The 144,179-nt window shown below is 35.6% G+C and overlaps 7 protein-coding genes and 2 long non-coding RNA genes across 10 annotated transcripts; 4 read left to right on the forward strand and 5 right to left on the reverse strand.

Annotated features, from left to right (window-relative positions):
* Positions 1-2,492: 2,492 nt before the first annotated feature.
* On the forward strand, positions 2,493-4,135 carry LOC116176040. The gene is made up of 2 exons (XM_031494519.1): positions 2,493-3,788; positions 4,058-4,135. Exons 1-2 carry the CDS (start codon positions 2,493-2,495, stop codon positions 4,133-4,135), a joined length of 1,374 nt encoding a protein of 457 aa, XP_031350379.1.
* A 44-nt stretch (positions 4,136-4,179) lies between these two features.
* LOC116176115 lies at positions 4,180-4,870 on the reverse strand. Its single transcript, XM_031494614.1, has 2 exons — positions 4,546-4,870; positions 4,180-4,490 (listed from the first exon to the last, which is right to left on the reverse strand). The coding sequence occupies exons 1-2, from the start codon at positions 4,772-4,774 to the stop codon at positions 4,180-4,182; spliced, it is 540 nt and encodes a 179-aa protein (XP_031350474.1). The 5' UTR covers positions 4,775-4,870.
* Positions 4,871-7,628: 2,758 nt separating this feature from the next.
* Positions 7,629-9,460, reverse strand: LOC116159793 (zinc metalloproteinase nas-15-like). Its single transcript, XM_031472874.1, has 6 exons — positions 9,329-9,460; positions 8,471-8,614; positions 8,311-8,423; positions 8,067-8,262; positions 7,874-8,010; positions 7,629-7,827 (listed from the first exon to the last, which is right to left on the reverse strand). The coding sequence occupies exons 1-6, from the start codon at positions 9,384-9,386 to the stop codon at positions 7,741-7,743; spliced, it is 735 nt and encodes a 244-aa protein (XP_031328734.1). The 5' UTR covers positions 9,387-9,460; the 3' UTR covers positions 7,629-7,740.
* A 3,342-nt stretch (positions 9,461-12,802) lies between these two features.
* Positions 12,803-14,241, reverse strand: LOC116176200 (zinc metalloproteinase nas-8-like). Its single transcript, XM_031494713.1, has 6 exons — positions 14,142-14,241; positions 13,567-13,704; positions 13,407-13,519; positions 13,170-13,362; positions 12,979-13,115; positions 12,803-12,933 (listed from the first exon to the last, which is right to left on the reverse strand). Exons 1-6 carry the CDS (start codon positions 14,239-14,241, stop codon positions 12,847-12,849), a joined length of 768 nt encoding a protein of 255 aa, XP_031350573.1. The 3' UTR covers positions 12,803-12,846.
* A 9,454-nt stretch (positions 14,242-23,695) lies between these two features.
* On the forward strand, positions 23,696-25,939 carry LOC116159792 (seipin). 2 transcript variants are annotated; one of them, XM_031472873.1, is made up of 6 exons: positions 23,696-23,713; positions 23,770-24,091; positions 24,136-24,484; positions 25,307-25,445; positions 25,496-25,639; positions 25,683-25,939. In XM_031472873.1, the coding sequence occupies exons 2-6, from the start codon at positions 23,799-23,801 to the stop codon at positions 25,799-25,801; spliced, it is 1,044 nt and encodes a 347-aa protein (XP_031328733.1). In that variant the 5' UTR covers positions 23,696-23,713; positions 23,770-23,798; the 3' UTR covers positions 25,802-25,939. The 2 variants fall into 2 exon arrangements, with proteins under 2 accessions (XP_031328733.1, XP_031328732.1); XM_031472872.1 differs by lacking the exon at positions 23,696-23,713 and having other exon boundaries at positions 23,722-24,091.
* An 829-nt stretch (positions 25,940-26,768) lies between these two features.
* On the forward strand, positions 26,769-27,474 carry LOC116158657 (regulator of chromosome condensation-like). Its single transcript, XM_031471479.1, has 2 exons — positions 26,769-27,016; positions 27,062-27,474. The coding sequence occupies exons 1-2, from the start codon at positions 26,938-26,940 to the stop codon at positions 27,457-27,459; spliced, it is 477 nt and encodes a 158-aa protein (XP_031327339.1). The 5' UTR covers positions 26,769-26,937; the 3' UTR covers positions 27,460-27,474.
* A 15,135-nt stretch (positions 27,475-42,609) lies between these two features.
* On the reverse strand, positions 42,610-71,555 carry LOC116160366. Its single transcript, XR_004143194.1, has 2 exons — positions 71,330-71,555; positions 42,610-42,839 (listed from the first exon to the last, which is right to left on the reverse strand). It is a non-coding gene; the product is annotated as an uncharacterized LOC116160366 (long non-coding RNA).
* A 160-nt stretch (positions 71,556-71,715) lies between these two features.
* LOC116160365 (protein fork head) lies at positions 71,716-73,613 on the forward strand. The gene has a single exon (XM_031473554.1). The coding sequence runs from the start codon at positions 72,051-72,053 to the stop codon at positions 73,338-73,340; it is 1,290 nt and encodes a 429-aa protein (XP_031329414.1). The 5' UTR covers positions 71,716-72,050; the 3' UTR covers positions 73,341-73,613.
* Positions 73,614-107,792: 34,179 nt separating this feature from the next.
* On the reverse strand, positions 107,793-108,437 carry LOC116160318. Its single transcript, XR_004143180.1, has 2 exons — positions 108,069-108,437; positions 107,793-108,013 (listed from the first exon to the last, which is right to left on the reverse strand). It is a non-coding gene; the product is annotated as an uncharacterized LOC116160318 (long non-coding RNA).
* Positions 108,438-144,179: the final 35,742 nt, after the last annotated feature.

Here is a 144,179-nt window from a genome sequence, read left to right on the forward strand (position 1 = left end):
TACCAATTTTGTTACAGAATACGCTTCTTGTTTTGCTTTGTTTTTGTTTTTTTTTTCTTTTTTTCTTCTTTCAATAGAAATTTCTTTATCATTTTATGATTTTATCTTTCAACAATGATTAATGTATGTATTCGATCCAAATACGATATTACGTTTATTTTTTGTTTTTTTTTTGCACTCGTACAAGATAAATGGTTTTAATTATAATTTTTCAGTCATTTCACGTTCATTTATAGTTATAAGATGTAAAATTATAGTAAGGGTTAAGTGGTAGAGCAGGGCTTGTGGGCGAATTTCGTCACTAGCATCTGAACTTCGCCCTTTTAGTTGCGTACACAGTATATGTATAGTAAACAATGTTTTATTGTAAAAATAACTGTACGTGATTAATAAATGGCATTATTATTATTATTATTATTATCTTCCGGTATCTTCCTTGATGGGTATTATTATTAGGAGTTATTCGCAGACTTTGTCAATTCGAATAATCTCCTTTATGAACAGATCATTCCAGCGTTTTCCTAAATAAGTAACAGATCGACAGTATGACTGTCTGTTGCATTTTACCTATGATTGATTTGTCGATGTTTAGTTCTTGTATGTGTTTAGACATGGATTTGGGTATGATTCCTGTGGTTGACATAATTATTGGGTGGATTTGTACTTTCTCTACTTTCCAGAGTTCTTTTATTTCTACCTTTAGATCTTGATATTTTCTTATTTTTTCATTGTATGTTTTTGTTATATTATTAGTGTTTACTACTGCGTAGTCTACAAGATGAACAGTTTTCGTCGTTTTATTCCATATTATTGTGTCGGGTCTGTTGTGGTGGACAGTTTGGTTGGTATATATAGTGCGATTCCAGTGTAGTGCGTCTTGGGTGTTTTATTATTATGGTCGGTGTTTCTTGTGAGAACTCAGGTATAGCCTGGTTAACTAATCGCACGGATTAAAATCAAGTAACGATTAGTGTCTGTGTCGTCTGTGTCTGGTGAAGTTATGTAGGGTTAAAAATTCACACACTCACATTGGAAAGCTAGAGATAGTATGTAATTCATACTTACCAACATAGCTATTGAGGAAAGAGGAAAACAAAACAAAACAAAAAAAAAACAAAAAAAACTCATTATAATAATTCCTGTAATTTTATTAAATGGAGTTTATTGTGTAAGTGTTTCTTTAGCTTTGCGTTTGGGTTGAATACGAGTGGGTTGTAATAACGTGGTGTGTTTCTGTGAAGAAGGAGTTTTGTGTTTTTTAATTGTATTTATGGTGTTTCTTTGTTCCTGAGGTCGTATTTGTGAGGTTGCTTGGGTTTTTGGTGGAGATATTCCAGTATGTTGTGAGCCTGTAGTGCTGTTAAGGTTTTTGCGTTTCGGTTGAATACGAGTGGGTTGTTTCTGAGAAGTAGAAGTATTGTGTTTTTTAACTGTGCTAGGGCGTGTAACTTTATTTGGTGGACCTGTCTTTGTAGTGCATGTTGCGTTACTTGTATTTATTGCGTTTGTTTGTTCAGGGAGTTGTGTTTGTGTGGTTGGTTGAGTTAAGGGTGGAGATATTACAGTATGTTGTGTGTCATGTTGTGAGTCTAAAGTGCTGTTTAGGTTTTTGCGTTTGGGTTGAATACTAATGGGTCGTGATAATGTGGTTTGCTTCAGAGGTGAATCTCTGATTGTAGTATATGTTGCATCATTTGTTGTACTTGTTTGTTCGGTAAGTTGTATCTGTGTGTTTGTTTGGGTTAGAGGTGGAGATATTACAGTATGTTGTGTACCGTGTGGTGAGCGAGCGGTGCCGACAAGTTCCTCGAATGCAATTGCTCGAAATCAATTGCTCGAAATCATTTGCTCGAAAATCAATTGCTCGAAAGTCAATTTTCTCGAATTACAAATTCCTCGAACGGCAATTGCTCGAAAACGGTTTGCTCGAATTAAGTTCGCAATTAACTTAAATTTATGCATGCGTGATCAAGTGAAAGGTCTTCCATACGTTTTGCCTATATTATGCTTATACCTAAAGAGATGTACTTCACATCCGTTCAGTAGTGTGGCCATGATAATGAAAATAACCTGAACATAAAAAGTGAGAACATATATTGTTGATTTGGGTTCTTGGGTTTTAAAAATTAAAAAAACAAGTGTCCATATTGGTGAAAGTCATTCAATATATGTAATATGAGGTATGCACCATAATAAGGTTTTCTTGGAGAAAGCAAGTCATGATCAGTTAAATGTAATTAATGATTATTCATCTTCTCACGAATGATTTCATTATGTTAATCTGCATTAGGGTTTTCATTAGAGTGTATAATAATTGCTCCGTAATTATCCTTAGGTTAATGAGATGGTTGTTATTAGAAATGATGGTTATTCCTAATAGGTGATTAACATCAGAATGCTTACAATGAAATTTGGAAGGAGAAATTCCCTATAAATAGCCTAGTAACCCAAAAACGTTTGTTAGTTCAAAATTTGAAAGCTCACAAGTGAACATGGCGTTAGAGTTCGTGTCCAGTGAGAAAGGGAAATCCAAGTTGTTTTTCGAAAGTTTTTTGTTTATCAAGGATAAACAAGTTGATACCAAAATTTATTGGAAGTGCGAGCACTCCAAGAAAATGAAGTGCAAAGCTCGTGTGATTACGGTGAATAACTTTGTGTCGTCAAGCAATAACGACCACAACCACAATGCCGACGCAGCGCAGCTGGAAGCCAATAAGGTCATGCAGAAAATAAAGGAAGACGCAGAAAACACAAGAGATACACCTCAGTTCATTGTGTCCCAAGCTTCTGCTGGTTTGGGAAATGCAGTTGCAGCTAAATTACCAACAGTCAACAATATTAAGCGGACCATTAGGAACGTCAGAGTGAGAGAAAACGTTGCACCGGCCATACCAAGACATCGGGAGGAGATCATTTTCCCAGAAGAGTTTACAATTACCACAAACGGCGAACTTTTTCTCCTGCACGATTCAGGGCCAGTAAATGACAGAATTCTGATTTTTTCAACCGCACGTAACATCAACCTTCTGGCGATGTCCCAGCATTGGTATGCCGACGGCACATTCAAAGTAGTTCCACCGCTTTTTCTACAGCTCTATACCATCCACGGGATAAAAGACCATGTAGCTATCCCTTTAATATATGCTCTTCTACCAAATAAGACAGAGCAAACCTACTTAAATCTTCTTCGAGAAATAAAAAACCTACTTCCAGCTGATGATGCACAACCACAGACCATCATGACAGATTTCGAAGTAGCAATGATAAATGCCATAAGAATTGAGTTCCCGCAAACCATACATCGTGGATGCTTCTTTCACCTCTGTCAAAGTATTTTCCGACACATTCAGGAAAATGGCTTAAAACGGGAGTACGAGAGAAATCCAGAAGTTGCGTTGACATTAAAACTGCTTCCAGCCTTGGCATTCGTTCCACCTCAAGATGTAATTCCTGCTTTTGAAGACATTTGCGAGCAAAACATTTTTTCTCCTGAACTGCAAGTTATTGTTGATTATTTCGAAGACACGTGGATCGGTCGCCCTCAACGACGTGGACGGCGCCCGCCCCATTTCGCGATCAACATGTGGAATTGTTTCGATGCCGTACAACATGGACTTCCAAAAACAAACAACGCAGTGGAGGGATGGCATCGAGCTTTCCAAATGCAACTGTGTGCAGACCATCCAAACATCTGGAAATTTATTTCGGCATTAAAGAGGGAGCAGAGTATAAACGAATTACGAATAGAGCAACATATCAGCGGGCAACCACCTACCATCAGTCGTAAGGTATACCGTGATTGTGCACAAAGACTTTTAACACTAGTAAATAGTTATGCACCTGACATAAATATATATGATTATGTTCGTGGAATAGCACATAATATATCATATTGACAACATGTAATTTTTGTTTTTCATAATATGTACCTTCCTAACTGTATCACATTCCTATATTTAGCAATATAAGCATTACTTGGTTGTTTGTGGTTTTCTTATATTTACAAATCAATGATTCGAGTTAAGGCTATCTCACAACTTTATCTTTCGAGTAAAAGATATTCGAGGAATTGCTGTTCGAGCAACTTACAATTCGAGCAAAATTTCATTCGAGCAACTTACTTTCGAGCAATTGATCTCGAGCAATTGGCTTTCGAGCAATTGCATTCGAGGAATTTACCTAGAACNCCTTCATTGCCTTTTCTGGATAGCCGATATTTTTTTCCCCTAACCATTCTATCATTCTTTGTTTTGTCCATGATTTGGTGGGAATTTTCTCTAAAAGGCCAGAATGGTAGCTTGCGTTGTCCATAATAATTAAAGATTTTTCAGGAAGATTTGGCACCAGTTGAGTCTTGAACCAATTTTCAAAATTACCCCTGTTCATATTATCATGATAGTCCCCTGTTTTTTTTCCACTTTTAAAAATCAAACTTGCCCCACCAATAAAGCCATCGTTCGTCCCAGCGTGGACAATAATGTATCGATGACCTAAAGAATATCTCTTTTAATAATATTGAAAAGGTATTATAATATCTTATTTTACCTTCATTGGGTTTAATTGATTCCGTGTGCTTAGTATCATCTTGCCAGCTGTTTCGAAATGATCCCTTACTAAATATCCAGGTTTCATCCATAAAAACCGGAGTATAACCCTCATGTCCCAAATTTTTGTTTTCAATGTACTCCCTTAAGAATTTTATTCGTTTGTGGACAATATCCGGTAAATCCATAAGATATTTTCTGTTATTGGACTTCTTCCATTTAAAACCCATACTTTTGATCCACTTTCTCAATGAATCAATGGAAAATTGAAAATATTCGTTTTGCTCCAGAAATTTTTGTCTAATAGTTGCCAGTGTAACATATTCCTTTTGGGAGTAGGTACATATAATAGATTGTATCCCGAATTTTATTCATAATTCTTACCTCTATGAAGTGTTGATACAATTTTTCCGTAGCTCCAGCAGACTGAACTCTCTTGGTATCACTTTTCGATCGCCTTTCGGAATGAGGACCAAGACGGCTTTCTTCATCTGGTCTCGTCTCACACCTATGGAAGAAGTCCCACCGAACACAATTTTAATTACTTTCAAGATAGCTAAGGCGAAGGCGCGTAGAATAGTTCTAGAACGCAAAAGAGACCCTAGTTAATCCCAGCACGTCTCCACCTGAGACGTGGAGAAGTATAAAGCTTTTAATGGCAGGAGAGTCGCGTCAATCACTCGGATTATAACTCAAGATGGTTCCAACACTGACTCTCCGCAGGAGTTTGCCGAAATTATTGCTGGCAGTATAACGGAACACTATGAATCGCCTTTCCGAAAGAGCAAATCTCATCTTTGATACTGTGGACAACCTCGAGTATAACACACCCTTTTCGATGGCCCAGTTGGATAAAGCTCTAAGATGCGCAGATTCAATGACACCACCCCGTACATATTCCTAAAACATCTTCCGTCAACTGCAAAGTTATCACTCTTAGACTTGTATATAAAATAATTACCCTCATGCATGGAAAACTGATACCTTCGAGTCTAAGTTTAAGTTGCGGTATGGGTAAGCTTCTGGAAAGGATGGTCAACAATAGACTCATGTGGTATTTAGAACAAAATGGTAATATTACAAATATGTAATATAAAGATCTGCTATGTCAATATTTGAATTTAAATTAATTTTAGAAGAAACAAGTTAAACAAGTTATAAATCAGCATATGCAGGATGAAAGCCCATTTTTGGTAATCCAGATAGCACAGATCAGTATTTTATTAGTAAAGTTTAAAATTATCGATCTCACGAGTAATCTAACTCAAAATAGACTAGAGCCTGCACATCTGCAATAGGTATAGCAGAAAGCTTTTAGTGGAAATTTGAAGTCTCTACTACTGTAATTGCCGAGATCTCAGCCGAACAACCAGCGCATTTCCACTTGCATTCATTTCCCATTTGTAAGATGCAACTTTTATTAAAATTTCGTAAAAATCTGACCACAAATAAATAATAAATAAATATGTGTAATTTCAGTTTATAAGAAGAATCCTACCCTAAAATTTTAGAAGAATTTTGGTTTACAAATAACGAATGTGGGCCGGGGCATGCGCAAAACAAATTTATTTAATTCGGCATTAGTTTTAGGTACCTTTTTCGAAATGCCGCCATACAAAATGTCATTTAAATATTTACACAAATAAAAAACCGGATTGCGCATGTGCAAAACAGATTTCTTGATTCGGCATTAGTTTTACTTTTACTCGTGGTGCCTATACATACAAAATTTCAGTAATTTATATATCTTACCTAAACTAAAAAGTGGGATTGCGTATGGGCAAGACAATTTTTTTGAATAGGTATTAACTTTACTTGACTCGAGGTGCCTACATATAAATTTCATTTAAACATCATGACAAATTAAAAAAATTAGATTCCGCATAACCAAACCCAATCTTTTATTGGGCATTAGTTTTATTTAGTTTATTCGAGGTGCTCACATACAAAATTGAAAAAATTGAATTGCGCATGCGCAAAACAATTTTTTAAATAAGCATCAATTTTACTTTTAACAAAGCACAATATGTGTACCAAATTTCAAAGCGATCGGACATTTCAAAACAAAGTTATCGTTCACACGGACAAGGACAGACAAAGAAACAGACGGACAGACCAACAGACAGACAACAGGCAGCAATACAAAATTATACACGATCCCTAGGGTCGTTAATAAATGGCAGAAGTGTAAAACTATAGAACATGTGAAAAATGGTTTTTTGGTTTTTTTACAATAACTTTTGTAGCAATAAAAGCAGAAAAAATTCCTTCCTTGGTGCAAGCCTGGACACCATAACGAACCAAACAGCAAAAAAAGTAGAACAATAGCTCTTAAGATAAAGAACTAGTAGCGTCCCAACGAACGAGCGGACGGACGGACGGACAAAGTGGCCACAATAGCGCATTTTTTTTTAATTTTTGTGGAAATGCTAAAAAGGGGTCAACCGGTAGTCGGAGAAAATATTTATCCGAACAGGCTTACGCAAAAACAACGGAACTACAGGTCGCAACGGTCTTTTTGAGCTCAAGAAAGGCGCGTATACTGGAAATCTGTAAACAAACAAAAACACAACAAGCAACAAGAGATTCAATATTTACAAAACTTATGACACCTAGTATGCCGTGTGCTGTCAGGATATGCGCTGTCTGTAGTGTTACATGAGGAGATCGTATCGCGCAAAAGTAAATCTACAAAACGGAACATCGAAAAAGCTGGTTTAGGTCTTTTCTGTGTATCACAACGGACACCACACATCCTAACAGCACACGGCATGCTAGATTTCATAAGTTTTCCAAATATTGAATCAGGAATCAGCGTATTTGATGGTGTTGTACTGCAGATTGATTGTTTCCGATCGTGTTTTTAGGTGGTTTACTTACTGAAGTTAGTTAATTACCTACGTGATTGTCATTTTTATCATATATCTTTAAGATCCCTTATTAGTATTTGTATATCTTGTAGCGAAGTCTTTAAAAGCCCTTAAGAGTAACACGAATCACTCTAAATCGACCTAAAAGGTAAGCTTCTATTGGAAAGATACGTTTACACAAGCACAAAGTATTTATTACTTCTCATAACAGGAGTAAGTTATGTATTAGCAGGTTACTTAGATCTAAGCCAGGTTACTCCATAAAAGTATATATTTGTCAATACAAGAGGACAAATATTTGATGCTGCACTTGATTATTGAATTTATTACAGTCCACACTTGTACATGGCATTAACTTTAAGTTTATCTATCGGGCTTAGTTCACTAGCAGCACCCAATTTGCACGTTGTTGGCTGAAAATCAAAATCAAATACAGGCGTATACTAACTGAATACTTACCAATTTTGGAACAATGGTCGGCTTGCCGTTTTTCGAAAACGCAGTCTCGTGGTAATGCATTATGCTACAATAATCGTAAGGTTGGCCAAAACTCGACAAATAGTCGGGAGTGTATTTACCAAATTGGATTTCGAAACCTGCAATTTACAATCAATTTTAAGCGCTTGGCTTCACGCAATTTCGACTTCTTTACCATCCATCACATTTTCGATTTTTATTGTGACGTAGTCGTCCCGTTCTGGACTGCTGTGTTGATGCTTAAAACCAACAACGTGAAGCATCTCATGCAACATGGTGCCCTTATAAAGGCATTCCTTAGCGAGATTTAAAAGTTGTCGGCCCACCCCAGCTCTCCCCGTACTCGAGGAGGAGCAGCCTTTATGATCATTCTATTTAGAACTGAAATTTAGCAATAGTCTTTAGAACGATATGCTTACTGTTATATAGACGTAGTCTCCATTGCAGCACGACTGGCACTCAACCCACTTAATACACGTACCAGTGAATCCAGTTGCGACTGTACTTTTGATCAGTTCAACTTGAGTTTGGTCTAAAATGATTTCTGTGAAACATCACGATAAAAATTATCCCACTCACTGAATGCTGGAGAAATGGTGTAGCAGATTTGGCCATTCCGCCATCGATATCTGGGGTTAATTACTCCATTCCTCTTTCTTAAAAAAAACATATCGTCTTCAGATTTCCCACTGTCCTCCTGAGGATCGCCTGCACATATTATACCTAAAAGTAGACGTGTTCGTACAGATAAATGGTCGATTTAGGGATGTCTCTCAATGCTGGGTTCGAGAGGAACTTTCGCCAGACATTTCAGTCCGGTGGCAAGCAACGAAAATTAGAGTTGGTAATTAAATTCATGTTCGAGGAACAGCATTCGGATATTATGATAAAACCCCCTTAAATCCCCTACAGGATATTTAAAAACCCCTAGAAGTCATTTAAAGATCACTAAAATGCTGCAGCGGTCACTGAAATTCTTGGAGAGAAGAAAATTTTATGATTCATGAAAGCTTGCAAATGATGCTTGGGTTCTTAGGATTCCTAGCATTTTTTAACCGCCCGCACGTTAGTAAGGGAGGTATTGCATTGGGGTAAAAAATGACCCTCCAATTTTTTTTACGGAAATTGGTATAGTGCCAGTAACAGGAGCGTATGAGATCTATTTTCTGTGAAGTCAAGGTAACAATATTCAAATTAATTAGTATGACAGTCAGATTATTATTAAGTTTTAAGAAGTTATTTTGGCTGCATAAAATCAGGCGCCCTTCTGAAGAGATTTGGTCTTTTAAAAGTAGACAATACAATATATGTCTACTTCTTATGCTTATACACTGACAGCGCTAAAGTGACCACATTTACGTTCGTAAATGAAGACATTACACCAATTTCGAGACCGCGTCCGTGCATACAACCATAAATAAATCAGTCGTTACATACCTGACGCAACACCTGCAAATAGGAGAACAGAAGAAACCAATACAGTTTTAAAATACATGTCTTCAAAACTATTACAACGGTTTATCGGTATGTGGCAGTGTACGCATTATTTATACCTACCTGTCAAGAGGTTCAAAAGATTAGGTATAGCTTTACGTAATTTCTTACTGATTAGGCACCTATCTACTGACGACTTGTTGCCCCATAACAAGTACTTTGTTTGGTCGATATATATAATATATATATATCAGGAAGAGCGAATACAATAGAGCCAAACAAGATAAAGACGCAAATCGCTCGCATCTTAAGATAAATAATTTGGTAAGTACAAATTTATTGATAGATGAGATTTGGAAAATAAAGCACTTAAAATTAGTGACGAAATCGGAGTTACGTATCTACTGTTAGTACTTAAGCTTCCTAATACCCGGTACTTTTTAAAACGTTACTACCAGGTGAGGTCAAGTCTGACCCCAGTGCGGTTCTATAGTTATACAAATGAAATGTGATTTTTGTAACACTAATACAAGTGTTAACTTTAAAAAATGTATAATTGTTTGTGTAAAAACGAAAAAATGTACATAAAATCATATATGTACAACTATAATATTTACTTTTTTGTTACAAACTATAATAGTTTTGCTGTGTGGACCTGTAACGAGGGGGTGTTTTTACGTTCCATTCCATTGAAATATGCGGAAGGATTCAAGTTTAAAGACGGTCAAGGTTTCAATCACAATCAAACAATATTTATTTACATAAAATCGGATTTATGGCTCAGTGGTAAAGCATTGGGTTATAAATCCGGAGGTCGGGTGTTCGAACCTGGGTTGAGGTGAATTTTTCATCTGTGGCGGAGATGGAAATTACCTTAGACCAGTTCCGAGCATTCTACCGGCTACTCCGAATTAGGTTTTCCTGCAGTTTTCCTAATTCGTAAGGTAAATACCGGAGTAGTATAGACCATCTTAAGACCTTCTGCAGAGGCACCTCTAAATAGCATTATGCGGGTCACTCTGTAATTGGGCGCATGCCTGTTGAGGGCCCAAAACAAGAGAGGGATAATAAAATAAAATTAAAATAAAACTCGGAAACTCGGAAAATAAAGTACTCGGCCTCAAAGAGGCCTCGCACTTCAATATTTCCTCGCCAGTAATGTATCATTTTCCTGACGAATTTTGTATTAAATTTTACCCGAAATCGTATTTTAATATAAAATTTCAATTTTTATATAGAACCGTTCCTTGTCAGTCTGTCAGCAATGATATGAGTCATTATAGACATTTGGAAATGTCACAAATGCGGCCAGTAAAGTGACAAGCGGCAGGAAACGTAGTCTGCTCTGCCTCTGTCCTGGAAATTTAAATTTACTGAAGGAAAGTAGGCATGAAAATGAAGGTTTCAGGACGTATTTTGGTACACATATATTCATTATGTCACATTTAAGTTTTTATTTTGTCGTTTGTATTCCGAAGAGCATTATGTCATCTCTGTCAGGTCTAGAAATAAGGCCTTTGTTGTCATGGCACCCCATTGATGAAATTCTGTATCGTTTTACTTGGTAAAAAGGGGTAATACAATGTTTCATTTCTGAAATTGCGATTTGCATCAGCTTCTATACGCAAATTTCTGTTACATCAGCGATTTTTGTAGACCACTTTAGAAATGAAAATTAACGAGAAATCGCCGCCATTACTTTCCACCATGAAATACGTGTTTTAAGTCAACTTAGTATGGAAAGAGGAGATGAGCTTTGCACGAAAGGAGAGATTCGCGTTTCATTCAGTTTTTGGAGTGACCAACCAGAGAGAGTCTCGTTTTGGCATCCCAAAAGTCAATACGAGAGCTTAGCGTTTCGTCAGTACGGCATTTTCTTAAGGCGGTCTTTAGAGCTTAAGTAATTTCCATTTGGCGTTCGGAAAAAACGAGCTTCAAAGAAAAATTTAATCCAAATCAAAGCGACAATTAGTGTCCGTTCTATCCAGTAATTTTCTGGAATTCCGCATTTTGCATCTGTGGAGAAATTGCCCGACAAATTTCAAGTTTCAATTTTGGATATTTGTGGAAGATTGCGGTTTACTTTTCGCCGCCCTTAGTAAAGGTTACACGCTTTTTTTGCGCCCTTTAGTTTGCAAGAAAAGCGCCATTTCATTAAAGTTTAACGTCATATAAAGCCACCTCAAGGAATATCTTCACATCACGCGTAGAAAATTAAAACTCAGAAAAAGAAACTGTCGGTATTTATCGCTCTGCGCAGTGCTACAAATTATAAAGAAAGCTACCTTAATATCCCGCGTAAAGTGAAACTGCGATAAAGAAAACTGTTAGCAAAATCATATAATAACTGTTTTCAATCTTGTGCTGCTAATTAATCAAGGTGAAAAGTTTGAGAAAAGGGGATTTCCCACACATTAAATCCAAATTTCGAAATCGAGTTTATTCTCGTTTCCTTACCAACATTTTTTACTGACCAGAAGGTTCAACAACCGAAATTTATGATCCAATTATCCAATATCAACGGCATCTCATTCCAGGATTTATCCGCAAATCATGGGACATTTTAACCCTGCTTATCTGCATCCGCAGGCGTTACCGCAATTGGTCTTGCACTTGCAGGATAAAAATGCAAGTAGTGCCTTGAGGGTAGGATTCTTCAAAGAGGTTACTGGGGCGGTGACAGTTTGCGTTTCCATTGTCCTCAATCTGATGGTTCCGTCAGGTTAGCAGAATATTGCCGGCACACATTACATAAACCACGTTTGTGCCGTAAAAGGCTTGCCGGCAAAATATACAGTTTGGTAGTTATTTCGATTAGTTTGCTATAACTTCGCACAATTTTGTCGGCACAAATTTACCGGTTTATGCAGTTAATACTTCGCCACACTAATAGCGTTTAGGGGAATCCAAAGGTCCTATATAGGACGCGTTTAAGGATTTTCTAAGAGCTGTCGTACACGTTTAACAGCATTTACGGACACGTAAGCGGGTGTGAGTTCCCAAGCAGCATTGATAATCTCAAAAACCGCGATTAGTGAGATGGTTACTTCTACCAAGTGGTTTTTACGTAGAACCGACCAAATTAACGACTTTATTGCATACATTACTTTAAATTAAATGTTTTTAGGTAGCAGGAACACAACGCTCACTGCAGGAATTTACATTCGAGTTTCTAGTAACATTGAAATAAGTTAGGAACTTAACAGTGGTACCGAGAAGTCGCAGTTACTCCTGCAAATTACCAAATATCCACTTGAAAGTAACTTTTACTGCAAACTCGCGGCTCTAGTTCCAATGATGCCCGTAGAACCTCACTTCCGGGTAACTAAAAAAAAACAAAGAAAAACATAGGTTCACTTAAAAATAGAGACCAAAGAAAAATCAAATAAAAATAGATAATATTTATTCCAAACTTTGCTTACAAAAAAAAGATTTACAAAGACAAGCCCTAATTAGTAAAGAAATAGTACTATCCTGGTTCGTTTGCTAATAGTGTTGCTACACTCGTTCTGATTATTCAATTATAATCCACAAGGGTACATTAGATTAATCTTTTTTTTGTCTATTGGGCTTAAATCTGTAGCAGTTCCCAATTCACACGTGGTTGGCTGAAAGTCAAAATCATTAAACGTCTATACTGACTGAATACCTACAAATTTTGGAACAATAGTCGGCTTGCCGTTTTTCGAGGAGGCAAACATACTGTAATGCGATACGCTACAATAATCGTAAGGTAGGCCAAAATTGGTCACTTCGCTTGAAGTGTATTTTTTGAGGACGGTTGTGGAACCTGCAATTTACGATCACTTTTAAACGCTTGGCTTCACGCATTTGACTCATTTACCATCTTTCAAATTCTCTCGGTTTATCGTGATGTAGTCGTCTCGATCTGGACTGTTATGTTGATGCCGAAAGCCGACAGCGTGTAGCATTTCGTGCAACATCGTGCCCCTATCAAAGCACGACGACTGAAAGTTTAAAATTTGTTGACCCCCCCATCTCCCAACGGCCGATTCGCAGCCATGATCGTTGCTGTACTGTAACTGAAATTTAGCATGAGCTTTTAGAACAATATGCTTACTGTTATATTGATGTAGTCTCCGTTGCAGCACGTGTGACACTCCTTCCACTGAGCACAGGTACCACTGAACCCACTTGCGATGGTACTTCTGATAATATCAGCTTGGGATTGATCTAAAACGATTTTTGTAAGGAATCATGATAAAAACTATCCCACTCACTGTATGATGGAGAAATGGTGTAACAGATTTGGCCATTCGGCCATCGGAAAACCTTGCGAACGACCCCATTTCTCTTTCTTAAAAAAACCATGTCGCCTTCCAATTTCTCACTGTTTTCCCTAAGATTGCTCCCTGTGCCTAAAAGTAGTAGACCTGTCAGTAACGCTAAGTGATCACTTTAGGCACTTCTCTCCATCCTTTGGGATTGAGAAGAACACTCGCCAGACACTTCACTACTGTGGCAAGCAACAAAGTTGGAAGTGTCTTCATTTTGTTGTGCCTCTTTACCTTTTCGGTAGCTTTTGATTGGTGAATATTAACCTTTGATTAACAGGATGTGGCCAAACAATAATTGAACCATGGTTTAGTCAGAATTACAAAAAATAATAATAAAAATAATGTTAATTGTTAAATCAATTTAGAGACTGCGTTCGTGGATACAATAATAAATAAACGTGTCGTAACATACCCGACGCAACAGCGGCAAACAGGAGGGCAATAGAAACCAATAAAATTTTAAAGTACATGATGACCATAATCGTTATGTGGCAGTGTACGCATACATTTATACCTACCTGCCAAGAGGTTCAATAGATTAGATACAGCTTTAGGCAATTTCTTGTACTGATTACTACTGATTAGGATTACCGTAATAGGGACGACTTTAGGCTCCATAACAAGTAGGTACTTTATTTTGTCGATATTTTTAGTTTCCTAATTTCTCCATATCTTGCTATATCACGATGTTATCAGGAGGTGCGCAATACCTATCATTGAAAAACGATTTTTCACTCAACGGTAATATACATACAGCCAAACCAGTAACAGGCAAAAGACGGAAGTGCTAAACCAATACAACGAAACATTGAAGGATCCTCAGTATATTACCGTCAGTTCTTTAACGCCCATTTATTTTACAATACGATGCATCAAATTCATGCCATGGGCATTGAGATAATGCTCTTTGTCTTTTCCCCAACGACTTCAGTGCAAGAATAACGATTTTGACTTGTTTTGATCAAAATCCATGTGGCCGCCAAAAATGCATCAAATTCATGTACTAGGCATTGAGATAATGGTCTTGGTCTTTTTCCCAACGACTTCGGTGCAAGAATAACGATTTTGACATGTTTTGACCAAAATCCATGTGGCCTCAGAAAAAAATTTCACATCTTTGAATGACACACACGCGGCTATCAAATGTGCATGTGATGTACCTACTTCTTTCCATCAAGATAATGCGTTTGAAAGCTTTCAGAACTCCAAATTTATGTGTACGGAAATATTTTTGGGTACATTTTGCTCTAAAACTTTTGGCCTAGACCACAGAGAAGAGCTATATTGAATTGTTACACTTCTAAGAGTCATAGGGAATAATCCAGCGAAAGTCCGAACTTGATACATGACCTAGGGAATGAAATATGTTGACCTCTATTATTTTGAGCCCGTTGTTTTCCCTGTTCCCGATTCAGTCGACGGCCTATAACTTTGGTTCCTGTTGAACCAGCTTCCTGAAAATCAATAGCGCCCGTCCTTAGTACCAGCAGACTAAATTTCAACACGATCGGCCACTTTTAAAAAGAGTTATAGCGCACACGGACGGCCGGGCGGACGGCAATACAAAACTATAAAGGATCTGAGGATTTTTAATAAATAATTTGGTAAATACGTGATAGATTTGGCAAGCGTTAATTGTCAGTGGGCTCCAAAATGGCGGACGAGCTTGCGGACGAGTCAGCTGTGGTAGCTATAGGTGTATTATGACGTCATCACTAAGTATTGTAACGGAAATGCTCCAGACATTACGTCGCCTTTGGCGCTCTGGAATTTTCTACGCGCGCGATTATTCGAGAATGTACTAGACTTACATTGCTTGCGTGTATAAATGGTTGCGGACCGAACATCGCGGCAGTCTACTACCGAACGAGTACGTAAACATCGAGTGCGAAAATCTGATATAAATTGCGAAGTGTGAGTGATATAAATAATCGATATAAATTGTACGGATTTTATAGTGTTTTAGTTCTGTTTAATAAATATTGACATAAATCGAACCTGAATTTATAAATCACGTTACATTGGTGACAGCGGTGGGATTAATTAAATTAATTAAAAGTAAGATTAAATTAAGTGCTTGTGCTTGTGTATGCCTGTAACAAGATCTGCTGCCGCTAAAATGGAAGAAACGATGCTCAATTTGCTCCAGCAAATCCAAAATGGCCAACAGGTGTTGCAACAAGAAATGAAAAAGCTAACCAAGAGAAGTTGGAAGAAAATTCTAGAAATTTTGAAGAGAAGTTCGAGAAAATGGAAGAAAATTCTAGAAAGATTAATGAAGAAAATTCTAGAAATATTCAAGAGAAGTTCGAGAAGTTGGAAGAAAATTCTAGAAGGATTAATGAAGAAAATTCTAGAAATATTCAAGAGAAGTTCGAGAAGTTGGAAGAAAATTCTAGAAAGATTATCGAAGAAGTCTCTAAATCAATTGAAGAAAAAGTTGAAGATAGAATTACGGAAGTTTCCAAAACATTTAAAGCAACATTCGTCGAGATTGAGCACAAGTATGAAGAGCTGCGCGAGCAATTCTTGCGACTGACTACGGAAGAGCGTACTAGTAGTGCCCCAGATGAATTACTGATGGACCGTCTTCTTGAGGTGCCACAGTCTACTCATTACAAGAAGGTCGACCCAGAAACAAATACAAGAGTAGAAGGCGACGTTCAGCAAGCCCGAGTAAAGCCACCTACTTTTGATGGTAAGATTCCTTGGACCACGTACGTTCGACAGTTTGAAGCAGCGGCTGCGGCAAATAAAATAATGGACTCTTCAAGACAAAACTACAGCCCTGATTCTTGCTCTGAGAGGAGATGCTCTGGATGTGTTGCGGACTATCCCCGAGGATCAACAGAACTTCCAACAAATAGTAGCGCGACTCGAAATGCGATATGGCGATAAACACCTTCAGCAAGTTTACTATGCCCAAGTCAAGAACCGAATGCAGAAACCTTGAGAAAGTTTGCAGGAACTTGAAGCGGACATCGCTAGACTGATTCGATTGGCATACCCTACGGCACCGGAGAGCTTTCTTGATCAGCTGGCTGTACAAACATTTATCGATGCCGTTCGTGATGGAGATGCCCAGCAGGCTTTGAGACTGGCTAGGCACGATAAAATTGAGAAAGCTTTGGCCCATGCGTTAGAATTCGAAGCCGCCAAGAAAGCTAGTCATGGAAGTGCGCGAGTACCTATGGTGGAACCTCGCAGTGAGAGCCGGGTAAGAACCATCGAAGAGGAAGGTGGCTCTGAAAGTTTTGAAGAAAAGCTCAGTAAAGAAGTGGAAGAAAAGGTCAGTAAAGTAATGGAAGAAAAGATCAATAAAGCAATACAGTCACTGGCAAAGAAACGTGAACCACGGCGAAATTGGACACGTTCGCCGCAACTGTCAAAAACCATTGCAGCAGTCGGAAAACTAAGAAAGGTCGACAGGAAGGGGCTATCGTCGACCTGCAGAAACAAAGCCCCGATCTTCACTGTAAACATTTCGTCGTCTGGAAAAGTTCACAATAATGCAGACGCTTTGTCAAGAAGACCGTGCAAGGACAACTGCACACATTGTTCTAAAATAAAAGACAAGATTGGCCATCTGCGACGAACAACTGTAGAGAGTGAGGAATGGAAGCCAAGCGAGATCAAAACGGCCCAAGAAAACGACCCAAGTATAAAAACTGTTCTGAATTGGATGCGCCACGGACAAAGACCAGACTGGCAAGACATTAGTCCTGAAGTAAAGAGTTATTGGGGCCAATGGAATAGCCTGACTCTAAAAGACAACCTGTTGTATAGGACCCTTGAAAGTGAAGATGGCACCGAATCGACGCTGCAATTAGTAGTACCTAGAAGCAAAGTGTCGGAAGTATTGCGAAAATTGCATGACGGCGCTTCCGGAGGACACTTTGGTATTACGAAAACGTTGCAAAGGGTACGTGAGCGATTCTATTGGGTCAACCGTAAAGAAGATGTCCGTCGATGGTGTCAAAAATGTGAGTTATGTGCTACTGTAAACGGACCAGTTTCCAAGAAGAAGGCACCCATGAGGCAGTATAACGTTGGTAGTCCGATGGAACGAGTTGCTATCGATATCGCAGGACCGTTTCCCGAGACAGATGGCGGAAATAAATATATCCTAGTGGCTATGGATTATTTCACAAAGTGGACTGAAGCTTACGCTATTCCAAACCAAGAGGCAGCAACAGTTGCAGAAGTGTTGGTAAAGGAGTTCTTTACACGTTTTGGTGTTCCTATAGAAATCCATTCAGACCAAGGAAGGAACTTTGAATCGGCTTTGTTCCAAGATGTTTGTCGATTGGTAGGAGCCAATAAAACAAGAACAACACCTTTGCATCCTCAGTCAGATGGAATGGTTGAGAGAATGAATCGAACGATGGGTTATCAAAAGTCGTGGCAGAACATCAGAAAAATTGGGACCAGTACCTCCACCTGTTCCTTATGGCATATCGATCAGCCGTCAACGAGACCACGGGTCAGACTCCTGCCTGCCTTATGTTGGGTCGTGAACTACGCCTTCCATGTGACCTCGAGTTTGGGCGTAAACCCCATGAAGAATATGTCGCAGGTGAAAATTATGTTGACCAACTAAAGGCGAAGATGAACGACATTCACGACTTGGCTAGAAGTCATATTCAGATTGCCAGCGATCGCATGAAAAATCAATACAACCTCCGCTCGGCCAATGAAACTTTTGAAGCTGGAGATCTGGTATGGCTGCACAATCCACAGAGACGAAGGGGTCTTTCTCCCAAGCTACAAAGACAATGGGAAGGTCCGTATGAGGTGATCAAGAAAATAAATGACGTGATATATCGTATCAGAATGAACCACCGAAAACCGAAAGTTGTCCACATTAATCGACTCGCACGATATGCCGGATCCAACAACAACGAAGAAGTTAGAGGTATTCGAGAAGAGGAACGCAGCTTTGGGATCGAGCCAAACTTTAACGATTTTATGTCAAATTACGCCCAGCGGAAGAAAGCTCGATTTGGCGTTACTCAGGAAATTTGTCAAAATATTTTTGAGCTTCCGGTTAACGTTTCCATCGCCCATTGTGTCGCCGAAGACCTTCGCATGGGTAGAGGTATAGCTTCCGTATTCCGGAAAAGATTTGGAAGAATGGACGAGCTGTTAAAGCAAAGACCACGAGTGGGTAAAGTACTGCGCTTGGAAGATAGTCGACGCTCTTTGTTCTACTTGGTTTCAAAGAAAACGTCAGAAGGCAAACCCACCTATGAAAACCTCTGGTCTGCTTTAAAAAGCTTAAAGAAACTCATGGCATACTATGACATAAATAGCTTGGCGATCCCGAAGATTGGATGTGGTTTAGATGGGTTGGACTGGAAAATAGTGCGAACCATGATCGAAGTGATTTTTAGAAACACTAGCGTTCGAATTACAGTATGCTGCTTCAACCCACAGGGGACGACCCTCCGCAAAACTGTGGACTGTTACTTTTTCAAGAAAGGTGTTTGTCGAGCAGGCTCTGACTGCAGATTCCGACACGAGGCATTAAAAAGTAATACTAACGCAGTTTCTGAACGAGACGTCCAGAATTAAGAAGGGGGCAGTGTAACGGAAATGCTCCAGACATGACGTCGCCTTTGGCGCTCTGGAATTTTCTACGCGCGCGATTATTCGAGAATGTACTAGACTTACATTGCTTGCGTGTATAAATGGTTGCGGACCGAACATCGCGGGAGTCTACTATCGAACGAGATCGAGTACGGACGAAACATAGAGCGCGAAAAGCTGATATAAATTTCGAAGTGTGTGATATAAATAATCGATATAAATTGTACGGATTTTATAGTGTTTTAGTTCTGTTTAATAAATATTGACATAAATCGAACCTGAATTTATAAATCACGTTACAGTATGTTTATATAGGATCAGGCAATCAATGGAAGAGAATATTTTACGGTCATGCCTTTTGGTTTGCGAAACGCCCCCGCGACGTCTGAGAGATTAATGGAACTGGTCTTGAGAGGTGTATCCTGGAAAACGTGTATTGTACCCCTGGAACTACACTTTGACCAAGTCAAGCTGGTGGTTATGAACCTGGAGATCTGGTTTGGTTGATCGTCCCCAGAGGAGGCGCGGGCTATCCCCGAAGTTGGAAACCATATACCTAGAGTCGTGAAGAGAATAAATGACTTGATATATCGGATACGGAAACTACCACGAGGAAAACCAATGATGGTGAAAAATGAAACAAAAGTTGTACAGAGAATGTCGAATGTCGAATGTATCAAAGAAAGGCAGCATTGGGAAAGGTGAAAAGATAAAAATACCGGTTGAATTGCGCAAAAGGTCTGCTAAGGCCATAGTTTGGAGGGTTGTCACCTATTGACCAACGTACCTACTTACAAAGCATTGAAATGTGGCTATGGTGGAAAATGTAAGTAAAATAAACAGAAAGAGAAGAGTAGGGAAGGAAGAAAGGAAACGTGTATGGGTAGGCCTTTTTTTAAGCAAAACTGTTTGATTTGAAGACCAAAAACCGGACTACTAACAGGTATAATGGGAAAGCACTTCGAAACACAAGAAGATTACTAAAATTTTGTTTGGAGCATTTATTAAGCTCTTGAATCTTTTAACAATTTTATTGCTTTTTTGACGATACCTCTTGAAACTATTAAATCCCTTAATACCATTGAAGTTGGCGAAGATTCTTCAATCCTTGTATGTATTATATTCTTGAAGCTTTAAAAACTGTACCTTCGTGATTCCCTTGAAGTTCTTGAAACTTCTTGACGATATTATTTCTTTTAAAGCTCTTACATCTAATAATTACCGTAAGGCTCTAGATTTAGGTTAGGTTCTTTCCCTAGCATTTTTTGATTTTCTTGAAATCCGTGAAGTTCTTGGGACTTTCCAAATGTTGGACTTCTTAACGAATGTTATTAGTGCATTTAATAATGTGCGCATGCGTAGACTGCGCAATATCATCTTTCTTACTTGCAAACATATCGCATATTGTAAACATCAGGTGGATATGCGCGGACTGGTCAATGCTAAGTCTCTTATAATTATTTATACCATAAGTTATTTGCCTTTGTACACATCAATATGACTTGATCAATTATCAATTGTCGGAGGATGGTACTCTGCACAAGAGTTGTGCATAGTTTATACTTGTTTTAGTCCGTTGTTCACTTGTCTTCAAATAATCAACGCAAAACCTCGCGTAGCCATCTTTCTTCTTCACAGAGCTGTTGGATGGTTCAATTATTCCTTGACGAGCCAATACCGCCAATGATTTTCTCCTGCAAACCTTCATTAAAACATTTTTTTAATACCTCTTGGGATTGTCTCACAATTTTCTTAAAATGTTGAAATTCCTTCAGAGTACTCTTAGATGCTTAGGCGATTCTAAGAAAATTCTATGGCCTGATCGTAGAGAATTCTAAGAAAAGCTGTGGATTGTAAGGGTTAAAAGGTTGTAAAGGTTTCTTTTATACTAAAAATCATAATAGGCTTCTAATAAGATTCTAAAATCATAAGAAAGACTCCGGAAGGTTCATTAGAGGTTCTAAAACTACTCGAAGATTACAGAGGGTTTCTAAGAAGATTCCAATAATAATTTAAAAAATCGAATAAGGTTTGAGATGAGTCTAAAGGTCATCAAGAACCATTAAGATCTTCATTCAACATTCATGAAGTTGAGAGGTTCCACCCTGTATATACATATACAACTTACGACGATACATACATTTTTGAGAGTTGGCACCCATGCAATTTCTAGGTGGGGAAAAGCTGCTTGCGCCATCTAAAAAGCAGGAATGTGGGTTACGTTGGGCATCTTGTCTTGAATGGCGGTCGTGAACGCGTCGCTCCATAAATGTTTGTTTATATTTTGTGTTTTTTTAATTTACTTGGTTTACCCGCAATGCAGAATGACATGTTTAATACCGTTATCCTTTTGTTTGTAATTGTTTACGTTTTTCGTGTAATACTTGCTTAATTTATATTTATCGATGTTGATTACTTGGTCTTGTTTCTGAAGTTGCATTCATATAAGTTTTCATTTTATTTTAATATGTGGAAATTACCGATTCGTTTGATGTATGTACTGACTTGTTGTTTGTTACTAACAATTTTCTCGTGAATGAAGCAGTCCCGGGGGGTTGAAAAAAAAGTCAAAATTGAGTTACGACACCTAATTCCGTGATTGTCTTCGACATTCTGTAGGCTCGAAACCCCGAAACCAGGGGCGGGTTACCCATCTTTCAGGAGCGGGATTACGCTAATCAAAGCTCTTCAGTTTAGAATCTATGTGCGATAAATGAGTGGCGATTCAGTAATTTCCGCATATCGTGTTTTTAGTTAAATTTGCCTACAAGGCCATGTAATTTTCCATGTTGCTTTTAACAAAAGGACTTTATTGCACCAGAGATGAGTCACATCCTGTGTATTTCACCCTTTCTTAGAATATTGGTACCTGCTTACCTGACCCATAATTCCCAAAACTTATTTTTAACCTAAATGTTACCTCATGAAGTTTACCTGCTATTTTTTGTGATGTTATAATTTTATTACGCATTCACATCATTACAAACACTGAATGTGTATCATATTAATATGTAGAGGGGGGTTAAATTGGCCTTAATTGGCTTCGCCTAACCCTTAATAATAATAAATAATAAAGAAAGATTATTATTATTTAAAAAAAAAACAATCAATTTTACAACACAATTTGTTATTAATTTGACAGCTGGTTTTTTTATCGGTAAGTTCTTTTTTTTCCCTGCCTATTTCTATTTTTATTCAGCGAACTACCATTTTCAAAATTTATTTTTGCAATGTAATTTATTTCGACTTAAATTTCCGAGCTTTCACAATCTTAATAATTGCGATCGTTACTGTGCTTCAGGTCAAAGAGTTGTCTACAACTAACGTAAGGGGGCCCTAGATGTTTTATCATCACATGCCACTTTTCAAATTTAGGCGGGATCTTGTTTAGTTTTGGAGGAAATAGTCAATCGGGTGGCCATTTTTAAACGTTGCCGGATTGACTTTATTTCCGTGTTCTTGATGTAGTGAGAAGTTAGTGTAGAACCTGGGGTACACTACAAAGTTATTTCTTGAATATTCTTGGGATTAAGTTCCTTAAAACCTCCAAAATTTGTAGATCCTCCTACACCTTAAAACCCAATAGTCTTGATAAATTCCTACTTAGGATGTTTCTTGGTTTTTTTAAATGTTCTCTTAAGATCTTCTTTGTGAATACTCTGTGAATCAATTTAGAATGTTTCAGAATCTATACATACAATCTTTAAAACCTACTGAAAATTGAAATGGAATTTTCTCGAAGATTTTATAGTTGTTTTTTTAATTTACTGAAAATGTCAAATTTCGTTTTCATTTTCCCGAGCTTAAACGCTCGGAAATGGACGGTACCCATTAGCACATTTTCTGGGACATAATTTTTATAACCCTTTCTTATTTCTTATGGCCGCCATTTTGTATTTCTTACAGAATAAGATAGAGAACAAAAAAAAGAAGTGTATCGCCCTCATACCCGTGTTGAATCGGTTTTGTTAAGAAATGAATGAAAAACATTATTGATTTTGAAATTTTTCTTGTCTATTTATCTAAACGGATAGAGTGTATGGCAGGTCATTTTTTTCTTGTCTATCTCATTCCGTAAAAATCCCATATGGAATCCATAAGAAACATGAAGTAGTAGTCTGCTAACAGAACCGTCCATTTCCGACCGTTTAAGTTTAAGCTAGGAAAAATGTAAACGAAAATTGACTTTTTCAGTTTTTAGGTGATATCTCAGTTTTTCAAATACGTTTTTTAATCACAAAAAGGAGCAACTTTTAACTTTTAACCTACACCGTATCTCTCTGCGTTACGGAAATCCGAGATTCCAATGGTGAGCCCCAAATTTGAACCACCCTGTACACCTGAACCACAGTCCGGATAAAAACAAACAGCAAAGTTACCACATCCTTTCTTAAGCCCGCCCCTGTACTTTATCAGGTTGATAAACTTTACAAACGTCAACAGAGACAGATAGATATCCACACTGTAAATCTGAAAGAGAGACAGCCACTTTAATACATTTGTAAACAACTTTTAGGTTAAGTTGCGCTGATTTGAATATCGACCTTTATTTTATAGATAAAAATGTAATTAAAAGGCAGATAACGATGGTCGTTCGAAGATTCCTGTCCACCTTCTGGTTCATTGTAAGACACCCAAAGCAATTCTACAAGACGAAAGTGAGCGGACCCCTCATAAAGTTCGTCTATGAGACCGTACAACTGTACAGGCTACGGACGAGGAAGGGCATCGACAGCGTGCGAGAGCTCTTTTTGAGAGGGACAATCGTTGCGGCCGCGACCTCCGTCTTGGTATGGCTGTCGATTTTTATGTACATGGCTTTTTACTACGTGTACGTGCCGACGATTTCGCACGAACGGCCTGTGTTCCTCCAATTTAAGTGAGTAGCGATTGAACTTTGGAGATAGTCAAAGTGGTTTGTAGGGCGTGTCAGGACGCCAAGGGCATATGCAGTTTCCCATCGGCGCACATACAACTGACGAAACGTCAGCAACTGCTCATGTACGGCCAACCGTACAAGATCCATCTCGAACTGGAAATGCCGGAGTCACGTACGAATCGCGAGCTCGGCATGTTTATGGTGTGCGCCGACTTTCGCGGGCAGGACGGGTCGCTGGTCACCAGCTCGTGTCGTTCGGCGATGCTGCACTATCGTAGCGTCGTGATCGACACCTTGTACAAGCTTGTGTTTATACCGCTTTTTATACTGGGCACCGTCGAGGAGAAGCAGAAGGTATATGTTGAGCTGTTCGCGGAATATGAGGATAAAGAGGTAGTCAAACGAGTTCCTGAGGGGTTTCATGTTCTGAAAATGTGTACACTTCCCAGGATTTCTTAAAATATCATAGTTTTTGATCATTTCTCAAAATTTTCGGACTATAGGAGTGTTCACTTCAGGTTCGATGATACATGTTGTGGGCCTGCTGAACTACTCCTACAGTTTTCAATATGTTTGGTTCGTTGTTTTTGTATTCGGTAGCTTTGGCACCTGAGCCAAAAATCTTGATTGCTACACGCATGCGCAATGTCAATTTTCTTATTTATAGATATTTTTTTGCTTCTAGTAAAGGGAAAGTATCTTATATTAAAATCAAATGATATGCGCATGCGCATACTGCTGAACGTTTGTCTAAGTTACTACAGATAAAGGCCAGGATAAAGGTATTAAATTGCAAATTGTAAAAGTTGGATTTGCGCATGCGCAATGCTAACTTTCTTAATTAAAGACATATTTCTTTGAAATTTTAACCATAGATGCTCCCAGTAAAGAAAAACATATCAAATGTGCGCAATGTCGACTTGCTTGTTTCTAGATTTTATTTTTAATTTTTACTATAGACGTTTCTAGTAGACAAACATATCGCATATAGTAAAAATTAAATGTGCGCATGCGCAGACTACTAAATTTAATTGTATTCCACTTATTTGAGTTCAATTTTTCTCCTTGTGTTCTTGGATGTCTCACATCTTCCTTCGCCCTTTCTATCTCTCTTTCCAACTTCTTACATTTCTCTTTCTCACTTAATGTAGGCATTTCCGAGTGTGAATCACCCCTCGCAACTTCAATCACTCGCGTACATTTAACTGATTTCAGACCGCTCCAGTGACGGACGTTTATCTTGAAATACAGACGAAGTACATTCAGTTGTACTCGGCGAAATTTTTCATTAACGCCCAATTCTCAGGATTGCGCTACTTTATGTTCCATTGGCCGCTCGTTTCCGCGACAATAGGTGGGTCGTCGTCCGTTTTGCGCTCTTATAATTGTGAAGATCCCTTTTAGGTATCACTTCGAACCTATTTTTTATTGCCATCGTCTGTATCATCACATGGTACCAGCTTATACTCTCCGACGATTATAGGAACTACGAGAGCGGCATCGCGGCGAATCGCCGACTCGAATACTTCAAGGGAAACGTCGAGGATGGTGAGTTTCGATAGGGCGAGAATGCCAACTGATGTTGTTTTAGATTCATCTTCGTTCGATGAAGATACTTCGTTTCTTCAAGAGGCGAGTGGGAATGAGAAGGATTATTTGGAGGAAAGAAAAATCTTGGACGACATTAAGCCGGTAACTGTCGAACAATGATGTCGAGATTCTTTGTTTCTAATGTTAGAGTTTATGTATTGTTGAATCATTTTAGCCAAGAGTACTTTTATACTGCTAATTGTTTGATTATCTGTTTTTTATGCGTATTTATTGATATTATAAGTAATGTTCAACTTTTTTTTTGTTTTGTCTTCTAAATATGTACATAACCTTCTAATCAATCATCATCTTGGGGAAAGAAAAACTTTTTACAGTAGAACAACTTTCCAACATCCATTTCTCCCCTTTTCCTCCATCTATCATTTCCATCGGGTATTCTTTTCCCTTTATCACAGAAATGGATTCTCTGAAGTTGGGTGCGTGCGTCAGTTTTTTAAGCACCAGTCTTCTGAACCGAATTCTCTATAGAAAGTAATTATTTCTTTGGAGGAGTAAGACCCTGGTAGTGAGCTGGTTCCAGGGGGGCCAACCTCCTAACGAAGGCGAAAATTCTGAATGTGATTTTACCTGATGAAGCTACAGAAATGAAAGAAATCTCTGGAACTGGGCACACATCAGTTATTTTAGAAGTCCCATGCTTGTTGATGGGGTTGTGGTGAACAGTTTTTTTTAGTAAACAATATCCGGAAGTCTTTCGGCTGGGGTGAAAATTATGGACTCGAAAAAATTGCGGAAGTCACTTTAGCTGGGGACCACAGAGATGAAAGTAATCTTTGGTCATGGGTACATTTCAATTATTTCAAGGACAAGTCTTCTGGATGCAGTTACTACAGGCCTGAAATATTCTTGGGGCGAGCAAGAACCAAGTGATGAACGAGTAAAAGTTGCGGTGGTCAATTTCCCTTGGGAGAGGAAATAAGAAATGCGTACTTTCCGGTGGCGAAGGTATATACTAGTGCCGAAACTTGGACTGATTTGTTTTAAGGTGCAGAAGATTTTGTGATCATTCGAGTCCAATTTTATTGTATCACCTTGTATTAAAGTAACAATCGGCAACATTGCAAATGAAATCTAACCTAAAAAACCCGAATCGGCCGTTGGTCTCATGTGGTGGGGATTATTCCCGCCGGAGTTTTTCACCATTTTCTCAACCATTGAAGGCTAATTTTCCAGAATTTGTGTACCACAAAAAAGTACACAATTTAGCAAATTCTGTCTTCATTTACGTGGAAGCAATGCCGCCAAAACGAAGACGTTCCAATTCGGTGCGGGAGTCCGATACTGGCGCTGTGAAGCTTCCGAAGAAACTCAAGGGTGAGTTCTCCTCTGGTAGCAACTCGTACATTTGTCGTATTTTAGTTGTAATTGAGCACGACGTACCGGTCGGGTTGCAAAGGAGCGGCGTGGTGCTGGTAACGGGCGCAGGTGATGTAGGCCAGCTCGGCATGGGTAGTGACATCCTGGAGAAGAGCAGGTTCTCGTTGGTAAACATGGAGCACGAAATCGTCGACGTGTGCGCCGGCGGAATGCACACTGTGTGTCTGACGAAGACTGGCAAAGTTTTAACCTTTGGTTGCAATGACGAGGGTGCTTTAGGTCGAATTACGGCTGACAAGGAGGATTCCGAGTTTACTGCTGACGAAGTTGAGCTGCCTGACAAAGTCGTGCAGGTGTCTGCCGGAGATTCCCATTCTGCTGCCTTACTGTGTGACGGACGCGTTTTCATCTGGGGCACATTTAGGGTGTGTATTGCGTAGTGTTTCTAAGGAGAGGCTCTAAAGCTAAAGCCTTTTATTTGCCCTAAATAAATTTCTGTTCTGTACAATTAAAGGGATATTTGTTTTAAAAAAAGCAATATCGATGGATTATTCACTGTGTAGAAGTATTTGAAAAGTAATTCTTGTCACATTTTCCCACTTTACTTAATGTAGACAATATAGGCAATATGCATCGATGATATGAATGTCCTGGGATTTTAATTGATATCTCCATAACAACTTCTCCCAGAATATCAAACCATTGATTCAAATGTTGTGTGGTGTGCAAGCAATCTTACGCTTGTTATTGCTCTCTTTTAGGTTACGTTAGTAGTGAAAAACTGGTGCAAAAGCTTCCCATTAATTTTGTTGGGAAAATGTCAAAACACATTGTCTCAATGGGCAAGACGTAAAAATTTTCCATTTTTCTCATGATTGTGGACAAGATATACTGTACAGGCGGGTGTTCAAATTCCAATGTTCCTATTTGAATATGCAAAAAAGTAAAACATGTTTAATTTGAAAAAATCAACGTTTTAGGGTTTGAAGGTTTAAAATTGACCATTAGTTTTAAAACACCCTGTAGAATGGCGATAAAAAAGTTCTAAATTGAATCCTTTTTTTCGAATATCGCCTAGACACCCCTGTACATCCGCTCTCTGCACTCATATGTACTCTTCCAACCATTTCTTTGTCTGTAGGTTACTCATTAACTATTTTACAGTTGTCATAAACAATTTTTACTTCGCTTATGTTTTGGCCCCTGAATCTATCGTGCATTTTGGAGCCCTTAAGTAGTCTTACAGTTTGAAGGTAATGGAATCACTTTTTTCCTCAGCGTTTTCCTAATAAGTGTACGGGATCTGGTAAAAATGGTTATTAGAGCTAACCTAATTTTTTTAAACCGAACACTCTGTATATTTTAATCTATTAAATTCTCTAAAAATATAAGACACTAGAGATGATATTCAAAAAAGATTCAAATGAAACATTAAAAAAAGGTTCAAATAATACAAAAATTCAAAAATTGTTTTGAATATGGGATCTGGCAAAAAAATTATCAGAGCTAACTTAATTTTTTTTAATGGACTACCCTGTATATTTTAATCTATAATGATAGCATATTAATTTCTCTTTTCATAAATAGAACACATCAGTGATACTAAGAAAAAGATTCAAATAAAAAATTTATAAGAAGGTTCAAATAATTTAAGAAAATACAAAAAATTTCAAAACAATTTTTGAATGTAAAATTTTTTTTTAATCAAATTGACTTTTTAGTTAATATTTTTGAAAAGAGCCTTTAAAAAGCTATTTTTTTGTTTAAATTATACAAGGTCTTTTATTACAAAAATCAAGTCGGATAACTTGTTAAAAAAGATACAGAAAAATGTTTTACACAAAAGTTCATTTATAATTATTATTGAATAATCTGCCGTTTTCAAAATAAGTATACAGGCGAGTATACAGGATCTGGTAAAAAAAGAGCCAACCTAATTTTTTTAAACGAAATACCCTGTATATTTTAATGTATAAAGATACATTCTCTTTTATAAATATAACACACCAAGGATGATATTCAAAAGATTCAAGTCACTTAAAAAAGATTCAAATAAAACATTAAAAAAAGGTGCAAAAAAATTAAAAAATTGTTTTGAACACTAAAATATTCAATATTGATTCAAAAGATTTTGAACAAAATTAAAACAATTCAACAATTGGTTTGAATACGAGATCTGTCAAAAAAAAGTTATCAGAGCTAACCTAATTTTTTTTAATGGATTACCCTGTATATTTTAATCTATAATGATAGCATATTAAATTCTCTTTCAAAAATAGAACACATCAGTGATAATACTAAGGAAAATTTTAAAAAAAGGTTCAAATACATAGTTGAAAATACAAAAAATGTCAAAACAATTTTTGAATTTTTGAATTTTTTTTAATCAAATTGACTTTTTAGTGTTATATTTTTGAAAAGAGCCTTTAATATCCTATTTTTTTAGATTAAATTATACAAGGTCTTTCATTAAAAAAAATGAGGTTAAGTCGGATAATTGTTTTTTACCTGACCCTATATGTTCTTAGTTAAAAAAGATACAGAAAAATGTTTTTTACAAAAGTTTTTTTATGATTATTGTTGAATAATCTACCGTTTTCAAAATCTGTAAGTATACGAGATCTGGTAAAAAAAGTTATCGGAGCTAACCTAATTTTTTTAAACGAAATACGCTGTATATATTTTAATGTGTAAGGATAAAATCTCTTTTTAAAAATATATCACACAAAGATTCAAGTCACATAAAAAGATTCAAATAGAACATTAAAAGAAAGTGCAAAAAAAATTAGAAAATTGTTTTGAACACTAAAACATTCAATATTGATACAAAAGATTTTGAACAAAATTAAAACAATTCAAAATTTGTTTTGAATCCGAGATCCGTCAAAAGTTATCAGAGCTAACTTAATTTTTTTTAATGGAATACCCTGTATATTTTCATCTGTAATGAGAACATATTAAATTCTCTTTTCAAAAATAGAACACATCAGTGATGATAGTAAGAAAAAGATTCAAATAAAAAATTAAAAAAAGGTTCAAATAATTTAAGAAAATACAAAAATTTCATTTTTTAAATTTTGTTTTAATTTTTTTAAATCAAATTAACTTTTTAGTGTTATATTATTGAAAAGAGCCTTTAATATACTATTTTTTTAATAATCATAATAATATCATTTATGTTGTTGTGCAGACATGTTGATACATTTACACGTCATTAGATAAAGAGCACACTAGCATACAGGGTGTTTTTTTGGGAGCTTTAGTTAAACGGTTCTGGGAAAGTAAAATAGGTAGGTTTTTGAAAAGTTGAACTTAGGAGTTACTCTGAAGGCCGAATCGATGTAAAATATTTTCAAAATGGCCGCACTTCCGGAAACACCGGAAGTAGATAGTAACTTCGTTATTTTAAATGCCAACCCGCATTTTTTATTGCATTTTTGGATTCTACGTGAAATTTCAATTCTTCTGATACCCATATGTCGATATCTGCGATTTATGGTTTTTAAGTTATTTTGACTTTAAGAAAAAAAATTGCGGATGCAGATGGTACCTTGATAATTGATTACTTGAAAACGGTTGTAGTCATGGCAACCCATTTTTATCAGTGCATAAAGAATGAATAGGGCTTTCTTTTGGTGCACTTAAAAAAAAGTTAAGTTGCGTACAACCGCACCTATGGAGATCCAAATTTAAGAAACTTTAAAGTTTATAAACTCAGTTTTTTTAAATGGAATGACCCTGTTCTTATTATTGCATGAGATAGAGAATCGAAATTGGCATATTTTGATATTACATGTTCCTATAGCTATCTTTAACAGTTTCTGATTTATTCCCATTTCATTGAATTGATCTAGGAATTGATGCGATTTTTTTCGCATTTTCTTTTTAGTAGTTGGCCATGATTTTAGAACAATCGAATTTTAAACAAATCAAGGAATGGATTCGTTAATATCATTTATTGTAGCCTAATTAATTCATTAATAAATAAGTTTTTTGTTAAGGATATAGGATGGAAAATTTTTGAAAAATCTAGACAGTCGTTCAACTGAATTTCTTAAACAACGTATAAGTCTGGAAATTAAGAGAGGTAATGCGATATCTGTTCTAGCAACAATTCCATACCAAAAATGTTTCAACGAAGTTTTTTATATTTTGCATTGAATTTATTTTGTTAATCTTGCATTTGCAATTCAATTCATTCTCTTAAATATTCTGTTGTAGAGCTTTGTATCACTTGTGCTTCAACGGTTTGTAGTGCATTTGGGGGTACAACATTTCCAAAATTGATACAATTTCGTTCCAGTGGTTCGAATGAATGTACGGCAACCACGTGTCGCGATTCTGTCCATTTTACCATAAATAACAATTTATTAAATTCCAAAATAGATGAAACCACTCCGAGTCATTTTTCGATTTTTGAAAAACCTATGTGCACCTATAACAGTAGGTGACGGATTAGTGTCACTAGATTTGTTTAAAATTCGATTGTTTTAAAATCATGGCCGACTACTAAAAAGAAAATTCGAAAAAAATAGTGTCAATTCAATAAAATGGGAATAAGTCAGAAACTGTTAAAGATAGCTATAGGAACATGTAATATCAAAATATGCCAATTTCGATTCTCTATCTCATGCAATAGTAAGAACAGGGTCATTCCATTTTAAAAAACTGAGTTTATAGACTTTAAAGTTTCTTAAATTTGGATCTCCATAGGTGCGGTTGTACGCAACTTAACTTTTTTTTAAGTACATTAAAAGAAAACCCCATTCATTCTCTATATACTGATAAAAATGGGTTGCCTTGACTACAACCGTTTTCAAGTAATCAATTATCAAAGTACCGTCTGCATCCGCCATTTTTTTTCTTAAAATCAAAATAACTTAAAAACCATAAGTGGCAGATATCGACATATGGGTATCAAAAGAGTTGAAATTTCACTTAGAATCCAAAAATGCAATAAAAAATAGGGGTTGCCATTTAAAATAACGAAGTTACTATCTACTTCCGGTGTTTCCGGAAGTGCGGCCATTTTGAAAATATTTTACATCGATTCGGCCTTCAGAGTAACTCCTAAGTTCAAATTTTCAAAAACCTACCTATTTTACTTTCCCAGAAACGTTTAACTAAAGCTCCCAAAAAAACACCCTGTATATCCAGTTCATAATAAGAAACAAGTATAAATTGTGCACAATTCTTGTGCAGATAAAGCCCAATTTTTAAAACCGTACGGAAAAAATAATCTGATCGAAACTAACATTCTTCGGAACAAAAAAAGGTGACGTAGATAACAAGTATAAATTGTGCACAACTCTTGTGCAGATAAAGCGCATTTTTTTTAAACGAAATAACTTTTGTTTTGACATCACCAATGAATATATTTCTAGCAGACGTCTCAATCGCCCTTTGTGAGTACCCTCTTCCGACAGTCCGTTCTTGAGGGATAAGGGAATATCCCCGATCTTCGATAAGAGGTCGAGGAGGAGGGCTATGGTTGGTAGAAATTAATTCCTTTCCTTGAAACCTTTCATTAGAGTACCTACCATGAAGGATAAAACTAGTTCCACTCCCCCCTCCACCCCGTACTTTGATAAGAGGACAGAAAGAAGGGCAGTAGTTGGTAGAAAACGGTTCCTTTCGTTGAGACCTTTAATTAGACTACAGTGAGATAGAGATAAAAGATAAAATGAATTGTACGCATTAGTTTCAAACGTGAATTAATTTGAATTAACGTGATAATTAAAATTAATGTTAATCAATTTGAATTCAAGTGAATTTGAATGTATGTGAACTATTGAATTAACGTGAAGTAATTTGCATTAACATGAATTTACATAAATTAATTGAATTTTAACGTGAAATATATTGAATTAACTTGAATTTGAAATTTTGGTGAACACCAAAAATGGCACATGTTTCTCCTTAGGTCAACTGGTACTAACGATATTGTACTTCCAGTACGTTGCTGGATGCTTGCAGTATTTTACTGGTACTTCAAGTAAAAATAATATATTTGTTACTGAATATGTCGTGGGGGCTTTATATTGTACCCTTGTGACTATTTATTGATTGACAATTTATCTTGTTTTCATTGTTCCTATCCTATTGGTCAATACACAAATTTGGGGTTCGAAAATGAGAAACGAAAACTAAGATAGCTCACTTTTAATGTTTGTCCTTGACTTATCGGTTTGGTGTGTGGGAAATTCCTTTCGCAAATTTTTCACCTTGATTAACTTTAACATTAGCGGCACAATAACGAACGAAAATTTCATTCTAAACGGACTACCAGTTTTCTGTATTAGTCCAGTCAAATTAGCTTTAGATGTATAGTATAAACTGGTTGTTCTAATTTCACTCAACGAAACCAAGCGCGTTCTATGTAAAAAAATCCGCTGAATCCGAAAATCATAGTCCCCCCTGGCCGAAAACGGCCGGAACATATTGTTATCAACAAAAAACGAAGAAAAAATGAGAAAATGTCGCGTTTTTTCGCATTTGACTTGGAATATCTCGTTAACTATTGCTCTCAAGGAAAGAATGAATAGAAATGAACTTGTTTAGAATAAAATTTTCGATAAGACAAACAAGTAAAAAAAGGGTTGCTTTATCTTTCATACTGGAGGACTACAAATGCGTTCCCAATTTTTTTATACATAGTTTAACCCTAAAACAATCTTTTCCAATAATTGTCCCGATGATTCTTGCAAATCGACGGAGTGTAGAATTTTTTTTCGGAATTCGAAGAATTTTCTTAATTAACAAATGCAATATAAAAAAAACATTTAACTCTATAATAGGCGAAGGGAAAGCTCTCTGAAAGACGTACATTAAAAAAAATACGTCCAAATCCGACTAATAGTTCACGAGAAATCAGCTTTTGATTTTGAAGACAGTTTTCGAAACAACCAAAAATGATTTTGCAAATCGGATCACACCGATCGATTCTTTAAAGCGTGAACTTTTTTATGCTTCTATTTCACCAAAATGAACGATTTTTATTAATTCGACTGCCAAGGGCCGATTATAGAGTTTCTTGTTATATCTCGGAAGCTATTCAATTTGTTAGTTAACTAAAAAAATTCCACAGTTCGTTGATTTGCAAAAATTATCGGGATAATTATTGGAAAAGATTGTTTTAGGGTTAAACTATGTATAAAAAAATTGGGAACGCTCTTGTAGTCCCCCAGTTTGAAAGACAAAGCATCTCTTTTTTTATTTGTTTATTTAATTAATCAATTACTATGAAACCTGCGGTGATCGGGTTTGTCATATTGTTTTGTTATCAAAAGAAGTTACTAATACGGATTTTCAAAAAGATCGGATGAATTTTACTTGGTAATAATTTTAGAGATTAATTTTTTAATTTTGCCATAAAAAAGAATAACAGTTGAAAATGAGGGTTCTGGACCAACTGTATCTTATATCTTATTCTAAACAAGTTCATTTCTATTCATTCTTTCCCTGAGAGCAATGGTTAACGAGGAAAAAACTGTTCTCATTTTTTTTCGATTTTTGTTAATAACAATATGTTCCGGCCGTTTCCGGTCAGGGGAACTATGATTTTTGGATTCAGCGGATTTTTTTACATACGATACGTTTGGTTTCGTTGAGTGAAGTATATTGCAATTTTGACTTTATACAGGATCTTGGTGTTTTTTATGTAGGCAATGGCAACTTCTCGCCAATGCAGTACTGCAAAAAACAATAGAACGCGCGAAATTCAAACGCTTCTCATTCTTTTTGGAACACTATGAAACGAAATTCAAAACAAAAACTCTGGACTCTGGTACCATATCATAATCATCCTTTTTTTAACGCCATTGAAACCGTTTTCATTTCAACTGTCATTAGTTATAAAAGGTGAATTACCTACTCTACTCGTTTTGGGAATCTGAAAACGTTTCGATTACGAATCTTCAGTAATCATCAGGCCAAGACTAATTAAAGTGTGAGATGTATGGAAAATATTAAGCCGGCGAGCAACGATTTCTATCAATGTTGTTAACGTTGTAGTGAAGCCGAAAATCCGTTTTTATTACAATGCCTCCCCTCAAATTTAGAAAAAATACCCAATACCGAATTCAATAACGCGACGCCTGTCAAAAGACCACCTCGACGGCGGCGTCACCAGGTGTATCTGCCACAAATGAATAATAAAATAATTGATCAATGACTTAACAAAATCAAACCGTCGCTTATCATTTGATATCAGACATAACTGTCGTCGATCAACGGCGATGAGTTCGTAATTGGGTGATATTTCAACCCTCGCACCCTATGCAGTTTTCGGATCCCCCATATGGGCCCGTGACTAAGCTTACGCAAACATATCTTTAGTAGGGTGATGTAATGCCACGATTACCGACGTGTACAATTGATAAAAAAAGCTCAATTAATAAATTTTTGGCCTTGACTGATGAGAGAGGCCGAATATGAGAAGTGCTAATAGGTAGTAACTTTTTTTCTCTCCATTGACACTTGTGTGGAAGATATATAAAAGTCGGGGACATTGTTAACACCTCGCCGTGGGTGGTCTTTTAGTTTAGAGGGTGGACAAATATTTGAGATTTTAATTTCACCTGCAGGATATGCTTAAGCGGGCGGTAAGACAATGTTCAACAAGGCGGGTTATTTACTTGGAGCGGAATGGTCTTTTGGGTCATTCTCGATGATGATAGATTAACAAACAGACGTGCGTTTAGATTTAAAAGGCGAAAGGGTTTTTTCATTTACACAGGATTTAAGGGGTAGAATGTAGGCACGTCCCATGCTGTTGAAAAATTTCAATTAAAATACGCAGGTAGGTACATACAGGAAGTGAAAGTTTTACTACTCCGTTTTCATGATTATAAGAACCACATTTCGCATCCAAAATTTCACTTTCTTGACAGTGATGGATTTTTCAAGTACCAAGTGCAGTTAAGTTTATTTCAATTATCAGCTGTACGAAAGATTGTACGTTAAGATTCAAAGTTACATGATGTGTAAATTTTAATGAAAACGACCGAAACGTTATGTACCTACGTACAATTACATCGCCTTAGAGAATAATGTACCTACTTGTTAAATATATAGGAAAACCTTCTTCTGAGGAAGTAATTCGCTATTTATTTATTTTGTCGAAAGTCCAATTCGAAATCGGTTCCAACGACAAAGGGTCGGTGAATCTTCACGAAAATAGTCACACAAATCAAATGTATTACATATTCTCAAACTGTACAAAATTTTCTTTCCAACCTCTAGGTAATCTACGTAAACGTGCATTTGTAGTTTATCGATTTATGATTAGATACTGTAATATGTTGTTAGCAATTAGAAAGAGAATGTTGTGCAGTTTCAGAATAAGTATAATAAAATGTGGTAGATTTCGTTATTTCGGGATAGGATCGTGTCAATGTTAAATGAAGTCAACGTTGCGCCCACTTTCGTAAGGGACTTCATCGGGACAAGAAAAAAAACAATGTATGTGCCTACTAGGAAACTCTAGTTGTCTGTTTTCTGCAAGATCTGAAATTTAACTGATGGTTCGTCGCTTTTTTTTAGTAATGTACCCTATATTCTGGGCGAAATCTGGTTTCTGCTGGACAAATATGAGCACTACGCGATTCGGCGAGGCTTCCGAAGTTGCTATTAACGTGGTCGTAGATCAAGACAGCCCAATAAACACGATGAGAGCGAATGATTACTTATGTAAGCAGTTTTTAGAGCATTCTCCAAAAGAAAAATAAACGCTATTGTCTCCAGTTTAAGCTTTTTCGTTGTGGTTTCTTTCTTATACGGTGTGCCCAGAGACCAGAACGACAAAAGTTTCTTCAAAAAGTCACTTCATTTCATTCCCGAGTTATTACTGATACTGTGTGGGGAAAATGCGCTTTCGTCGGTTGCGTCGAGTTACCACGTTTTTAACTTGGTAGAATTTTGCGGCCAACGGAGTTACGTCTTAACAAGAACGATGTCCAGCACAAGAGTTGCTCAAATTATGAAGGATTGGGGATATAGCAGATTGGAGAAAATTGGAATCGGTAATTAAAACTATGTCTAACCTGATCGCCAAGCAGCTTCAGAAAATGTATGCAGAATTCGATTTTGATCCATTTTCTGGCGTGGACTTTTAACCAAAGTCGTGCCTGAAACGCCAACAGATGTCAACTGCAGAAGCTGCTCGAAAAACGTAAGTGCAGCTCATCGGCTCTGAGTGATGCTGAATACAAGGATATTGTTGCCTAGCTCGACGAACTGTTAACTACATTGCTAGCTATAAACTGCCTCGGCGACGAGGAGAAGTCGCAGTTGCAGGGGTGAATTTGTCCCACGACGGACTAAGCAATTCCGTCGTCTGGTGCAGAAGAATAGAATACACCACAGTACCTATTCAGTAAGACCGCACAAGTTGGAAGTTGAAAACTAGCAGACAGGAACTGACTGGTAGCGGGCACGGAGTGGTTATTTTGTAAAATTACAGGTTTATTTAATATCATCTGAATAATTCAGGTTATCCGAGAAACTCCAAAGCAAGAGAGTACCAAATATTACTACAACCAGACTGTTCCTGCTTTCCAGTTCACTATGGAGGTATCCTTCTGTTGGCTGGTACAAAAATTCTTTTTTTTTCCTAATGGCATTTGTAGTTTTCGATTTTTACTACATGTGATATGTTTTTCTTTACTAGAAGCATCTATGGTTAAAATTTCAAAGAAATATCTTCATAAATAAAGAAGTTGGCACTGACTGCGCATGCGCACATCTAATTTTTGCAATATCAGTTATGTTTGCCTTTAACAGAAGCATCTGTGATTTCAAAAAGATATCTCGATAAATAACAGTTGATATTGCGCATCCTGTGCATGCGCGCATTAATCTAATGTTTACAATATGCGATACGTTTGTTTACACTAAAAACAACTTTGGTTAAAATTTCCATAAATAAGAAAGTTGCCATTGCGCAGTCTGCGCATGCGCACATCTGATTTTTACTATATGCGATATATTTGCCTTCACCATAAATATCTGTGGTTAAAATTTCAACAAAATATATTAATAAATTAATAAATAAATAAATTAATAAGGAAGTTGACATTGCGCAGTCTGTGCATGCGTAGTTTAATTGTCAAGATTTTCCTTGGCTCAGCTTGAATGCAAAAAGAACGAACTGAATATCTTGAAAACTATAGGAGGAGTTAAGGCCTCGGACGGACAGACGGACAGAGAAAGTGGCTGCAATAGCGCACCAAACTTCGTTGGAAAATGCGCTAAAAAATGATTCAATATTTAGAAAACTTATGAAATACTTCAAAGTTTTTTAAAAACAAGTTAGTCAAAACTAGAAATTGTCGCTGACGAATTTAAATTGTGACTGAACGGAGACTGAAACGAAACTGATGGTAAAGTCGGTGACGGGGCCGAGGGTATTTGAATATGTCTGTTTAAATTAACGGCAACGATATTTTTTATCGTAATTTAGACGGTGCGACGGAACGGAAATGAGACGTGACTATATTAAGAGCTCATTTTTCTAATTTTTTGAAATGAGCTGGAAAATATTGTACAGCATGTGCCACTTTAGATCATTACTATATGGGAATCCAAATAACAGATATTTTGAAATTTGTAGACAAGTTAAGCGGTTATTTAAAGAATACGTTTTTATAAGTTTCGGTTTTGATTTGCAGTAAATGATAAATCTAAGCTAAATCTATGCCTAAATGGTACCATTTTTGAAACACCTACCACAAGATGGTGCAACTTCAAATGAGAGTACAAACAAATTATAATTTAAACGACATTTACTATCTTCGGCCTTTGTATAATGAATGATTGACATCCTTTTGGAGATATAGTAGGTACCAAACGAAACGTTTTGAAAGAAACATTTGCTCCTTTTACCACCCAATTTTTGGCGCATTTTCTATGAGTGAGAAATACTCAAGAAACTCTATTCACGTGAGGGCTTCAGATCTCGGTAGGTACTCGATAGAAGCATGCTGGTTTGGTACTTGTAATATTACCGAATCCATTTGTTTAAAAAGTAATTCGGCTTGATCAAGCGTTTAAAAATTGTTCACTGAATATATGTCGATAGAGGTCTAGCCATATTTTAGTTTGCACATGTAGAATACCACGCGTCAAAACTGAAAAGTACTCTGAAGCTGAAGCGCGAATGTGGCGGGTTCACCACTTGCATGTACGTACATTATTTCATTTCCTTCTATTTCTCGAAAATTTCATCTCGCAAAATGTATTAATTTAAAATTAATGTTTTAGACTTATTTGAATACCTACTCCAATTGGTATTAATACACTGTGCCCAAGATAACGAAGGATATCTTCATATAGGGATCTTGCAAACCATAGAAGAAATTTCTTGGAAAGTTTCCAACTTGTTTTTTGTTTGTGTGTCGTAAAAATGCTACACAATACATTAGTATGGATTGTTTTATGGGCCATATGAAAAAATAAAGTTGATGATTTCTCCAAAACGAAACGCTGTATTCAAAATCTCTCAAGGCTCTTTGTAAAGCTCCAAAGTGGCAATGGTAAAATGTTTTTATTATTTTTTGTATCTCTTCAAATAACATCAGAAAAATAATTCAATAAGATGCGAAGAATCGCATATGATTTTCAGTAGTGGAATTTTTTGCCACTGGGCTCGCATTCCGAAACACGAATTTTCATCCGGCTCATATTCAATAGTACTGTCCCTTAAAATCGTAGAAATGGATTGGCGAATGTTTGACATCGCGGCCTCTTTTCATTTTTGAGTTAGACGAGGAAGAGATGGACGGACAGACGAACAAAACCATTAAATAAACGGCAAATATCGGTTTTTCTGGCGTACCTTCAGAAAAGTAATCCGAATGTTCTAGTTGTCTTTACAACATGATAATCAAACGCTTCAATTGCGCAACTTCTCCCTAAGCTTCGTACCTTCAGTGATTCTCGAGTTCCCCGTGATAGACATACGTATACTTATCTTGGATGCATTGTATATTATGTAATGTACTTTAACAACAAAACTTTTATTTTCCAAAGCATCCTCCGGAATTTCCTTGGAGTTATTCAAAATCTTCACTTATTTCCTCACCGTTTACCTCAAATTTCTTCATCCCCAAAATAGTCCAGGCTCTAAAATAATTTATTATCAATAAAAATTAGTTACCGGTCGAAACCGTTTTTTTAGACAGGTGAAATGATTAGAAATTGGGGAAAAATAATTAAAACAGCTGAATTTTTCCGCGAGTGAAATCCCGGGGGTTGAAAGGGGTGGAAAGTGGTGTTTTGCAAATTGTGGCAAAACTATTAATTTTAGACGTTCAATGTTCAATGTAAAAATTATAGAGATTAAAAAATGAGCAACTTTTGTATCTGCACTATTTTCACATGACCTCCAATTTTCCTAGAAAAACCGGAAAAACTTTTTTTCGTTTTTTATTCTTATTTTTGCAAACGAGTTGGAAATTTAAAGGAAACATAGCTTGGTTTATGATAAAAAAGGAGATAATTTGTTGGACCCGTAAAGTTGAACCTTTTCCAAGATCTCATGATTTCTGAAAAAACTTTTTCATGATGAAAAATCTATTTCATGGTACTGAGGTGCGCGGGCTAGCAAAATTTTCCTAAGGACTTACATTTTAATAATCAAAAATTAAAAAATATTCCTATAGCAAAAATTCGAGAAATTCGCTAAAAACTGGAAAAACAAGATATACACGGTTTTTGACATGATAAATCAACGTATTGGATGTTAATAAAGATTTGTTCGAAATCTGTCTTCTTGCTTCTCTTTAATGTTTGCTAAAATATTCTCTTTTGTTATCTTATGCTCAACTGTTTTAGTTAAAACATCTATAGCCTGGACCAAAATGTCCTTTATTTCCTCTATAATGTCCTTATTTTTTTAAATTATGTTTTAATATTTAGTATCTTGCGTTGATCACTGCGCTAGGGATGGCACCCCTCCCCCAAACTTGTTAAATAAAGACCAGGGGTCAAATGAACTACAATTTGGAAGGGATTTTCACAACCGTTTTTATTTTTTAAAGCAGATCAATCGTTCGATTGTCGAGAAATGTTGCACTAAAGTTTCAAATAAAAGATAAAATATTTAAAGTAACGGGTGTAAGTATAAAATTACCTCCACTAAGCTCCACACAATAATACAATTTAATTCAAACCCAGATCTTACATTTCTCAAGACCTCAGGAGATGTTCTCCAGCATTAGGCGATAATTCTTTGTCGTATAGTGCAAATTTTCATTGGGGTACCTTTTGTGTATCGCAGATTCATTTAATTTATCGAAAGTTCTCTGGAATTTGCGCATTTCTCACTAATCTCTCATCTAATTACACTAAAACTTTTTGCGTTACCGTATAAGCTCCGTTGCATTTCCTTAAAAATTTACGTTTAAAAAAGTTTTCCGCATTTCCTAAGAATTCCTCTCAAAGTCTTTACTCAGTTTGTCAAAAGTTTTCAGAATTTCATGTAATTTTCCCAATGTTCCTTACATTGACTTAACATTTTTATGAGAAATAAATGTAACTTCCTTCAACTTTTTTTTTATCCTTTAAAAATTCCTTTCCTATATTTTGCGAATTTCTTGAAGCCTCTGTTTCTTTCAAATTTTCTTAAATTTCTCGAGAATTTTTTCTTCCAAAATTGTTATTTTAGTTTTATTTTTTGTCTCTAGAATTTGTTCTTATCTTCAAGATATACTACAAAGTTTATTTAAACATTAATGTGTTTAAATAAATAATTTATCTTTCATATTGTTTATTTTCTAGTGTGTGCAAATTTCCACAAAAATACAAAAATGCGCGGTTTTGGCCACTTTTTCCGGCCTTTCGTCTGTCGGTTCCACCGTCCGTCCCTACGTATTGTAGATGTAGATTGTACAGCCGCAGCCGCAGACTCAAATACCCATTAAAATTATTTCTTACTTCGTCAGAAGTTTCTGGAGAGAATGCTTTCTAAGTCTGATACCTATATAAAAGCAAATTGAACTCACGAGCCAAGAAATTAATTGGGCCTTTATTTGTAGATCACTTTTCTGAAATTTTAACCAAATATGCCTTTTACAGAAACGATTGAATTTCTACTTTTGTTTTTAAATGCAATGCTTATTTGCGAGCTGATGAAAATTTTTCATATCTAAATGTGATTTCACTGAAAGGGGTTAAGAATCTTTCCATTTCATCCATGTCATTGCAAATCTATAAGAAATACCTCAATGTTGGCAAAAAAAACTTTACAATCGGATCATATAGGTAGGTAGGTAGGTATACGAAAGTTTCAGATTTCTTCGAACAGATTTGGTGATTTTTACGCTAGTATATGTATAGGTCTTCTATATTCACACTGTTCGAATTTTAAGGAAGCAATTTCTCTTTTCTCTGATTCCTGGACAGCGACACTTACACTTTTACAAATGAAGGTTTTTGGAATTTACACTGCGTCAAGTTTTAGAATATTTTTTTATTATGCAGGCCTATTACCACATTTCCTTACCATGTAGCTGTAACTGTTTCAGAGATGTGTTCCAAAAGGTATAGGTAAAATTGCATATCGGGATTATAATTCAATCAGTAAAAATAAGTTAGGAAACAGTAAAATTCAACTTTATTAAGAAAACAAAATGAATAGAAATGTTGCGCTGCAAGCTTTAATTCTATGAATTACAGTTGATCTTCATTGTTGTTCTTTTGACATTGTTGTTCAGGGATTGTTTACGTACGTGCCGAACCCCGCTGAGTCACACCCTCGTGTCCTATCATAATATCAGCACGGACAACCTTGCTTGCATTCATTCCATTAGTTATGGTTTACCTGTAACATAACAATAATACGTTAAAAAATAAAGATACGTTTAAACACAGATTTTTATAGGTGATGAATTTGATTTTCTTATTTGCAGTTGCTTATTTTGCGTGTTTAAAATACATATTCTAAAAGAGCAAATTGACGAACGAAATCATATTTAATAATGCAATTTCCTACTAAACTGAATTCAACTGCGTTGATTACCATAATTTTCGTTGAATTAGTTTATGTTTGCGTTCACCTTGAAGTATAACTATAGCACTTGTTCCCAAACAGGCCCCTGTCGCACTCCACAAAGATATCCCGTCATTTTTAAAATATAGAGACGTTAAAAAAACATTATACAGGGTGGATCGAGTGGGACTGTAAGGGTAGTTTTTCTACAAAATAATGAAGAGGTTAAATGGACAAAATTTTACACATCCTTGAGCTAGGTGGCTATAGTAATTGCGATCGCCATTCTTTGGACATGTAAAAATTTCATCAAATCTCGACGTTTTAGATCATTTTAAGCAACTTTTAAAGAATGAAATTTTTTCCGTCTGTATGTATGTAGGTACGTTGGCAATTGTAGATTGGGATCAAAGAGAATCTTTTTTGGCAATTCTCCGAGATAACGGCTCGGCGGATTTTGTTCAACTTTTGTAAGTGTATATCAGGAATACGGAAACGAAAAATAACGGGCCGGATTTTTGAAAAAAATTTGGGGCGCCACGACGGCATCGAACTTTTTTTTCAAATAAATTCTTATTAAATAATTCGAAAGACTTTCTTTTTCTGGGCACAACCTACAAAAATTATGTTAGGTTTTATTACAAAAAATAGGACTTCGGTTAAATGGAGCCAACGTTACCCATTTTGAGGCTGAAGGAAAGCAATACATTTTTTACTTTCTCCGGTTAATTACAACGCAGTAAGACTCCACAGACAATTGCAGGGTTTATAAGACTCAAAAGTTCAAAAAGTTATCGATGAATGTGATTTCCATGAATTAAGACATCCCTCCTATTATAGTTCGCGTTTAGCACCATACGACTACTACCTTTCCCCTAAATTGAAAAAAAGCAGCCCAAATATTGGCTTCTGATCATGACCGGAAATTTAAGAAAGTTATCAAAATTAGAGGATTAATTTTTTCGATAATTTGTACAAATGGAACTATAAAGAACGAGGAGGACGTGGAGGAAATTAATAATGGTTTTTTTCTACGTATTTCAATGCAATAGAGCTTTGTTTTTTAATAGCTGTAGGAAGTCTTAGGCTCCGGAAAGTTTAGTTACAGAAAAAGCACGCAGTTAGCCTTCAAAAAAATGAAAGTCAACGAAAGTCAAAGCATGAGTAACTACAAGGTACAATTGGTGGACTTAATTATTTAATTTAATTATTTTATATCATTTCTTTAATATACCTTCTATTCGGTGCCAGAGTTTATACAGTTCTGAATTTTTTCCTGGAATTTTATCTTATTTGTTGCTTAAGGTGTGCACTACAGATAAATCGGATCGAATAACTTCAACAAATATGACACTTAAAAAAATCAAAATATACATCAGTGTATATCTATGTAATTTTACACAAAATTCCTCCTATTAGAGTCTCAGTTTCAAATTTTACGCACAAAGAAAAAGAAACGATCGATATGAGACCCGTTCGTTGATTCTCTCCAGTTTGTCGGTCTCTACGCAAAACACATTAACGAGGTATTCCTACCAGACCAATCGTTTTCTTCAATAATACCCCACTGTACTATATAGATATTACCAACTCGGTTAATAAGATCATTCGATTTAATTGTTAATAAAGCCCTTAATTTCCTACACTTAGCACTCTCCAACTCAATCATGGAATTTAGCGTCTATAGAAAACCCACCACTATTGCACGTGTTATCCATTCGGTTCCTTTCATTCCCCAACACATAAGTTATCTTCCTTCAGATTGTAATTTCACAGAGTTGTAAACCTCCTCCCCAACCCGTCCAATTATTCCACTTTCATATAAATTTCCAGAGTCAATAAATACCCGATCAACTGGATAACCAACCTTTGTACCAAAAAACGTTCACCTAACACCATCTCCGTTCTCAAACCACCCTTCAAGCTTTCAACTCCCGACTACCTTACATTTGTTACGTTCTTTTTGTCGTAATTCAAATTTAGTATTCTTACTTTCGTTCATACTTAAATTCAACGTAGGTTTTTTTACGATGTTCTTTGTTTTGCCGACAGACGCCGTGCAGAGTTTTCTTTAATTTCTTTCGCCGCACGCTCTTCTTTGTACAAAGATGAGAATCGATCATTACTTGTAGAAGAATACACGCCATTGCGGTTCCTCGGCCATTTTTTTTAGCATTTTGGGACTGTATAAGTTAGATGAAGTTTTCTCTTGTTATTTTGCTGTACAGACTTCGCTGACGCATTTGCGGATATGTTTGACCGAATGGGATATTCTTGACATGTGTGGCTTTTAATTACAGTCGCCAATGGATAAAGACAAATTTACTTAAAATTAAATGAGAAAAACGGGCTGGAACTTTCAAGTTCTTAAAGCAAGGGAGTTAATCCAGGAAAAGGAAGTTCTTATTAAGAATTAAGTTTTCTTTCAGGGAGAATTAAGGACTTCTTTTAAATGAGGATCTCTCATTAAAAAAAAATAAAAAATGGAGGCTTTATTGATTAATCGGAGGATCTCTAAGTTGTCTATCGAAAAGTAAAATTTAGGACGTGTGTGGCAAAGGATCATTTTTGTTTAAAATTATTGGTTTTAAGGTTTAGGCGATATATTGGGAGGCTGTCATGAAGTTTCCTCCCACCAAATTTGGTTTTGTGACGGTAGCCTTTATTTTGAATTTCAATTTTTGAATTTTGCCCGCAGAAATACGTAAATTAGAATTTTAAATTCAAGGTTTTAAAGTGTATTCCGTCACAAATTTTGGTCATGGTGATGTAAAGAATTTATTTGGATGATTGGAATACGAAATGTGTGCCATTTCTACGCAGCTAGTTTTAAATAAACTTTTATCGTAATAGATTCTGGCGTCAAAATAACCGGGCGTAGGGACAGTACATCCGTTTCATTACATTTCTTACGTTGAATCCATACAACAATTACACACGAAAGGGTCTGAGTGTACGGTTTTTTAAATTGTGTGACTTTGAAAAAGAACTGGGATTGGTTGAAAAAGAGCCTTAACCAATGAAAATTAATTAATGGTTGCCTTGGTTAACGCTTCTTCATTTTGGGCGAGTTTAATTATCAAAACCGAACGGGAATTCGTTTTTCAGAGACTCTAGGAGGACTCTCGATTTGGATTGAGGGGATTCGCGTTTTGATCTTGGGGTGTTTAAAAACCGCTTTAATCGGGAATTGTCTTTTCCGAAAGTTGCGGAATTTTTAAAATTTGTGTTCTAATTAAGGAATTATATCGACAAGAACATCTTTTTGGCAATCAAAGAAGAAATCTAGGAAGAAATTCGGGTTTTGCGTAACGCGATCGATTTAAAAAACTTAATCCGAGGTTTTAATCCAGTTTTAAAAGGTGACATAAAATACATTTTTTTTGTTATTAATCTGTGCATAGGTGCAGCGATAGAACAATAATTATTTCGTTGCAAACGTTTCGAAATTCGATTACGTGAATAATTTGCAGGCGACAGACTAAAAAATATAATATGCATAGTAGATGTGAAGGACAAGTAACAATATGATAACAAACCCTCAACGAATCGTTATCTTCAAAATTTTCCCCAAAGTCTAGAAATTCCAAGGAGATTTGATAACAGCAACCATTCCCCAAATCCGATCCAACCGACATTTGTTAAGTGGACATAGTTTTCCATTGTACAACAAAACCGAGTCCGACGGCAGCGATGTTTTCCAAGATATATACATTTACCAAAAGATATTGTGACCATTTGTATCTATATCTTTTTTTGTAATATAAATTGTTCTTTAGTTGGGTATACGTTTGGTAAAGCAAATTAAGAAAAATATGAAAAATTACCTTTCATTAACGAAAAATTAGAATTTTTTTGTAGTGGAAGTTAAGGTTATTGTGAATATTTATTTTTATTGCTAGAAAGTAACAAAAAATTAGGAATCCGAAAGGGTTAGAAAAACGAATTTAGTAATTGGAGATGCAGTGCAAGTGAAAAATGGAATTATGCCTAAATATGTAAAGAGATGAATTAGATACGATGTACCTACTTATTTTGAACGTCATCCCTATATGGATACTAAACGCCTATTCTTAACTAATCGGAGAGTAGACCACTAGCACAGTACTAATTTGCAATGTAGTTTTGGAATATCACATTAGTAAATGAATACAACTATCTTGACGTCACTTAATCAACTTATGAATGGCGCGAACAGTAGGTAGGTATAGTAAATTATTAATATTTAGTTTTGTAGATATTACGTAAGGTTTAAGCGATAACAGCGAGAGACCATTTCCCACTTCCTATACGATATGCAACGATAAAAAGCACATTTCCGTTGTATTCGCATTTAGCTAAATTGTCCGCACAAAAAAAATAATAATTTCATTATTCGAATTGATAGTTATTTAACGGAACGATGTTTGCGCAGGTAACAAAGAAGAAAATGGACGGCGCGGACTCGGTTTTAATTAAACCTGGCGCAGCGTTTGCGTTGTAGCTTTCAGCAAACACCTTTCGTTGTTATTTATATCGTTAACAAAAGAGAGATATTTGTCTATAAATTGGGTGTACCTAAACAAAGAGTCAACAGTAATTATCTAAATGAAGAAGGTTTACCTTTAACTAGCATTGTGTTTGCTAGCAGTAACGATATTATTTAAATGGTTGCGGTCTAATCTGCAGTCGATGTGGATAATGTTCGTATAAAAAGTCAATATTGTTATTTGTCAAACACTCCGCCGATTATATGCAGGTTTTATAAATAATTTTACTATAACTACCGCCCGTTTAATGATCAGCTTTAACTATGTTGGCTTTCGATTTTCTCCTTTACCGGCTGTACTCAACGTTAATCTTAATGGAAATTATTGCACATAAATCCCCCACCGGTATTTAATCGTGCTCGAGGTACCTTTATAGCGTTGTTTCATATCGGTTATTAATGGAAGGGATGACTATACTTACTTCTTTAACCTGGTAAAATGGAGCCCCCAATAGGATCCAGTATGTCGAATTTACATATGTTCTCTCTGTATCTGTATCTGCATAAGAATAAATGGAGGTGAGGTGCCTGTATGAAAAGGAAAATTCTCCTGGGAAACTCGGAGGAAAATTTTACTTTGACATATAGTTTTAAATATAAGTTCTAGGGTAAGATAAGTATAGGGATTTATGTGTACCTATATTTGATCATATACCTAAAAGGGAACTTTAGATTCTTCAGAATGAAAAACGAGGTGTAATTTCTCGCATTTAAAAAAACACATAGGATGGTGATTAGCAACTCACAATAGTGTTTCAATGCACAATTCTGGATGTTCCATTCTCACATTTTTGTATTAGTTTAGTAGGTATGAGGAGACACTTCTTTTTAAGCGTCATAGGGCTTCAGTATTTATAAGTGTCCTAAGTAAATGGCTTATAAATTGCAAGATTTTTGTAGTTTTGGTAGCGTTGTGAATGTTGAAAAACTTGGACATAAAAACATTGTGTTGGGCGAACGAATGATTGTTGTACAGGGCGTTTCAAAAAGAATCATCCGATTTTAAAAATTTATTGCTATTAATCTATAAGTCCGATTTGATAGAACAATGTACTGTTAGTAAGAGGAAGCTCTCGAGTTTCGCGTGGTTTCCGCTAGGTAGCAGTAGCGCGCTTCTGCTAACGCCCAGCTCAGTTATTGTCAAAATGGCGTCTAAACAACAGAAAGCGTTTTGTGTTATACGGTTTGCTAAATGTGAGTGTGATTTCCGTGCAACGTGAATTTCGTACCACATATGGTGCTGATCCTCCTACAGCCCAGAGCATAAGAAGATGGTATAAGCTAAGGTGTGGGACGAATTTGGTGCATCTCAAGGGGGCCATGTTGAGCATCTGTAAATGGTGTATAAAAAAACTTTATTAGTTATCCTTTAATATAAAATTAACCTCATGTCCATATTATTATTAGTATTGAAATTATAAACCTACAAAATCGGATGACTCTTTTTGAAACGCCCTGTATATGTGGTGAGAATGTTCCATCATCGTATAATGCTAAATTCTGCAAGCTGATCCAAAATCGGGTACACCTCTTTTAAAGCAAGAACACAGGAGACAATAGGAACACTCCGCCCACTACGAAATAAGGACAATAAAATTAAAAAAAATGGTGACAGTTTGAAGAGTAAAGTTTCAGTTATTGTGTAAAAGAAGTGCACATACCAAAGGAAAATTTTAGACAAAGATTTGGAGATGAATAAAATGTCCGCGAGATTGATCCTATACGCTTCTCATAATAATAATAATAATAATAATAATAATAATAAAATACAATCTTATTACAGAACACACACCATACTACAATTACACACCAATCACCATACTTGAAAACACTAATTACAAACTATACTACGATATCACAATTCACACAGATAAAACTGTAATATGTAATAGACCAGACATAACATTACAGGATAAAGATCAAAATATTACCTACCTGATAGACGTTGCCATACCAATAGATGCAAATACAGTAAAGAAATACGCAGACAAAATTGAAAAATATACAGAACTAGCAATAGAAGTGGAGAGAATATGGAGGCAAAAGCAAGTACATATAATACCATTCATAATATCAACAACTGGAATCACACACAAAACATTTAAACAACATTTACAACAACTTGATCTAGATACATACACTCATCATCACATTCAGAAGGCAGTCATACTCAAAACCTGCAGCATCACCAGAACTTTCCTCAGAAATAACTAGCTAGACTTGACAATAGTCCGTTTGACTAGGATTAGAACCGGCAAGACCGAGAAAATCAAATAATAATAATAATTTATTAACGCTACAAGACATTTTGCATACAAATTAAAATTATAGTGATGCCAGAACAGAAGGCCTCAGGAAGATTTGGATGCTTTAAAACAAGACATCGATATTTTTTTTCAAAATTATCACTGCTGGTGATGAAACCTGAGTGTATCACTGGGGTCCTCTAACGAAACGAGAATAGATGCAACCAAGTGTTCACCAGGAAAAGACCAGACTGTTAGTCTGTTACACGATTGTCGGGTGCACAAAGGCTCTAAAACTTCGACAAGTTAATTAATGTGGCTTGCAGAAATGAACATATCCGCCGTATAGTCCGGATTTAGCACCTTGTGACTACTACCTTTTCCTCAAGTTGGAAAAACAGTTAACGAAGCCGAAGATTTGCTTCTGGTGATGACCCACCTCTGTGATTATGAACTACTGCGGCCTGAAATTTGTGGTAATAGGTAGCCAATACCTTGAAGGTGTGCCAGATGGCCTTCGAAATTTGTGTCGTATGCCCCCCCCCCCGCATTATTTCCCGAGATGCTATTTGCTATTTTGAAAATATAACGCGCAATAGATTTACATGCGACGACCAATTGTCTCAAATTTTGCATATGCATTCCTTTAGTGATGCCAAGTGTACCTAATTTTTAGCGCATTTTTGAAAAAAATACGCTATTATATTCGTTATTGCTGGCAGGCCGGCTGTCCGCGTTAGATCTCCACAACTACAATAGCTAGAGACCTCAAATTTTCACTAAAAGCTTCCTGCTATAGTGTAGATGTGCAGGCACTGGTCTATTTTGAGTTAGATTACTTGTGAGATCGATAATTGAAGGAAATAATTTCGATATGGGTTTCGGAGGTGCTATAATTTTACCGTTAGATAGCGCTACCAGTATAAAAACTTATTATTTACTTTGTGATTTGTTTTACAAGATGAAGACGTACCGTAAATTGAAATTAAATAAAATTAATTATTTAACGCAGCCAAAATTACTCGTGAGATCGATAATTTTAAACTTCGCTAATAAAATACTGACCTGCATTACCAAAAATGCGCTTTAATCATGCATATGCTGATTTACAACTTGTTTTAATTTGTTGCGGGAGATAAACACACGTTTTATCATTCATGGTATTATAATTAAATCTTAATCGAAAGGAACTGTTTTCGACCAACTTCTCCCTTACCCCCTATCGAGAGTTTGAGTAGGAGGAAGGAGTGGTTATATCCTTCATGGTATACTCATAATGGATGCTTTTATAACGAAGGGTCTTACAAATGGCCACAAAATTAATGAAATTAATAAAATCTTATAATACAATTAGCCAAGCAGTGTTCATACTGAACCTCTAGAGCAGGCATGTGAAACTCATTTATCATCAAGGGCATTTTTAAGGTTTTCACATGTAGCTGGGGGCCACATAATAAAAAACAATAACACGGAAAAATACAGCCCTTTTTTTATGTCTAAGAATATGGGTATACCAAATTTGGTTTCCGGAAATGAGAGTACAGACAGACCAACAGACGTACTTATATTGAAATTTTGTTTGATTCGGATTCCTGGTACCTCAAAACGTGTATTTCCGTAAAAAAAGTGGGGAGGGGGGGTCATTTCTAATCCCGATGTATTACCTCTCTTACACTAAACGTACGGGTGGTTAAAGGGTAAAACTGCCTATTTTAACATACAATGGTCGACCACCGTTTCTGAGATTTGTACGCACAATTTTGTGAATTCTTTTTCGTGATTACATCGATGTATCATCCTATATTTTTAGCGCATTTTTGAAAAAAATACGCTATTATATTCGTTATTGCATGGCAGGCCGGCTGTCCGCGTTAGATCTCCACAACTACAATAGCTAAAGAATTCAAATTTTCACTAAAAGCTTTCTGCTATAGTGTAGATGTGCAGGCACTAGTCTATTTTGAGTTCGATTACTTGTGAGATCGATAATTGAAGAAAATAATTTCGATATGGGTTTCGGAGGTGCTATAATTTTACCGTTAGATAGCGCTACCAGTATAAAAACTTATTATTTACTTTGTGATTTGTTTTACAAAATGAAGACGTACCGTCAATTGAAATTAAATAAAATTAATTATTTAAGGCAGCCAAAATTACTCGTGTGATCGATAATTTTAAACTTCGCTAATAAAATACTGACCTGCATTACCAAAAATGCGCTTTAATCATGCATATGCTGATTTACAACTTGTTTTAAATTCTATTATATTATTTTTCAAAATTTTGAAATGGCATGTTTCTACCGTCAAACATTTTTATTGATTAATATTGGCTGCCTTATAATTATCATGGATACAATAAACAAATCAAAATCTCGATGACTCCATGGCCTACTATTTAAAAACAGTAAAAAATAAGGTTTTTATTGATTTCCATCGCTCAAATTAAAACAATACAGGTTGTGATACATCAATGTAATTAGGAAAAAGAACACACAAAAAATTGACGTTAAAATATATAGGGTGTTGCCTTTAAAAAATACCAACTTTGGGTCAAAGCTCGTAAATGGTGGTCCAAAAGTTTTTTTTTACTATGCAACTAGATTCTACGTAACAATATCTAAAAATGGCAGTTTTTACCTTTTTTTAATCTTACATCGGTAGTAAGATCTGATAACGTCCCAAAAAGTCAAACTTTTCGTTTTTATTTTTTATTTATTTATGTTGCCTTTATTTTTGAGTGGGCGGGGTTTCAGGCGGCTCTACCAACCGAACCCACTATGCATTTACAAATATCCATGCCCGAATCCGGATTAGAACCAAAAACCCTTAGCACCGCAGTCCAGATTTAAGTGAATTGCGCTACACGAGCTAGATTGATTCTGTTTGTGGAGATGCGGGGACGATTCACGGTTGAACGTGTCGTGTCGTGAGAAAAAATGCAATAAAGAAATAGGTATAAAGGTTTTTGAGTTCGTATGAAGTAAGAGTAAATTAACAACATTTATTAGCTTCAGATTCACTTGGGTTTTTGCTTAATAACGATTTAAATTTTTTGTCCCACCGGCGAATTACTCTGCCCGACCCTTTTACATTCTTCAAGTGCTATATCTTCCATTATAATATCTTATTCATGTACAATTAATTTAACTAATACCACACGAGATTTAAGAAAGTCCTATTTATTTATACTTCCCAACCGCATCTTCCCTTTAACCCCTGGTTACTGAAGGCAAACGAGTGGTGTTTATAACCATTTAATGAGCCAATCCACAACCCGGCATCGTTAAATCTTACAGTTTCAACGAAAGAAATTATTTTGTACCAACAACTCACCCCTTCTCTTCGACTGAGTTCGACTCGGTATCGAGATTGGTTGTAATTCATCATACCTCGAAAATGGTGTGTCGGAGTACTCACAAAGGTAAAATGCATATTCTGAACTATTGCTGAGGTCGAAACGAATATCTCAATAACAAAGAGTCGGAGGAGGGTACTAATAATAGGGCCAGTGGAACATCTGGATGAGATACGAGTATACTTATACTGTAGGTAGAAGTGAAAACAAAAATGGAGGACCGGTATCTACAAAGGGAAAATGCAATATTGCCCAGAATGTTTTCTTCTCGTATTATAGGTACCTATAGGGTAGATTATGAATGTATGTCAGGCTTTTAAACAATTGTTAGAAAGTGAACACAAAACCTTCCCCATACACTTGGAATAGGTAATCTTTAATTGTAATGCGACATGTTTCGGCTAACAAGCCATCATCAGGCCTAAAATGTTGTACGATTACAAATTTGTATCACAAGAGTGATAAAACTTACAAGATGTTATAATATCCTAACGGCTTCGAAATATTAATAATACAAGTTTAAAAATTAATCGACCCTGACGGGATCAAGTGAGGTGTTCGTGTAGCTTGTAGGGTGTACGCCATTCAATTACAAAGTATGGATGTGAAAGATTTTCATTCATTTTTGATGAAGCATTGGATGGTATTTTTACCAGAAAAGTGCTCCACATCCTTCGCACCGAGGATCCTTTGAAGCAAAAATTGTATTCTCGATTACAGGCATGTTGCATCTTTTAAAATGCATCACCCGAAAAGGGATTGCAATTCAAAAGTTTGGGTTGTTTCGTCTTATTTAATACGTAAACATTCTTACAGGTTACAGACACGTATAATATAAAATGAAAATCAAGGAACTACGAGAACAAAATAATAGAAAAAAAATCTGTGTGGCTATTAAAATCGAATTAGTTGGTATCTCTTGAAAACAGACCCGTCGGACAATCTGCAAGCTTTACTAAAAATCACGCACGATTCTCATCATCCCTTGAAATACCCTCTACAATATTTTAGATACCCAAACTATTATACAGTATCGCATTTAAGCAACCCCTACTCGCGAGCGAGATCTTATCCCTATTATATGCCGTATGCATACTATATTCGCATTTATCATTAACTAGCCACAATATTTGCGGTCTACATTGTTTCGCTTTTCCACGCTATCTTAAAGCTCTGGCGGATTCAAGTTGCTTTTGCGAAAATTGAAAGAAAAGGAAACTGCACATTGCATATAAATTTAAGGGGTAGTACAATTATAATAAGATAGGTAAAAACATTGATTGTGAAGTAAAATAGGTAATAAGGTATTAAACTTGGTGCATTAATACTAAGACAGTGAAAATAAGTACCCTGTGATGAAAACATAAGTTTTAGACATTTTTGTTATTAATTATATAGCCATGCATGTCCAGAACATTATGCACATATTAGCCTACATATTTTTTCAAATACGTTCCAATGATACCTACTACAAAAAATATAGCATATTCCACTTAAAAAATTACATTTTTGAAATTGGAACAGCCTGTATAACAAAACATAAATTTCAGTGCACTTCCGAATACCATATCATTTTTGTAGTAAAAATGTTTTTCTATCTATGATAGATTACTCGTAATTTTGCTTTGTCAGGCCGATACCGCTCCATGTACGAGTATATCTGATTTATGGAAAAATAGTTCAAATAGGGACATTTAGTACCCAGACAGTGCCTATACTCACGTCCTAATTTTTAACGCATTCTTTCAGAATTCAGAAAATGAGGCTTTATAGGTATCTTGATAACTATCAAAAAGCATGGAAGCCGACCTCTCTCATGACAGACATCTTCAGAGCCGAAGGTAATATTACGTTAACACAAAATTTCATTTAAATATATTAACATATGAAAAGATTGCTGTAGCTAGCACAGGTACCACCCGCACACCTGCTCATCCCCAAATTTGGTTCCAATCGGTTCAGTCGTTTAGCCGGAAATGAGAGTACAGACGGACCGATCAAACCGACATCATCGAGATTTAGTTTGATTTTCGTCACAAAAGTGGAGAATAATTTTTTACCCCAAAGCAATACTTCTCTTACTAACGTGCGGGTAGTAAAAATTGGATTGCGCATGCGCAAAAGACATTTTTTGAGTCGGCATTACCAATATTCATATTATTTGACATATCTACCTCGTATGCCACTGAAAAGAAATGATATCTGACGATTTCAGAGTATGCAAAATATTTTATGAAGAATAACTTTTATTTTATAGCATGTTAAATGGACATTTTAATAGGTTTGAATGGGTAGGCAAAGACGTTCTTTAACCGTAAGGATAGATAAAGTGATCACTTTCACCGTAAGGGTAAATAAAGTGAAACAATTGATTGTGCATTCTAATGACATCTGTCATTCTTATTTCAAATGCACGTTATAAAATCACGTTCAGAACATAGGACAATGCTGTTGCTACAGAAACGACCGCGATTTCCTTTATAAAATGAGCGGTAAATTACTTAACTGCAATTTTATTAAAAAATGTTTCAAAACTCACTTGTGGGTGTTGTCGCGTAACACAACTGTAAATGATGAGTAACGGGAAAAGTATAGAGTAGAGTATAGACCATAGCAGCTATCAATTAGTGAAAACCCGAAGTCTATAGGTGTCCCAGGGGCCGAGATCTCGATGGAACAGACCGACAGACAGACGAGGGAAAATCGAGCACGTAAGCTTTACCTCAACTTCGTTGTATTACGCTAAAAAATTAAAAGTGTGAATGGCTACCATCCGTTAAGAAATGTTCTTAAAGCGAAATGTCATGTAAAATAATGGTACTTTCGAATTATACCAGTGCGAATTATCCGGGAGTAAAATGTCCAGGGTGGGAATATCTAGAGTGCAAAATATGATAGATGTCAGGGTGCGAATTGTCCGGGTACAAATTATCCGGGGGGGAATGGGCAGGATGCGAAAGAAAAATGTGTGGTACGAATTGCCCGCACACGCCTCGAATGCCTCAACTGCAGCAAGACGAGCAGTTAGTTCCTCGATAGTTTCATTAATTAATGGTTTCTACTCGTGATACAAATATAGCAATTTAGTGATTCTATCCTATGTTTAAGAAGTTGCCATCTTTACATAGGCACATAGGCTGTATGTGTATCTTACAAACGGTCACATTTATAATGAAACCTCGAAATACGCCACTGAAATAAATAACTTTTACCATGGTCGAGATATTATAAAAATTTTCAAAAGAAGCTCATAACTCAAAGACGAAGTTGGCCGTGAATTACAAAAAAATAGCACATGTTCCCGAAAACCGCTCTCGTTGATAAGGGAGAAACCCCGGTTGAAGATCTTGTACAGTTCGTGTATAGGAGTGGGACACAGTGGGAGATTTTTATTGAAACGTTTTTGTGACAGGTAGAAAATACTCAACTTCTTGCGAGTTCAAATTTTATTGATACACTCACTCGCCCAAAGAGAATTTGGTTATCTCAAACCGTTTGGTCCTGGAATTAAGCGGATGCTATAGGTAATATTTTTTATTTTATTTATATTTATTTAGGTTTTAAAATGACAAGTTACAAAAATAATTGTAAATGATTTACAAAAATCGCATTTGAAAGCGTAATAGTTTTTTTTCTCGAAAAAAATTAATTAACTCAGCCTAATTCGTTTTCAACCATTTAATAAATGATTACAAACCGTAAAAATTTAGAAAAATCCTTGCCGCAACTATAAGAAAGTTGGATCTACGCATTTACACAATCCATGTTTTGATATGTTTTTAATTGGCTTTTGTAAGAAGCTTCTTCACTTAAAATTTCAGAAAAGTGATCCACAAATAAGAACGCGTATGCGTAATTTTTTGGCACGTGATTTCAATTTGTTTGTATACGAAGCAGCTTCCGTTGAATGAATTTCAGAAGAATTGGGTCACATCACAATCAAGCACATGCGTAACAATATTTTCTTGCATCTTTTGTTCTGCGGATGAGCAATCTATTTCTTATGTTCTTCAAGTTTCAAAAAACCGATGGATAAGTAAGAAAATTGGACCTGCACATGTGCAATCCATTTTTAGTACTTAGACCTAATAAAGATGGCCACAAGTAATAACCATTGCTGCCAACAGAGGTAATTTTCTTTTTCTCTATCATCGCACCTGAGCCAAGAAAAATTTTGAATCCGATGGCTGTGGAATGTCCTGCCAACTTTCTTTGAGATTTTAACCAAAGATGCTTTGAGTAAAAAGCAAACGTATCGCATATTATAAACATTGCATCGCATGCACAATATTAACTGTTTTATTTATTGAGATTCTTTTTGAAATTTTAATCACACATGCTTCTGTTTTAACCATAGAGTAAATAAAAACAGAGGGACTTAGCTATGCTATTCAGCAAATAATTAATACTGAAATAATATTTATAGCTGCATTAACACTTTATACATTCAATAAAAAAAACATAATTTCATCTCGGGTCGCCGAACAGAGTGCAGCTGATGTGAGAATCGCTCCACGTACTAACAGGTGGCCCCCTTTGGACGACATAGGCATATTTGATTATGTTAAGGAGTGAATAATTTCCGTATGGCCTGTTGTATCGTGGAATTGGGATTGATCCATTTTTAAAAGTGCATGGTTGTTTCGAAATGGTGCAAAAAATCTTAAATTGGTAATAATTCCAATTAGTTCTTGACGAGGGGTAATTCGCAGGGGAAATCTCTGTACACTAGTGAGGAAATCACGAGGAAGTCATGATGCAATTACTAGAAATCGGTGGAAATCAAGGAAATCTAGAAGGATATCAAAGGGTATTCAAGGGAAATCATTTACAAATGCTGAATGCTCATGCGCAGTTGCGTTACTCAAAATGCTGTGTGAACGTTTTTTAGTTTAAGCTCAAAACAAGTGAATGTATGTTTAGTTTACTTTAGTACCTATATAATGCTTATAATGCATACAGGATCGGATTACTGATTAGGTCGGGGTATTTCTCCTGAAAGGGTCCAAGTCCAAATCATATTGGGGAAGAATGATTTCCGTGCTATTTGAAGTAGGTATTATACTTATATGCTTATACAGGGTGTTTTCTTAAGATGAGCAATACGACAATGTAAAGGCGGTGAGTTATTTAAAATGGACCATAGGGAAATTTACAGTGCGCCAATTGTTCTCAAATCTTGGCCTTGCCATTAGTTATTTCACTGACAGTTATCGATCTCAATCCCTCAAACTGCATCAACGAAGCAGTAACATGTATTCCGCTGCTGGAAAAGGTGTTCATGTAGTACAATTTGTACAAGAGTGGACACGGTAGCCCAGTGGTATGCGAGCTATTCAGTGCCGAGTATCGGGTATTGTTTGGTTGCCGTTGGAACACAATTCGAGCACCTTATACGTTTATATCTGATTTGAATAAAATTGTTCATTTAGAAACAATTCTACAGTACTGTGGCAAATGATTCGCGAGGAAGCTATTACCGAAACAATAATTGATGCAATGTAAATTTCCCTCGAAATTTCCTTATGCCCCATTTTAAATAACTAAACGCCGTGCTCAAGGCCTTTATATTGTCGTATGACCCGTCTTAAAAAAAACACCGTGTAATTAATATTCTACACTTCTGTAGAAATATTATATTAGTTCAACAAAACATTTTTATAGCCCTCTGGATCTGGACCCGGGGTACATAAAAAGTGCATAAAAAACTGTTTACCCTCGATTTTGTCATAAGGATCGCATAACAAATTTGTAAACGAAAGCGTTTGCAAAAGTTTTAAACCGGGATTCACGCGCGTTTTCAATAAGTGACACATCTTGAAACCCTATCCTCTTCACAGGTGGTCTGCATCATGGATGACCACACTGAGGAACTCTTTCCTACACATGAATTTTTCTCGACATTTTTTAAAAATGTAGAAGAATCCGTTGGGGTTGAAACCCTATCCAGCTGAAGAAACTTTCATTCGTAAATGGTTATCGAGATTGGAAAGTAATTGCTCAAATAACTGATATAGATTTGGAAGATATTGAGAATTTTACCAAAGAAACGTTACCTAAGTTACAGAAACAAAACGCAATATAGCGAATATTATGGGATCTTTCCTAACAGTGTAAAGGAATTCAAACTATTAAATGGACAGAGGAAGTTAATTAAAATGATAGTGGATCATTACAAGTCAATATCATCTTCGATCTCGTCCATTACTTCTAGTAATAAAAAAACAGAGAAAATAAGATTGAATTTAAATACATGTTCCGTTTATATTTATATTAAACACTTGGCGCTTGGAGTCCATCTGAAAAAAAAATTACTACAGAAATTAGTAAAAAAATTTTTGAAATTACATAAGAGAAATGTTGTTTTGAATTTTTAAAACAAAGATTAAGTTTAGCTGTTCAGCAGGGAAATGCGGCTTGTATTTTAGGCACTTTACCGCAACACACAGCATTTAATGAAAATTTTTATATTTTAAGTATAGGTACGCTAAATTTTTTTTTTTTTACAATTTTATTTGTAATATTTGTTATGTTGTAACCTTTTCTTAAATATATATCATTAACCTGTCGGTTCAAAAGTGGTAATCTCTGTACAAATTATGGGTTGCGAATTACCCCTCGGTTCTTGATGAACAGGTTTGATATTTAATCAATGTTCCAATACAAAATTCTTGATATGCGATTGTTGGCAACCAAAAATTATTTACTTATAAAGATGTATAGGTTTCTTTCAGACAAATCTATATCCAGGAATTTACAGTTCTTCTGGGAATTTACATATCTCGGACTAAGAATTTAATGACGTATTTGGGAATTTGCACACTTATCTGGAATCTACGTACCATACTTTGAATTTCTCTGAAATTGGTGCAATGCTGAAGAAACCAGTTCTTCTACGAATCCCAGCTTTTAAGTGCTTTGGTTTGGACAGACAACGAAAATTTCCTGATATATCTAGCAATCTTTTCGAATTCCTAGAAAGATGTGTAGGTAAATTTACAGTTAATGCTTTAAACTAAACGAATAGTTCTATAACTGGACTTAGGATCAAGCGAACGGATGGCTATTACCTCATCCCCTTATTCATCTACTCTTATAAACGCCAATAAAATTACTAAACATGCCATTACATTTTCTGTGGAAATTCGCAGTGTATTCGACCCAAGCGATTAAGATACTTGTCCGTAACAATTCATGAACCGCTCCCATTTTTTAGCGCATTTTTGGTAACAAAAAGGAGCTTATCATTTCACTTTGTCCGGCTGGCTGGCTGGGTGGCTGGGCGGATTGAAAAACTTTTGATCTAGACATCGTAGAGAGGTCCGGTTTTTTGCATTATCTCCGTCTTGTCGAGTTATTGGCGCAATGGACATTCATTAAGCCCGTAGTGGTTGCGTTTAATTAGAATTTGCGAAATAACTAACGCCGCTTGAAAACTTGTCCGTGCGTATATCGATTTTAAGCCGATCCGATTGACGTAGAGGAATGGCTGTTTTATAAAATATACTTTTGGCATTGCCTAACTACGGTCACTAATATGACTTATCTAGGATAACTACTTCAAGGTGAAAACTAATCAAAATCATAACACGGTGATGAGTTTTACAGTTTGTGGTATAATTTTGGTTAAAAATATCGTATCCAAGTCTGAGCGGTTTTTAGCGTAACACAACGAAGTTGAGGTAACGCTTATGTGCTCGTGTTTCCGTCTGTCCGTCCGCCCGTCCGTCCGTCCGTTCCATCGAGATCTCGGCCCCTGGGACACCTAGAGACTTCGGGTTTTCGCTAATTGATAGCTGCTATGGTCTATATTTGCCCATTTCAGACAGTTTTATTGCACTCTCTATTTTGCGCAGACTGCGCATTGCCAACTTTCTTATTTATGGAGATATTTCTTTGAAATTTTAACCACAGATGCTTCTAGTAAAGGCAAACATTTCACACATAGTAAAAATTATGTAGACATGCGCAGTGACTGCGCAATGCGAACTTTCCTATTTACTGAGATTTTTCTTTGAAATTTTAACCACACATGCTTCTAGTAAAGGCAAACATTGCGCACATACTAAAAATTATGTGTGCGCATGCGCAGCCCCTGCGCAATGCCAACTTTCCTATTTATGGAGATATTTCTTTGAAATTGGAACCACAGATGCTTCTAGTAAAGGCAAACATTTCGCAAATAGTAAAAATTATGTGTAGGCATGCGCAGTGACTGCGCAATACCAACTTTCTTATTTATGGAGATATTTCTTTGAAATTTGAACCACTGATGCTCCTAGTAAAGGCAACAACTTGTTGATTGCAGCGTTATCGGAGATCGGGGATTTCATTGAGGCAACTGAAGACGTCTTGATTATGGGAGACTTTAATTTCCCATTAACTGTCGTAAATCGGGTAGAGAAATTTCTTCAAGAGAAATTCAATATAGTGATCATCTCTCCCCGAACAGTGACAACGAATGGCGGAACAATAATTGACGGAGTTTTTGGCAAAATGGTCAACTACACTGTTGATTGTTCGGTTTACGAGTCGTACTGTTCATACCATCGTCCAATTATTATTAGAGTTCGTGAAAATTAATAAAGAAATATATGTTTGCATAAACCTTATTTTATAATTAAAATTTTCTGATAAAGTACTGATTGCTAATGCAATACTGATCCGTCACGCCAAAAATGCGCTGAAGTCTCATCGATGCACATACGAGGACTTTTGTAATTTTTTATAAGTAATCTGTAAACTACAATATCGCACTTATGATTCTCTCAGTTAACGAATAGAAGCGGCCGGGGTCATAAATTTATAATTCAAAATTAAAAAATGTCCTTATTTCGTAGTCTACAAACATGCTCTAAATATCGTTTCTTTGATTCAGATCCGCACAATATTTCAATAATCAAAAGCTCGGGTTCAGGCTCTTAAACAGGATGAAATATCAGGAGTACCTAGTGTATAAGTATTTTTCTATATGGGTTTATAGTTTAAGATGAAAACCAACAGACAAATCATTTTTTATTGTTCTGATTTATTTTGGAACACAAATGAGAACTGTATTTTTTGTTGTACCTACTTCAAATATTTTTGTTTTTGTTTATAGAGCCCACAAGCCACCCTTTAAATGTACAGAAGTATAGCCTTTTCTCATTTTAAAGAAACTTACTTTTTCGTAACAATTCGTCTACTGGGAGGGCAACAATTTTTAGTTTCCTTGTGTGATATTGTTTACAGGATCCACAATCCACCCTTTAAGTGCACATAAAAATATACCTATACCCTCTCCATTTTAAAAATTATAAATTTTTCGTCGATTCATCTATTGCTAGGGTTGTATAATTTTGTGGTACTTTGTTTCCTTGTTTGGTGCACAATAACAAAAATTACAAGTTTTTTTAAAATAAAAACTCGCTTTATAGGTTCGTATATATTGAGAGTGCCGTAATTTTTGTAGTCCCTAGAATATTTTTGTTTCCTCGTTTGGTTTTTTTAAAGAGTCTAATTGTAATTTGTATCTATAGTATGTTGAATTGGGTAACTTGGCTACAGGCCTGCTCGGTTTAAAAAAACATTTTTGTCAGCGTTTGCTGTTTTGAATTTTTGAAAGACGTTTAGGAAATTCGGGCAATTGTCTCTTCTGTACTTCAGTACTTAGAGAAGCGTCAAAAGCAGAAGATGTTAGTTTTAGTGTATGAAATTCCTTTTCTTGATATCTTGCTTAAAAATTACCACAAAGTGGAAATTTTCCGAAACAAAATTTGTAGAAGATAAACATAAAATATGACAAACCCATTTTCTATATTCAACATTAACATAAGAATTAGCAAATTTCAGATCGATTCAAAAACGTTTATTTGCATGAATGCTTTAAAAAAGTTTCGCCGATCGATCCTGAAGCCTTTATAAACCCTGACGCCAAACCTATAAATTTCCCCATGTACGCTGCAATGACCTTTAGCTGTATCATGCCATTACCGATACATGCGTTAATCCATAAGGAATAATTAAAACTTATACGCAAACACCATCATTTATCTGTAATGAAACTGTTGTGGTTGAAGTATGTGTGGATAATGATCAAAACAAAATTTCTGATAATGACAAACAAGCAATGAGTAATATAATAAAATTGATTTTGTTTACCTATATTTCTAAAATTATCGCACGCATACTATATTTAGGACGATAACAATATTAAATATTGATTTATTAATTTCATGTTGACTTTTGGAACTTAATTAACACAAAGGAAATTCTACAATTCTATATTACGTTACACGTTGACGTTCAATCTTTTTCTTTGTATAAGTTTACTAAATTTCCATAATTTGATATCGGTCATTATCCGGGTTTTTCGATAAGATTATTTCTAAATTTCATTCATTATTACTTTTCACAATTTGGCGTAATTCAAAATTCAACGTGATAACAGAGAAAATGTCCATCAGAAACAATAATACTGAAGTTTTCCGGGAAAACCATCGTTGTCACTTTTGTAGGTATTTCCGAGGGGTTTTCTCATATCCAAAGGATTGTGCTTATTTTATCTACCACCTGTACAATGATAATTGAACTTACACTTAGAAATAAAGATTTTTTTCTTGACATTTTAAAAGTTTCTAGGCACCTATATGAGAAAATGAACGGAAAACGCACGGATTGCCCAAAAACTTGAAAGAAGTCCTTCATGACGACCAGAACAGTATTCAACGACTGATTTCATTTTTAAAGAGTATTGATATATTCAATAAGATTTAAGTGAAAAGGAGGTAGATGAGGCGAAAGAGCAAAAGCAGTCGAAACCTTGATCACTGAAAAAATAAAATTAAAAAAAAGTTTCTATTTGAATAAAAAAAATGGACAAAATTGACATTTACCCCGCATGGTCTAAGAAATGTGCTCGAGATTTAAAAGTCATATCCATTATGTCTCGAACACACCCTTATTACAACTAATTCGTCCACGACTTTTAAAACGATAACTTGAGAAGGGTGAAAGATTTTTAATTCTATTCTCGGCAATCGATTGCTTGGGTTGTGTTTGGAAAAACAAACTAAATCTAAAAGATAAACTACTATTCAAAATCACCCTACAGTTTTATATTCCCGGACTGGGCTATTTGATGCAATTTTTCATTATGCTGTTTTTTAATCACATATACATTGGTAACTTGTGTGGCAATTTACAAAACAATTTCAACATTAATAATTTTATCTGTGAGTGTTGTATATACCTATAGGTATATGTATATCGAAATCAGTAAAATCGAAAACCGGGCTGTTATAAAATTCCTTACAAACCAAGGAAATGCTGGCTGTATACGGGGATGATTCTAAATCAACTATATGCGAGTGGTTAAAATTGTTTTAACATGGTCGAGAATCACTGGATGATGATCCCCATTCCCCGTCTGTTCACCTATTGACCTGATCACTCCAGATGTTGTTGAAAGTGTTTGGTACTGGAGGATGCATCAAGACTAAAAAACCAACAATTATAGCAGCTTTCATCAGAAACCACGATTTTCAGAATTTTACACGAGTACATTGGAATGACAAAGGCGAGACCTGATGTGACCAATTCTTGGGGCGCTGTCGAAATTTAATTATAATCATCAATCGACTTTGCACTGGAGATGGAATCTGGGTTCATCATTATGATCCTGAATCGAAACAAGAGTCGATGCAGTGGTGTGTTAAGGGGTTCAGCTCTCTCAAGAAGTTCAAACTCACCCCTTCTGCAGGAAAAATAATGGCAACCATTTTTTGGGGCTCTCAGGGAATTTTGCTGATTGATTATATGAATAAGGGTAGGTACAACATTTAGGGACATTGACGAACTACTCATAGCACCTGTTGAGGACCATTTTGCGGAAAAGCTAAATGAATATTTTTATACTGGATTAAAGATGCTATTGACACTGTGTTATACCTGTATTCAAAAGCGCGGGAAAACCATTGAGAAATATAATTTTGTTGTTGGTCTTCTCTTGTCGTTTGTTTTCATGTCCGCTTCGGGAATATAAAAACGACCCCTCGCCTCGTATATGTATTTTATCGTAGAATGGCGGGCTCTTTCAAAATATAAAATAAAAAATCCGGATCCGTATTTTAAAAAATAATGTTCAAGATGGACCCAAAAATGGGAATGTCGGACTGAAGACTAAGATTAGGTTTGCGCCAAATACTTTTACGATTTCTATTTCTGAGATCCCATTGGTAACCCTGCAATTTGGGACAGCCTGTATACGTGTGGACCAAATTATGCGGTTTATTGAGGACACATAGGTATACCAACCAGTTACTCTCAGTCTCAAATTTTACGAAACAACAACAGAACTTTCGCTGGTTTTTTTCATTCAATACGAACCTTAAACACTTCTAAGCTAAGGAAAGACAATTAAAACGAAAAAACAAAGGGAGATGAAGGAAATCTCTTACTGGTGTAGATTACCTTATAAAACTGAAATGAAAATATACGAGTAATTATTGATGTTAATTTTTAATTTCCATGATGTTCTTATCTGATGAGGGAATTAGTTTTCGGCATTAGATAATTTAATTTAATTAGATAGAATACTCAAAATCTCTTCAAGCGCATGTATATGTTTAATTGCTTCAATTTTACCTTGCAATACCTAGTTGTATTCTGTGAAACTAAATTCGGACTCAATCACCCTATAAAAGTGCCTTTGTGTTGTCTTATGCGAGTACCTAGTTTAAACGCATTTTCAGTTGAATCATTTCAATGACTTTTCTTTACTGGAACATATGACCGGCGGTCCAAACAATTCAAGATTATACCCAATCCATTACTTGGGAAGGGTAATCTTATATTGTAACGACATACTTTTTTGTGATAGAATGAGACACAATGACGTTTTTACAATTGTCAATTCGCCACAGCCCACAGTGAAAGGCGCATTAGAAATGAAAACTTCTGCTTGGAATCCCATGATGCATCCGACATGAAATCACATTGAAGTCCTGTAAAATACCTTGAAATTCTCTAAAATCCCCTGAAATCATTTCAAATTGTTTGAAAAAAAATTATTTACGTGACACTGTTCCTTGTTTTCAATACTGTAGATTAATTTATTTAGCGAAAAGAGAAACTGTGTCTCTCGATGACGTTGACATTGCATTTTTACTTTTTCCTGTAAACTTCCCTTCGAGTTTCAAATCATTTAAATAGGACCCAAAAACAAGTTAGGTAATGTATCTCTGTGTTTGTAATTTTCCTTATATTCGTCCTATGTTGTCTCACCCTGTACTCTGTTCTTTTGACAGACCGCGATCTACATTCTAACTTTTCTACCAATTATACCACCTATATATTCTCGTATAAAATAAATTCATTTTTTTAGCGAATTTCCACAAAAAATGCGCTATTGTGCCCACCTTGTCTGTCCATCCGTCCGTCCCTACAGTTGTTCGGTCGTTACTAGTTCTTTATCTTAAGAGGTATTGTTCTACTTTTTTCGTTATTTGGTTCGTTACCTATGGTATGGAAATAGAGGGTTGCACCAAGAAGGATTTTTTCTGTGCCGCTTACAAAAAATCAATTTTTTCCATGTACCTACCATCAGTTTAAACGTTTGCCGTTTATTAACGATCCTCGAGATCGTTTATAATGTTGTATTACTGTCTGTCCGTCTGTCTTTTTGAATTCGGTAGCTTATTCTGGCACCTGAGCCAAGAAAAATCGTGACCATTAATGTGCGCATGCGCAGGCTGCGCAACATCAACTGTTTCATTTTGTTTAAATTTTAACCACAGATACTTCTAGTAAAGGTAATATATAGCATAGTTTCTTATTTATGGAGATATTTTTTTTAAATTTAGCCAAAGATGCTTTTCATAAAAGCAATTAATTACAGAGAAACCGCGCTTTAAAGTGCCAATATTTAAAAGGTTAAAATTTCAACTAACGAATGTATAGCTCGAAATAACCTCCTCTATATCTTTCGCCGGGGGTAAATTTTGTTAATTTAGCAAAACGTCTGTATAGGGTGTGTAGAGTGTTTATTTATATATTTATGAACATAACTGGTTACCCCAATAACGTTGTTCATGTATTGAAAAAAAAACTATTCGAAAACATAAAGAATACCTAGATATATAAAAAAAATATATGTTAAACTTTTTTCCTCCAGAAATTTTTGAGTAATCATTCTATTCCAAAATCATTGAAAAATGTAGGTAAGTGCGTTCCCGTTCGTACTTGAAGGTAATAGTAGGTATGAAAGTCAGAAGAAACCATTGGACGCTGCAGAATCAGACACTGAATTTATAGGTATAGGTAGATAGCATTCAATAAAGGTTGTTACAAAATATAATCTTTTGGTATAGGAAAGCTGTGCTCTGCAACACACGCCAAAAACCATGTGCAATGCCTAACTTATAATTATTTATAAAAAAATGTAAATAAATGTATAGGTACCTATACCTACAAAAATTTTGCCACCCCGCCATAGCTCTGAAAGTAAGGATACCGGATCGCTATTGTAAAAAATCTGTGGATCCTTGTATACCTAACCTGCCTCCTCGTTGTTTCGGCGATTTCCTCAAAAATAAAAACATTAAAAAAATCAAAGTACCTAGACCTAGGACTTTCAAAAGCACCCTTGATTTATCGAAATTAAAATTATGTCACAAATTAGATTCCATTCAAGCAGGGCTGATCCACAGCCGTCTATAATTACAAGCCATGCTGAGAAGTTTGGCAACGTTGTTCGAAAGTCAATCGGTGGGCCGATGTAAGTTTTAATGGCGTCTTGTTGCTCTTGAAAAATCGCATTTTCTTCTCCCCTGTGTTTCGCCTTGGCGGTTTTAATATAGAAGAAAGATACTTAGGCAGCTTACAATTGTGCATATATATTATTTATTTACAAAAATGGATAATAACATTTTTATTTAACTTTAAAATTCGGAACGCTGTAAATTGGTAACTGTATCATAATGTGTTTTCCATCGAGATCTCCGAAATTGGTGAACTTCTGTCGAAAGAGGTCGAGGTAAAGCACACGCTTGAGCACTTAATTTCGGTAAAAGGACAGTAAATCGCTGCGCATCAGCGAGGTTATATCAACGAACAGGTGTGATTCGGAATGGCAGACTTTAAGCCAGTCGCTACTCCAGTGAGTCTAGGTACGAAGCTTTTAAAGAGGGGATCACGCTCTGTTAAAACGGGTAAATAGGAATATTACACCCAAAACACATATAAAATACACTCAAAATCTGTCAAGTTGAATTAGGAAATCGGCCTACCATGCAGTGTTGCCATAATTCTCAGCACGGCTTGTAATTATAGACGGCTGTGGCTGATCCATAGAAGCTCAAAATTCAAATCAAAAGGTGGCTGCAAAAATCAGTACTTTTCTTTTACTGCCCCGGTTACAAAAATTTGCGCATTTCATTTGTATCTAGCATCCGTTTCAGTATGTTTATAGTTCAATTGATTACCAAAATAGGTTTCATGCTTTGCTATTATTCAATTTACGACAGAAATTATTTATAGTACTTATGTAGCAGATCTTTATTCAATGAAAGGGCCGAGTTCTCCGTGTGACAGAGCCAAGTCCCTTTTAGGCCCCTCGTCCCGTTATCCTGCGGTATGGTGTCATTCTAAAAATGTTCTAACAAGAGAAATTAGTGACCTATATATTTCTCCTACACTCCTGTGTATAGGGTACATTATAGTCATATACACAGCCTCGTAATTACGCTGCTATAACGTTGACAAATAAGCAAATAAACAACTCATTAATTTAATTATAATAAATCCTCACATAGGTAATTGCCGGATAATTTCGTCTAATTTTGTTATTCGCATATTAATACATTAAATGACATTATATTGATTATGTTTTTGTAGACAAATGCGTAATTGTGTTATGAGTAACCATTGACCATTTTTCGTTCTTTTGGATAGATACCGTCTTTTAATTTTCACAATCAATCGAATACCATGAACATATCATTTCACAAAACCCAATTTTCAAATTTTTTACTAGGAATGGGCGATTATGCCTTTAATACTCTTTGAAGGTGTATAATAGCTACATATCTATACCTACGTTTTTATCGGTTATATTTTGACGACAGAATGACATATGGATTTTTTAATAGCAAACTTTTGTCTTTTTAAAGTATTTCTTTGAAATTACGGATTGGCTAAAATACGAAATTAGGTACCAAAGAAATGAAACGTAGGTACTACCTATTAAACACGAATATTTTTACGAGAAGACCAATAATCAAAAAATATACCTAAAACTGTTTTTTACATACTCTTAGTGCCAAGATCTAAAACCTTCATACGGTCAAACAAATTTATTAAGTATAATATTAGTTGTAGGTACTTGAATGTTCAAATCAATTAGGTTTTAACTTTGACATTTTTGTTCTCCATTTTTTTTTAGATAAAACCTAGCATAATTGGTGAACACAGAAAAAGAAAGTCTTCCGTATAATTTAATAAAAATTTTCCGCTGCTCTTTGAAAAAAAAAGTTCGATGCCGTTGCGGCGCTCCAAAAATTTTTTTTTAATCGGGCCCGCTATTTTCCGTTTCCGTATGTCTAATAGGTATATATAGGTCTAATATATATGCATAAGTTTGAACAAAATCCGTCGAGCCGCTATCTTGGAAAATGGCCAACCAACGTACCTACGTGCTACGTCGTATACGTAAGTCATTGACAAAGGTAATGATCGCCGAATTGGTAAATTCTGCTGCAGTATAGTACGCAACCAACATTTGAATATATTGTGCAACTTGGAAATGCCATCTACCAAATGCTTATACCAAAGTAAGGTATCTCCTCCTTCAAGAAACCGACTGAGGCCGATGTGATAGGAATGTTGGTTGCTTATACTGAAGAGTTTACCTATTAGGCGATCATTACTTTTGTCAATGACCGTACATACAGACGGAAAAAAATTTGATTCTTTAAAAGTTGCTTAAAATGATATAAAACGTCGATATATGATTAAATTTTGACGTTTGATGTCCAAAAACCTATAGCTCAAGGTACCTATAGTAGGTTGCGAAAAATTCGCCATAAGTAGGTATATAAGTAGGTAGTGGCATGGCCTAATATACCTACTCTTATTAGGCCATGGGTAGTGGTACCTATTGCCATAGAGCCTTAGACCAATTGGTCTACCTATATATGGTATTGCGAAGGTTAAAATAATATCACCCTGTACAATTATGATATACCTATAGGTACATTAGTATTTACCGATTTAAATTAAAAATGTTTCTTTCACAACGAATTTCATTTTAATTTGATACTTTTTTGTTTGCCTTTCATATGCTTCAATTTTTTCCGGCCATGAAAATATAGTACCTACTTTTTGAGTTTGAGTTTTTGAGAGAAATTAAGCCAGCACAATAGATTTTTGTCATTTTCAATGATAGGTACCCACCCGTAATACAGGCATTTTACCGACGGTCATGTGAAGTAAAGAATGTAGGATACCTATGGGTATGTTTAGGTCAGTGGATTTCGATGCCGGTTAAATAACTCCAATTTCCTATAAGTATAAAATCAATTTCGATTTGTTTATATTTTTGATCGTATTTTATTTTTAAGAGACTCTAGGTACAAACCACATTAGAAAGTAAAAAAAACGCATACAGAACAATTTTTAGCTAAGTAGGTATAAGTGTATGATAGGTACCCGTCACTAGCGACTTGGGAGTAGGTACATTAAGATTTTGAAAAAAAAGAGGAAACACGGTACAGCAAATAACTTTTCTTTGAAAATTGGACTATACACTAAATTCGATCCGCGAAAGCACTCACCTAAGTTTGCTTATGTACTTACATTAACAAGCAAAGTTCTAATTTTTATTATACAAACCGAATTGAAATTTTAACACGCGAAAAATTTAACCAGCCTCTGGTTTTTATTAAGTACATTTTGTTCCCTTTCAAAGCGGTTTTTGTTTAAGAAAATAAATCCTAATATTGACATCGCCAACATTGACTTTTTGAATACATTTAGTTATAATAAAAGCGTAATTGTTTTATCCGCGCGCGTAATCTTCGGGGCTCTGCAAAATGAATTAAACGCGATTGTACAGAGTGTTCTAAATTTGCATATCGCTCTTTTATAACTTTGAAGTGTAGGTATCTTGTAAATGGTAAGAAAAAGCGGAACGTTTGAGAAGCAATTTAATTTACCTTGCAATCCTGAAAGCTGTCTCACTATTCACTTTCGGAAATATCCAGGAAAACACTTCAGGTGATGATTTTTTTTGAGTTTGTCAGTGAACCGTACAACTTATAAGTTTGACACTTAGATGATTCGTTAGTGATGAGGCGACGGTTAAGGCGTCGGTCCGTAGGTGAGTGTAGTTGTGGCGTCCACCGGCAAAGCGTTACAATCGCGTAGGCGTCACCTGATAACTACAGTTATACGGAAGCGGCCATTTAACCAATGAAATCACTGTATAAACCTTCGGTTGCTATGGCGCTTGTCGCCATTTGTCTGCTATTGGCTGACCGGTTTCCATGGAGATTTCCTCCCCTGACGATTTTGTATTTGACTACCTAAAGCTTGGGGTACTTCACATCGAGCTTGTAGTATCTAAGTAAACAGGCAGCGAGGAGTATTTGTTTTTCCAATCAGTGCTGGTTTGGAATACCTAAAGTGTTAACTTGTTTGTGGACCGGTCGTGATGTAAACAATGATACAAAACCCCCTGATGACGAGTTAAGATCATATCGATTGATACGTTTGTTTATTTCAATCGATTTGAATACGAACCATTACGTAACGCGCTGTTTTTTTCAGTTTTATTACGCGTGTTGCGAGTTCGTGTGTATGTGTATTGGTGATTTTAATACAGAGTGCAATAGTACGGTGCAATGTTTTCGTAATTTAATTTAAAGAGACTCGATTATGTTGACCCAAAAACTGTACGCGACCGAATCGTCAACAATGGCGACAGCAAATCCGATGTCTCCAATGACGTCTACTTACTCCATGAACTCGATGTCGTGCGTTTCAATGGCCTCGATGAATTCGTGCTCTCCGCAAACTCCGGCGTTCGGCACCAGCATGCTCAATTCCGGCATGCCAATGACGACGATGTCCATGAACGGTAATTGCATGTCTTCGTCGGCGATGGGGTACAGCGCCATTGGATCACCGATGAGCAACATGAACGCGGCCTGCATGGGAAGCACCATGTCGTCGATGAACGGCTACGGAGCGGTTGGCGCTTTAACAGGACGAGGAGATTTAAGCGGCGGAGATACTTCCCCGAATTCGGCGCTACAGCGCGCACGTGCCGATAAAACATACCGAAGAAGTTACACACACGCAAAACCACCCTACAGCTACATATCGCTAATAACAATGGCGATACAAAACAGTCCCAGCAAGATGTTAACCCTTTCCGAGATATACCAATTCATCATGGACCTATTTCCGTTCTACCGACAGAATCAGCAGCGTTGGCAGAATTCGATTAGGCATTCGTTGTCGTTCAACGATTGTTTCGTTAAAGTCCCGCGAACGCCGGATAAACCGGGAAAGGGTTCGTTTTGGAGCCTGCACCCGGATTCGGGGAATATGTTCGAAAATGGCTGTTACCTCAGGCGACAAAAGCGATTTAAGGACGAGAAAAAAGAGGTGGTACGCCAGCAGCACAAGCCGACGCACGGCACCAGCTTAGAAAAGTCGAATAGCGGTAAAACGACGCCTTCTCACCACGGTGACGACGGTCACAAAAATCATCACCTAGATAAGACTGTGGAATCAAATTTATCATCGATGCTAAGCATACACCCCGCAAAGCTAGACGTAGATCAAATGAATCTTTTACATCACAGCGATTTAGGAATGCACTCGCAGCATCACCAACAGAATATGTCGCACGAGGAGCTCTCCGCGATGGTCAACCGAGTGCACCCCATTTCGTTGAGCAGCGAGGCGATGCTGCACCACGGCGCGATGAACCACCTCAAACAAGAACCTTCCGGTTACACTTCGGCCGACCATCCGTTTTCGATAACCAGGCTACTTCCAATGGAAAGTAAAAGTCAGGTGAAGATGTACGGTGATACCCAATACCCTTACAACGGACTCGCGCCTTTGCCCAACTCGATGCACGCACATGCATCCATAGGAAACGACTACTACAACACCCCCTTATACCACACCTCAACGGGCACCAGCAGCTTGTGACAGTACCCTCTTGCTTAAGGGGCAAGTAAGAATTTCATTTGTATATAAAACCTCGTTCCAATTTTTTTCACTACATGAGTGTAAAACATCGAAAACTTTTCCCGCAGTGAGACTCTTTTCATTTTTACATCAAATTTCACCATACTTACCTATATTACATGTTTGAAATCTCAAAAAATCTCTCGATTTGCCGTATTTTCGAATACTTCTCAACTTTATTTATCAATTGCTTGTGTTTTTTTTAAGTGATCGGATGGATTTGTTAATATACCTACCTAAATTTTATTTTAAGAATTGTTGATAATTTTTTTAAATCTTTATTGTAAATAATATTGTAAATGTATCTATTATATATATAAATGTAAAATTTTCACAAATATTGTGATGTTTTCTGAGAATATTCTCCTTAAAGTGGATGAAAAATGTGCAACCTTCTCTAGAATGCGACGAAATGGAAATCGTGTACATAATAAATAGTAGAGGATTGTATGTTATGTATATTTAATTTTTGTCACAATAAATGTTTAAGATTTTCTCATGTTTTTACTTCGTCGGGAATCGGATTTTCATATAATCTGCGATTATCGATGTTCAAGTTTGGGTATATAATTTTGAGGGCGTTTTATAACGAAAACTTTAAAAGATCATAGTAAATAAATAGGTTAGGTATAGGTACAAGTTTCATTGACGTACCTACCTACCTATAGGTATGCTGAGTAACGCTTATAAAAATATTTGAGGAACAGTTTCTGGAATATTGAATGCGTTATCTATAAGTAAGTATAATGTTTTTAATTGATTATTTCTTTCACATAGGTATACCTAAGTAAAATAATCAGAATAGCTATGATGGTTAGGTACCTATACTGGCGATATTTCAGCATTTATGTATTTGCATAAACGTCAAAGTTTTACCACCGGTTAAAAACTTGTCAAAATTTTTTACGTAGGTACCTACCTAATTTAATATTTATTCGGGAAATATCCGGCGTGCCTTGATTAGCTAAACTTTGTCGTTTTTCGTTAAACAGTTTTTCTAAGGAAAGCGTGCAAACGTCAAAATTGAATCGGCTATTTTTGTGCACTTAAGAGATAGGTAATATTACTGTTGAATAAAATCACATTTTATTGTTCGGATTTCTATAAAGATGAAAATTTTCTTCTTGTGGCAGTAACGAAAATGAAAAACTCGAAAAGTGAATAGATATTAAAATCACCAATGCGTTGAAATTTCTGTTAAAGATTCTAAAAGAAAGCCTGTAGGTACCTATAAGGCCAAAACGTCAAGGATGCAAATTAGAAAAAAATGTTCATGACTTTATTATATTAATCTCATTATTGACTCTAAGGCACGTTCTTGATTCTGTTAGGTACCTTCTCCTACCTAATTCCATCGTTTTGATTTACTAGGCAATTGTATGAAGAATTTTTTATTTACTTTTAGGTAATTTAAAAACGTCATGTCAGTGGGTACCTACCAAATTTAATTTTCTTAGCATACCTAGGTATAGAGAAATGTTACTTTTGCTCATAAGTTCGCTTAATTGGCGATTTCTACCTACCTACTATATGAATCAAAATTCGAAAAGGGCAATTGCTTTGTTAAAACTTCAAAATTATTCTATATGTATACCTATTATAGGTAGGTATACCTGCAGAAAAGTACTATCAAAGATTGATGCTTTCCGAAAAAGCAATTTTTTTAAAATTTAATACCTACCTGTAGGTACCTACCTATACTTATCGATAATTCAAAATTGCAATCGACTTCGAACACTTTGTGTCTGTTTTAAGGTGATCAAAGAAACCTCAGATCCTCTATAGTTTTGTATCGGTTCTTTTGTCGCGCCCGTTCGTCTGTGTTCGCTATCCCTTAGTTAAGATCTCCAGACATAGGTGTACCTACTTTATAGCATTTAATTTTTGTCCGTCCGTCCGTGTGCGCTACATAACTCTTTTTAAAAGTGGCCGATCAGGTTGAAATTTGGTGTACGGGTACTTTGGACGTTAAGGTAGAATTTGATTTTCAGGAAGCTATAGCTCAACAGGAACAAAAGTTGTTACAGGGTTCCCATAGTAGGTATATATATCTCGGTAGGTACATATCGAATGTATATAACATTTTTCTATATGAAAGTTGTTTTTAAATATTTTATTTCCCATATTAAGGCAGCATTCAGTCGTCTTATTTCACAAACCAAATGAGTAACGAAAAACAATTGACTTTTTTTAAATGGTACCTTTTCATTAGGTTCATTTGATGAGAAAGGAAATTTTTCAAAAAAATTATTACAATTACATCAGTAACATTAATCTAGATATCCTACATCAAAATAAAACAAATGAACGTGTGTATACGTTTTTTATTAAAAACCTTAAAGACAAAATGAACCTATAGCTTTAAAATGGTTGTCAATGTTCCAAAATTTTGCATTATTGAACTGCAAGGCAGTGAACCAACCTATAAGGGAAAGCTTGAAATTAATGTCTGAGTATTCTGGGAGAAATTGCTACCGCAATTATTGCAATTTCGTTTTGCCTTCAAGAAACGTACACGTTCATTTGTTTTATTATGATGTAGGATATCTAGATTAATGTTATTGATGTCATTCATTATAACAATTTTTTGAAAAATGTTCTTGTATAATGTTACCTACATCCTTGAAAAGAGAACAAAAATTCCGGATAATGAAAGGGTGCAGTTTTATTTAAAAAAATTGAATTGTTTTTCGTTAAGGTATAATTTGTTTTCTAAAATTAAAGCAACTTAATGCTATCTTATTATGGGAAATAAAATATTAAACAACTTTCATACCTATAGAAAAAGTTTGTATACAGTTGATATTTACGAAGATATATACATATATTCCATACATAATGGGCACCCTGTATGACTTCGGTTATCGAGTTGTATACTTTGGTGGCAACAAAGGATCTTTGCAGGATTTCCCATATCATTACTCTCTTTATTTTGCATGTTTATGTTATTACAAAAACTGTACTTATTAGATATCATCATATCATCAGGCAGTGTATAACCTTCCTTTTTTACCAAAAATCGACTACACCAAAATTTCTCGGGAAAACACTTTTTCTTATTAATTTTGGTGCGTAGAATCCAAAACAATTCTTACTTTTTCGATTAGACTTCTCAATCAAAAGTTATAGACTAGAAACCAGGGCCTAATCCAATCTCAAAATAGATTTTTTATTATACCTACCTGAATCACAATCTCCGTTTTAAACACTCAAATGCGTGCGAAAAAGGCCTTTAAAACACACGTGATTTAAAGTTGCTAAGTAACGATACTTCAAGTATGACTTTTGAAACTGTCATCTGGATGAAATAAAACATCTTAGGTCGCTTTCTGTAAATGCAGAACATTTCTTTGGCTTTTGTACCTATCCTTTGGTTAAAGCTTTCACTAACGCGCGTAATTTAGGGTATGCTTCCAAATCTGTTCCACTTTTAATCGCAGCGTTGTTTGAAGTTTTGAGTTAATGCACCAAAAGATAGGAGATTTAAATACCTTTGGCATTTCCTTCATATATCCCAGCATTATCGATGCATTTAAGAGTTTATTCGTAAGTAACTTCCTTTTCATCCATGGAAACAACTTTTCATATTCTTTATAATAGGCTTTACTAGATTTGGATTTTACACCTACCAACGTTTGTTTAGATTTTACAACAAGCGATTTAATGGACGTTATCTTTTTCAACGGAAATCGTTTTATTCACAAAGACGACGATTTTTATAAGCAAACGTCAAGTGACATTTCCATGGCAATCGTGAAATTTCGAACACCCAGCCCACTTAATTAAACATGTATTCTAGTATAACGTCAATATGACTTCATTGTATTACCTATTTTTAAATTATACTGCAGGTATAATAATAGTACATTATATATCAAGGTAGAGAAGTACAGTATTATTGCCTGAGCACCAAGATTACATCTCGAGGCGCTTGCGCCGAGGGGTGTAAGGGGCGAAGGCAATAATAGACTTCTCTACCGTGGTATATATACTATTTTTTTCACTACTAGCACTTGAAATCCTCTAAATTAACATATTTATTTGTTACTCAGTTGTAAACGTTGATTAACAAGACAAAACGCAAACGGGTAAACGTCATCTTTAAACGCTACTGACTTGTAAAACTGACAGCAGACCTGTAAAAATTTTACAAGTTAGAAATCTAGTATATTTCATTGGCCAGAATTAATGCGAAGTCTCTGTTACATGGATAACATGATATTTTAGACATTTCTTCAAGATTAATTTAAGAACTAATTATTTACGTTTACTATTGTTTTCAAATGAGTAACAAATAAAATATTGTACATTATACGCCAGGTAATAGTTTTTACTGGTTCTAGGAGATGACAAGCTCGCCTAACGGCTCGCTAGTCAACTTCTCCTATCGCCAGTAAAAACTCACTTACCTGGCTAATAATGTAAAATACTATATATTGATAAGAAAGTGAACGGTTGGACAGAATTTTTTGTTTCTTAATTTAACATGTCAATCAAGTACGTAGAAGTACAAGTCAAACAGGCCGTATTTTGTTCTGTCATTGAGATATTTTCAAAGAGTAATTTCGTTCGAATTTTTTCAAAATGTGATAATTTTAGGTATGTAATTTCTCTGGAAATGGCGGATGGTGGCAATTATTCATTTTAGAGATCTTGTCCAAACGTTTATTGAGCGAAATTTCGGGTTATGTTTTCTAAAAGTGACAGCGTGACAGTTCTCATTATTGACTACTAGTTAATAATGTCCACATTATTAACCACTTTGAACAAATGCCGAGAAAACCTACTTTACAAGTGGAAAAAAGGTTAATAATCATGTCATCAGACGCTAGTAGTGAAAAAAAAAATACTATAAGATACACGTGTATAATTGGTCTTTAAAGCACTTGCAACGTTAAAGGCACTCCGCTTTGCGTCGTGCCCTTAAACTCGTTGCGCGTGCTTTAAAGACTTTATTATACACTTGTATCTTAATATACTATTTTTTATAAAAACGCAGTGATGAGAATTGGGCGGTACCTTCATTCAGTCTTCCAGAGACTGTACAGAAAGGGGTAATTTTGCTTCTTCTAGTTTCAGATTCCTGGCTGCTAGGTCTGTTTCATTCGATAAAATATCAAATTTGGCTTCATTTCTGTAACTTTTCAAATTTTCCAGGGTGGAAACGACCTTGCCTTGCGCATCATGAAAATTCAGTTTCGTATTTGTTAAAGATCGTTGGAAAAAAGACCACGAGGATTATTTCGATGCGCAAGACGTGAATTTGATATGGATCGAATTTTGCATTTGGTCTGAAAGATGCAGTTTACGCTCTTTTGATTTAAAAAAAAACAGATTATTTATTTAAATATTATCAGAACGTTTTTAAATTTGTAACAATTCTTAGGCACATTTTATACCTGGGTGTATATAGCTATGTACAGCTGCAATAGGTTTAAAATTTAGAGAACATTTGATCATAAGTAATATAGATAGGTAAATAGGTAGACTTGTATTACTGTCCGATAGTCAAGTGTAATAGGAGCTTACTAAAGTGAGAAGCACTTATTTTGATTCTCTTTCGTGTCTTCGTCTATATCTATGTCTGTGCTCTATAACAATTTTTTATATATATATCGCTCACTGACGTGTTTTCGCCAAGGTTGCGCTATGCAAGGTGTCCCACTAAAGATGTTGAAAACGTATTTTGTTGAGAACTCCCTGTAGGTATATTGAATTCAATCAGTTATCTACTACATTTTTAGTAGGTACAGATAACATATAGGTACTACAACTGTTATTTGAAACTTTTTTGTGTTCCCAAAATTAAAGAAAATTAGTGGGGGCCACAATATACTAAGAAACCCTGTACATACATGTAGGTACAGTGCCTAATGTGTCCTAGTTGGGTGTCAAATTATACAACGCGCGATCGCGATTTTTGTAAATTTTTTGTAAATCCCATAATATTCCGGTAGCGGTAATGCGAGTTCATCAATTTCAAACAACTTTTTACACCGTGGGTCTTAATAATAATTACTATTTCTTACACTTACACGAGAGGTTTTCTCGCGTTAGCTCCTTAAACATGAACCAAGGAATGGGATGCTAATAATTATTGTAGAGATGTTTTTCTTGCAATTTATTATACTAATAATACCTTTAGCAAGGTAAATGAATGTTTGCACAACTGCGGTAATCAACGGAGCGGCGCGGTAGCCTTCGCGGAACGGTATGGAATCTCGAGCGCCACCAGGAGTTTCTCGAACCTTGCGCTCCTGGTCAAGCACGGTTGGTTTTGTATCGGTTTCGGCAGCCACGAGCAACCAGACGTACTCGGGCGAAAACCAAAAATTAAATAATCTTTAATTAATTCCGAGGCTTCCGAGCGTCTTAAAAATCCGGGACAAATCTCAAAATGCATATTAGTTAAGCGCACTTCTAATGACACAATCTAATCAGACGAAGTTAGCTGCAACACAATTCATTAAGTGCGGTGAATTATACTCACTTAATTTCCCCGAGTAAAATTTCCAAATTCGGTAGTCCAGGAGGGCCCATTGTTACATAGAATGTTGGGTCAATCGCAAAAGGTCTGCGAAAATGACATAAACTGCACGACCTTGCAGTTTTAATAATCGTTTTCGCTTAACATTGGGAAACTAAAATCGGTTATTAATGGATGAAGGGAACTGAAATCATACAATATTAATTTTCTCTCTTTTATCAAAGGACGAGAGCTTTCGGATGCTGCAATGATAATTAAAATATCTGTACAGAAAAAGTTAGAAACTACACAGTTATGTTCGGTAGCTGGTTTTCCTTATCAGCGGTTAAAACGGCTGAATCAATTAAAACATTACTTTTTTGTCTATTTCTCATTCCTGTGAAAGAAATACATAGATTCGAAACTACCATTTCTCGGCACTCGTTTGAGTTAGTCGAAGTACCGGGTGTCCATTAAAGCTGGTAGCTTCCATCAAAATTTATTTATTTTTGACCTTTATTTTTTAGTTTCAGCGAAGGCTGCTCTACCAACCCAATCCACTGTACATTAACACATATCCATGCCTGAACTCGGATTCGAATCTACTGGAGTCGCAACTCAACTGCGCCACACGGGTCGGCATATACGGTGCGTTCATTAATTATAATATGATTGCGCCAGCTTGCGATGCCAAAAGCTGCTATAGACAGCTTGTAATTTTGATATAGGTAAAATGAGAGAGGCGAGGGGACATAGGTTCAATGTGGTCATGGAATGAAGTGCTAGAGAAACAATGGAAGGGATTATATTGAAAATCAATTCATTCATAAATAAGAATCAAGTCTATTCTGTTTTCAGTTTCTCCGGACAATTATATTATTTAAAGGGGAATTTTCCAAAATATGGTATACCTAAATTCTCTGCCTAATAAAAAAATTAAGAACATGTAATCATAAAAACCAGGAATTAGTTGAAATTCGTCCGCATTAAATGATTAGCAAAAGCATTTATAGTATTCATTAAAGATTCCCCTTGTACAGCAGTACAAATACGTAGTTTGGTAAACAAGATTAAATGTAACCGAAACGGAATCGAAAATAGTAGTAAGTTTAAAGTCCATTTCATTTTCTTTATCGGTGCGCTCTTTCTCATTTAAAAGGGAATTTAGTTAGATGTGGATGTGGACAGTCGGTCGGTTATCCACAAGAAGCTTTGTAGGGTTTTAAGTATGGGTAAGCGAACCGAATCGCTCCGGAAAATCCTTTTATTTTGCCTTTCTGTACTATGTTAACTGGTAATTTAGTATTCCTTTTGAGCTTAAAGTGTGTTATATAAGTAAACATTTTATAGCTATTACTTTTATCCTTTCTTATGTACGTACGTTCGTTCTCTTCATTTTAATAATTTCAGATTGTGGGTTAATAAGGGGAAGGTTCTTTCCTACCTTTTTTCCTTATAATGTGTACCTACCTATTTATTTACTCTTTATCGATTCTTGTTCATTATGTATTTAAGCTGATGGTAAATATTTACTGGCCGTTTGTTTAGTTGTTTATCTACATATTTAGAAATGATTGTTTTACTATTTTTGTATGTTTATTCAAATTGTGTTTATTGCACGATTTTCTTGAACAAATTGGATTTAGGATACATTATGAATTATGCTAATAGAAAATCTGACAAACTTTTTTTAAAGTAAAGGGGAAGATTTGTATGGGCAGTCTAAAAAAGTGAAGAATTTTAATTTAAAAACATAGTGCAGTCTATCAATCATTGAATTTTTTTACTTACTTTAATGTGTTTGTCTTTTTTGCCTAAATTATCCCTTATCGTGATTTAGTAGACAGTTGACCTATACCTATCATTTAGGTATACAAAATTCCAAATACTTATTACTAACATTGAACTTGCAGTTAGGCCTTTTTAATGTGGTGCTATATACGTAACAATTTTAAGCTATGGGTAAGAAAGTAGGTACTTCAACCAAAAATAGGTTAGGTACATGTTAGTCCAATAATAGATTGGATAGATTGTTCCCGTCTACTTCAAGTAGATCCTGATTGTACAGGTTATCACCATGACGTAGCTCACGTAGCCTTCTAGATAGCAATGGGAGCTGTGTTTTTGACGTATACAATTATTAAATAGACTTTCCTATTTCATTTAAGGGTTTTGAACATCAGATGGATTCTTTATTTAAAAAAATGACAATTTTTTACAAAATTTCGTAAATTATCGCGACTAGTTCTTAATAAAAAATGACCAATTACTTACTGTAGAACTTTTTCTTTTTCCTGAAAAATTAGCTGCAAATTTGTATTGTTAATTGAATAGTTCGTTTGTCAAATAAGAGAAGAAATTTACGATGCTCTCTTTCCAAATCACATTTCCTTTTTACAAATTGCTAAGTAATTTTATTCCAAAAAAACTTGGCCAAGATGTTTTGAATGAAGTATTCTTAGTTTTTAACAACAAAATACACCATTTTTTTTACAGGAAAAACATATTTTATACATCAACGTATGGGCACATGAATTTGGATAATTTTTCTATTGAACTTTGAACTAATTAATTTTCAAAAGACACATCTATTTTTCTTTGCAAACTTATCCAAATGCGTTCCCAATAGTATCACACATGCAATAAAAATAACTTCAATTTGCCGTCGGACACTGACAATAATACGGCTTTGATCGGTCCAAGACATGCAAGGGACGATGCTATTCTACGCCATCCGGCTTGTGAACATGGCTACAACGACTATGTATATCGTTGTGTAAACAATGTCTTGTAGGCGTTGTATCAACGGGACACCCTGTTTATGAGTGTTTAAATTTATCCAGAGAAAATCTAGGGGTTGGGGGGTATTTACGAATAAGCATTGGTTTATTTCATTTGAGTTTTTATTCTGTAATGTTACTTTTCCTTTTAGAATTGTTTGTACAGGTACAGCGTGGACTATCCGAAACCCGACCATCCGAATCTCTGGATTAAGCAAAAATCTACTTTGAATTTTTTTAACATTTTTGTGTACATACATACATATTATGATACTGTACTGTAAAAATGACTTTGATTGTTATTAATCAAATTTATATGATTGTGCCTATCTTCTTTTTCCGTGTCAATAACAGATCGTCCGAACACTATTGTTTCGGATAATCGACTCTCTACATGTTTATTTAGATTTGTTTATTTAATTGTAAAACGGGAAATTGCGTGTTTAGATGTAAAAACATCTGGTCGTTTACGTTAAGAGACAATCGGGCAAGATTTAATTAACGCTTTTAGAAGAAACAACCGGTTACGCAGGTGTTCGGCGTAAGTTGGGACGCGTTCTATCGAAGCTGGAGTTAAGACTAATTATGATTGGTACTTTATTTTAAAAAACCGGAAGGATATTTATTTTATTATGGAAGTGGTGTTTGGTGACGGTGGTTTCATGATGGTTGGAAAGCGTGTAAGTTTTTTACTAGTTTGTTTTTATTAGAATAACTGTAGAAGCAAGTTAACAAACTTGGGTGTTTCTCCATAAAATGTTATCAATGTCAATCAATTAATTGTGTTCGAACCCATTGTGCGACCCGGATAGAGTTTTCATCTCAGATTTTTCCTCTCATGTCCAAGATTTGTTTCAGGTGCCCATCACTCCACTATTTTGATGATTTTATTTACTTCGCGTGTGTAGTATACTGAATCTTGGTCTGATCTATGGCCACGAATTGTTTATTGAAATTTTTGATAATCTTTGAAATATGTCGAAACACTTTGGAAATAATAATTCTATAGGCAAATTGACTGTAAATGGCTGTAAATATAAGGTCCTGCGTACAAATCTCCAACAAAACACATGACTCTGGTAGTTGTATAATGTATAGTGGGTTGAGTGGAAGGGGTAGTAATTAGTTGATACTATCTACACTCACTATAACAATAATAAAAAATAAATAAACTATGAACTACGGAAACTGCTTTTTTTGAGCCACTACTATAGGAAAGTAAATAAAACAATAATATTGATTTATTTATAAATTCCTTTAATTACCTCGCTAGAAGAACTGAAAAGAATAAATAAAAAACACGCTCGTAAATTCAATAGTCGTCGGTTGGTAATGAACATTTATTTCTTTGGTAAATGGACAGAAAATGTATAGGTATACAAATCGAGAGAATAAACAATCGAAAAAATTTTTTATGAGACCATTTTGTCCGTCTGTTCCTCATCTAAAATTCGGGAATCGATTTCGAGTTTAAGGATCAGTGCTATTGAATATGAGCCGGATTAAAAGTCTGGTTTCTGAATGCGATCAAAAAATGCCCCTACTGAAAATCGTATGCGATTCTTCGTATTTCGTTTGTAATTATCGCTTATTTGGGATCTATCGTAACATTAATAACTTAAAAAATGTTTCTTAGCAAAATTAATCATTTGTTACTAATATTATACTAAAGTATGCATCTATATAAATTCAATCAATGTCGTATTTCGCATACGCCCGCGATTCCCACAGGTCAAACTGCGAAAACCGCACACTGCAGTCAGCACGTAGACTGCCTCTATAAGTATTGTTTGTCATCTTTCACTGCTCGCCTAATTCACTGCTAAGCGATTTTGAGGCTTTTTTCGAGTACTTATTTTCTTCTATTTTCCAATAAAATTCGGTTTCGTAAATTTCAGCCTTAATAGGTCATTTGGAATTAAAGATTGCAGATAGATTACTTGTGGGGAGAGAAAATAAGTTAATGAACGTCCAATTCTTGTTAGTTTGAAAGGAGTCAGTAAGCTGTGCGAATCTTACAATGTGAATAATTTCGTTTCACGGAAAACAAATTATGTTTCTCCTAAATTTAAATACTTACCTACTCTTGTAAAATGTGATTTAACGAGTGATCTCATCATAATAAAATTTTAGTCTTCGTCTTATCAATTCGAATGGGTAGGTCGATTTATCATTCCGAGGAAATGCGAAGTACCTACTGGGGAGTGCTACATTACAATAAGCGGTAATGAGGATGAGATTAAAGTAAAATTCACAAAACCGACCGCCATGCAATCGGCATCCGCATGTGGGGATGATAAAGAGAAAATGGAAACCTACAATTAAGGTTTATTATGCGTAAATATGAAAAGTTCTAACAGTGAGCGCGTTGCGTACCTAACCTTCACTTTTCTCTCGTAAAAAAGTTCATCTGCATAACAAAAAGAGTACGGAATAGCAGGGAAAACACCTTCACATGCACGCGATGTAGGTAGTTGAAAGAAAAATTTAAATTCGTGCAAACATACTTAAGAATTTTCGCATTCGAAAGCAGGATAGTCGAGTTCGGAAATCTGTCATTTTGTAAACATTTACTATCTCGCAATTGTCTATTGACATAACTTCAATATTTAACTTACTTATTATTTTATTTTATATTTTCTTTACTTGCTTTTACTATGTTTGTATTTATTTTATATGGTACGTTTTGTATATATGAACGTAAAATTAGGCGATTTTATATGTACCTCGCATGTTCAAATTTATTTTTTAACGAATCGTTTAAACGAGATATACTTTTTTTAGCCAAAAGCAAATTTGTTCAATGAATGGACTAATATTTCTTCATCAGTTAAGTACTCCAATTTGAGCTACTGTTGCACGTTGTTCATTTTATACATCTTTTTATTGTCATCTTTCTTTTGTCTTTTTAATTCACTAGCAATGCTACTGCAAATATGTACACCTATTCACCCTACTTCACTTCTTATAATAATCAATGACAGCGCATTAATGGTCAACAATGGCTAGACAAGCAAGGTCATATGAAATTTTACACATTCGAAAAGAAAACGGCAGACCCCCCTCTAATTCTTACATGAACCAATTTCACATAGCAGTTCCCAACTCCAAAAGGACATTTAATTTAATGTGAACCATACCTTATTTGGAGGAAAAATGGCATACAGTACCGTGTAAAGAGCCCACTCCTGATACAGCAACAAAAACTGTACCTAGAGATGCCACCTCCCATATGCACCCGGCTAAGAGGTGTTAGTCTTGACACTTCAATGTATAAAAGTGTCACAAATCGGGAAAGAACACGGGGAAATACATATACAGAAGACTACACTACCAAAATATCGATACAAACTCTAAGGAAAAAATTTAAAAATCGAAATGTAAAAAACACCATCGCGGGCTCCCGTTACACGTAGGAGGTTTTCAAAATTCCGAATATTCAAAAAATGTTACTCGGAAACCTCAAAAACTACTAAATTTATTAGTGTATATTTATCATGAAAAGTACATCTTGAACTTTGTCTTTCTATTTGAAGGGTGATTTTTAGCGCATGTTTTAAGAATTAAAAAAAATGTGCTATTGTTTTCGGTTTGTCGGTCCGTCCGTTCGTCCGACCCACTTCTGCGCTTTTGAACTACTTTTAGGGGAATGGTCCTAGAGTCCTGGAATTTTTTGCAATAGGTAGCCTATACCTTGAAGGTGTGCCAGGCGGCCTCAAATTTTGCTGTCTTAAAGGGGGGGGGGGGCCAGGAATTATTTTCTGAAATGACGTTTTTGAAAGTGAAACGTGTATGACTTTGACATGCGACAACCAATTGCTCTCCGATTTTGCATATGCATGCCTTTAGTGGTGCCAAGTAAAACTTCTATCAACTACCGCTCCTCTTTCTGGCCCCTTATCAAAAGAGAGGCGAAGGGGGGGGGGCACTGGAACTAAGTTCATCCTTCATGGTATACTCTAATGAAAAGTCTCAACGAATGGAGTTAATTTCTACCAACCGTAGTACTCCTACTCGACCCCTTATCATGATGATTTGATATATTCCTTTATATCTCCAACAAAACGGATTGTCGGAACTACCCTCAAAGGGCGATTGGGACGTCGAGAGGAAATATATCCATTGGCGATATCAAAACTTTAACAGCAAATATCGCTGTTTGTCGGAGGAAAGTCTCTCAAAGGCAAAATGAATCGACCGAATGTGACATATGTATTGGTGAAGTCCAAGTAAATACTTTACAACGAAGTGTCGGAAGAGGGTACTCATCAAAGGCAAGTGGAACGTTAGAACGAGATATCTATTAATTGTTGATGTGATTGTTTCAGTGCAAATATCTGCAGAATGAATGATTTTGAATGTATGCCAGGCGGTCTTTAAATGTTTATGTGTACAGAGCCTCGTCCTTATTAATCATTTACCAAAAAAGTACCTAAGCATCGATAGCATGCCACTACCTTATAACCCAACCATTTACGAAGTTATTGCGGTTTCAAAAAAGGCGAGTTGTGCACAATATATACTTGTGTTGCTTGCGATACAAATTACAAAAATGTGTATGGGTCTGTATACCTAGAACCTATACCTATTAGAAGTGACAATTGGACAGGGTTATATGTACTAAATTCGGCCATGCGTTGTTCATCCTATAGGTATGTTTATATTTTTGTTTAATCAAACCGTTGAAGTGCTCATTTATCGAGTGTATGGCATATAGAGAAAGTTCAAAGTTCAAAATATCCTTATATTGTATAAACGTGTTGGTGCCGTGAAACCTATATTTTCTCTAATTTTTTCAAATAACAGGTACCTACGTTTGGTGCTAATTTGTGATAATCTCTTCTATATGTATCCAGAACCTGCAACGATGGCTACGCATGTACTGCAATAAATAATTAGTATCTATAGTCATAGGTATGATTTTCATTAGAAGAAAGAGCAGCTTTAGGCAATAGCTCACAAATTATATTATAAGTGATCTGAATCTGTACGTTGTACCTGTCATTAAGCATATAATAACTATATGATTTTAGCTGGGTATAAAAAATCTAAAGTAATCGAATGATAAAATAAAAGTGATCTGATCAAGCAAAGCTCGGATTTTAATAATCGCATTTTTGCGGAAATTAAAAAATAAATACAAATATATAATTGAAAATCTAATTATCTCATTTTGGCATTAAAGCTTGGGAAATGATTGAACGAGCGAAACCTCGAAATGACGAATTACAATTAAGAAAATAAATTAAAAGTAACTAATTATAAAGTACAATTTAAAAGTCTGATTGTTTTATCGATTAAAAGTGCAAATTTCAAACTAACTTTGTTAGATTTGCTAATGAAATGAAAAAAGTCGTTGATTTGATCGCAATGACTAACGAACCGAATTTTAATTGTTTCTATATAACTAAGAGATTGGTCCTTTTTTCCTCGTTCGTCGCTTATTTATTGCAGGGCGCCCGAAATAAAAGTGTCCATATGAAAAAAAGCTCCGGAACAAACACGCTTCGTAATGGATCTAACATGATGGGTTTGGCTCTCTTCCTATACCTACGCATTATTTACATATCAAATACTTTTATCTTCATTTAGAAACCGTACGATAATGAGAAGATTTGGAAATTGACCTTTAGTTTTTGACTTTCCATGGCCTACTAATAAATGGACGACGTTTTGTGCGCGCTTAAAAGGGCAGAAGCTGGCCCGAGTGCATGTCCTTTACATAAACAGATAATTGCGCGTCGTCGGTTGGTTAATTACATTATCAATAGATCATTAATAAGTAATTATTATATAGATAAATACTTAAAACACTCGTCTTTGTCAAATATAAACATTAATAAGTTCAAAATCAACAAAGTAGTCACCTAAACAATAAACAAAGTGTGCATGCGTGCTGTATGAAAAAGCTTTGGTATTTGCTAGTAGACATCTAGTCATCGTCTGTATACAGAGTGATTGAGTTAGTTGTTGTAAACAAACAATTCTGTTTGTGCTATCAAATATTAGTCTTCTAATTTAGCTATCACTGCAAACACGATTAGAATATTTTGATGGTAGAACTGATTGTTTTGCCTGTAGATTAGTTATATTTGTCCATATGTTGACGTTGGTCAAGATACGTTAACTATTCTCCAAACAGCTTTATTTATATAATAATTTTCTCTCGTATTAGTAATGATGGGCAAGCGATTTGATTTAATTAAGTGCGCGGTTCGCCGTATAAGTAAATCACCTATTTTCAATTAACGTAATTATCTGTTTGTCTTTACCTGATGTTTGCGGACGCATTGTCCGAATAATAACAGCCTTGATAGTTGACAGGGATTCTTTAAATATTTTCTTCGGAATGATCGCGTGGGGTTTTCGTATTCATTTTTTTCTAAAACGCAAGGCAGTGACTAGTACGAAACACTAAGGTCAAAGGGTAATGGTTTTCATACCATTTGCTAAAAGTGCATTTTCGTATTAACAAAAACTCTGCAGAGTGGTGAAAGGATGCTGAAAAAGGGACGTGAAGTTTGGATAGAGTGTGGACCTATGTTTATATGAACTTTTATAAAATTATGAGCCATAAAGAAATAGCCCCTTCTACATTTACATCATATTTAGGAACACCCTGTATACAGGACCAATTTTTCTGCCGCTAAGCATAAGGATCTTAGAAACTAGCGGAGATAGAAAGACAATTCAATAAGGGAAAATTGCACTTTTACAAGTCGCATTTTTTTGGGGAAAACAGCTTTACTAATTAGATTATTTTCTACACTTTTTTTTATCAGTTAGGTATAATTTTTGAATTGGAACCTTTGTTTATTGTAATGGAAACCATAATTGGTTGTGAAGTTATGCTTAAAAAGGATCTTTTTCAACTATTCTAACGATATATTACTTGCAACAAGGTGTCCAACGACGAATTGCTTCCATCTGTGAGACGGATATGATTAAGTTTCTGAAAATTTGTTCATGCGCGTTATTCAGTGAGTGCGTTTCAAGATATTTCAATGCAACGGAAGTTGGCTGACGTTATTTGACTTCATTTAATTTTTTAAATTTTAATTATACATTTGTGCAAAATTGGGACTAAATTGAAGTACGAGACCCCTTTGCGACCGAGTACTTTAATGTCCGAGTCAAGTAGTGTCATTTTACTGACGAGTTTTGTATTAAATTTTACCCGAATTCGTATTGTATTATAAAATTTCAATTTTCATATAGAACTTTCGGTTAATGTCAATTTATCAGTGATGACAAGTGTCATTATAGACATTACCAATTGACAGGTGCGGCCGGAAAAGTGACAGAGGCGGCTGGTAAAGCGACAGGAGGCGACAGAAAAGGTATAGTCTTGTCATGGAAACTAAAATTTCCTGACATAAAGCAGTCATGAAAATGAAGGTTGCATCACGATTTTGGGTAAACATATTGATTGAAGTAAGAAGAAAATTAGTCAGGAAAATTTTGATTTGTACGTTCTTAAAGAGTTCAACCTATGGGCATTTGAAGGCGTTTTGGTATTGCATGTATTTTACCATTCAAAAACCGACTAGAATTGGTGTTGCGTACAAAGCTTCGATTTGTATAATACACTGTATATGAAATGTAATTGCTTACTATGCCTTTGTATAAGAGAGATAAAAGAATATCGACACGAATGATTTAACGTGTTTATTCATTAAAAATACATATGAAATAAATTGATTCTAAATCTTGAAATTGAAATTTGAGTTATTACGAAGGGAAAATGACATGCTGCTACTTAACAGACATGTTCATTATTATTGATGGTTGTACGGCGGCCTCATGATTCTTCCTGTTGGATTGTTGTTCGATGAATGCGTAAATGCAGGAATGATTCTAACATCGGCGGCTCATGTGCCCCACATAAAAGTGGGAATATATACAGGGACAGGCGAAATAGTTATATACAGGGTGTGGTAGGATATTTTCTCGGAAGGAACTGTCATAGGACTAACTAAAGGATAATAATTCTGGTATGGGGACGCAACAATTGGATTTTTAGATAGATTCGTTCAAATATCAATAAAAAAAACTTCCAATTTAGTGGGTCCATGTATGATTATATTTTAACTGAAGCATGTGAAAAAAATTGTATTAGATTCGATAACTTTAGGTTAGTTAAAAAAGCCGTGTTAACTTTAAATTTATAGAGAAAATCATAAATAGTAAATTCTGTAAAGGGAAATGTATCTTGGAGTTCTTTCACTATTTCAGTTTTTCGTGAATCGATTCAACAGTTTATGGTCATCTTGTGTTTGATTTTGCGAGCAAGCAAATCAGAAAAGAAGTTTATCAGTTTTCAGGAAAGTAGAGAAGGAGAAATCTTCAATAAGTAAGTCAATCGTAGTAAAATTTGTCTTTTGAGTAATAAATTATTTTCGAGTTCATCTAGAAAGTCAAAATTTTATTTTAAGAATGGGAGTTCAACCCCCTTATATACATTATTTATTTAATTTTAGCCTTTTATTTTTGAGTGGGCAGGGTTTCACCCAAGGCTGCTCTACCAACCCAACCCACTATACATTTACAAATATCCATGCCCGAACCCGGATTCGAACCAGGGACCCTTAGTACCGCATTCCAGCTTCAACTGAACTGCGCCACACGCTTATATTTCTACTACGCGTCTCTTCGAATTACTATTTCTCGATCACAAAATTGATTTCGCCCGCCGAACAATCCCGGGTCATTTTAACAGGACCCGTTGGGTCTTCTAAGCTTCTAAAACTGAATAGAAGCTAGATTAGGAAAATGACCGGTGTCCTCACGGGACACGGGATAGTTAACCATCACTTGCACAAATTGGGCTTGTCGGAGAGCCCTGTGGCGTGAAACTATCGAGTATGCTGTGGTACATCAGTTCCTTGGCGACAGTTATCTAGAACCTGAGAGGGTGAAGCAACTGAGGCTAAACAGGATCATATCCTTTATTGAGAGGAAGGGGTCAGAAGGTGGTTTCGAAGGAAAGGGGGTAGGCATGGTCCACGGTCCGAGGTTAAGGGTGATCCATTGTTAGCGTACTGTCAAAAGGGGGTGATGATTAAGACGAGATGGTTAAAATAAATTTCTTTGCAGGGCGTGCTGGTGTATTCATTGATAACATTGACGTATTTGGAACTGCCACGGTGAGTGCGTCTGCGGACAGTTACAACTGTTGGGGTTTTGAAGTGTTATGAAGGAGACAACCCTTGTGAGCGATAAAAGATATTCGTTCCAAAAATAGTAAAAGGAGAGTTTACTCATTCTACGGTCTCGCATTTCGACCTTTGTGTTCAAAAAATATTTCCGAGGGCTACCCCTATTATGCCATTTCAACGATCTGACGTAACGTAACCACCCCTTTTTCAGTGATTTGGAAATAATCTTCGCCAACCACCAGAAAGCATGTAGGGGCCCCCAAGCCGGCACTTTAATGGTGACTTACCCTATACTTACAGTTGGCAACTGTGGAGAAAAACTACGAGCCTAAGTGTTGAAAGTGAAGAAAATTAAGAAAATTAAAAAAAAAACTCCAAACCTTCCCTACTTTTTTAATTTTCTTCCAACTTTCATCGACGTCTATCCTATTTCGAGTAGGTAATAACATAGTATATGGATACTTCCGATGGAGTCTATGTGTTAACCAAAAACGGTTCTTTGTATTTATGCGTCGCCTATAGAATGGACCTCTTAATATAAGGGTTGATTTAGGTTTAACGTACCTATAGGCATTCATAGCTCATTACATGTAAAGCCACGTTTAACCACAAGAATTGTATATCTGTTATTCTATTTCTGGATAAACATTTTTGTGTTTCATATTCCTTTAAAAAAAGGAAAAATTTTGTTAGGAATTTTCTTCCCATAGGAATCCTTTAAAAATCGTCTGGAAAAGATTTATAGAAACCTTCGTAGAAAACTGACAGCATTTAACTTGTCAAATTAGCACATACATGTTAAATATGGATATTGATTAATTTACTCTTTCGACCTACATATAGATAATTGTATAAAAATAAAGATATAATTATTATTAAACGAAACGGTGCAATAAAAAACTAAAGCAAGGAAGAATAGTACACCACCCATATGTTACATCAGAATGACAAAACTTAAAATAGCCCATAATTACAAGCAAAATTTGGTACCTAAATGGAATCATTCATGCAGATCTATACTCATCTAATGATGTACCTATATTTTGCTTCGGCAGAGAAGACGTTTCTAAATACAACCCTTAATGCATTAATCATGACCTTTATATTTAAATTGTGAATACATTTAGACACATTAATATATGCAGCAGGAATTGCGAGGGAAACAAGGAACAAAATGACGTAGTCCTTAGAAATTAGTCGATAAAAATCTAGTGCATTCCGCTTTAGAAACGTGGAACGGTTGTGCAAAAAGGGGAAACTGATGCAGTGGAACATTATGTGTATATAGGTATAAAGGGAAAGGTTGTTATATTTGAGGAAGAGTAAGGCGCGCATGCTTGCACAACAGGCGTCAATACCAGCACCAATCCGTGTACCTATAAGAACCCACACAACTGCTACGATTATCGGATATCTCTCGTCCTATCTACAACTTTTCGACTATCGCTGGACGATTTTATTTTTCCATTTATAAAATGGGCGACTTCGTTTCCTATTCTACGTGTCGCAATTTAGTTTTGTATCTACAGCTCGGCAAATAAAACCCCATTTCTATACCTTTATAGAGGGTAGCTAGATAATAATGTGACTGCTAATTACGTTTTTTCAAGGAAGTACACGCTTACATCAGCGAAGAAGATAATAATCGCTGCAGTATAGTATAAGAATGGGTATACAATGTTATGTGCATAGCATTAATAGGTGAGCTTTAGTAATTGTAGGCAAACACGTTCGTGCAAGCACCTGACACTGCTTCCTAAACTAAATGTGAAGGTGATGTAATGACCGACAGAATTGCAATTTAAATTAATTCTTGTTACATGCATCCAATTTGCAGAATCAGTTTCTCTGAGCACCAAAGGAACCGGGAGTTTGATATATACATATGAAACGTTCTGGATTTACGAAGAACGTAAATTTAATAAGGTACGCGATTTTATTTAAGTATATACAAAATGAATCATTGATGGATTTATAACGGCTCTTAAATAGATTGATTTATAAATATAGCATTCACACTTATAACACTTAAATTATAAATAATAACACATTTATCACACGAACGCGAATTTTATTATTTATCACTTCGACATCGATGTTAGAATTGAGACTAAACATGAAATCACAATGTAGGTATCTTGGGTTGCTTCTTCGGTCGGCTGGTTCTGTACACACCGTCGACGGTTCTCTGTTAAAAGCCTGAAACGGTCTATCGAAATAGAAAAACCTTTCACGTATTTTGGGGAGCTAGAATTTACCTGGCAAACTTCCCTTAAAAGGAATCTTCCGAGCGATTCAAACAACCCTTGAGCCACTTTAATCTTTCGGCTATCACGGAGGACGGTGTCAATCGTGCTACAGTTACGTCTATCGACCTAATGCGCGAGCCCAAAGAATCACTGCAGTACCTACTAGGTAATGGAAGTCGGTAGGCTTGTACACCCTACGGGAATTATCGTTACCACGAGCAAGACAAGTAAAATGATTTAATGGATCAATTAAAAATTAACAGATCTGGTGCGAAATTACTAATGAATTAAACGGAAAGCTGGCTAGTGAGTGGAAAATAAACGGAAGAGTAATTCTGGTATCTGGTCGAGAATATACAGGGATAACTAATAAATGATCAGGTCTAGAATACACTAAATACGGTTCTGGATTCTGTCGGTTAAAGGTTAGCAAAAAAATCCTGGTGAAATACAAAATCATGCTTTTATATGGACAATGAGGAGCAAGTTTTAAAGGCAATTTTTAAATTATACGTTCCATGTCAATATTTCACCCTAAAAGAATATTCTTTAACTTTAAAAATAAACCCAATAAAAATTGATAAGAAAACACATCATATACATCACTAGGACTGGACTTATCAAAAAATCAAGAAGAAAGGAAGAGTGGTCCTAAGAAAGTAAAGAACAGCTGCACTGAAAAAAAAGAAATGTTGTCGCAACTAACAATTAGTTACTCCAACTAATTTTTTTAGTAGCTATAGCCTCAACAAAATTATTTGCTGTAGGAAATCAACATAACTTGTTGGAAGTAAATTTGTTCCAGTAGCTAAAACAATTACTTGTGACAAATTATACAAGTTAGTTAAGAAAGCATACCATTTTTGTTTGAGGAACTAAATAAGCTTGCAAAAAAATTTGTCCCTGTAACAAGTAATGCTTAGTCGCAGCAGCAGAGCGGTATTGTTATATAAACTAACGAGTATTTGCTGGACCTCCTAATTTGTCCTTTTTTATCTTTGTTGTAGTAGCATACCATTTATGCTGGAAACTCATAAATTGTCTCAAATGATTAGTTGGATTAACTATGAATCCTGGTTGGAACAATAAATTTTCCGCTCTCTCTGCATCGTCCACGCGTTTTGGTGATGACAATTAAAACAAATCACTTTTTTTTTAAAATACCATTTATTAAATCACTTACTGTTTACCTAACTACAAAAGAAAAACTTTTTTATAATTAACATCTCCAAAGACAAAATATAAAACACTTAAATTAAAACCGAGATTAAAACTTACCTACACTACATGTAAACAGCTTTTACATATACAGCGTGTTTCGAAATTCGCGCACACGGACTATGGGATGGTGTTATACAAAGAAAACTGAATAAAAAGTTCCTCGACCAGTTTCTGATCAGACCGGCACTTTTCGAGTTGTCGTTGTTCGAAAAATCTAAAAATGAAAATGCCGGAAAACAAAAGATAGTTCAAAACAATTTATGGATTAGTTACACTTACCTTCAAACACCAAAAGTAGTTCCGGGAATCCCCATTGTTCCAATATATCACCTACACTTTGAAAAAACATTAAAATACTAAAAGTTCGTAATGTAAATAACCGAAATTCAGTAGGTACAAGATTGGCGACTTACCGTGAAAAAATGAGCTAGTAATTATGTAAGGACAGGGTCACAGAGTACTTTGTAATGATGTCCTCTCACATCTGGCTGGCACTCTGGGACATGCAAGGCAAGGTGAGATAAGCACATTCTGTCAACTACTTGGGAATTGCATGATTGCAGTATTATAAATAAAATTTTATATTATTTTCGTCCTTCAAGTTAAGGAATTTAGTATGTTGTCACAAATACAGTGGTATTAGGTTTATCAGCAAACTGCTTTTTGTTATGAAGGCATACTTTTATGTTCATGGAATCAATGCAAAATGCTCGTTGGCGCTCTTAACAAAAAATGTTTGCTATCCTCCAACAAAGTTTCATTATTAACCCCAGGAAATCGCAACTACTTGGGAAAACTAAAGCAGTAAATTATTTAGTTCTAAAAACCATTTCTTTTTGCTGCTGCAACAATATGCATGTAGCAATTCTAAATTTGTTACCACAAGGAAGTCATTTTTTTCAGTGTGGGATACTATATGACGTATTACCAAGAAGAAGTCCTAGAGGAAATAAATGAGTCCACCCATGTTGATATTCACCGATTAAAGATAGCAATTGGTTAAATCGTAAGAGAAAAAACAAAAAGGATTAGAAGGAATGATAGACAAGAGCCAAAATGGGCTAGAAAGAATGCCATAGAAACGTCAGCAGAATTTTTGGAGAGATGTACTGGAAACACGCAGGAACATGAAACCAATACAGGAAGAACAAGGGACTCGAAGGGATTTACAGGAAGAAGAAGATTTGAAGAGGTAACGAACCTAAAAAGTCCAGAAAAATTTCACAGAATTATTAATTGGTTCCGAATAAGATTTTGTATGTTAAAAGGTGTAACAATTTATTTTCGCGAGTGCGTATTAATTATTTTTGGTTCACTGTCACTGCATTAATTGACGTTCTAATATTGCAATTTTCAATTATAATTATTCTAGTGATTGAACTTATATTTTGTGGATCTCCGGTTTTATTTGCTCGGGTATATGCACTTTTCTTCAAGTTTTGCGGAGGCTATATTTGGTTTTCACTAATTACGCTCTGCCACTGGAAGTTTGAATCGATTTTAGTCCACCGTTGGGGGGGATTTCGTTGTTTTATGAGTAGTAATTACGGCAAAAAGTATAGTTACGGTGCGGTAAACTTAATCAATCAAAAGCAAAAATGAAACGGTCTGAATGCAAAACAAAACTTACGGAAAATATCCAAATTTTATACGGTTAAAACACAAAAGATGCAAAACGTAAAAAATTTTACGTAGTAAATTTAGGGCAAAGTTCAAAATTTCAGTACCTACTTACAAAACGTAGAAAATGCGAAAGGCAAAAGATCCTATTTCATAGTGCGTTTTCTATTTACCTAAACGTCCATTTCGAGTAGGGACAAACTGGAATTCCTGGCTCGTACGCTTATACATTCGATACGTTCAAACCAATTAAAACTGTTTGTAATTAATTACGCCTTTTCCCGACATCGGAAAAATATGGTACCGGTGTCAAAATTCAAGTTTTTTTACGCGCGCACTATCTGATGTAATTTCGACTTAATCAGAGGCTGTTTCTGTAACCCATTCAACTAATTAGGTTAATTATACCTACTTATCCAAATAGTCGGAATGAACTCTCCAAATTCGGCATTCCACCAATGCCCTTTCGTTCCTTGGAATGCATGAGGTCAAGCGGCGCAAATTTTTGATATATTCGTTAAACTGCACGATTTTGATGGTTTCAGTCCTGGTAATTAACGGACTTAAAACTTAATAAGGTTCTTAATTAATCAAATTACGGTTTGGACAAATGCAATCACTGTTTTGATTAATTAAATAAACAAATTACTGTGGAATTTTTTTTTTTTTAATCGGAATAACTTCCGAAATATAACAAGAAAGCTTGGCACTACGATTAATAGTCAGTTATTTTGATCAAATAGAAGCATAAAAAAGTTCACACTTTAAAGAATCGATCGCTGCCACCCGATTTGCAAAACCATTTTTGGTTGTCTTCAAAACAAGCTCCAAAGTCAAAAGCTGACTTCTCGTGAACTATTAATCGGATGTGGACGTATTTTTGTTAAATGTACGTCTTTCCGAGAGCTTTCCATTCGCCTGTTACAGAATTACATTTGTGATTATATTTCGGAAAGTATTCCATTTGTTAACTAAGAAAATTTATAAAAAAATTCCACAGTCAGTTTTGTTATCAAACGAAGTGACCAAATACGGATTTTCAAAAAGATCTGATGATTTTCATTTAGTAAGTAATAGCAAATTGTTAATTTTCTGTATTACTTTTTTATATTTTTCCATAAAAAACAATAACATTTGAAAATGAACGTTCCAGATCAACTGTATCTTATTGAAAATTCTAAACAAATTCTTTTTTTATACATTTTTTATCTCAGAGCAATAGATAATCGAAGTCAAATGCGAAAAAAACGACATTTTCCCGATTTTTCTTCGTTTGTTTATAACATGTTCCGGGAGTTTCCGGTCAGGGGGACATGGATTTTCGGATTCAGCGGTTTTATCTTACATAGAATACACCTGGTTTCGTGGAGTGAAGTGACAGCATTCAGTTTAGGCTACTTTTGGAGCTAATTTGACTGGACTAAGGCTCACTCCTCGTCTCCTAGGGCAAAAGGAGTACATTCAAAACCTACGTTTCTTAGTAACTAAGCGCCCAACTTAAAATGCTTCTAGATACTGGGTGTTCAGCAAAGCTGGTTTACTTCACAAATATACGGTGTGGTCATAACTTTGGGTATGAACTTCAAGGCGGAAAATGGGTATTTCGTTTCAACGTACTGTTAAGTTGGCAGCCATTTTAGTACTCCGAAAGGAAAGGGACAAAACTGTGGTGTTTGTATCATGTCGATACGAGCATGGTGCTGTGTAGTATTAAGGTGGATCCCCAACTGAACATTTTGATTTTCTGTAACGAAAGACCCACAAAACTCGGGCATTGACGTATACAAATTATCACAAAATAGGCAAAAAACTATGGCATTGGTTTTAAATCGCTCCGATTGTAGGGGGTGCTACGTTAAGTTGGAATTTTGAACCCTTTGAAGCAGATCCCTAGTTGGTGGTACTTTCGAATCATTTATTGTTTCTAGATTTGTTTCATACACTCTATTTTTTGAAAACCCCCATCACAAGAAAAAATCGAATGGTGCAAGATCGGGAATGTGTTTCTGGTGAAACTGGACAAGGGCTGCAATTTAAAAATTTTGGGGTTGTCACCCCCCAACAAAACTTCCCAGTGCATGAAAGTTCTAAACCATCTAAAGTGCAATTTTTATGACCCGTTATCTTGATCCCGAAATGTTCAGATTTTTTCTTTATCTACTCGTTTGAAACTATAAGAAACGAAAGCGGATGTGACCGTGTGTATTTATGGTGGTAACGACGTGACGCATTCTTTTCGGGAAATATGACGTGCTTGTTCATTCAAGAATACTGGTTTGGAAGCGTTCGAAAACTTGAGAAACAGGGGTGTATGCTATATAAGCAAATCGAATTGTTTTTCAGTCAGTTCCAATTTTAACGCCGAAGTAGTAAAAATGGTTACGCCGAAGTAGTAAATAGTTCAAGCGTGTATATTTAAGTGAAAAATAATTTTTTGACTGTTATAACTCAATTCATTTGAAGATTGTCATAAATTTATTATTAATTAATTGTAAATAAATAAATCACGTAATTAAATTGTACGTTACAGTTTGTTTTCTATGTAAATGTACTTATTTTATTTTGTCTTGATAATTTCGTAAAAATTGGTTTATTATTGGCTATTAAAAAATCTGATATGGGGCGCAAAATCCGTTAGGGCTTAGGGCGTTGTTGACCCTTAATACGCCACTGTTTATTGGTGTTCTTCGTTTAGTTTTGTTACTTAAATGACCACAAGACAGACTATCAAATAGAAAGTTCAATTTCATGATTCCTTCCGCCTAAAGGCTCTGCTTCTCAATTATCAATCGTTATTTCGTTGATGTTATACATAATAATTCGTTGAACCTTTAAGTAAGTTTTCCACGTATAGCCACAACATTGGCCTTTACAGTACAATTTCCGAGAATCTGATAAATGTGGCACTAGGTAATGAATTAATAAGGGCGTTCCCTTCATAGATACGAAATATGTGCTTGCTCTTTATCGGACAACAATGTACGATTGCTGACAAGTGCTACTATAAAAATTAATCAACAATCCCGCAATGACTACTACTTAAAATTGTGTACAATATCAATTATAGCTCTTTGTTAAATACAATATTTACTTAAATCTTACACTAGATTACAATAGACAAAAATAATTACCTCAAATATTGAACCAGGAAATAAGTGTTTTTTTAAATACGCAGGTTATGATTTTACGTTTCGTACGATAAGGACGAGACAGGAAAAATTTGTAGCAACCACGTTGTTTTCCCATTAAAAATCGTTGAGAATGTGAAGGTGTCTACTTGACGAATGACGAATGACGAATGACGATAGCATGTGATATAAGGTCTGAGGAGTGGTTGACAAGGTTTTACGAATATTTCTCAATTTGCTTATAGAAACGGTGTCGATGGGAATATCCTTAGGTAGAATATACTCGAACCTTAGATCTCCTTTTTCACCACGGAAATTAGACAATTGTATTTAAATAGTGATTAAGATGTTTCTTCAACGCATATTTACTTTTCAAGACACGCGAGTCTTATTCGCAAGTTGTATTATCAACGTGTACTTGGAAAAGCGGAAAACGTATCATCGAAATATGTCGCGCATACACCTTATGATGCCCGAATCGATTTTGACTTTCGTTATTTCCTGTGTATGAACAAGGAAATTGTGGCAGTATGCCATTATCGACGAGCCTCTCGTATCGTTCACATTAAAAACGTATCAAGTACATAAAAACGGTAAAAAAAGCTCTATATTTACAAACATTCGAAATGAATCACCACAAATTAATTGCGCACTTTTCTTATCTCGAACAATGGAATAGAACGAATTCACTACGACAGTTTCCAATCAAAAGTTTGTATTGTTAAAGATTTATGTTTGTATTGATTTTTGTTATCTGAAAATGTCAAAGACCCGAATTCATCATCGCAACGACATAGATATATGTATGTGTGTATTTTACTGTAAAGGGTCTTTCGTGAATCACGACGAAAATGGACATGGACTTTGGCCAGTTAATCCTGGATAGTTTGCCCGGGACACGATTTGCTCCGGCCAATCGGTGGGGCACTCGATCGCATTACATATAATTATATCGAATGGAACGAGTGTATATAGGTTTGTATTCATTTTTCCATTTTCTCCTTAAAAATAACCGCCGTTAGTTCTGCTCTACATGCTGCTCCCATTGCGATAAAGGTGTTTGTTTAGTGGACGATATAAAATACGATGCAAAGCATTTATGATAGAGATTAGAGAATGATTGTCTGCCGCCTATTTATATTTTCCACGATTACGGTATTGATATTACATTAACGTTTTAATGTGGTCTGCATCATTTATTGAAAAAAGTATGAAGTATTTTCTTTTGATTGAACAGATGATCTCCAATGGAGTGGAACACTAGTCATGCACTAGCCATTTTTTATCAATATATATGCGTGTAAAAACTTCATTGTAATAATTACTCCTGATTGTGTCGACTTCCTTTCACATTTCTATTGTCGAGAGTTTTGTTATTCGTTTGGTCGTCTTTATCAGTGGGAATTCTCTAGATATGCCTTAGCTATATCTGTAGGTATTTCTGAGTCAAAGTATACGAAACAAAATTTAAAATAATACATAAAACCCCCTTTTTTTACAAATTATAATGTTGACAGGTTGTATTTTAAACAGGCACTACTTTTATTGTAATTGGTTTACGATATTATCGCAGTAATATATACAGGGTGTAGCACCTAAGATCCCTTACTTTACTAAAAGGTACCGAAAAAAGTCTTAGAGCAAAATTGTTCACAATTACCGCCGGCATGATTTAAAAAATTTTTGATCACCAAGGACGTGCTGTATTCCAGTGGCGTATCAAACTTGCATTTTTTTAAATGGAACACCCCATGTTTTATTACTGATTTGGAGAGTAACTTAACACTTAACTGTTAATTTTGAAAATTGAACATCTTTTGTTTTATCATGGCACACTTGGGTTCGCGTTTTTCTCTGAAATTTTCTTATGGAATGTGGTTTTGTTTATATAAGTGGAAAATTTGTCGTTTTGGCTACCCAGAGGCATAATTTACTTAGGGGGGTGCCATTTGAAATTTTTAAAAAATATGACATTTAGCGAAGGTCAATCAAAAATGTTATTTTTTCGATAAAGTACCTAAAAAAATTATGTGATTCTGGAAGAGGTCCAAACCTGCGCCTCATCCCAAAAATTAGTCGCCTGTGCGATTTAGTTCCTTTCAAAAAAATTTCGAAAAACTGCCCAATTTTGACGAAAAAAGGTTATAACAGCGAAATCGTTAAAGTTAGGGGTATAACGTGTTACATTAAAAAATAAGTACTTTTCAAGTACTCTCCAAATCAGTAATAAAATATGGGGCGTTCCATTAAAAAAAATGCAAGTTTGATACCCCACTGGAATACAGCACGCCCCTTGTGATCAAATTTTAGAAACATGCCGGCCGTAATTGTGTACAATTTTGCCCTGAAACTTTTTCTGTATCTTTTATGGCAAAGAAGTTATGATCCTAGGGATCTTAGGTGCTACACCCTGTATAGGTCTACTCTACAGGAAGGAACAGTGTCGTTCTTCGTCATCCGGTTTTACTTGAATTTCAAATTTCGACCATGCACGTGGTGGTCTCATTTTTCGTAGGGGTTCGAATTTGTCGTTGGAGTCGCGAGAGAGCCTGAGTACATTCCTGGCTTTTAGAATTGCGCGTTAAACGATCTAGTGCTGCCGGGAAGCGTATTGCCATTCTGTACTGTTATTCAGAGAAGCTGTGATCTGATTCGCAGGATACTATAGCTTCACGTTACGCATAATTTCAAAGTATAGATTATATACTGTGATTATATACAGCGCATATAATCGGAAAATTGAAATTCGAAAGGCGTTTTTACATGTTCTGTATGGAACCTCTCTTATTTTTGTTAAAAATCAATTTTACGATAGCGATATTTCACAACTAGCTTTATTGATGAAAATGAAAACCCAATGATTCCATTAATAAACCCCTAAAGCACATCTAAAAAAGCGACAGAGCAGGTCGGTGTGGCCCTACGGCATCATTGGATTTGACCCATTTTGAATAGGCTTATGTGGCATATAGGTCAACTGTGCAAAAACGAGAGGCGATTTTGCACCGGGGTGGGGCGATCCAGTTTCCAATTTTCCTTGGAGGGGGCTTTCTTTTTCAAGACAGGGCTGTATCATTTGTAACTTAAAGAAAACACCATTTCCAGCCATACCTGTAAGGTACCTTAATTTTTTTAATTGTATGGAGTATTATTACTCTCTTTAACAGTTTCTAGCGTTGACGTAATTATAATATCCCTAAAGGAACCGATCTGTGGAAATTAATTGCATGCCAGATTTCTATTCCATTTATTTATTATAATTGGATCCATGCAAAGGAATTTAGTTAAACCTCTCGCCAGGAAAGATTGCCGGTCATAGAACACTTGATCCCGATCTACAATCTATGTTTTTCCAAAGTTCTGAGCGACTTCCGGGGTAGTATCGTGTCAATGGTGAACATAAAGACTTTTCGTTCAACATTGGCACGATCCTATTCCGGAAGTCACTCGTATCTTAAGAAAAACATAGATTGTAAATCGACACAAAGTGTGCTGTGACCGGCAATCTTTCCTGGCGAGAGTTATACTTATTTTATAGCAGAATTTTAAATAGGTTTAAATGAGTAGGCTAAATGTATTTTTAACCGTAAAGGTGGATAAAGTGATCACTTGAACAGCAAGGGTAGATAAAGTGACGCAGATGATTGTGAATTCTAATGTCATGGTTTCTCCGAAGCGAAACGTTGTGTTTAAAATCTCTCAACTTCTTGTAGAGCTCGAAAAGTGGCAAAACGAAATCGTTATAACGAGTTTGCCGGCATATTTTCGGAAGTAATCGGAATTTTGCGGTTTTTTTACAGCATGATAATAACTCTATAATTGCACAACTGCTCTCTAATTTGACCATGGTGTTAACTTCTATGATTTCCGAGATCCACATGATAGATATCCTTATATTGGAGACGGTAGTTGCTTAGAGGGGTTGGTTAAAAGGTGCGAGTGTGCGTAAAATTAGTAGAGTGTCAAATTAAATCCTATACACCAACAAATAAAGTGATAATAGCTTTGCCAATACGCATTATGTATGATCGCAAAAACAGTACTATGGAATTAAGCAAAGTGCGTACCGCGAATAAATTACATTGCAATAATATTGTCAACAAAGTTTCGCCATAAATTGAAAACTTTCCATTTGTTAATGGTCGTTGAAAATTGGTGCATGCCGTATTGTTTTGCTTGCGATGTATTAAAAGCTCGCGATTTGTTTGGGAATATAGCCTTACATTATTTGGACGGAGATCCGAATGTTGGGGTGAATGTTCAGTATTGCAACATTGTGTTCAGTTTGAGGTAATCTCTTGCAATTTTCATGACATTTCTAACTCAAAGGAACTAAAAAGGTTTATTTCAGAACTACGGACATGAAATTTGCAAGAAGAATGCTATAAATCGAACAAGGCCACCAACCCGAGAGATGAAAGAGACCATTACAAATTACCGCCCAAAAGTGAGACTTTAAAGTGGGGCACCCGTTACCACAAAGGCAATGTATAGCTTCCACAAGAATGAGAGAGGAAAAAACGCGTTTTGGGAGCAGTTGATAAATTAGTGTAACTGAAAACACCAAGGAAATGATTGATTTTCTCAGCCTATTTTTACTCGGTCCGTGAGTTACCATTTTCAAAATTTATTCTTGCAATGAAATTAATTTCAATTAAATTTCCGCTTAAAAATGTAATTCGGCACCTTACTTGATCCTCATTCACTTTTAAAGATAACGTGAGTAGTCCTAGTATTTTGTTATTCCGGTAGCTTTATCTAGACGATCACGTGCATTTGGGTTCAATTAGTTTGGGTGGAAAGTTTTGATTTTAAATTTTGAGTTGAGTTGGACTTCTCCTCCCAGAATTTTTTGGACGGTGTTCATCATTGTCAGAATGATGTAGTAGTACCCCTCAAGCTTTTGATTCAATCATCCTCCATCATATCATCGTGAATGAAACATTGTAGCGTCTACTTGAACTTTTAACTCGATGTGAAGCTTAATCATATCGAGTGTTATGCCTTGAAGTTTCAACTCCAAACTTTCAGCTTTTGATAAAAATCTCAAATGTGTCTCCACTCGAATCAATCACTCTCTCGTAGAATGTTTGCTTTATAGGTTTAACTTGTGAAAAAGTGTGAGCGATAGTTACCTACTTTATGATATCTTACAATTTAAATATTAATTCAATTTTGAGTATAGGTCTGCTTCTAGCGTGGACGCTGTTCGTTTCTTCGCTGGTTCATTCTTCAAACCGTGGTTTGGTTTGATTCAAAACTGTTATAAAGATGGTAATGGTAACTGGTAACAAAGTATAGCGGCCGTGAATTTCAATGATGTTGGTAGTTATTCATTTTGGGTTATTTTCAATGATAAATAGACACATAAATAGAAGGCAACGATCCTTGTGTGTCGTAAACTAGAGATAAGGGAAATATTTTTTAATCAGTTTTATCAGTTGACGTTATCACCAACCTTTCTACATTGACGGCAAATTTTTACCTTGTAATTTAACGTTTTATGGGTTTAGGTTATGGCCGTATGACTAATTGGTAACATACAACCAAAGGAAAATGTTAATGATGACAGTGGCAAGCCACCTCAATCCATCAAAACTCTTAGCAGTGATACTGCTGATTAAATCAAGCTTTCTGGAAATAGGTTTGCATGCACTTAACGCCATCTCTGTGATAAGTCTACTATTTATGAGGTATTTCCCCAAAAGCATTGTCAAAGGAAACTAATTTTTCATTCATTCGTTTTTTAAGGGTAATCGCTAATTCAAAACATGGTTTCTGGTTTCTGCAGAAAATAAGAACGCCAAAGCAAAGAACTAGAAGAATTTTGTCATTTCCGTGCAAACGCAATAGAAAGTATTTATGGTCGTACAAAAAAAAGCACAGTAATAGATATGTTAGGGTACGTAGGATTGTGTTGTAGGTATTAGCAGATGAGGGCAGTAAATGAATATTCACAAGTAATGAGGATGCGGTGCTAACAATCTACCGATCAAAGGCGGAAACAATAAGTAACTATCAAATTTGTCAATGTTCAGAGAGAAAGAGTAGTGTAACTATTGAGACAAATACATTTCAAACACTTTTAAATAAGCGAGAATAGATTGCTATTCAAAAATATACGTTAAAATGCAGATCTTTGTACTTAGATGGGGATAGGTTATTAACAACTAACATTTGTAATCAATACTTGCTAAATTTCATAAGTTTTCGAAACATTGAATCACGAATTTCTCAATTTTTTTTGTATATCAAATGTCTGCGAGGACGACGAGTAACGTAGTTTTAAGAAAATATATTTTGAGTTATCAAGTATGTGTTAGAGTGTCAAGTAATAAGTTGTCAATTTTTTGGGATATAATAAAAACGCTAGAGAAAGAAAGTTCCTTTAAATACCATAAAAGACTACCGATTATTAAGGGTTTGGTTAGGGATCATTACAAAGGTTATAGGGCTGAAAACACGTTAGTTTTAAAATAGAAATTCAGGGCAGTTACACATTGGTCTGATACCTCTGCCACAATATTAAATAAACATCAACCAAATGCATATTTTGTGTTTTTGTTTAGAAATCGATTGCTCTTTTTAAAGATCTTAAAAAACATAGCGATTCCGGAAGTTTCGACATGCAATCGGCATATCACATAATTATATTTGACATTTCTTTCGTAAAATCATAATTATAGTGGCCTTGGGCCCTTTGTGTAGAACCGACTATATATAACATTAACATTGGTGTGAAGGTTTGGGGCCCTGGCCCCTGTTATTTAAGGCGCCTATGAACTGAATCTGAAATGACCTATAAAAGGACAAAATAGTTTATAAAGTATACGGTTTTACAGTTGCTTTGGAAATTAGGTCGATGTTGGATATTGTAGGAAATATAGTACAGATTAATCCTACGGATTTTTATTTTCGATATTTATCATATTTTTTGAAATAATTAGAGTCGTTGATAAAACGAATTTGAAGGATAACTGGAGTTCTATTTTCGCGATGAACATGGTTTTTGGCGATTTATAATCTGCTAATAAAGCACTTTAATCCTACGGATAGCAATTTTTTTCATCTTTTATAGAAAAGCGCCAAATTGGTAAAAAGATTTGTGTGACGTCACGAATTTTTCAGTGATTTAAATCGAAGTTAGGCATCTTAGATTGCACCTCATACCTTCCGGCGAAATTGACTGTTGCTTTTGTACCTCGCTAATTATATGGTAATTAGATGATTAAATATGCATTATGACACAAATAAAGGGGAAATTCCTTTAAATATACACCTTTTTACCATCTTGTCGAGTTTCTCGTGGCTTATACTTTCAGTGCGGGTATCTATAACTTTTTATTTTTTCCGCTGTTTTTTAATCCTACTGACCCCTCGTTCGCACGGCACATATGTACGGCAAAATGACCGAAACGTAATTTTGACCGAATGGAACGCAGTATAATCTGCTAACAAAGTCCACTATTCGTACGGATAGCTATTTTTTCATCTTTTATAGAAAAGGTCCAACTTTGAAAAAAGATTTGGGTGATTTAATCACTTTCGCAGTTCCTTTTATCAATAGCGGTTCCGCTTTAACACTTTTTAGACTTTCTATGAAAATTAAATTCATTTAAGCAGGTAAATAACAAATAGGTAATTTGGTCAATAATGATCATAGTAAATACCCAGCAACGAATTTATTGCGATAAATCTTTATTGAATATAAAACATTAGGGATACGTCTCACAACAACAGTGAAGGGACTCATAAGTATCAGGAAAAGATGATTTTAAAAAATAGACAAAGAAATGTTATACTTTTATATAAAATATACAAATATTTACAATAAGAAAAAATACTTTATTAAATAATTAATGCATAGTGTTGCACCTCCCCCTCAACTCATGTAAATTGTTCTCAGGTCTTGTCCTCTACTTCTTCGTGGATCTACCAATTCCGGGATTAGCGAGTTGTAATAAAAGTCAGACAACTTCTCCGCCATTTTGGTAGTCCAAAAAACGTCATCTCTACAAAAACAAATTAACATATCTTTTCACAGAAAAAATGCGAATTATTTATTACCTTTCGATTTGTTCCACATGTCCTCTGGTGTATACTATGAAGTAACAAATATTTCTATTTGTTATGTGCAGTTGCCCTTGTACTTGATAGTAATAGCTATGGGTTTTTTTCAAACACCATGTGTCACCTGGTTCCAATTTAATTAGGGTCATTATGTAAGGTTGAAAACTCTTCTTCCTTATAAATGTTTGTATGTTTCTTATGCCTGCCTAAACTGTTCATCCGATTGCGATGAAACTTTGGAAAATGGTTGAACGTATGCTTCCTAAGGTTTCACATATATTAAAATGCTTCCCAAATTCTCAACCAAACGGGAAAAACGGAATTTTTCTGGGAATGGGGTACGAGCGCGTGAAAAAGTGTTCGAAATTCTCACGGGACTACTGTAATACTAATTACTATACTAAATTTTATTTTGCATTTTTGGATATTAGGTACAATTAAATTATGTGAATAGTAAGTTAGAATGTTATTATTCTGACATTGCAAAATAAAAACCTAATACGTTATGCGGGACAGTATGTTTACTCTCGCGTTCCTGCGGCCGACATTCTATAGTAACGGATACCCCATTACGCAATCATAATTATCTATCGACCATATTTACTGTGTCCTATTTTTTAAATACGTTTATCTCTGAGATAACAGCGTGGAAACGAAAAGTTTGATTTTTTGACATGTGATCATATGTTACTACCCATGTAATTATAAATTTTAGATCTTTTTGCGTAGAATCCTGTGGCTTAATCAAATTTTTGGACCACCGTTTCTGAGATTTGACCCAAAATAGGTATCTTTTAAATGGAACGCCCTATATTTATAACATAATTTTTTTTTCATTCTTTATCCTGATTACAATTATGTATCAGCATTATTGACTGGTATAGTTTGCCTTAGTTACCATGGATATAATAAAAAAACCATAATCTCTATTTAATCTGCTATTTGTATTTCAAACAATAAAAACTTACGTTTTTAATCATTTTCATGGGTAAAATTGAAAAATTTATATAGGTTGTGATACATCAGTGTAATTAGGACAAAGAAAGCAAACAACTGATTTTATGAAACATACGGTGTTTACCAACTTCGGATCAAATCTCAGAGTGGTCCAAAACTTTTTTTTACTAGTCCACTAGATTCTACGTAAAAATATCAAAAACTGACAGTTATTATTACCTTTCTTCTATTTTGCATGGGTAGCAAGATAGGATAACATCACAAAACCTAAAACTTTCGCTTTCCTCCTGTATATCAACAAACGAAACTAGATTGCTTCGGTTTGTGGTGTCTCAATCTAAATTGGACACCGACCAAATTTTCATATACTTTATAATAATGAGGTACCTAACCATCGGCCTAATTTACAATCGCCGGTAATAATAGTGCACCATATGCAAAATATTGCTTTAGAGAAAAATATCCATACTTGAAAAACTCAAAATCCTTTGAATAAACACTAAACACGAAAATACGTAAACTAATAGTATTTTAATTACCATGCAATAAATAAACAAGATGAATTTATTAATATCAATAGAAAAGCTCATTAGGCAAGTGTTATTAGGCTCCTTGCATTTATAATTAAATCCATTGAAGGTTATAAATAAAGAGACATCAAATAGAATGGGACAAATTCAATCATCTCTTTCTACTTGTAACATGCTCTTTTGAAGAGGTTAGGCAACTTTACACACTCCGTTTAGCACAACAAATTTACTTCAGAGGCGCCTTAAGGAGAATGGTAGGTACTGTAGTGAGAGTGAGAACACCTGGATACCTGAGACCGCGTTAGGTTCCTGGTTTACTTTTTGTTTGATTAAACGAACGTAGACAATGGTTCCGCGTTTTTTGACACTAGGTGGACATTCCCTAAACTAACTATACCCCCCACCCGACGGCGTGAAACCGCCCACAGCCACCTCGCCAACCCTACATCTTTTGGGCCAGATTTTATTGGCTTTGTATGCCATTTTTTGTTTCCCGATCACCAAACCTGGATACCCGGCAGTTGGGGTATGTGGGGCCTGATGTATCGGGGTATACCCACTTTTTTTTCGTTGACAGAGACTCGTAACTTTTCGGTGTACTACGAGCGAAAGCATAAATGGCAGTACTCGCCACCGATTGGCCACGGAAACGCGAACTGATTAGGGGTTGAAGTGGCCTGTGGTTTACAGAACTAAAGTTGGAGGTCCAATATTGGTCCTATTACAGCTGCAGTAATATTGTTGGTCTGTTTCTTACAGCACTTAATTAAAGGCACAATTTAATTTAATTTTATCCCTCTCTTGTTTTGGGCCCTCAACAGGCATGACCCGCATAATGCTATTTAGAGGTGCCTCTGCAGAAGGTCTTAAGTTGGTCTATACTACTCCGGTATTTACCTTACGAATTAGGAAAACTGCAGGAAAACCTAATTCGGAGTAGCCGGTAGAATGCTCGGAACTGGTCTAAGGTAATTTCCATCTCCGCCACCTCAACCCAGGTTCGAACACCCGACCTCCGGATTTATAACCCAATGCTCTACCACTGAGCCATAAATCCGATGTTTGGCCTTACTGTTCGCCGCAGTAATCGTTAAAGATTATAGCTACTTGAAGATTCGTCTGTATCTGAACATCGCCCAATTTAGTTGCCCTCTACTTTTTATACTATAATTGTGTTAATTTTTTAATTTTTTGTTTTTTTGTTTTAGTTGACGGGTTAACTAAATAAAACCATTATTATTATTATTATTATTATATATTGAATTCATTTAATAAATAATAAATTTATATCTTGAAGTACTGTGAGAATTGAAGTTTATTAAAGTGAAAGTAATGTTGGACCTTCACTAACTATAACCGATGAAGTATTCCTGGCCGTTTTTACTATATCTTTACTCAACGAATTTAACCCCTAAATTGCACATTTCGACTAAGTAAGTTACTCTACAAAGGAATATTATTAACTGCCCTCCCGAGCGCTTTCTTTACAATACAAGTTAAATATCCACTCAGTTGTTTATTTATTACTTCCTAGAAACTAAAATGAATCGGACCCAAGCATTTCTTGTTTGTTTATTAATGAGCCAATCAGTTAAGTTTTTTTTTCTATCATCTTGATTATTAATTAATCGTTATCAAGCAGGATTACTTCCGTAGCTTTTAGGTTTTTTTGTGAAGAACAGTAATCGTTGATCGGGATTTTTTAGTGCTACTGATTATACTTTTATTGACAACTTAATGCAGGATTTTACAAAATAAGAAACGCACAGCTACTCAACTCAATTTCTGGAGGGGGAGGGGGTGGGGGGAAGATACACTGTTATGTACACCTAAAAGGTGGTTTATTGCCACTCTGAACAATATCAAACAAAGAAATAAAATCATTTTATGTGCATCCACACTTCCGCACAATAGAATTTTTGAATCGGAGAGGGGTGGGTATACTTTTCTGTGCCGAAAATGATTGAAATACTACTAAACTCACAGCCCCTGCAATAGACGAATTGTTACGTTAACGTACGTTTTTGCAAAAAAATTATAATCTTCGATATTGTGAGGGGATGTGCATTTGGAGGGTGGTTTGTGGATCCTGTAAACAATATCAGTACCACAATAATTACACGTCTCACAGTACATTTTAATGAAAAGTGGGTTTTATTATTCTATGGGGTGTCGAAATATAGAAGGCCGTTTTCCAATAAATTATTTGGTAGTGGAATTGTAAGAATAAATAAGCGTGCGTTCGGTGGAATGGAGGATTGTCTTTTTGGCATCTTTTAATTTCTGTAGAGCATTGTGTCTAAATGGATTGCGAATGTCTGGAGACAAAATGTCGGGGATTTCGATTATATTCAGTTATCTCGATGAGGGCTATTTGATTACAACTGCGAATTTAAGCAAACAAATTAAACATGGCCGTTTACGTTAAGAATTCGCCATTTTATAACCGATAACTAAGAAGGGGGTAGTGGGAAGAAATTTTTTTCAGTCATTCGGTATTGAGCTGAGGGGGTATTCACCGTAGAATTCCGAGTAAAACATTTAATTTTGAGGTTAAAGGTGAAATCGTCGTATAGGAACTGGAGCATGATTCAGTTTTGAGTTATGGGAATCTTAATCACACTGGAAAAACATACTTTTTTTTTCGTCAAAGAGCGCAAGGTATAATCATTTGCTTGCGAATAAAATTCGTATATGTACCAAGAGTGTGCAAAACATTTGGTGAAATTCATATGTCATCGAATGTCATTGTAAATCGGTCCATTCGTTTTCGAGATATTGTGCTAACGGACAGAGCGACAGAGGGGCCGACGGACAGACATTGCAAAGTTATGAACTCCCTAGAAGCTCGTTAATAATTAATTCCCCGTGGTGTATTTCGACTAATAACTACGCTGGTTCAAGGTGACAGTAATAAAAAACTAATTTTAATCGCGGTTGGATGCTTTTCGTTTATGAAGGATAAGTGCGCCCAGTAATCTATGAAAAACGAAGCCTTTTCCTTTGAACATTATTGGTTTGAATTATTATGAAACATATTGACAACATTAGTGATCTACACTAATTTTCCTGACTATATTGTTGTGTAAACGTCTTGTAGACATTTAAGTCTAAACAGCGAAAATAATGGCGGGATATCCTGTATGTGAGAATTATGTGATTTAGTAAACTTAATCTGGAGGATTATCCACGAGTAAGCACAGAATTGGTTTATTTCATTTGAATGTGTGTCTTAGTGTTGTTTTTCCATTTTAAAATTGTTGGTAATTGCGTACTTTTTGTGTAAATTTTTACCCAAAATCGTCATGAAACCGTTATTTTCATCCCTACTTTATGTCAGGGAACTTTAGTTTCCATGACAGAGGCAGACCAGACTACTTTTCCAGGCGCCTGTCACTGTACCGGCCATATCTGTCACTTTTACCCGTCGCACCTGTCACTTCTCCTTTATTATCATGCCTACTTTATGTCAGGAAATTTTAGTTTCCATGACAGGGGCAGTAAAATTTTACCAGAGTGCTTTTCCTGCCGCCTGTCACTTTACCGTCAGCACCCATCACTTGTCCAGCTGCACCTGTCACATTGGTAATGTCTATAAGGACTCCTGTCATCACTGACAGATTGACAGTAATGAAAAGTTCTATATGAAAATTGAAATTTTATATTAAAATACGATTTCGGGTAAAATTTAATACAAAAAACAAAACTCGTCAGTAAAATGACTCGGAAATTAAAGGGACCTCGTACTTTAATATTTCCTCGCCAGTAAGGTGTCATTTTGATGCCTTTTATGTAAATAACTATTATCGTTTGTGTAAATTGTTAAACTAAATTGTAAAACATCAAATTGCATGGTAAGTAAGAAACATCTGGTATTGTTCGCGTATTTCATAAAAGGTTTGTTGAATTGTTTACGATAAGAATTTTTGATATCAGGCGAACGTTAATTAATTTCAACAAAAATGCGCATTCGGCCTAGATACGATAATGCACGTGTTTTACGAACAATTGTGCGTCTCGTGAGATAGAAGAGGGGACTTCAAGCGAGTTTTTTCGCAGCCGGAGTAATCAGGGCTTATTGTAATTGGCACATTATTTTCAAATATTGGAGAAAGTTTATCCTAGAATGGAAGTGATGTTCTCTTAAATACGGCAGACAACGAAATCGAAAAAGTAGTTGATGGTTCGCGACGGTTAGAAAAGAGTGTACGTCTATTTATTCGGGGTCTCCGCTCGATTTTATGTAATAAAGACGCAATTCGATTCGTCATTTTTGTATAATAATTCTGTACAGGAGAAAGTTAACTGAAGTCGTTTAAACGTTGTGAGAAGTTTAAAGCGTGTTATCCGTTTTAACGCTACCCGGCTAGAGTCATTATATCAGATTTACCTTCTCGTATCCAAGATTTAGTTCAGGTATTGATCAAAATTTGTTAATCAAGAACACTGAGTCTCTTTTTCTTTGTAACAGATGCTGGAAGTGTACAAGGAGAAATTATAAAAATTTTAAGCTTCAATCTTGATTTGTTTCAGCTATATGGACAGGTTTTTTTTAAGGGTGGTGTACCACTCAGCAACCGAAAAATTTCCATTGCGTTTTTTGAGAACATCCGACGACTATCCAAATTCGATCTGCTGCCCATTCGAGCTTAGGGTAACTTAAGAAGTAGGTATCCATTTCACAGATAAGAGGAGACCGATTCTATTTTGTTTGCGAAGGAATCTAAATCATAAGAGAAAAAATTTCATTGATGTAAAATAGTAATTTTTTTACATTATTATTGAACGGTACCAATTTGCGTAGATTGACGTATGAAAACATTCAGTAATTATGTGCATTAACAAGGTGTAAATTCTTGCTGTTTTTTGGTCAGTAAAATTGTAAGTATAGGTACACGTTAATCAAAATAGGAGCCTCTAATATAGGGAAATTTAAGAGTATAACTTTGATTTCTTAAATATTATGAAAAATTAGGAGTAGGAGAAAAACGTGGCCTCGAATTAATACAGTTTTATTGATTGTAATTACTTGTAGATTAATAATTTTATAGAGATATATAAATTTACAGCAATTTGGATAATAATCTAATGGTCCCACCTAGAAAAATACCTGCAACTTCATGCTGGTTACGGGTCTGATTTAAAGTCTGTAACTTATAACTAAATAAAATTACAATTATAGAGCGACTTATTCAGTAGGTACCTATAGTGAAGTCAAATATTATTTAGGACCAATCTAGGTGTAGAGTGAATATTTGATCGAATCCATTTTCGATGTCACAATAGTCTAATGGAAGGTATGTTTACATTAACGAGTGACCATTTGGTAACGGCAAACAGCTCCTACTGAGTATGTGTCTACGCCACTATATTATCACGCACATCTTATCAAACAACCAAAACGATTAATATCCGACGATAAAAATCGAGAAATCCACTCGAGGTAAGTCTAAAACACAAAAAATACCTACTTGATCATCTGCCAATCATTATATTCATAAATAATAAAAAAAAATAAAGAGGCAGCGATGCGAACTAAGAGAGAATTCCGGAGGGAGCGTTTCAAGGATGCTTAAAAGAGAAGAGACTTATTGTTCGATGAAAACAAGGATTATTGATGACGTTCATAAATGTAATGAACGCTTTCTGTACAATCGGCCGGTGTTTTCGAAGATTTTCCGCACTTTGCATGTTACAAAACGATTGAGGGTAGTTAACCCGCGTATAATATGCAACAACCTGTTAATAATTAATTATATGATTTCACGAAATATCGTGTTGGGGGAAACGTAATTTTGCCATTAAAAAGGGCGGTTTCCGCTTTACGTTTTAACTCCTACTAATGCGATATCCCATATGGCTTATTGATAGTAATCTGTGCCAGATGTAAGAAGGAAAACAAAATAATAAACGATATTTCATAATAAATTTCGCATTGTAACAAAAGCTAAAAGTAATACAAAGTCGGAAGTAGTACAAAAGCTTGAGTTGTACCCGTCGGTCTCATGGCTTCAGGCGACCAGACTTGCAAGTTTTAATATTTCACTGCGCGCTCTCAGTAAACAGCCACCCGATATTAGAATATTTCAATTTCCTACAGATTTCGCCCCCCTTTCTATGCATCGCCGCACCAACTCTCCAACTTTTAGTGAAGGATTTTAGAGTCGAACAACTTCAACATGCACACTTTTACTTCTATTTTCATTTAATAATCTCTCTTTCAGATACGGAATGAATTTATTAATTTTTCGTCTTTCTTTCTAGTCGAAAAGATCAAAATTATTCAATTATTAAACATCGCTATCTTACCGCTCAAGTACGGTAGAGATAATCTTTTTCAAATATTTAACCGGTAGTTATTGTATAAAGGTAGCTTATTGTTAACTATTAAATACAGATGATTATCAAATATTAGATCATTAAAGTGCTCAAGATAAATATAGCAAACTTGCGATATTTGCAATAACAGTTTTCCTACTAAAGCATTAGCAAAGAAACTATCGCTATACTTTGCAGTAAAAGCAATTACTGACTGAGAAATGAATTTGTCAGATTCAATAAACGTACCTAGGGTACGTATATTTTCGTCGAATGTTGTCCTGTAAAACGTCGCTAGAAGTTCTGACCTATTTATTATTCTTATAATATTTTAATTACATTTTCCCGACAGTTTCTGGAAATTTGTTGACATAGTTTACTTATAGGAAATGATCAAAATAACCACTGAACTCGGGCATCCTAAAACAAATCTGACCCCACCAATTCTTGGGTCGTATCTTCTATAAATGAATCAACCGGGGTGACTACTGACTAGAATTTAATTTTTTTTCTTAGTGCCTTTGGTAGTATAATCTTCTATATAATGTTGCATAAAGAATGTCATCTATTATTTCGTAATGTTTCCTTTTATAATCGTTCGTAATGGCGTATTGTTCATTTAATTGTAAAATGTGAAATTGAGTATTTAAATGTAGACACATCTGGTCGTTTGCGATAAGAGATTGGTTATCTGACGTGTTTTTGCCACTGTAGATAATGGGCCATGCAACAATGTGCGCATTAATTCGGCGTACAGGGGGATGCGTTATGCGTTCTATCAAAGCTGTCGTTATCAAGGCTCTTTAATTGAAAAAAATGGGAGAAGGAGAGGTGTTTTATTATGGAAGTTATCCACCGTCTGAGTGCGTGGTACTATGTGCAAACAAGCTTTGTAGGCTTCTCTACTTTTAGGAATTTTGTTTTAATTTTCATTTCATTTGTTTCGAAATACATATCACAGTTTTTTTCTCGTATCAGGTGTTAACCGAAATTTGCATATAGTAAATTCTATGGAATTTAGGTCAATATTGGGGCTTTTCTTTGTAGCAGATGCCAGAAGTTTTAATTTTGGTTTGACTGAGCTAGCTGGATAGGTGTTTTGTGGGTGTTGTAATTGACCACACGCCATTGCCATTTGGCGCCCAACGTGGAGCACAGCAATATACAGGGTGTTCTTCAATATTATGTAAATACGGGAGGGATAATTGCTTGGCTTATTTTATGGCTAAAAGTTCATATAAACATAGGTCCACAAACACTTCGTTACCGATATACAGGGTGTCATAAACATAACAAGATACAATTTCAAATGCTAACTGTCAAAACTAATAAAACTAAGAGATAGCCAAATAAAGCTGGAGCCTACTGGATCATTTTAAAAAACTACCAAACATTTATTTTTATTTTTTTTCCGATAACGCTCGCAATTACCAAAAAATTACGAGACCAAAAAATTTCCAAACAAATCAGAAATCAAATTCTTATTTTATAATCAACCAGTGGCGCACCGAAAAAATTCACTATAGATTTTCACTACCATACACATGACCAATGATATAAGCTCTTCAGCGTAACTTATATTTTGAGCAAAATATCTGAAGGAGATATAAACAAAAACTTAACAGATCTAGAATTTTAACACCTTGTATATTTTTAGTCCTAAAATAAGCGAAATAATTAGCTCCTTCTGTATTTACATCATATTTAGGAACACCCCGTATATACCCCGTGTAGAGTTGGGTAGTAGAATTACCCTACCGCAGAGGGCACTGCGTGTCATATAAGGCGACAACGGTCAATCAGCCATAACTAAAGCATGAGGGACAGAAAATCGTTAGTGATTTGGCATGATTTTACCGATTGGTACTCCTTTCCTGATTTGTGACAAGTGAGTATGACAGATGGGTTTAGGCGCGAATTTAATTTGATTTAGTTTTAGCGTTCAATGTTGTGCGGGGTTAAGCAGCATTGTGAAATAAGTTCAGGCGACGGTTCGGGTAATAATTAAATGGTAGGATTGTCCTCCTACAACGTTTTATATTGCTGCACGACCGAGTAATGTACCGCTTTATGCGAATAGGAATTGCGAGTAGGTTTATCGGCGACAATCAGACGAGTATTCAAAGCGTAGGTTACGAGGGACTAGACGCGAGCCGTCAAATTTTTGTTGGGTCCGTACCGGTGTATATTGTGGTTGTCGGCGCACCCGGCGTAAGCTATCGAAGACGTGGGCGTTGACGGAATCCAGTTAAATCCGGTAAATTCAAAGAAGCTTGAGGCGGTTTCGGTATAAATGCATTAATACAGACGGTTACAGAATTAAAAGTACAATCTCAGGAAAATCGCGACACGTTTTCCGAGACAGCGTGGCTATTTATGAACATTGATCGATATTGCAACTACACATCGAAGTGTGAACATATGTCGACATTTTTCCATTGCTTATAAAGAAAGAATCTTCACATACCAACGAACGCTAACATTTGCCTAGGGGAATTTTCGATTACGACAGAGTCTCTGGAGAAAGAAAGATATTGTGACTTTTGTATTTTATGGTAAATTTTCTATTTTACGTGTGGGGAAGGTCAGTTTTGAATTGTTGGATTATTTATTGTTGTCATATTTTTAGTTTTAGTTAATGAACCCACTCCCATTAAAGTATAAATTAGTGTTAACGCCTTTACAGTAAGATTATCAAATTTTCGACATGGAGTTGACAAGATCCTTGTAATATTGAAGTAACGTTAACGCGAATGTTCTCACTTATTAAGAAGGAGTTGTAAGAGGTGAGAAGGAGACGCGAATAGAACGTGAAAGAGACGTGAATCAGACATGGTGTAATATCTGTGAGGAGGGGGTTAGGGACATATGAAATCAGTGAAAGTAAACGTGGCGAAGGTGAGTTAATCGAAGCACGAAAAAGGCTCGAAGAAGACATGGAAATAGTTTCTAAAACAAAAGCAAGAACACGTCGATTTTGGTTGGGAGGGGAACATCTTTTACTTCAAAATTTACACCCCTGCCACGCTGTATAATTCGTTTATACAATTTTAACACTGACTGTGTTTTTAGTATTGTCATTGAATATCAAACTCTGAATATGGATATTCAATGGTATTGTGTACCCGCTCTCCTATGCACGAAAACGTTTTTTGGGAAATTTAAATATAGCCTTGGGGTTCAAGTGGTTTTCTCTGCCCTACCTATTCTTACTTTAGACAATTAGTAGGTATAAAAGGAAATTGAGTGAGAGAATTTTCTACTCAGATTTATTTATATTGTTCTGTCGGTTGAAATTATCACAATACCTACAGTAACAATTTAAATTGAAATTGTTTTTGATTGATCGACAAATACATAAGAGCGTCAGTCATTTGTAACGTAACCCGTTACAAAATCTATTGCTTCATGAAGATTTTATAGGTGCAACTTTCCCATTCGGAAATCGCCTACTTATTTCTCACCTGGGACAGAATTGTTTTAAAGAAATTGCCTCTTCGTGATTATTATGCATTTTTAGTTTTAAAATTTTTAAGTATATCTCACACCAATAACGCTTAATTGTTAGTGTTATATAATATACTTAAAGTGCCGATTACAAAGAAATATTTGAAGTAAAAGGTGAATTTATAATTACATTTACATTAAAACATTTTCCTTCCGTCGGATATTAATTAATAAACGAGTAAGCAAACAAATAAACAAACAAACTGACGAATAAATATTTTCTGATAAAAATGAATATTTGTGGAGTTCAATTAATTAAAAATCGAGCGATATATTTGTGCAAAGAATAAAAAGGAATGTTTACATAAAAGCAGCATAAGCACAGGTTATATTTTTGCATTAAACAGAAAGGGCAAACACAACAAATCTGTATAAACTGGCTAGTGCTTAAATGGGCAAATAAAAATTATCATTGAATCAATTTACTTCTCAACGCCTCGTTTTTTTTTCGCGAATACGCCAAGAATCTGCCCTACGCGTGTTGTTTTTAAGAGATCTCATTAAAATAAATTGCATAAAGGACCTCTCACTTAATCGGAATAATCAACAAAAGATTCAATTAAACGGTGCACCCCCTTTCAATTGGTGGGCATTTTGAGGTAACTCTCCCATAAATATCAAAACATTGAATGAACGCCGGTTCGAGTGCCACGGGATTTTGTCCTGAGGGATTCAATTTAACAGTCGCGAGGTTTCATATATTTTTTTATGTTTGATTTCGGTGCCAGAAATAGTTTGCATGGACGGCGAGATTACGCGATTACGCAAAATGGATAAATCTAGCTTAATCCCGGTGTTACGATTATACAAAAAATCGGGCTAATCTCGACACAAACTTATTAAAAACATTTTTCGCGCGGGGCTGTCGAGTGTGCAAGTGTAACGATACGATTTCAATTACGAACGCGGGGATTTTATTGTAATAATAGGGAAATCACGTCCTTACAAAGGGATCTGTTTCGAGGCCACGTGGACGAGGAAAACAACGGCGCGTGTTTTACGAGGATCGAAAATACGCCTGCGAGGGTTTCACACGGAGAAATATCATTCTGTAGTTTTAATTACAACTTGGTCTAAGTTGATCGATTTCCGAAGGGGATAAATGGCAATTTCTTTTTGCGCGTGACCATTTCAATAAAATAGTTGTGGATTACTACACAATACATTGTAGAGTATATTTCTATGAAATATCACAAAAGAATCTCTTCTTGTTTCGTAAAATATGGAAACTACCTCTAATAGTGGAGGCTTACGGAAATTTCCACAAATGCTTTTAGAGGCGAGTTGACAAAACAATCATTCTTTGGACATTATATGCCAATTTTAATTTATTTTTAACCCTCATCTTAAAAGGGCAGAATTGTAATATACTTACGGTTGCAACCTAACTTTTGAAATGAAACGTCTTCTCTCCCTCAATATTTCAAAACAGTTTACAATTTAGAACGTCTTATCTTTAGCTCCCCAGGATATGCATTATCTACTACTTACTGAATTAATGAATATCACTTTTCGAAAAAGATTTGCCACAATATTAACAATGTAACGGGAGTTAATTTCGCTAGGATTACGCATGTTTATAAGTTTGGTGGTAGAACGAATGGTAGGTTGTCAAAATTAGAGCCTTTCCAAAATTTCTCGTAAATCTAGGTTTTTCCAACTTAGTGGGTACTTGGTGAAATTGGCGATCCTCTTTTTATGCGTCATTAAGTTCGAGATACGTTGTGAATGAGCTCCGGATGTTTTTGGAACTACTCTGTCCGGCGTTAAGAGTAGATTATGTTATCTTAATTAGGTCTACGTAACCGAAACTGCTGATGTAGGATTGCGTGGGGCAAAATCCTGAGAACAGCAAGATTGTAATTTGAACCAGCATGAGATTGCGAGTTATGACTCTACAGCTCGCGTAACTGGTGGATTTTAAACGAATTAAATCAGTTAATCAGTAGAAATGGCCGATTTCATTAATAAAATGCCATTTTTTGGCGTTGATTAATTAAATAATTAGGTAGGGATGCGTCAGGGAAGAAGAAAGTAAATGTATTCGGTTTTGCACCACGAGAGCGTCAACCGCGCGGATCCAATTATAGTAACTTTTAAGACATCCTTGGTTTAATAATAATAATAATAATAATATCACCAAATATCACTTAGGCGTCTCGTACGTAAAACTTCAGTTGTCAAGCGCAAACTCACTTCTCGTCCTTGGTAAACAATATACTATCTTTAATAAATACGTTTTTTGTATTAAAATCAGTTTTTATTTCTTAATCGGGGAAGGGGGGCGTGAGCCCGTGAGCAATGTTTGTTTTACAGAAAGGGGGCGGCCATGGAATGAAGTTTGGGAAGCACTGACTTAGAGTATTGTACCGGAGAGACATAGCGCACTACATGTCATGAGTCATGAGCATGACACACTCACCTCCGCCCTTGGGGATTATGTCTACCTAAATTGTAATGGAATCATACGTCTCAACCACGACCAACCGAAGAAAAATGTACCCTCACTGGGAGATGAAAATCATTCATCGAAACCACCAAAGCGGCACGCGATGTACGGTCCCCCAGGACGCAGTACCAACCAAGTCTCGACTCGACGCCACTCCCTCCGAAAGAGTGAGACGGGAGGGGGGGAGGCGTTGACGAACACTGATTATGCATCACATTACACTCCCCCTAGCAGGTCACTGGGACTTGTGGTTTGGCTCAAGCCAAAAGCTGCTCATCAATTCCTTTACAGGTTCATTGTGTGGGGGTTGATCTCCTGTCGATAGCCTGATGTAGTTGAGCAATCTCCCAGTGCTGGTTGCATCTAAAGGGCACAAGAGCACGCAGTGGCGGATTTAGGATTTAGGGAGGGGCGCATACAATTTTTAAAGTGAATATATAAAAAAAAAACATTTATTATTCGTTTAAAAATATAACATTTTTGGCATAATACCTACATAATATATTGAACAAATAACTAATTCTTCATAAACTAAGAAAAAAACAAACCAGAAAAAGGATAAATGGTAAAGTTGCGAGCTTTCTTTTTGTTGGCGCAAATCTATTTTTTTCCACTTTCCACGAAATTGGTCCAATATCCTTATACGTTTAGGGCATTGTGTGCAGGTACACCAGCTTGCTGAAACCAACAGTTTCCAACTTTTGTTTTCTTTTGTGTGCCGTACAACGTTTTATTTGTAGGAAAAATGCTAGGTACTCAATATAGTACTAGTATAATACTTTTTTTACGGGCCATATAAAAAAATAAAGTTTGTAATGATTTCTCGACGGGTTATCCGTAGTCTTTTAAGAATTAAAATGTCATCATCTGCAGCTGCCAGAAGAGCATTAGGTATTAATATATTTATATATGTTTAAATTTAACAATTTTTTCACTAAAACGATTTTTTAGTCAGTTATTAAATGATTAAGAATTGGAATATGTACCTCTTTTCCAAGGTCACTGTCTGGGAGTGTCTAGGAGGGGGTGCTCGCCCCTTGCGCCCCCCCCTTTTAATCCGCGCCTGAGAGCACGGGCCCACTAAAGTATAAACTGCGGAAATAAAAGTAGCATGTCTGTATGTAAGTCAGTGTATTATTTTTCTCTTTACAAGATTTTCATTTTATAACGGATGGTATGAAACCTTACTTCTTTCCCCCTACCATGGGGTACACCTTGTAGTGAGGGTAGCGCTCAGTAATCACATTTTTCTATGACAAAGCTCCCAGGCGGGTGATTTTAGTTATTTTTATCCCTCTCTTGTTCGGGGCCCTCAACAGGCTGGTTGCTAATTACAAAGGGAACTGTTTTAGAGGTGCCCCTGCAGAAGACGTTAAATTGATATACTACTACAGTATTTACCTTACGAATTAGGAAAACTGCCGGAAAACCTAATTCAGAATAGCCGGCGAAATGCTCGAACCTGATCTAAGGAAATTCCCATCTGTCACAGATGCAAAATTCTTACCTCAGCCCAGGTTCGAACACTCAACCTCCGGTTATGTAGTCCAACGATCTATCACTGAGCTACGTAGACGGCAAGAGTGATTGCTAAATTCCATTGCTTTAAACCACAAAGTCTGATTTGTGTTCCCCGATTCCAGTAAATCTGGTTCAAAGCATGTCGTATCATTCTAATGATACATGGCATAGAGAAATCCGAAAGGGTTCTCGACGATCACTCATTAAACGTAATATAGGAAACTGTATTGACATGAGCAGCACATTTTCACGCACCTTCACTCCTGAGGCGTGCGGTAGACGTCATTATTGGCCAACTTGTGATTCCCGGCGTTACGGGTAAAAGGTTGATTGCCATTTGCCGATACAGGAGTAGAGTTTTGAGAAATCGGCCTAAACTATGACTTGTTTTTTTTTTTAATTTTTGTTGCCTTTATGTGGGAGCCCCAAGGACTAGCCACCCCTGCCCATCTAATAGGTGTCGGACTCTGAGGGTTTGTAAAAGTAGCTTGAGAGTGGGGAAAAGAAAATGAATTGTGCACTTGGAAACAATTACATGATTCGCTGATATAAGTGTTAATGAAAAGTTACTATTTAACTTTCCTTCCGTCCTCCCCTCCATGGGATTCACCTTGTCGTGGTGGTGGGGCTCAGTAGTCACTTTTTCAGTGGCGAAGCTAAGTATCCCAGTATCCATGTTTTTTACCCATACAGTCTGATATGTGAGATATCATGTAACATAACATTTTCAAAAATCTTATGGTAGATCAGTTGCCTATAAACCAGGTACCAACGTACCCATTTTCTAAATTATGTCCTATCAATCAAGGACGTCTTCTTCTTCTTAACACAGGAATTTTTGCTAAATAAAGGAAAGGTGGTGGACAATTTTAGGCGGAGAGACAGATCAGAACGTTGATTCCATGAGACTACTACCCAAATTTGTAAAATATAATTAAATATTTTCTGAATTATCCGGATTTGTTGGGTAGTAGCAAAATAGAAGCAGTATTTTGTTCTGGGGCTTAACAGTTAGTAGCATTTTGCTTCTTACCCATATTTTGGGATTTACGGAATTTTAGGCCACATGTGTCACCACTGTGGCCAATATTAGATTAGAATTTATTTCCATATAAAAAAACCACCGTACCAAGTTGTAACAGCCATACCATCTAGCTGTTTTAATTTTTTCCTTTAACTACGAGCATTCGTTGTCGACTAGACCACTCACACTCCTTCCACAGTTCCACCAAGGAATCAGGAGCATTTCTTGCTACTGCGTATTTATTCAACTACGCCAGCAGACAGCAAAAGACCTCGGACTCCAACCTACGAAACTACCCCTCCCCTACGAAGGCAAAGGTCAGATCTATTACACTTATTATGTACATTACCATCTAAAGAAGACACGAAGTAGAATTATTATCATATCACCTCATTCGTAATAATCTTGTGTTTCAATTTTCACCACCAATTTGTCAGGGTTGAATTCGTTGGGTAAAGGTAAACGTTAGGTTATGTATTTATGTGTACCGGGTTATACAGGGTGCGGATAAATAGCCGGCTGTTTCCCAGGACCCGTGAGGAGCGCTCTTAATTATTCTTTGCATGTTATATGAACCACTGTAGGTGAAGTGGTAAAGGCGAATTAACCTCTCTTTTTGCTCGTATAGTAACAGATTTTCCTATTTTGTAGACTGCATATCTCATACCTCGATCAATGTAATTACATTTTGTACAACAAATTATACACGCATTAATTTTCCTTTGATTAAACGACCTTGCCGCCATTTTGTTTAACTTATTATATAGGGTCATAGCAATTTTGGAACAGCTTACTCTGCCTGATCAGCAGAGTCAAGTGCTTGGTGGATCTGGCGCCCTGAGCAAATAAGCAAGCGTTAATCAGCAATATAAGTACCCTTAGGCAGCTTACACTTTTTGTGTACAGGTATACCCGCGACCTGCTGACGCTAGCTGGTGTATGGTCATCTCCTTCTAAGCATGACTGATTTTAGGTAGTAGACGCTACAATCAAATTACAGTTCCAGGCTATCAGAGTGTCTGAAACAATTGGATAGGTTTGCAAAACTGCCAGAATTTCGAAAAACTTGATGAATACACTCTTTGTCTAATAGTTTTTCCATTTAATAAAAAAAAGTTATGTGTAGTCATCTGACAGTTTTTCTCCAGCGCATCGAGACTCTGGCAGAGCGCATTATGCGATAAATCAAATATGTATACAATATCAAAACAGCAGAACATTCGCATTTATTCCTATGCACAATTACGATTTCGAGTAACATTTTCGAGAAATTGGAGCCGGTTTGCTCGGATTCGCAATACGCGGGGAGATTTTTCGTTTTGCATTCATTACAGAGTCAACTTTTTTCCATATTTCTAAAGAGATTAGCACGATTTTCCAAGGAGAGATAAGATCAATTGTTATCAGAAAATAATATTATCTACGTCAATAATGGTAAGCTACTTTAAAATTTTGGGTTTGTATAAAGTAGTGGTCTGTTATTTTTACAAATTTGTACGAGAGATTTTGTTTGTAGTAATTTTAATATTCCTAAAGGAATCGACCCGTACAAAATATTTGCATGGAACAGATTTATTGATAAGAATCGAATCTAAGGGATTTATTAGAATTTTGCATTTAATGTCGTGGTAAGCCGTGGGTAAATAACAAATGAATTGCCATATTAAAATTTTTACCAGTGCCGTAGAAGTTCAATTTTATTGTAAGAAAGTGAGGTCTTCGACCCTTGAACCTATAACTAAGCCCTTTACAAAATCTTTTTCTAATGTTCAATAATTCAGTTTTCATTATTTTCATGTTCAGAAATTCCCAGATACCAAATTTACTACAGATTACAATTTTTGCGTTCCCCATTCAGTAGAATGCAAGTCATGCCCAAAAACCTTAGAGGTGCTGACGTTGAGAAGAAAAAAGCGATCGTTCTCAAAAGATACCGTAACTGTGCAACTTAAGGACAAACCAGTGATTACTGTATCAGAATTTGTTGAAAAGAAAATTGCAACAGTATAATTAAAATTTGGGAAGTCTAGGCAACCCTGCAGTTCATCGTAGGCGCTTGTTGTTACTTTAACAGCCTACCTCATGTTGTGTTCATTAATAATGTCCTTTTTGTCATATATTCTTTAATCAAAACAATCTTTTTCCATCATGGAACGATTTTTATCATTGTTGGGGATGAAGATCTCTCGTGGATCCACAGCTTTCATGAACAGTTCCTCGTCCGCAAAAAGTAATTAGCTTCTGATACTGAGCCCATCAAAAATCAACGTCTTATGTGTATGTGTATCTTAAAAAATAAAACTTTACAATTAATATTGCAAAATACTGAGAGATGAACGAAATTTGTATATTTACAATTTTAATAATCACTTTAGCGAAACCAAATACGCAAACATTCAATCAATTATTATAGGTAGTATAGCTTCGTCATTTCAATTTAGAAAATTAGCATATAGCGAATTGATTAAATTTAAAATGTTTTAGATCAGCCCCTCGATTTATATAAACTTACACGTTAATAAACTAACAATAACCCCAATAATCTCCGTAACACATTTGACAATTGGGGGCGCCAATTTCACCCCTGCAAATAAATTCGACAAGATAAAGATACAATCAAGCAAATCTGCTATTTCGTGCAGCGTGAACTTAAACATATGGCTACCTAAATGGGCTAAACACAAACTTTTATTACGTGGCTTATGATTGTGATGTTGATATCGATTTGAAGAGGGTGTACGAAAGGCAGGACATCGATAATTTCCAATACGTTACGTCATAATTAGTTTTCGAAATATGTATAACGTTGAAATGAAAGGTAAAAGCAAGTGTTGGAAATTTAATTAATTTCCGTAATGTATGCATAAGTACCGCATTGGACAGCTTTTAGAGAGTTAAGTATATCCATTAACGTAAGTATCACTACATTATAAAATATTAAATTACTCGCCAAAGACATGCTGTAAAAAGCGTACCTACTTAAAAAGTTTTAAAAATTTATAAGAAAATTTTAATTAAAACTCGTCCTGGCGATATGTCCGTAGAATTAGAATTAATTGACATTTCTCACTACGTCTTCATTCGAATCTGTATAAAGAATGTATAATTGATGACATTGCAAATATTACTTATTCATCACGTGATCATATGAAGATCTCTTGGGCCTTTTTTATTACGTTCAAGCTTAGTACCTACTACTATATTCTAATTTAACTGGACGGCTTACATTCCCCTTTTAAACTACTTTCTTCGATGAAGGACAAAATTTTTTTACTCGTATTTTAAGGTTAAATGCAAAACTCTTCTTTATTGTTAAATCAAAATATTTTATTTTCTGTGGCACCTGGAGGAACGTTTAATTCAAATTAATCTACAAGGCGAAGTACATAAAATCGTAATTGGATAAAACATAAATAGGTACCTATCAACGTCATTGGTGTCAAATAGAATGATAAACATTAATATCTTTTAGGTATTATATCTGAGGTGCGTAACCAGAGTATTTATTAGCGTAAAATTGTTTGCGATTTTGCCTTTGAATTATTCAGAACAAGTTCAAAGTTTAAAAGCAGTTAAGGCCTCAGGAACATTTAACCAAACAAATATTATTTATGTTATAAGTTATAAGTTCAAGTTTTTATTTTGTCGATTATAATACGGCGAGGCTTCTTCCTTTTGTCACACGATCGTCAATGAAGTAATTGCTCTAAATTGTATCTGGCGGATTTGAGTGTTGAATTACAAGCTGGAAACAGGTCGTATTCAGTTACGTAGGTATGCCACGTTGCAGGATTAGTAAGTTGCGGTACCTGTATATGGTAAGAAACTCGACTGTGCTTGGTTCAGGATCTGGTGTTTACTAAGGTCATAGATGAAAAAAAATTAATCTATGCTAAGGTACCAAAGTAGACGTTTGTTGATCATTTTTTCGAGTAGTTTGCAAATCATCCATGTTAGGGATATCGGCGGGAACGTGTTAAACTCAATGCTGTCTGGGTTACATTTTTTGAAAGGCATGATAATTCACTTTTTCCATATGGCGGGGAGTTCGTGGGTCGTCAATATTTTGTTTATAAAGTTCAAGCACTTTGTTTAGCGAGATGGTCGATATATGTTTAAGAAAAATAAATGGTATATCCTCAGGACCAGCGCCAGTATTTTTGCAAAAATTCAGTGCTTGTTGCAATTCTTTGAAATTAATAAAGTATTTCGGAAATAGATGGCAATTTGCAATAGCCTGTTTACCCGTTATAATGGTATCATTTAATTCGACGGCGGGTATTTTGTGTTGTGTCCTTGCATTAATTTGTTTATTCTTAGTCCAGACCTGAGATGGGGATGTATCTAGTGTGCTATGTGTATTTGTTTTTTGCTGTCCTTTTGGAGTGGGATTTGCATTTTTTGAAGGTAATGAAATGTTGTTGATTCTTGGTTCTTCTGTACATACCTATATAGTGTTCTTTTGCAGTTTGTACTGTCATATTTCAGCTTTCGTTCCACCATGGAACGACTTTTCGACCAGGATTTGTTGTGTGTTTGCAAATATATTTGGATGCGGCCGCAGTTATTCAACTTATCATTTGCTCTGTAGCACTGTGGACGTCATCGAAAACGTTAATTTCTATGATTTGTGTTTCTACATGGGTGTTGAAGGTTGAAGCTGATGGGCCAATCGGCATTTTTTGTCAGGTAGATTTTATGTAGTGGGAGTAATGTGCCGGATGCAATATTGAGATGTGTGCTTTTCCCAGTAATGAGTACTTAAAATCAAAATTCTTTTGTGATTTTGATTCCTCACTTCTGCTGCTGGATTGGTCACTAAGCCCTTTTTTGTATTAGTGTGTGCATCTGTATTTGCTTGATTATTGGTTTTCGGTGAAGGAAGAGAGCTGATTTGTTGAGATAGGATACTCGATATAGTTGAGACGTTGATTGTTTGTGTGGTAGAAGATTCATTTCATTCCAGAGGAGGTAGTGTTGGTGCACTTGTTAGCTATGTGTCCTGCTTGCTTACAGATGAAACACTATCTTGTCTGACAAAGAACCCAAAGAAAAGCCGTTAGGATGATTGCTAACATTTCATTTAGAGATGATTGTCGGCAAGCTTTGATTGATCACCAAATATTAACCCTTCCATCTATTTTTATTTTTATTTGTCTTTGTTTTGTTAAGCGCAATGAGCATTATTTTGTTAAAAATTGCGATGTTCATAATTATGACACCCGCAACAAATTAAATGCATTTGTCCCTTTTTGTCGTTTAAGTAAGACGCTAGCGTTGGACTATAAATCCGCAGTTCGGGTGTTCGAACCTGGGTTGAGATGAATTTTTCATCTGTAGCAGAGATGGAAATTACCTTACACCAGTTTCGAGCATTCTGCCGGCTACTCCGAATTAGGTTTTCCTGAATTTTTCCTAATTCGTAAGTTAAATACCGGAGAAGTATAGAACAACTTAAGACCTTCTGTAGAGGCGCCTATAAAAAGCATTATGCGGATCACTCTGTATTTGGGCGCAAGCCTGTTGAGGGCCCAGTACAAGAGAGGAATAATAAATAAATATAAAAATAAAAGTTTTAATTTGCTTTTTATTGACTAATGTTCGTAAGCTGTTCTACGAAACATTAAATAAACTTTATTATTTATTATAATAAACAAATTTACAATTACACGTGGAATTAAAAAATGCTTTCAAATATAGGAGGTTCCATTTAAATTGGCAGCCTATTTTGTGAGCGCACCCCGTATAATTCCATATATTTTAAAAATGTGAAGAATATTCAACCATATTATAATACAAAAGCACTCTATCGAAATCTTATCTTCAAGGCAGTAAGTTACTCCGCACAATCGTTGATTCACCCTGTACATTATATTTAAATAACCATGATTCAGTAACGGTACAAAACAAAAGCTTGGAATATACGATATGCTTCAATAAACAATAATCAAAATCTATTGCAAAATCGAAACAATAATATATTGTGACAAGAAATTTAATATTAATGGTTAGTACAAAAAAAGAATCAGTATCTGATGCGCAAAATGGAAACCGTATCACGATTGTTGTATACAGAGCGTTCCGTATTTTTTCCCACAATGCTATTTATTTAAATGTAAAGTATGTTGTCTAACCGTAGAGCCATCAGCCCAAATGCATTCGAACCAAAAACGAATCCAACGAAAGTAGATTCATCCTCTCAAACCCTGATTCTTCCAGAATCTGTGCCAGAGTCGCTTTTGGTTCGCTCCAAAACGGTTCTAGAAATTATAATTGAAGTGATACCTAATGTTTGAGAATACACATTTCTCCTGATCTTGGGAACATTTTTGAGGCAAATACTCCGTGAATTAGGAGCAAGAACACCTCCTCGCACTTTATGTTTTCCTGGTACAAATGTTTAAACGAACATTTCGATTGGACTCAAGGATTATGTTTTCCTGGTAGCGTGAGTTGATGTCGTAAACTGGCCGCATAAACGACCAGCTAGCTCAGGGAACACTTGTTAGTTCGGTAGGGCATAGAAAATCTTTGTATACTAGGATATTAGGATATACTAGGAAGTATACTAGCAATTATTAAGGAAAGCGATAAAATACAATAGTTGCAATTTAAATAATCCAGTGATTTTTTAAATTAATAAAATTCCAAAAGTTCAATAATAATCATCAATTAATCTGGTCTCACAATGAAATTTGATGAAACATAATACCCTATTTCAGTCGTAATCGATTTGATTACTATTCTATAATAATCCCAAAACTCGGCTTTAAGGCGGCGTTTACAAAAAGTGCAAAAGTTGCCTTACGATTTCCTCAATAACTTTGTTTCGAGGTAAAAAAAAATAAACTGTTAACTACCGATGGTTGCTAAGGGTTTAAGCTTGTGAATGAAGTTAAATTATTATCAGTGTGTGATAAAAATGAAAGATATATATTTTGTATGGGAGTTTATTAACAACTTATTTCCTAAATAACGACGAAAGTGCAGGAATTAGCTAAATAATTTTTGTTTCATGCAAATGTCGGAACTCTATATATTTGAATGAATGCCATTTCAACCAAAAATTTGTACCCAGAAGGCAGTTATTGTGGAAACAAATTTCCAATTTTTCAATGTAAACGGCACCTTAAGAGCCAAACTACATACGAGTCCACGATCGACTACGTTAATAAAGCAGTGCAATCTGTGAGGGATAAAGAATGCCCAAATTCATACCACTTTCTAACCCTAATCCATCATATTATCAATAGGTCCTTGAAGTGAAATACGATTTTCAACGTTTAAAGAAAATTTCATTGTATCCTTCCCATGTGTGCATAACTGCAGGTTATGTCAGATAGAGAACATTACATATGGTTGGTAGATAAGGGGATAATTAAAAACAATAATAAATCATTAATTAATTAAATAATAAATAATTAATTAAACAGGGTGTCAATTTTAAAACTTGCAGTCGGCCATATTTTCCAAACTAAAGAAGATATTGAAAATCGCGAAAAACCGTTTCGGGGGTATCGAGGGGGAACCAGAATGACGTTATGCGTGACAACCCTCCACCTCCCCTTAACCCCCAGCCCCCCCTCTTCAAAAATCCTAAATGCCAACCCCATACTTGTGACACATCGTTGGAAAACTGAAATCAGTGGTACCAATAAAGTCATTAAGACAATTTAACAAAAATTTAATAACTACCAAAAAAGAAATAAACATTAAGTTATGCCTATGTTCAAGATTTGGTCGCTAAATTCGAAGAAACGGGATCTGTTATCAATATAAATAGAAAGCAACCCAGGCTGCTTAATGAAGCAGCTCAGGTTGAAGTTCTTGACTAATTTGCCATAAATCCCTCAATGTCAACATTTAGTTTTTTTGTTGTTAATTATTAAATTTTTGTTAAATTGTCTTTAATGAATAATATTGACTTTATTGGTATCACTGGAAAGCATTTTTCAGTAACTTTCCAACGATGTGTCACAAGTACGGGGTTGCCATTTAGGATTTGTGAAATGAGGGGGTTGGGAGATTGTCACTCATAACGTCATTCTGGTTCCCCCTCGATACCCCCGAAACGGTTTTTCGCGATTTTCATATTCTTTAGTTTGGAAAATCGTAAATCAATATTATACTGTACAGTGTACAAGAAGATAGAATCTACATTAAAAGAAGCACTAATTGCATTTACGGGAACATATGATTTTTGTTTGAAGCAAGAGTCCTTGTTAACCACATTCCTCTATAACTGTTGTACATATAGTTGTAGGTACATAATATAATAATAATTATTATGCCTTTTATTTAATTCAACCGCATTGTGCAAGAAATAGTATTAGACGATTAGGTTTGTAGAACTTGCTGGTAGAGTTTTATACTCTACAGGGAAACTTCGTAAAATGGGAAAAAGTCGGCATGCAATAAAAAAGGAGATGAATGTTTCAAAATTAAAAGTGGAAAAAATAAAGCGCCCGATGGCGGAGCAAAGTTGCGCCACACACATCAGATAATCTCAAGCAGAATTCAATTTCTAATCCCCAAGTTTGCAAAGCATTCAGGTATGAAGAAGTAACCTCTATATATCTATGAGGAAACGAGTCGAGGGAATATCGTCATTGGTTGACGGTAATTAATTCAGTCTAGTCGCTGGGGATTCCCCGCAAACAACGTCTGTTCGCTTCACTGTCATTTGAACTTTGGATTATCTTCAATATACGCTCCTGATTTTAGTTTATTGTCTCACGATGCTTACAAGTTTGAAATACCTACCTTACTCACTTTGAGACGACTAAGCGTTTAATCTAAAATATCAACAAGCGAGAAAAGTGCGAGCAAATCGAGAAAGATTGTCACTTGCACTTTTAAGTATTTATGAATAACTGACGGACGAATTTGTGACAATGTATCGAAAAGGGCCGTGTTTGTGACAAAGTATACTAGATTAAGGGTGCCCGGTATTGTTGTGGCTGTCAGGGTGGCCACTCCATCAAAGTAAGCCTTCGGAACGGAAAGACACGTAGGTACTTTACCGCAATTATTCTTCCTTTTACAGTATATTTATGATTTAGATGACGGATTTTGTAACACCCCCAATGCAATCTTTTAATATAGCAAAGCCAGGTAGGAATTACGTCGTTTGCTCACGTGAAAATGGGGCGAGAATCGATCATATTAGCCCTGCATAAGCAGCATAGGTATGTTATTACTATAATTTCATGTTTCACTTACATTATGTCTACCTACCTACGTAACAGTCTAGAATCGATTTTCAGATAAGAAATGGAGCTGTTTTTAGATTTAGTTCAATCTTGCTCAAAATGAAGTGCGAAAGAAAACCTTGCATAATATTGAAAAATATCTAGATATTCTTGATAAAATTCAAATTAATTAACTTCTATATTTATTAGTATGTTCATTAGAATTTCATGAACATTTTCATTAGGTACTACTTCAATAGAGAATTTTATTGTGACGTGGCATGGTAATTGTTTTTTTTTTAGAGTGGTGGGGGGTATTTCGTTAAAATAAACTATTTTCATTCACCTAAAAGTTTACCCTCAGTAAACTCAGGAAATTGATTGATTCGCTTGGTGTATACAGATTGTTTTTTTAATCGATAGTGATTAAGGAACGTTCTTTAGTTTATTTCTTTTTCGTGGTTCAAAAGAATACTGTTCAGAGGCACTGTATGAATTAAAAGGCCTCGTCCGTGATTGCACTTTTCATATCGCAAGCACAAAATTTTAGAGCTCATTTAATTCACTAGGAATCTAAAATTTATTATGGAGTGACCGAGTCTACTTAGATCCAGCCCCCCCCCCCTTGATTGGGAAATACTTTTTTCAAATTAAATTTTACACTGGAATTATGAGTTATTTAAGAGCTTTCATTTACAATCAATTTTAATTTTTGAGCTTCACTTGTAAGGGTCAAATATAATAATCGTTGAGGAAGCTAGGTCTATATTCGGACCTAGTTCCATTGCTTTTCCATTTCATAAATTTTATGCTCTTTGGTTTGATTATTAGATTCCTTTGGTAAGGTGCCTCACACGCGCTCATCCCAGTCATCCATTGTAACATGGAGGAGGCTAATACCTTGCTTTTTCAAGTGCAGCACCTCTGGTTAGCTATTTGGGGTAGTGGCGTTCATAAATATGTTTTTAGTTTTCTGCAGCGTCGAAAGATTCTTTCCATGTGGTTGTGAGCCATGTTCCTTCTTCAAATTTAAAGGTAGTTTCGATTTAAGGTAATACTTAGTCTATACAGGCGGTTTTCTTTGACTTTGTGGTTTGTGGTTGGCTTAATTTTTTACATATGAGCGATGTTGGGTAATATAAGTGAGTAGAATGGATCCCGTTTGGACAAGATACACGTAAATTTTTTTGAGGGTGAAAATTACTAAGTACATTCACATATTCAATACGCGTTAAACGACTTGGCGTCAGAGGGTCGGGTAGTGTATGCTAGTTTTCATTGATTCAGCGGTGTTCGTTATGCGACTTAACAGTGCTTTGGTGTGTAGCCGATCGATGGGAGGCTAATGAGAGTTGGGTAAGATTTTTTAATTGGTTACTTTTTAGGCTCTTAGGATCTTAAACGACCAAAACCGACAGTGTTTGCGTTTGGATCACGTAGGTTGTCCAAAAGGCCGCGCCAGAAAAATAAAGTTTTTAAAATAAATGCTTAGAACCTCGAAAATCTATCACGTGCGTGCCAGAAAAATAAATAAAAATCTCCTGGGACATTAGCTGTGCTGTGGGTCTTTACCAGCCTTAAGGAGTTTGGATACCTACTAAAAATCACGGATGTGAAACCCACATTACAGGTTTATTGTTTTATTTTATATTAACGAGCAACCCTTATTCTTTCAAGTGGTGGATGCGGATGTCTTGCCTTAATTTTAAGGTAGCCAACAGGGTAATTTTCAAGAATAACTTTTTTTATAAAAAAATGAAACCATTCGGTTTTGCATTGTAACTAGCCGTTACCGTTACATTGTACAGGATGTCCTATTAATAAAGGTCATAGCCCATATCTATGGAACCGTTAATTGCACCGCTTGTGAAAATCGGTTAACCTAAACCGAAGTTAAATTCAACTTGTTAAAGAGGCCTTTACCCCACCCCTCATATTTTATGAGCTAGCTAGAGCAATATGTGCTGAATCAAAGTGATGCAAAATTCATACAATATTGCGATCCATGATCCATGTATTTTCCATGCATGTTTGTTGGGCATATTTCAGGAAAAAAATCATTTTCCTGCGTAACCATGAATCGTACGCCCTGTAGCAGCAAACCTAGAGTCTTGAAAGTAATTTCCAGCGATTTCTTTAGCATCTTTTATCAACAAAACCCTTTTCCCCAAGGTGCGCAATTAACGGTTCCATAGATATGGCATGTGACTTTTATTATAGGACACCCGGTGCGGTACGCAATTAAAGCTAGAAACTCTTTACAACCCATTCCTTACAATGGTATAATAAAGTATACCCCCAATGTTTTTTGGTATAAAACACCTCAATATTTGAAACTGTGTAAAATGTTTAGAAATATGTATGACTCCATTACTAAAAGCCCCTCCTCACGAGGCGTTTTAGAAGCGCTACGGAGTGGCCCCGCTGGTAGAAAAACATCGTTTTATATGGGCGCCTTCACACGAAGCGGCGGCGCTGTGACGCGTCTGCGCGACTTGTAGCGGACCTCCACTACACAAACGCGCGCAACTTAGCAGTTGTGCCCGCGACACAGGAGCGCTGTAACACAATCGCGTACTCTGCTACTCTGCCGCGCCACTCTACCGCGTGCCATTGACGGGAATTTGTATCGTTTTACACGCTAAAAAGAAGTCATATTATGTTTCGTTTCTTACACTGCGAATTAAGCTTTCTTGGGAAAAGATAAGTAAAATTCTGTTAAGTCAGCTTTTCCGGAAGTTAGCGAACCAATCAAATTAATAAAGTATCTCTGCCATTGCTATCCAACATTAAATAGGCGTTTTTAGTGTAGCTTAGTATAGAGAGGGGGTGAGTTTTGCCTAAAATTAGAAATTCGATTAGCGGCAGTAGAGGTTGTTATAAGGGAGACTAGCGTTTGGCAGTATTGCGTTTCATATAGCGGACTTTTAGATCCTAAATATTTTAATCAGCGTTCGGGATCACCGAACTTAATAGAAGAAATTAACCCAGTTCAAAGCGCCAATTGGAGTCCAGTTTATCCAGTAGTTTTCTAGAAATTTATCATTTGCCTCAGTGAAAAAAGTTATGCGAAAAAGTTCCAATTGGGATGATATTAGAAAAACTGCGTTTTAGTGTCCGCTACCCTTAGTGAAATTTACGTGCATATTTCGTGCACATTAGTTTGTTACGAAAGGTGCCAATTCGCCCAAGTTTAAAGGAATCTAAAATTACGCGCAAGGAATTTTTACACGTTTCTGCGTAGAAGTTAAAAAAACTCGTAATCGTGTCGTAATTCAGTTAGATAAAGACAGCGTCAGTATTTATAAACAATGTGCTATGCAGCAAATGCCATAAACAGTTTACCACGCTTTGAGTAGTGCCACTACGCTTAAAGAACGTTACTTTAAATTCTGTGTAAAACGAAATTGCGATAAAGAAAACTGTTAGCAAAGTCCAATAGAATTCAAGTTCATTTTGGTACCGCTAACGCCCGCAGTTTAAAAAGTTTACTAAAGAGATTTCCTAAATGCCAAACGAAATTTCAAGAACGGCACCTTAAACTTGAATTTATGCCAATGCTCGTTTCTTTTGCCATCCAAATTTGTACAGACTGGGATTACAAACCTGTATTTCAGCATCGATCACTAAATCCTAATTCCGAATATCTGTTGTTGGAGATAATCTCATGTCGGGGTTAAGAATGCATCCCATTGAAATCACCGTGTATAACTACTCCAGAGTACTGAGTGAACTAGCTATCTGTAAGAATCCCAGAGTACTATATCGAAGCAGAAGCATAGGAGACAAGGTTCGTTATAAAATTGCTGTATGATTTTGGTAAATTTAAATCGACAGCTTTACGATCCAATAAAAAAAGAAACAATTTTGACCTATTACTAATAAATTTAAACTTTAAATCAGAAATCATAAGATTTTTGAAAATTATTTAAAATTATTATTTGGATTATAAAAAGAAACCCCTGAATTTGTAACCAGTCTTTTCAGACTTTTTGTTTTGTCGAATCAAGTAGAATTCAGAGATTAATGAAACTGGCCTTCAGATGTTTATCCTGGAAGACGTGCCCTTTGCATTTGGACGATTGGTCGAACCTTCGAAGAACACCTCGAGAATATTGAAGACGTGTTTATGAGGTTACGTGGTGCAAACCTCCAACTTAGTACTTCTTTGCAACCTTTTCCTTATCAAATATCTTGGTCGTCCGGATTCGGAGAATGGAGTGAGTGAATTCCCGATAAAATCTATGCAGTACGAGAAAGGCTCCATCCAAAAGATAAACAAGAAATTCGGAGTTTTATACACTTTCAAAGTAAGTTTCAACACTAAGATTTTGGTCCATCATGATGTTGCGAAGTATGCCTATGATTTACCTGTACCAGTAAAAGATCTCCCTTAACGCATATGCTATATTCTCAGTTATCCGCCATTCTGTGAAATCTTCGTATTGTTTCGATATGGTTTCTAAAATTACGAACGGAATTTCTAAATTTCACCAATTTTATTGTAACTCAAGATTAAACACCTCGTTGGTTTTTGTTTAGAAGATGATCCATGACAATGATGCACTTAGTTGATTTGTAAACCTCTGGCTACTCCTCGGTTTTCAAAATTCAACCGCGTTCGTTATTAGAGACCTATTTTGACCTTACGGCGGTAATGACTATTAAAAAACGATTGCAAACAATTAAAAGTACGTACGCAAAAAACAATTAAAAATTCCTCAAACACCCTCAGGATAAAATTAATCGACGCTTAACTAAACACCGGCGAAATGTTCCCGTTTAAGATCGCTTTACGCCTGATATCCCTTAGTGTTTCGGGATTATTGTGCTATTGTGTCTGTGAATTGGTAAGCTGAATTGGATGGGGAAGCAGATTGGGAACGTGATCAGCCGTTTATTGCCTTATATCAATTTGTAGCCGGTGTGAAATTCGCCATTGTTTCTCAAACTATCGTTCTCGAGACGTATTCGTTCCCTACACTTTTTTCATGGGCACGTTTAATTTATTCTGTATATAATTAAAACTTCCAGGAGGACATACATATACAAATAGCATATGGGTGGCGCAGCCTGTAGGCTTTGCACAAGACCGGCACGTGTACTTTCAAGGGTTGTAAGGGCCCTCCCACGTTCGCCCGCTGGTTTTCCGTACTTTAATAAACCACATTTTAATTTACTAGATTAAAACACAAACGATCGTAGTATTATCTCTTCATTTTGCGCTGCCCTTCGTGTGGACAACTAATATCTGTTCGGTTTCGCTTCTTTCAAGTTGATGTAGTGTACTTGGTCTACGTTTTAGCCCGCCATAAATTCATTACACGTAAGTAGCAACGGATTTATCCCCTGCCCTAAAGCAATTAACAATTTTGCGCGTGTATCACCCCGTATATTTTGTAATGCTCAATCTAAAAATCGCGCAATCCCTTGAAAATTCAACTCTCGACCTGACTGGGATAGAACCACCCTTCAATCCGTTTCGACTATTAGAAAACAACTAAAATCTCGCCTACACTCATGTGTCCTAATTACTCTTTATAAAAATCAAAAAATTGAAACTCCTAACGGAAATGGTTTAGAAAGTTTAGAAACCCTCCCCTAGAAACACAATATTGTTTTGATTTTTTCATGTGCTTTTGAATAAATTTTTCTCATTGTCAATCAATTAATTGTGTGTTTATTCGAATCCATTGTGCAACCCGGATAGACTTTTTCATGCCAGATTTTTCTATTGGTGCCCAAGATTTATTTCAGGTGTTGATGAAAATTTGGAATTTTCGGATATTGACCGAAATTACTGGGTCTCCCAAGTTATTAATTTAAAGTCAACATTGAAATTGTTCGTTGTGGTTGGGGGCCGGATCTCTACGAGCAAAATAATTACAATTCTAAATTTAAAAGTTGCTTTGTTTTGAGCTAGCTGTACAGGTGTTTTATGTGTGGCGTGCAGACGGCAATATATATATCCCTTAATTTTTTCATAAATAAAATAACGGTACCTTATATTGTCGAAATAAGCCCGGTCGGGTATCCTAACATCGACAATATTTTGGGAAAATCAAAGAATGGAGCTATAGATTGTAACTTCCCATCGGGAAATGACACTGCATTAAATTCTCAGGCGAATCTATCATTTTCTGGGCGTAAATTTTTCGACTTCTGTGTTTCGATTGTAAGCAAGCAAGATCTTTATTAATATTAAAGTAAGTTATTCACGATTTTATAAATTATTCTGAACGTTTTCCACCATCAAAATGCGAACTCGAACACGAAACTCAAATCTTACACATTACTTGTTCATGAATGTTTTTCAAATGCGAACTACACAGGTCAGTTCCATTTTGGTCTCACTATCAATGAAATAACTACACTGAATTTTCTAAACAATAACCTTTTATACCAAAAAAATATACGGGCGCGCTTAATTAGTTTGCCCTTGGTCGATTAACTCGTTTCTGAGTATTAATTTATCCAACTAGTAAGGTTCACGGATACGCTTGAAATTTTTTCCGTGTAAACTGTCGTAATCAGTCTTTCTAACCCGGAGCCCGAATCTTCCTCCGTTTAGCTGCATGGTTAACAAACCTATTATCTAAATCCGAATGATTTTTAACATTGTCTTTGTGACGGCAGAGTTAATTCTATCCCGACTAAAACACTGGATTCTTTTCCAAACTTTCTCGTGTTAATCCTCATCGAGAAAATGTCGCGACCTCTTTAGTTACCTACTCGAAATGTATTTAAAAAAAACTAGATACCTTGACTACACAGTAGTTCCTCCAGTGGGCCAGATCCGAATGAATGAAAAACTTACTGTGGACCACCCTCTAGTCGCATGGGTAGCTCAAACGCGAATGCTGCAATTTTCCGGAATTACCCCTACTTAATTAATTACAGTTTAATTAACGCCTTTTTAAAAATGGCTTCTAGTAATTAAGTACTTAAACCATTTTATGTTAAGAGCAAATATGATTTCTGGTACCCCGTAAATGGACGAGCTTTGTCTAAATGAAGATAAAACTTTAGAAGAAACTATTGGAACCCGTTATGGCAAGAAAAATAAATATAGAGTTCTTGAAGATTTTGATGCAATTATGAAAATGAAGGTAAATACTTTGTAACAGATTTTTTGTTAAATCTGCAAATTTGACGGTAAAGAAGATTTTATACGTATGCCGCTTCATAAGGAAAGAGAACGGAACTAATATGCGAGAAAATAAAGCGCGTTAACATAAGAAACGAGCGTTCAAGTAGATAAGCGTCGAAACCCTCCAGTGTTGCCGGTTCTAAAAACTGTCGTGACGAATAATAAGGGACGGCATTTTTGCTATACCTTCGCATTTATAAAATAGAGGATGGACGCTTATATTTCATTGGGGTCGTTACATCACTCGAGCTCGGCAAGTACATAAGTAAAAATTGGATGGGAGAAAGGCATTCTTAGCCAAACCTTCGAGGCAAATCTACGTAACGTAAACGATTGCGTAACACGAAACTATTCGTCAAGCTTTCAAGGTGAATCATGTGAGTTGTGTACGCCATTTTCTAGATCACGTGAAATTTCATTGTAAATTAAAAGTTCGAACCGAAAGCCGTATAACCGCAATATATAAAGGAACCTTTAGCCGCGCAACCTGAAACTTATGACACCATTTTCGACGAATTTATTGTCGTGAGTGCTTTATTAATTCGGTCTGAGCTGCCTAACAATAAAAGGCGATTTTTATTCAACAAGGGAACTTCGTCCTGTAGTGAAAACGAATGGGCGAGCCCATTTATGTAAACTGTAAATACAGTGCGAATATGTTACTTTTTTAATACATACGTGAATATTTGTGGATCGTTTCATGATCGGATTAAAGTGCTGACATTTAAATAAATTGTTACCACAAAAGCGTTGGGGTCCAAGGTGCAAAACGTTCGTTGTGGATATATTTAGAACGGTTAGATGATTAAAAAACAAGCTTGTCAATCAAAACTGTGTATACGGGGTGTTATTAGATCTACATTAAACGGCAACCGGTAAAAAGATTAAAAATAATTAATTCATGCTTTTGTTTCCTTTCCTTTCCTTTCAAAACTGTAATATTACGTTTATGGATTTATGCATTAGATGTCGCTGCAAAAGATTGAAGCGAATGATGAATAAAATTCATTTAGTGTTAATTGGCTTATAACGTTAAGCCTAATTAGGTCAGGTTTAAAAAATTAAGTTGCCTAACCTTCAATGAAAACTCCGATTTTGGTAGTGCCATTTTAAACGTTTGATGCTACAAAAAGTAGCATTATATTTTAGATAGTGCGACAATGCTTGCATGTAAATGAAATACTTTACTCGAGGAAGCTAGAAGACGAAGTTTTTCAGAGTGGGTACTCTATTAGAACAAGTTTACAGCATGCCTGACACCCCTCATAAATGGCGTTACCACAAAAGCATTTAAAAAAGTAATTATAAAGTGACCTTTTTCGGTCTGGGAAATTACTACCGCACCCTTAAATCGTCTTGTTCCTAAAATTATTATAATGTTTCGTCAACTTTAGTTTAAACTGCTATTAACTTTCATTTAAGTAAATTCGATTTTAAACCCAATGTGGAAAAGTGAACTGTGATAGTTGATATTAAACAACCGTGTTATATTATCAATTCTCGACGTTGATATAGTTGAAGGAAAAAAGAAATTGAGTAATGAAAATTACATCCTTACGTACCTACAGCAATTATTTACTCAATAATGTTAAAACTTGTAAAGGAGTGCTGAAAAAAAATTTTTTTCGTATTGCATGACGTGAATTGTAAATATCTTGTCACGAGCGTCATTAAAAATTCAACATTCGAAATTGATTTTACATCAAACAAGTTTTAACCATACATACTTCAGTCACGTGATTAGAAAATGGCGTTGTGATTCATGACGTTCGAAGCATGTTGGTTATATTTGACAATTGTTCAATCTTATTTAAATAGAACGAGCATGATTTTCACGTGTACTTGTCAATTTAACTTGTTTAGTGCCATTTCCAAGAACAACCATGAACATTATTACGTCCCCTTTTTTTCTATTGCCCGTTACAAGTACCTACATTTTTATGATTTATGTAAGTAGTTAAATGTTGCGTGCTATTTGTGAAAATGAGGTTATGAACAAAAAACGAGCTATATTTGAACAGTCCGTTCAGGTCATTAATAAATTCGAAATTATGAAACACTAATTATTGATTGCGAGGGAGTATTCTACCATACGCTCGCACTCCCAGTCTCAGTGATCTAATAAAAGAGGCATTTAAAAAGAAAAACAGTCGCATACAATACAATGTGCCAAATGTCATGGTAGGAGATAAATCCTAAGTACGCGTCGATAAATGTTGTATCCCCGTCAAAGGACGGATATAATTTGTATTGGCCAGATTTTCGCCCCGGGCAAGTGTAATGAACACACAATTGTCGGCTTAAGTCTGATTGCAACCCCTTAGATGCACCCCTACGCTTTAGGGCGACGGGACTTACAGAATATTAAACGCTCGGTTAGTATGGGTTTAGTCTTTGGGAAAAGCGTGAACACAGATTTTATTGGAAATAGGGGTTCGTTAACAGCTAAAGTTCACTAACTGTCCAGGTATTGTAGGTTAGATTTTTTTGATCGAAGGGTTTCACTCGTATAATAAAAGGGGTGGGTGGAAGATATTCGGCTTTCACATCGCATTACGGTATGAATTGTTATTTTATTAACGCTACCCGCTCGGAGATAATAAATAGCGATGGTTTGGTTTCAACGCATTAACGTTTGTTATGCGCATGGTAGCTATTTCAATTAATTGAAACTGAGCACCTGTAACGTCAATAATAAACGATTACCATTACATTTCGGTTTTAGAATGGGAGTTTAGCAAAAATGCTGTTCTTTAAACTAGGAAAAATTTTATTTAGAGAGAAAGTAAGCAGAGTTAACAGTAATGAAATATCAACAGAATATCATGTATAGTAAGTTATGAGGGCAAATATTTTGGTGTCAAAGGTTACAAAATAAGTTGGATATTAATATTAAAAACAGTAGAAATTTACTTTTACAATTAAAGTTTTAATTGAATTTTTGTGACGCAAAATCAAACACAAGATTACCATACAGATTTACTGACAGTACATTTTCCCTTACAATGGTAAAATATGTGCAATACAAAACAGCTTTAATTGTTCACAGGTTGATCTCTTTAAGAACGTAAAAATCGAAATTTTCCCTACTAAGTTTTTTCTTACTGCAATCGAGTACCTATAATTTAAGAGTCGCGCCTTTAATTTTACATAAATGGCTATAAGATAAGCTGTCAGTTTTGCAGGGGAAGGGAAGGGGAAGATGTTTATACAAAATTAGGCTAGAGACAAGCCTCCTTACAGCGACATACGTCGGAAAATCTTTCTCGGTTTATTTCAAACGATGCAGATGTTCTCTGGGCAGAGTTTTTTCAAACGGTGAATCATGACGTTCAAAAGTTACGCCCTACAAAGATAGAGTTCAATCCCCCCTTTGGTTTCACGGCCAGCCATCAACTATACTGAATTTTTAACAACAAAATTTTACTGGCGCACTTAAGTAGTTTGTGCTTGACCGCGTA

The sequence above is a fragment of the Photinus pyralis genome, unplaced genomic scaffold (assembly GCF_008802855.1).
Source record: "Photinus pyralis isolate 1611_PpyrPB1 unplaced genomic scaffold, Ppyr1.3 Ppyr1.4_LG1, whole genome shotgun sequence".
In the NCBI taxonomy this organism is placed as follows: Eukaryota; Metazoa; Arthropoda; class Insecta; order Coleoptera; family Lampyridae; genus Photinus; species Photinus pyralis.

Excerpts from the sequence above, each read along its gene's own strand:
- LOC116176040 (XM_031494519.1), top strand. The coding sequence starts at position 2,493 with ATGGCGTTAGAGTTCGTGTCCAGTGAGAAAGGGAAATCCAAGTTGTTT. Across the intron at positions 3,789-4,057 it reads CACCTACCATCAGTCGTAAG|ATATTCGAGGAATTGCTGTT; the intron begins GTATACCGTGAT and ends TTCGAGTAAAAG.
- LOC116159793 (XM_031472874.1), bottom strand. The coding sequence starts at position 9,386 with ATGTATTTTAAAACTGTATTGGTTTCTTCTGTTCTCCTATTTGCAGGT. Across the intron at positions 8,263-8,310 it reads GAGACTACGTCTATATAACA|AATGATCATAAAGGCTGCTC; the intron begins GTAAGCATATCG and ends AGTTCTAAATAG. Across the intron at positions 7,828-7,873 it reads CGACCATTGTTCCAAAATTG|CCAACAACGTGCAAATTGGG; the intron begins GTAAGTATTCAG and ends TTTGATTTTCAG.
- LOC116176200 (XM_031494713.1), bottom strand. The coding sequence starts at position 14,241 with ATGGAGCCTAAAGTCGTCCCTATTACGGTAATCCTAATCAGTAGTAAT. Across the intron at positions 13,363-13,406 it reads GAGACTACATCAATATAACA|TACAGCAACGATCATGGCTG; the intron begins GTAAGCATATTG and ends TTTCAGTTACAG. Across the intron at positions 13,116-13,169 it reads CCGAGAGAATTTGAAAGATG|GTTCCACAACCGTCCTCAAA; the intron begins GTAAATGAGTCA and ends CGTAAATTGCAG.
- LOC116159792 (XM_031472873.1), top strand. The coding sequence starts at position 23,799 with ATGGTCGTTCGAAGATTCCTGTCCACCTTCTGGTTCATTGTAAGACAC. Across the intron at positions 24,092-24,135 it reads CCTGTGTTCCTCCAATTTAA|GGCGTGTCAGGACGCCAAGG; the intron begins GTGAGTAGCGAT and ends AGTGGTTTGTAG. Across the intron at positions 25,446-25,495 it reads GCTCGTTTCCGCGACAATAG|GTATCACTTCGAACCTATTT; the intron begins GTGGGTCGTCGT and ends GATCCCTTTTAG.
- LOC116158657 (XM_031471479.1), top strand. The coding sequence starts at position 26,938 with ATGCCGCCAAAACGAAGACGTTCCAATTCGGTGCGGGAGTCCGATACT. Across the intron at positions 27,017-27,061 it reads GCTTCCGAAGAAACTCAAGG|TTGTAATTGAGCACGACGTA; the intron begins GTGAGTTCTCCT and ends GTCGTATTTTAG.
- LOC116160365 (XM_031473554.1), top strand. The coding sequence starts at position 72,051 with ATGTTGACCCAAAAACTGTACGCGACCGAATCGTCAACAATGGCGACA.